General features: G+C 39.4%; 3 protein-coding genes, 1 non-coding gene and 1 pseudogene across 7 annotated transcripts; 3 read left to right on the top strand and 2 right to left on the bottom strand.

Annotated features, from left to right (window-relative positions):
- Positions 1-46620: 46620 nt before the first annotated feature.
- On the bottom strand, positions 46621-122128 carry POFUT3 (protein O-fucosyltransferase 3). 3 transcript variants are annotated; one of them, XM_019743190.2, is made up of 5 exons: positions 121785-122128; positions 108717-109068; positions 104199-104493; positions 55647-56482; positions 46621-47163 (listed from the first exon to the last, which is right to left on the bottom strand). In XM_019743190.2, the coding sequence occupies exons 2-5, from the start codon at positions 108792-108794 to the stop codon at positions 46939-46941; spliced, it is 1434 nt and encodes a 477-aa protein (XP_019598749.2). In that variant the 5' UTR covers positions 108795-109068; positions 121785-122128; the 3' UTR covers positions 46621-46938. The 3 variants fall into 3 exon arrangements, with proteins under 3 accessions (XP_019598749.2, XP_019598748.2, XP_074185777.1); XM_019743189.2 differs by lacking the exon at positions 121785-122128 and adding an exon at positions 116065-116177; XM_074329676.1 differs by lacking the exons at positions 108717-109068; positions 121785-122128 and adding an exon at positions 116065-116180 and having other exon boundaries at positions 46806-47163.
- Positions 101103-101741, top strand: LOC109453460 (dynactin subunit 6; annotated as a pseudogene).
- Positions 122129-122157: 29 nt separating the features above from the next.
- MAK16 (MAK16 homolog) lies at positions 122158-133604 on the top strand. Its single transcript, XM_019743180.2, has 10 exons — positions 122158-122260; positions 124537-124586; positions 124679-124788; positions 124893-124957; positions 125149-125300; positions 126118-126172; positions 129128-129202; positions 130032-130148; positions 130822-130887; positions 131085-133604. Exons 1-10 carry the CDS (start codon positions 122246-122248, stop codon positions 131277-131279), a joined length of 900 nt encoding a protein of 299 aa, XP_019598739.2. The 5' UTR covers positions 122158-122245; the 3' UTR covers positions 131280-133604.
- Positions 131720-140094, bottom strand: TTI2 (TELO2 interacting protein 2). Of its 2 annotated transcripts, none has more exons than XM_074329675.1 (7): positions 139022-140094; positions 137375-137561; positions 136608-136700; positions 135109-135296; positions 134888-135049; positions 132793-132955; positions 131720-131878 (listed from the first exon to the last, which is right to left on the bottom strand). In XM_074329675.1, exons 1-7 carry the CDS (start codon positions 139666-139668, stop codon positions 131774-131776), a joined length of 1545 nt encoding a protein of 514 aa, XP_074185776.1. In that variant the 5' UTR covers positions 139669-140094; the 3' UTR covers positions 131720-131773. The 2 variants fall into 2 exon arrangements, with proteins under 2 accessions (XP_074185776.1, XP_019598738.2); XM_019743179.2 differs by having other exon boundaries at positions 134888-135031.
- A 331-nt stretch (positions 140095-140425) lies between these two features.
- On the top strand, positions 140426-140529 carry LOC141571440 (small nucleolar RNA U13). Its single transcript, XR_012496182.1, has one exon. It is a non-coding gene; the product is annotated as a small nucleolar RNA U13 (small nucleolar RNA).
- The last annotated feature ends 3650 nt before the right edge of the window (positions 140530-144179 follow it).

Here is a 144179-nt window from a genome sequence, read left to right as displayed (position 1 = left end):
GGAAAGAAGTGGGGGGTGGGAGAGAGAGAGAGAGAGAGAGAGAGAGAGAGAGAGAGAGAGAATAATAGCCAAGACATCAATCTGTTCCTAGAAGAAGAACCTGTACATCCTCTCCAGCAAAGAACTGGGGAGATGGCAGATCACAGAAAGATAGAGAATGGTTACACGGGGGTAGGCTTAGGGGTAATGGGTCAAACAGACTCACAAAGGCACCTGGATAACCAGAATATCCCAGAAGCAGCAAAAGAGCTGCCAGAGCTGAAGGGCCATGGGGACAAAGGATGTCTCAGCAGCCACCTGCCCAGACCACTGGTTAAGGACCTGACGTGCTCCTGGCGCACCCGTCTCAGCACTACATGAGGTGGCCTGGGCCTTGACAAAACCCTGAAGCAATGGGAAATCCTCCAAATTCACTGAGGGTCCATGTCTACCATCCCGTCCTTCTGCACTGAGCTGAGATGGAGTAACAGGAACCAAACTTACCCTCCTACCTGAAACAGCCAAATGATAGGAAACAATCATGTTTAAAACATGGGGCACGTACACCTGAAGCTGAGTAATAATGAATGTCAACTATAATTTAATAGAGAGAGAGAGAGAGAGAGAGAGAGAGAGAGAGAGAGTCACAAGCAGTGCAGTACAGCATAAGGAATAGAGACGGGAACTGTAACAGCTGTGTGCAATGTCAGAGGGGTAATAGATTGGGGAGGGGGTTACCACTTTGTGAGGGGTGTAAATGTCTAACTATTACATTGCTTTGTACACCTGATACTAATAATAATAAATAAAAATAAAAACATCTTCAGATAATGAAGAACAGTGATGCCTGAAAAATGGGAAACAAGAGTTGTACCCAGCTTACTGCCTTGAGAGGGAGAGAAGAAAGGGGAGGGGGAGACAATTGAGGATGATGAGTTTCCAAGCTGCAGCTCTGGGCGAGGGACCCAGGAGGAGCCCAGCAGACTCCCTGAACTGAAGAGACAAACCTGAGAGGCTGGAGAGATCGACATAGCCAGAGCTTGTCAACCTAGAATTTACAAATGTATCCTTCAAAAGTGAAGATCAAATGACTTTTTCAGACCTATAAAAGTATCACCAAAGGGAAAAATGTATCAGCAAAGGAAAATCATACTAGATGGAAATATGGATTTGCACAAAGGAACGAAAAGCACAGGAAATGGTAAGTACATGGGTAAACATGTAAGTCTTTTCTCTTACTAATTAGTTTCTTTAAAATACACTTCACTTTCTATACAAAAATAATAGCAATGTGTTTGGGGGCTTATAGCATATGTGTAAGTAAAATGTATATAACAATAGCATACAAGCTAGGGAGAGAGAAAAGGAAAGTTCTTATACTGTATGTGAAGTGATAGTATAATATCATTTCAACATAGACTGTGATAAGATACAAGTATATACTACAAACCTTAAAGAAATGACTAAGTAACAAAGAGTTATGGCCAATAAGCCAACAATGGAGATCTGTGGAATCATTGAGAATTACTCAGTCTGAAAGCAGGTGGGAAAGCGAGCACTGGGCCCTCCCCAGAGAACTTGGCTCCAGTCCCAGGTCTGTCTCTGTCCCTTCAGCCTCTCTCTCTGGTTCCCAGTTTCCCTGTCTATAAAATGGGGTGTTGGACTAGAGTCTAGTCTAGTCACTAGATGATCTATAAGGCTCCCTAACATTCTGAACCCTAACATTCTGGAGCATCTGATCTCTTACCAGAACGTCATCTTAGAGATGAGGGCTTGTTGCAGAGGTCAGAGGCTGAGAGAAGCCCCCATTGGAACTTCCCTTTTGAAGTAAGATTGGACTGGGAGTCAAGAGACCTGAACTCAATTCTTCTCTTCTACTGACCAGCCCAGTAATTGCAGGCCTCTAAATTTCAGGATTCTCATCTGTGAAGTGAGGTCATTGATGAATCCTCAGGTCCTTGTCACTTCCAACATTTCAGTTTCTGATTCTAAGCATCACCCTCAGTTGTTCCCAGGCCCTTCGTCAGTACTCAGCAGAAGTAAATTAAAATATGTCTCATGAACTCTGATCACAGTTTTGAAATGACATTAGTCTTTCAGTGATTGTGGATAAAAACATTTCCCCCAAGTCTCCCTTGTAAATGAGGCTACATGGCTACATGGCAGGGGAAAATTGAAGGCAATGCTTCCTTCTTTATTTCACCAGGGTCACTCACAATCAATTCTGACTATTGAGGGAAGTCTTCAAGACCCAATTTTCCTGCTTAATTACCAACCCCCACTCTACATGATTTATGCTTTATTGCTAATGCCTTCTTTATGCCTGAATGGATTAGAAATAGGAAGGGATGGAAGAGGTTTTATCCTAAAACTATAATTCAGTGACCACTTGAGAAATATTACTCTCATGTGGATCTATTGACCAGTTCCAGGCTTGATCTAAGTTCTACCTCTGGCAAATAGAATCATAGAATTCTTTAGTTTGATGGTCCCTAAGAGATCCCTGGTATGTTGCTGACAGGTAGAGAAGAAATCAGAATATTCAGCAGTATTTGGATCCCCATAGAAAACTGGTCATATGACCAATCATAAGATACTTGGTATGGGTTGACTGGTGTCCCCCCAAAAGACGTTGATATCCTAACCCCTCATAACTGTGGATGTCACCTTATTTGGAAATAAGGTTATTGCGAATAACCAAATTAAGGTGAAGTCATTAGGGTGGGCCCTAATCCAATATAATTGATATCCTTATAAAAAGGGGTAATTTGGACACAGACATGCACACAGCGAGAACATCATGTGAAGATTAAGGCAGAGATTGGGGTGATGTATCTACAAGCCAAACAACACCAGCAAAGCTCACAGAAGCTAGGAGAGAGACATGGAACAGATTCTCCCTTTTCCATGAAGGAACCAACCCTTCCAACACCTTGATTTTGAACTTCTGGCCTCCAGAACTGTGCAATAATAAATTTCTGGTGTTTAAGCCATCCTGTTTGTGGTACTTTGTTACGGCAGTCCTAGCAAGCTAATGCAATACCCAAATGTTTTGAGAAATTATTTTGGTAATAAGAGACATAGGGTAAAATCTGGAAGAACAACAAAAATATCTGAAACAAGAAACAAGAAGCAAGAAAACACGAGATAGAAAACAAAGAATAAAGATTTGAAGGAGAATAAATAAATTAATTAATGTTAAAAAGCAGGCCCACCTGTTATGTATTTCTTTGTTACACTAATCCCTCTCCAACAACAGATTCTCCTAATGGAAAATTGTAGTGTGTGGGAATTGAATTGTGTCCCCCCCAAAAGATGTTGATATCCTTCTGTGTACCTTTTGGCAATAGCAAAAATGTCAATTCCTGTTGAAGTCTGTTACTTAAAATGTATGTCACTCTTGTTAGGGATAAATAGAAAAATGGGGAATGAAGAGATGTGAATGAAAAGAGGGTAGGGAAAGAAGATGGCAGAGGAGTGAAAACATTTACCATTAAAACTTGACAAAATAAAGAAAACAAGAGAAAGCGTATGCCAGTTCTGGAAGCACATACTGGTGATAACTCTCAGGAGAACGGATCTGAGATCATTTTAAAAGGGCACAGATGGAGGGTGGTAAATGAGGCAGGAGCTTTACTTATTCTCAAGATATAAATTCCTAAAGGATTTGAATATTTGTTTATACGGGTATATAGTCACACTCATGTAAATGCAGACTTAGCCCTTGCAATACATATTTGCAATCTAAGTAAACTGCTATAAAAGAAGATCCTGAAAAGCACCCAGAGAACAAGGGATGATAAATGCAAATTAGTAGGAAAATTCTTATATTAAATAATTTAAAGTGTGTGGAACATAATTATTTTTCCTATTTAAATTCTTGGTTAATATAATGCAAATGCCAGCATTTTTCTAAGCTCCAAAGGTGAATACTCTTTAACATATTTTGGGGGAGGTGGGTTTATTTCATTTCTTCTTCTAAGTCAGTTCTAGCCTCCAGCGACTTCTCCACAACACATGCATGGCTCCATCATGGGTCTCCATGACTGAATGGCCATTTAGTTGTATTGAGCATCAGCCTCTGATTATCAGTGTGAATTCCTGGACTTCTAGCCTTCCTCATGTGGTGTGTCCTCATGCGTCCCAGCCAGTGATAACTGTGACCAGGCCATAGTTTTGCAGCCCCTTCTTTTTGCTCCCTAGGATTCCATCACATGGCTCAAGGCTGTTGAGATTTTACTAAGTTGAAGGTAACTGAAAAGGATTACTATGGAAGTAGGGAACTGCTCTTAAACTGTGTGCTTTATAGAAAAAAAAAAAGAAAAAAAAAGTTAAGCATTTGACAAGCAGTCCCCTTAAAGACACAACTCAGTTCCTACCCGTGCTTCCCTATCCACAGATGTGCTCTCCTCTCACCCAATGTCCCCTTTGTCAAAATACAACAGATAGAGCTCCTGCAACAACCCCTAGTAAAGAATATGAAGTAGAATGGTGCCACTCCCCTTTATTCTCCCGTGAATTTCAGACTGTGCAGAACTTCAGAAAGGCAAAGAAAAAATGTGTCTGCTAGATGCTTAGCAACCCAGAAATCCCAACTCAGTCCAAACCCCCAATTCACTGTTTATTTTCACAATGTATTTTCTCATAAATCAGAATGTCCTAATATAAGGCATGGTTAGTTCAGTTACTCAGCAATGCCGTCGGAGACCCAGGCTCTTTCCCTCTGACTGCTCCGTTGAACAAAACATTAGCTTTACTTAGGGCTGGTTCCCTCAGAGTCAGCAATAGCAACTGTAACATACCCTTGCTTATATCCAATGCACAGGAACCCTGGCTTTTCTCTGCAGACATTGCAAACAAGTCTATTCTCGGCCTTTGCTATTATATCCTCAGCACCTTCAGAGTAGCTGTGAAGACCTTCTGTATGTCAGTTGAAACTTATCTGCATAGTCCCATTTTATGGACTAACTTCCATTTTTCACTATGTTTTTCTAGACATCTTTATTTTTAATCATTGATAAGCCTTAAAAATCAATAGCAATCTTATGCATACAGCATTTTTAACCACACTTTAGAGGTATCTGGCCAGTACTAGAAACTCAGTACAAATTTGTTGAATAAATAAAGAATAAATAAACCATACTGACCCAAACTGGCTTGAGCCGGAACCAATCACTGGCAAGGGAGAGGGAACACCATCATTCATTCCTCATCCAAAGGGAAGCAACAATAATATTAACTGTAATTCCATTACAGTGAAATCTGCCTTTTGAGAGCCTTACCTTAACTACTTAAAGATCCAAGCAAACACTTTGAAATGACATTGTTCTTTTTGTCACTTATGTTTATTTTCCTTACAGGTCAGAGTTTGGGAAAGTGTACTCTCCTGCAATTTCTGAACATGGAAGGGAGTGTATTCCTGCTACATACACAATCCCCAAAAGGTGGGAGGCGTCTTTGGGGTGGGAGTTAAGGTGGGAGACAAGCTTTGATTTCCCAGGAAAAATGTATTCATTCAGGCCTCAGATGCCCAATCTTGTGTTTTTGATACATTTTTCTACTGAGTAAAATTATGCCCCCCCACAAAAAAAAAGTGACATGTTTATATCCTAACTCCAAGAACCTCTGAATATGAACTTATTTCGAAATATAGTCTTTGTACATATAATCAAGTCAAGATGAGGTCATACTGGATTAGGGTGGGCCCTGATCCAATGACAGGTGTTCTTCTAAGAAGTGAGAAATCTGGACATGGAGACAGAAGACACCTGGGAGAACGCCAGATGACAAGAGAGACAGAGACCGGAGTGATGTGGTTACAAGCGGAGGAATGCCAAGGATTGACAGCAACCACCGGAAGCTAGGAAGAAGCAGCAGAGGATTCTCCCCCAGAGCCTTCAGAGACAGCACGGGCTTCATGTCTTCCGCACCATCTGCCTGTCTCTGTCTTAGCCTTCAGCTGCGATGGGTTAGTTCTCCTCACAGCTACGTGGGTTTTTCTATTCCAAATAAAAGTTTTCAAAATCTCTCCTGGTGCCAAAGACCGCCCAAACTAAGAGAACTCATAATCTTATGGAGCAGTCCTTTCCCATTCAGATTGTTAGCTACTCCATAACTGAAAACCTTTAAGTTTCATTTTAGAGTTCATGTTGTCCAGTTTGTGGCAATAGCTCAGAGCCAGGCCTTATATCAAATTCTCAGAAAGCTATTTCCATCCGTTCCCTCCATCTCCTCAAAGTTTCATAGAATTCCTAGTGTGGAAATGCTCAGTTAAGCCAACCTCCCCCTGACCAAAACACACAGTTTCCCACGATCACAGTCATCTGTGTCTCTAGACAGAGACGTGTATGTCACCCGGTGTCCTCAGTACCTCACTGCTTCTGCTGCTGCTGCTACCTCATTGATCCATTGATTCATCTATTCAGTTAATACCTACTGGGCACCGACTCTGTGCCACATCCAATTCTAGACACTGGAAATATACATAGCAGGAGGAAAATGCACAATGCATACCATTGTGAGTGTAATTTCTAACAGATGAAGATAAAAAGTAAGTAAGTGAATAAAGCATGTCAAATAAGTAAATGAATAAAGACTATAGAGGAAACTTCAGTAGGGAGATGGGATCAAGAAGAGGGTCAGGTAAGAGTGCAGTTTTAAAAGGGTAGTTAGGAAAAAACAATCCTGGTTATTATAGCAAAATGCAATGCCAAGCATAGTAGGTTGAACAAACTATTTGTTGTTCTGAAAGGCAGTAGGCTTTTCCTTTTGATTTTCTAGGAAGTATCATTCCCCAGTGCCTAAGATCCACGCCTTTCGTCTCCTCTCTTCTCCTTGGAATAGCTTCTTTTGCAACCTTAGCTCCTCCTCAGTCATAAATCTTTCTTTTCTTTGGGGCTAATGGTTGCAAGCACGAGGCAGCCCTGCTTCAGCCATATTCTTTCTGAATATAGTGCCCAGAAGAGATGCCCTATTCCAGGTGGGCTCTGACCAACACAGGATAAAAAGAGACCATCATCTCTGACATTCTTCATTCTGCATACTTTATATCTGATGGTGCAAACACAATTGTGCCCACTTTTCTTTGTAACCGTATTACACTGTTGACTCATACAGAACGTAGAGTCAGTAAGATTGTTAATAAATTTCTGTCTCCCATTTCTTCAGCCCCAGGCTTTTTCCACTCTGTGTAGTGTCCTCTTGATTCCATTGTCTTTGGGGGAAATTAAAGCATTTAGGACAGTAGCTGTGACAGTCAGGACACATAGCATGTAATGACCTCTAGGTATCCTCTTTTGCTCCCTCTAACTCTGCCTACTTTATCCTAGAGATTTGATTAACACCATCCCAATCTGCAAAGCTTTAAAGTGCTGAGTTATCATCTGCCTATTTTTTTTCCCCATCTAATGTTTAAAAGGAAATCAATTGATGGCAGCTTATGTTTCTGTCCTTTGCTTCCCTTGCCAGAGGTGAATCCTGCTGATTCTGAGAGAGAGCAGGCTGTGTACATGCGCTGCTGCCTTTCCAGCTGAGGGTGGGATCCCAAAGAAAATGTATATTCTCTTCTCACTGCCCTGCTCCCGCCCTGTGAAAAGGACATCATGTGGTTTGGAGGTTACACCTCTCCTACACCCAATCCCAAGGTGTTCTCTTTTATTCTTTACCTTCCAAAATCAACAGGGACAAATCATCAAAAGAAGCACTAAGATACAGTTTATTATCGCTGTCGTAAGGGTTTAAATCCACCAGTTACTGGATGTGGAATCTTGGATAAGTTACTCAACTACTCAGTGACTCCCTTCTCCCTCCATAAAAGGGAGTTAATAATAGCAGCTATGTGTGAGGCACATTGTAATTACTGAATGATGTCCATGTGGGAAGCACTTGGGACAGTAACTGGCACACGGTGAATACCGTGTGTTAGCTTTCATTTGGGGTTGAAATTAAATACATAAATTCATAGTTCACTCACAACTATTTGGAGGCAGATTATCTGCCCTGAGTTTTCCCCCAAGAGAAACAGTGTGATATAACAGACAGACAAGGAATAGTATCTGAGATCCATGGCGTGACCACGGCAATTCTATTCATCCTATGTAAGCCTCAACTTTCTAATATGCCAAACAGAGATAATAGCACCTTCTTCACAGAGTTGTTATGGGAGTCGGGTGAGGTAAGTGGTCATACTGCTCCATAAAATGTCTACTGAATTTATGGCTTTGGGTGCACAAAATGCAATGTGCATCCTTGGCTGGGAAGATTGTTTTTTGAAGAAGAGAATTTCATCATTCTAGTGCCATGGAGAGATCTTGGCTCCTGACTTGCCTTTTCTAACAAGGGGCCTTTTCTCTTGTCCTGGCCATCCAGGTGTCACCGTAACCCAGGCACAGGTTATCTTTTCCTTCCAGCCCCATGGGTTTCCCGGGGCTTCCTACGATAACATCCTCACCCAGGTTGACTCCTTTGCCACCAGTTCATCTATTATCCAGAACCCTCTTCCAAATCTGCATCCATGAAGTAAAACTTTCCCAATGATTATGGGCTCGTGGGTTACCCTTTCTGATTTGTTAATAGTAAAGGCTCTCTGTATACAAGACCTTCTGAAGAGCATCAAGAGGGTGGGCACATCAGGCACTCAGACAGGATTAGCAAGATTGGGAAGGATGGCATTTCACAGGTAACTCACTCAGTGATAAAAATAAGTTGCCAAGTAGCCCCTGTAACTATGTGTGTGGAAATATTTGACTGTCTTAGGAAAAATAGCATATCACAAGTACGTCGTATTTCTGACTGCATCAAATTTTCTCTTGATGCCTTGATGATAATAGTCCAGCTACGCTTATAAAATGGCACTGCTAGAAGTACCTTCGGCGTCACTCCTTCCATGTGGCTCATTTTATACAAGAATAAACTTAGAAGTGAAGTGACTTACCCATATAACAAAGATAAGGAATGACAAAGTCCGGTCTAGAGCCCTGGTCATAATTTTTGGTTTATTATACTTTCCACTGCATCATGCAACCTCATATTCCTGCTGAACTTTAAAATTTAATATCTGCACAGCAGAGATGCAGATATTTTTCTCATTTCATAATTTCAGCCCTTTATGGTATACTTAAAGAATTGTTTTAAGTGTGTAAAACCAAGGCAAATTGCTTCTAGTAGCTAACCCAGGAACTAGTCTTACCCAAGAAATGCTTTTACCGTACTGTCATCTTTGAATCACTCAGAATGAATATGTGCCCTTGTTCATCTAATTTTCCAAGTAAATACCATCAGTCACCTTGAAGCCGGTTATTTCCTGCTGACAAGCAGCCCTTGACAAAGCTGTAAGCAGTCCGTTTTTACCACCTGGTCATTAATCCCTAGAAATACCCTCTATCCAAATTCTTAATTGCTGAAACAAATGGTTTCCATGGGTGATTAAACATCAGAGCAAATCTGCAGCATTTGCTAATAATAAACGTTGTTCTTTGTGCCACGACTCCCACACTTCTCCCCTCAACCCCAGGGAAGGCTAACTGAGAAGTCAAGAGAACAGTAATGGCCACAAAGAAGAGGTCTGCAGGTGAGGGGGATGGGGTTCTCATTCCCTCAGATGTCACTCGAGAGAGCAGGTGAAACTGTGAGGTATGGGCATGTTAAGAGAGAAAGGTCTGGTGGGGAAACACGTCAGTGTTGTCAGCTAGGATTTAGGAGGAGTCTCAGTCATGATTAAGCAAGGGTTTCTATTGGGGAGCGTTAATAGAGGGATAAACAGGATTGGGGTTGCAGTTTTGGGGGAAATGGTCTCTTAGCAGTCATGTGATACCCACATCACCACTTAAGTCTGCCTTTCTCTACGGGCTACATTGTTTGCCTGCACAGCTCTTTGGTTTTTCTGGAGGCTATCACCCCCATTCCCACACTCACACTCCCACATTCATATAGTTCCCTCAGGAAGAGCCAGGTGATGCTGTGTGACTCAGTCCACGGTGACTGGTCCAGCCTGGGTCTCTGATCTGAGGTAAGCTACTTAGAGTACCTTCCTACCTTCCTAAGGGAAGGATCCAGAGCTTAAAGCCAGGATCCTTCCCTCTGCCTTAAAACAGGTTTTAAAGCCCTGGGCACTCCATGACTATGTTTCCTTGACTTCAGGAAAGATGGAGGAAGCCAATGTGAAGAAAGAAAGAAAATGAGAGAGAGAAACTGAGAGGAACAAATGAAAAATGAAGACAGAGATGGCTGTGATGAGCTTTATTGCTGGTTTCCATTGTTCCTGGAACCCCTCTGTAATCCTGATCTTGGATTCCATGAGACCCCCTGACATCTGAAGAATAAATTTCCTTTTTTCATTAAGCTAATTAGGAACCTGTCACTGCAAGTAAAAAAATCTTAGCAAATATGTTTCTATCTTCCCTTTAATACTGGCTTTATGGTGGTTCATTTAAGTCCAGGGCCATCTCTCGTAAAATAATATATGTGTTATAGTTAGACAGAAAAGAGTCCTAGTTTTCATGCAGTCTTGGCTTTTCCTGATAGCGTCTACTTGTGTGGAGGTGGATGATCTTTGCTGCCAAATGCCAAGAACACCTGGCTCTAACTGGAAGCATAGCCAGTGCTACTGGGGGAGTGCAGGCTCCTTCATCCTCTATCTCCTGTCACCAACCTACTATTTATTGTGTGATGTGTGTCGTTATGGGAATCAGAGAGGCTCTGTATGAATGGATAACCCTTTGACCTGGGCTTGAAAAGTTGCTTTGCCTACTCCTATGAAGCTGTGGCAATCATGAGATCAGGAGAGTTTCCTAAGATTCTCTATGCATGTCTAGTTTCTTTCTTCTCTCCTTTGTCTTGGGAAGCACAGAGAGGGGAAGCATCTCCTCCCCGAGGTGACAGCTATAGTCAGTAAGTGAAAATAATATAGAAAAGTCTAGGGGGTCTTGAAAAGTGTTTCATTAAAGCAAGAATTAAACATAATTGTGAATATGAGAGAAGGTGACACAGATTAAAGTATAGTAATGAATCCCTGTTCTCTCCCTATATGTTCCACCATTCCCTCCCGCCGCCCTATGATCCTACCTTATGGGATTCACTATAATTATTCTGTCTGATTCTCCAGTTGAAGGCCTTTGGGAAAATGTGTGTATAAGTCCTCCACGTCTTCTTCCACCTTCCACAATGCTGCGCTCAGCACCTAGAGTCCCAGGCTTGAGTTCCTAGCCAGAGTCTTCATTTCCCCCAAGAGCGCCCCAGATGTTTCCAGCCGTACCTCTCCATTCTTGATTCCCACCTCCATTGCCCCCATGTACTCATGATCTTGTCCTCTGTTAATTTTCCAGTGGTTACATTACTCATTTTGTGTAATACATTTGCGAACAAATCTCTTATAAATAAAATGCGGATCCCAAAGAAACGCCTTTAATGGTGGAATTCCAGGCAAAGTACAAGATGAGTTGAGGCGATGGATCGTTTGATGCTGTAGGCGTAAATAACCTGTTAGCTATGCGCTGGAGCAGCTCCTATGACTGAGCTTCTACATAAGAATTCTTTAGTGCAGTGAAGTGTTTATTTTATTTCACGTTGTTTTGTATTTATAGAGGATCTTTCCTTCTAAAGTTTTAACTACTACACAATATCCTATTTCTGTCAACCTTTTAAAAGGGGGAGATTGAGTAATTCAAAATCTTGGGCACTCTTAAGAGCTCAGGCTAGGAACAGAAATTTATACAAACCCTACAATGTCTAACAAATTCCCTTGCACAAAATGGAAGGAGAGCAAGAGGGAGGTAAGATTTTACACATATATGCATTCCATACACAAACATATACTAGGTCTGACAATTAAGTTCATGAACTTGTTGCAACGGTGTTGCTAACCCTTTTTTGATATCAGAAGGATTATTCATTATGAATTTGTACCAACTGGACAAACAGTTAACCAATCTTACTATTTGGCAGTGCTGAAAAGGCTTCATGAAAACGTCCAACGACTTGAACTTTTCACCAACAATTCATGGCTCTTGCATCATGACAATGCACCAGCTCACACGACACTGTCTGTGAGGGAGTTTTTAGCCAGTAAACAAATAACTGCATTGGAACACCCTCTGTACTCTCCTGATCTGACCCCCAGTGACTTCTCTCTTTACCTGAAGATAAAGGAAATAGTGAAAGGAAGTCATTTTGATGCCATTCAGGACTTCAAGTGTATTACGACGACAGCTCTTAAGGCCATTCCAGAAAAAGAGTTCCAAAATTACTTTGAAGGGTGGACTAGGGTTGGTGTCAGTGCATAGCTTCCCAAGGGGAGTACTTTGAGGGTGACTGTAGTGATATTCAGCAATGAGATATGTAGCACTTTTTCTAGGATGAGTTCATGAACTTAATTCTCTGCCTTGTATGTATATATACATACATATATATCAAATATTCTCAATTCTGGCCTCCCTGTTTTAGCACTGATTGAATTTCAGATTTACAGGCAGGCCCCTGAGGTATATATCATATTTTAAGAGCTGCAGAAGATATAGCTGCACCAGAACCTGAGTTGGTAACCAGCACTTGGTACTGAATTCCCACATGATTGACTCAGTAGAGTAACTGAGGAGCTACCATGTGCCAGACACTGTGATGGACTGTACAGTTTCCTCCTGCTCAGAGCTTTGTGTTTCCCCAGACACTGCCTAGAAAGACTGCATTAGGAAATGCTTGGGGTACCTAAGAACAGGGACGAGGCGATATATTTGTCCTATATAGGGGATCTTGAACCTTTCATTTATTGCTAGATTGACTGATACTTCGGTTGCTAACACAAATGGAAAAGAGGCATCTGATGAACACTTTTGTATCTAGAGGTAGAATTATATGCCTCATTCCACCCTAGATTTGACATCTTTACTTCTCCAAATGACTTAAGGGGAGAGTACAACTGTGGGGATAGAGCCCCAGAGAGCAGTTTCCAGGCTCTTGGCCTCACATGGAAAGGTGCTGGCTCAGGTGGTAAATGGCCATCAACTGTGATTGGATGGCCATCAGCTGTGGCTAGTTGGCCGTCAGCTGTAACCAACGAGCCATTGGCCACTAATATAACTGCAGTGGCTATGCTAGCAGAAAAATGGGGGCTAGCAAGAAGATCGTGGCTGAGCTAGCAAGAGCGGATGGCAGTTGGCACGGTGGATTGCAGCTAGCAAGTGAGGTTGGTTGGTAGAGAGAAATGGTTGTAGATAGTGTGGCTCCTGCTTCCTGTGTCTCCAACCCAGCTGCCAGCGAGAATATAGTGGTATGACTCCCCTATCTATGGCTCCGTGGGTGTTCCTTTTTGGCCTCACCATGTCCTGCGTTCTTATGTGGGGAGCAGGAGCTGAGACCCTGCAGGCTTCCCCGCACGACAATAACCCAAAGTGAAATAGATCAAAATAAGATCATGATCAATGAAAATAAGATAATTTGCGAATAATTTTGTACTAACCTAAAGTTGCCTTTCAGTACTTGACACACTATGTTTAAATTTTTCAAATGTTTTTTGGGTAGACCCAGTCTATATTTTTCTGGCACATTAGGTTTTATAATGAATTTTTCCAAATTAAACACTAGTTACAATGATTTCTCTTCCAATTATCTATTGCTACACAGTAAACCACCCCAAAACTTAACAGTTTAAAACAACAGCAATTAATTTTTACCTTTAACAGTTCTACGGTTAATTGGGCCAAGCTAGGCGATTCTCATTTGGGATCTCTTAGAGCAGACTGGTGAGTGGCCATCTGGACCTTGACTAGGCTGGAAACCAGGTGCTCACTCATGTGACTGGCTATGGGCTGAGAACTCACCTGGAACTTTAAACCAGTGGCCACAGTACTTGGGCTTCCTATCGCATGGCAGCTGGATTTCAAGGGAGAGAGAGACACAGACAAGTAAGCATTCCAAGAAGCCCAGACAGAAGCTGCAAGGCTTCTAAGCTCAGAAATTATACAGTATGACTTCTGTTACATTTTATTGGCCAAGAGTGAGTCACAGAACCACCCTAGAATTGAGGGGAGGGGCTCTATAAGGACAGGAACAAGATGTTCTTGTATGTTTGTCATCAGCTGCAACAGCTGGGGCTGGTGGATCACTTCCAAGATGGCTTCTTCACTCACACATCGGGGGCCATGGTGCTACTCCAGAGTCTCTGTCTCTCTCTTTCTCTCAATGACATGTCTTCACATGACTGACTTCTCACAGCAGGGTGGTCTCAGGATAGCTGTACTTCTATCTTGGTCACTAGGTTTCCCCAAAGATGTTCTTGAAAGTCCCAGAACATCATTTCTGTCATATTATATTATCAAGCCAAGTTACAATGCACAGACATTGGAAATCACTAAGACCAGCCCATATTCAAGAAGAAGGAAATAGACTCTACTTCTCACTGGGAGAATGGCGTGCCTATGGACAAGGAAAGGAATTGGTAGTGGCCAACTGGGGGACCAGCTACAAGTATCCCTCATTACCTACCGAAAACATAGAGCTCTCCCAGAGCTTTTATACCACTTGGCACACCTCAGCCTAAATGCCACTTCCTCAAAGCAGCTTTCCTTGATTCCCCTATGTGACATTGTTATTTATAAAGAAGTGTATATTTGTTTTTTTCCCCATTCCTGGCACAGAGCTCCTAAAACCCTTGGGATTTCCCAATGAGAGAGAGAAAAACAAAGTTGTCTATTGCTATGTTAATGAGGTGACTTTTGGAACACACCTAAGGCTGGCGACTGGTTTCCACAACAGCTAACCAGGTGGTTAGGGTGTTGGAACTTTCAATCCTACCCTCCTGACCTCCAGAGAGGGGAGTGGCGCTGGAGGTTGAATCAATACTAATGGCCAATGATTTCATCAATCATGCCTATGTGATAAAGGCTCCATAAAAACCCAAAAGGATGGGGTTCAGAGAGCTTCCAGGTTGGTGAATACATGGAGATATAGGGAGAGAGAGCATGCAAGCTCTACGCCCTTCCCCCATACCTGGCCCTATGCATCTCTTTCACCCGACTGTTCCTGAATTATATCCTTTTATAATAAACTGGTAATATAGTAAATATAGTAAGTAAAATGTTTCCCTGAGTTCCATTAGCCACTCTGGCAAATTCATTGAACCCAAGGAAGGGAGTGTTGGAACCCCCAATCTATAGAGCCTATCAGTCAGAGAAGCACAGGTGACAACCTGAACTTGAAATTGGCATATGAAGAGAGGCGAGGCAGTCTTGTGAGACTGAGCCCATAACCTTTGGGATCTAAGGCTATTTTTGAGTAGATGGTGTCAAATTGAGGTGAATTGTAGGACACCCAGCTGGTGTCCAAGAATTGCTTGTGGTGTGTGTGAAAGCCCCATGTGCACGGACATTGGAATTCAGTCCAGAACCCTCTTTAACCTAGGTAGGGGCCCCTTCTGAATGCTCACATAAGTGCAGGTATTACAGCAATTGCCCAGCCCTTTCCATAGATTATTTGTTTAATTCTGTGTTCCCCTCACTAGCTACAGCTGAGAGAGCCTGTCTTGCTCACAACTGCATCCCCAATACCCAGCACAGCACCTCTCACACAGTGAGCCCCCAATAAATATGTAGCCAGCCGTGGAGGCTGACTGTGTCTACAGTAAACCCTGCTGGAGCTCATCTTTGGCTTCAAGAGTCAATACTGCATCCTTGGTCTTTGTTTCCCTCCTTTATTTTCTTCCTTTAACTTTTCCCTCAAACATACAAAAGTATATTTTCAAGTTAATACCACCGTCAAGACTTGTCCTGAGTCTGTTTTTTTTTTTTTTCAGCTGCAGCTCCTATGGGCTGGAGTAATGATTACTATGCACAAGACATAGACGGGGTGGGAGCGTAAGCTGCTCCTGGAAATGAATCTACCATGATGCACCAGCCAGGAGCTTAATAGGGAGCGTGATCTTCAATTTGCTGAGTGTAGCTATACAAGGAGCCCTGAGCTGGGCCTGTGACATGTCATATCTCAGAGGATTTCTGCTGCTGCTGCTGCTGCTGCTGCTGCTGCTGCTGCTGCTGCCACCACAAGGAAGGATTGATGAGTCTAATAAGAGATTTGAGCACAGTCGTCTAAAAAACCAGAAGGGCTGGTGTCATTAGGCTAATCAGGATTGTAGGCATGTGTGTGTACATGCCACACATAATAATGCATGTACATGTATGTTATGTATGTAATATAGAAGGATAGAATATTTGAGAATAAAGCAAAAGCCAAAAGGACAAAGGCAACAGGCAATCTAATCCACTTAATGGGTCAAGGAGCTCGGAGCTGAGCCGCAAATGCATCATTTGATAACGGTAATGAAAAAGACAGCAATCTATATCTACAAATAGCATTAAGGCAGATTTGGTTTAGAGACCAAACTAAGTTGATGTGAAATTGATGAGACCGGCTGTCTCTCAGACATACTTGATGACGGGGGTACATTCAATTCCTTCTTTTCTCCTTTGGACCTCATTGTGAATTAGGTCTTATTTCCAAGGTGGGTTTTCCAGATATGTGGGCTTTGTTTTGTGTAAATGACAATTAAACACTTGGCCACCCAAGCTTTTCTTAATGCTTAGGATGCCAAGTTTACAAGTGGCTGAGGCCTATATAGTGACCCCGTGAGGCATTTCATTTCCCTATCCAAACCCTGGGGGTCTCCTCCTCATGGGGGCGGGCATGTGCACACACATATACACACACAGAGGTAAAACTTGCAGGTGGCTTGAGCTGGAATTTGCAGAAAGACATATGTCTGAATCATGACTTAGCAGCTGGTCCTAGAAAATGTCTGAAATGTCCTGATGCTTTGGACAGTGTTCCTTGTGTCTGCAAATCCCATGACAGTATTCCTGTGCAAAATGCTATTGGAAAGGCACTTCATTTTCAGCAAAGTTCTCATACATCCTCCACCATAATCACAGTACATTGCATTGCAAAAATGAAGGATGCAGTAAGCTTTTTTTTCTCCTTGTGATGCTTCAGTCAATATCAGGTAGCACTCACAAAGGGTAATGAAGTCTGCTTTCAACACAGCAACGTTCCCACAATTATGTGATGATTGACCTTCACTTTGTGCTGTGCCTGCAAAGAAAGGGGACCCTGATATATTGTACACAGCAGAGCATGTGCAAGTCAGATGCCTTGAAATAAGCAATGAGCTTGTCCCTGCAGCATGTGATAGGAGTTTCGCTCTAGACTTGCTCCTAATTCAAGAGTTGCAGGAGACCAAGTCAGAAGTTTAAGGAGGGATTTTGAGAAAACAGTTTTTTTAAAAAGTCCCCCCAGGATTTAGATCTTCACCTGTTCTATAAGACATTTTATAATAAGTAAAGTCACTTTATTGACTTATTCCACAAATCTAACCTAAGCATAAGTTCCCTTGTGAAGGAAATATGCTTTCTACATAAGATGCAATTGCATAGCTAAGTTCTCATCCCTCTTTCATGCTTCTTACTATCTTTTGCAGGTCTATCTGCTTCATTTATGTAGATAACTGCTGTAACAAGTAGACTCAGGAAAATAGAATGACTCGAGTACAATAGGCATGTGTTTCTTGCTCTCCTACTAGCCAGGGCAATTTCAAGTCATCAGGGTCAGTGGTGATGAGAGGAATGCTCTGTCCTATGATTACTCAGAGACCCAGGCAGATGGAGGCTTTGTCACCAGCATGTGACAGTCTTCCTGCAGGTCTCCATCCCAGTCAGCTGGAAGGGACAGGAGCGTGGAAAAACACATGTGAAAAGTTGTATGGACTATGGCCATATCACTTCTGCTCACAGAAGTGTGGCTAGAAATCAGCCACACATGCTGCCAAGGAGGCTGGGCAATGTCACCTAAGTAGGTGCCCAGGAAGAAGAGAACATGGATTATGGTGAGCAACCAGCCATCTCTGCCACACTCCTCTTTGCCCTGTTCTTTTAGTACTGGAGTTCTCAACCTCCCAGCGTCTGTCTCAGGGCTATAAGACACAGAATGCAAGGATTACTGTCTACGGGATGCTCTCAAGTACGTAAAACTCATCTCCTAAATTCAAGGTTGAGATTTCCAAAACTTTATTGTACATCTATCTGATCATCAACTAAGTACGCCAGATTTGACTCACATGAAGCCAAATTTGCTATCTAAGCTCTTCTGTAAAATGGAGACACAAATAGTATCTATTCATAAGGTTGTGGCAAGGATTAAATGACTTAATATGTGTAAACCACTTAGAAAATTACTGATATATAGTAGATGCTTAATAAATGTTGGTTATTATCATTATTTTCTCTTCCTCTTTCTTCTCCCACAGAATCTGTTTCCCTTCCCATGTTTCATAGCATGATCACCTACTTAGTAGATCATGCTGGAAGTCACGTTTGATTCCTACTTACTCAGCTCTTACCATCATCCAGACAATGCTCGGAGCTGTGCCTAACCTGCACTCTCATTGTCATGTCCTGTCTCAGACGGTCATTACTTCTCAACTCAACTATTGTAAAATCCTGCTAAGTCTCACTGTTTCTCTGGTCTCTTCTTCCTCTAACTCTCCCTCCATAATACTGCCAGAGTAATATCTTCAAAATTCTTTAAAATATGTTCTCAAATACTTCAATGGCTTTTTGTAGTCAAAAAGGATACAGTCCAAGTCCTTAAAGCTGAAAAGATGGGTCGAGCCAAATTGGGAAGGTCCTGAATTCTATCCTAGTTCCCACACTCCCCTCTTCCCTGTCTTTGTTCCAACCACAGCCAACTACTCACACTCTTCCCTCTCTGTGTCTTGTTGATTCTGGTCCTTGCATCTAGAAAGGCCACCCTTTTTTCCTTCTTTCATATTTCTTATCTCTAACTCAAATATCAACTCATCAAAATAGCAGTACACTCCAATCAGAATTGATCTGGCCTGCCTCCGTTTTCCCCTAGCATTTAATTCATACCTCCATCCCTTATCAATTATGATTTGTTCTAAAATAAATGGAGCCTGTCTCCTCTATTCAACTCTGAGTACTTGAATGTTCCCAAGCAGAGATAGTCCCACCACCATGATACTTTAACTTAACTTTAAAGTTTCTCAGCTACTGGGACGTAAATATGGAACTTTTTATTTTTACTCCAGTAACTACCTTCAATTGGGTGACACTGATTCCCTCTTTCCCACTGAGCAGGAGCTCCCTCACCAGCATGGAGCAGATTTGATAAATATCCTGTACCCATTCGATAGCTGAAAGTCTCCCGGGATGTGGTTCTAAGTCAGCAGCTCCTTCTTCTATTTCTAGCCTTACGTTCCTTGAGTGTTGAGAAGAGGAGGGAGGGACAGATCTCCTTGCATGGTAAGGGTCTCTCTCCGGACTCATTCAGGTTTAGTCTAGTTCCATCCAGTGCTGGTTGCTTCTACGTAAGTGGAGTGGATGGTATTCTCAAAAAGTGATTGGCTTTAACCCAGCACCCTCTGTCACCGAGGACCTCTCCCAGAAGGGTGCCACCATCTCTACACACCCCAGCTGTATCTCCAGGTACAACAATATTGTTTGGTCCAGTGGCTCATGAGGTAAGCCCATGGCTGCTGCTTCTCAGTTAAATCTGGGACTCTTCACCGGGACTGCTGGAGTCTTCTCCTACGCCTTCTAAGGCCTGTGAAGAACTGGGACATGTTGCAATTTGTTCCATCTTTCCCCCCAGACACTTTATACTACAATCCATGCAAACTTGTTAGTGCGGCTTATTTCAGTGGGCCTTTCATCTTCAGGAATCTCTGGTCCTGAACTCTCTTGGTTCAAGTATATCCCTGAACCTTGAGGCACATGTGAGATTCTGGAACTGAAAAGGAAATTGTAGGCTCTGCCCTAGGATTTCAGCATTCTCCTCCAATAACTCTTAAGACATTCGCTGTGTGCAGAAGCATCAGAATGCTTCTGGGAGGTTGACAGGTCAACACACACCCAATCGTGGAATGAGACGCCAATCTCCACATCTTGAAGTTACTACTACCAGTCTTACAAGAAATTCTCTTAGGCAAGCCCTCACTTGGCAATAGTCTCTCACCGGGAACACTGCACTGCTCCCTCAGCCAAGACTCCCCTACCTTCCCATCCCCCTCTTAGGACAGGGGGCAGGTGGAGGGAGAGCCAGCATGGCTCTGACCCCTCCCAATTAGCCCTAGAGAGGAAGTGTTGGCCTATTTGCTCAAGAGCTTCTTAGGAATGTGGTGTGTGTAGGGTCTTTCTCCAGCTTTGGGCCTTGGCTATAATTCTGGGGCAGAAAAAACCCATTTTGACACACTGTTAAGCACCTAATGTATAGATACACTTCTGTTGGCCTTATCACTCTTTCTATATGTTTCTAAATGTACCCCTCCCTGCAGACACTGGAAACTCTTTAAAAGACCATCTTCTTCATTTTGTTTCACTATTTCTCAGCACAGCACTGAGCACTTCGTGGGTAAGCAATAAATGTCTGATACATTATTTCCTAATCCTCCGAAAAGCTAAAGTCCTAGGACCATGAGATGCCAACCTCATTTCTCAGAAGACAAAGGCCCAGAAACTGAGGCCCAGAAAGCTGAGGTCACTTATCCAAGGGCGCACAGCGAGTTGAGATTCCACTTCACATACAAATTCGTACTCTTAATGGTGCAGCAGAAGCAGAAGTAAGCCAAGTGTATGTGATGATTGGCCTTTGGAGAAAAGAAAAGTGGGTAATGGAAAACACTGCACAAATTCCAAAAGTTAATTTTTGCAGATGAAGCACATTTTTCTTTCCCTGGTCTGGTAGGGTTTGCCAGTGTGTGCCGTGACTAATTCCTGTTGGCCCAGCCGAGACTTCCTGTTTTCAGGGCAGCATGACAGATTTGTTGGTATAATTTGGCTTTAATTCATTTCAGGCTGATCCTGGAAACCAGAGGCTCTGTCATGTCTTCATTGCAACATTAACTACATTTTTCTTTCTTCACTCCTTCTATTAATAAGCAGAGGCCACTCAATAGGGCAATCTTAACTGCCCGCTCAAGGTGACAGCCAGCAGTATAAATAACTCTTCTCATTTAGCCTTTTATTCTTTTCCGGGGAAAGTAGTGGTTTTGTTCTCTTATCTCTCAAGTGGATCCAAAGCTGATAAATTCATTCAAGAGAGCTTAAATGTTTCTTCATGACAGAATTTCCAGGACAGGCTGCTGGAGAAGGGGCAACACCCCCAGTGCCATCTGCTGAACTCATTGATTCAGAGTTGATACAAGATTTCCTCTGCACCCCAGTTGTGCCCACATTTAACTCATCTATGAAAGCATGGAGTGGTTGGAACCTGAGGTATTATCCAGGGAGGTTTTTATTCTGCTTTGGCTGCAAGCACAAGAAAAGCAGTTCACTTATTCAGAAATCTCAGAGTAGGGGTGGAAAGGAAGAGAAATGGAAAGCAGACGCCTGCAGCTGTGGCCAGAGTCTTCCACATGTGGGTGGCTCCATAGGGGAACTCTGGACAATTTGTGATGGAGAGTGATCTCTGGGCACAGATTTTTTAGGTGGCATTTCATGAGTCAACAGCCTCTGTCTTGTTCAACTTCATGCATTGTGTAAGACCTAATCTGAAAATCTACCTCCAGTTCAAAGCCTTCCTTGGCAGAGAAACAGAAGACACAAACTCTTGTCACTAGTGAGTTCTTTGCCTAACCATGAACCAATTACCATGGCCAGACCAGTTGGCCTCTCCGTATTGTGTGTCCATACCCAAATCTGTGAAGAGAAGCCAGTCAATTGCAGAGGGGAACCCACAGACACAGGACATGGGAGCCAAAGAGACGGTGTTCTCCTGAGGAAGAGATGCTGGGCAGGCAGCTATACATCAGTAGAGACGCCCTACACACTTTTTTATTTGTAGTCTTAAACTCACTCATTAACATATTACCTAAGATAATTATGATATTTTACCTAATATTTAGATACTTTATGTAATATTTTAAAAATCTATTGTATATAATATTAAATATATTACTTTTTTCCAAAGACTATTAGGTTGTGTTTACAACACCCAAGAATTGTATACACTGGCTACTGTCTGCGCTGTTCCAACAATGTATCACATGTTAAATTTCTGCATCAAGTGTCTTGTCTTTCCTAAGCAATTCCTTTCTGTTCCCATCTCTAGGAGTCACACGGAAAATTTTTTGAAATAAATAAATATTTCAGAGTGAAAAAGATGGGGGAAGATGTATTACTATCATTTGGTCATAATTACCTATGGGAAAATTTGAAATACAGGATATTTAGAGGGTCTAAGAGTAAATTATTATATTCAAGTGTGTTTTCAGAAAGCAAAGCAACAGCAGGATTTTCTTAGACAAAAGCTAATCCTCATAAGGTCTATTAAAAGAGAGGCTGTTATGTTTATGTAGGAACTGGAAGGTTGGGGATTTCCTTTTCCTTAATACTTCTTATTCTCAGTCTGCTACTGGACCAATAACCATTCCTTCTATGACATGAATTCTTGATACTGCAAAGAGAACACTAGGCTGATTACCCCATCGCTCACACGATGTGACTTGGAGTCCCCAGTGCTACAAGCAATGGCACAGAGAAGCAAAAGCTGGACCCCTCATTTTCATTTCATTCGTAAGTAAATGTGGACAGCCAAGAATTATGAGTGTTCATAATGAGGTGTTCTTGTAAGATTTAATATGTTTCTAGTCTGACATCAATAGAACACCAGCCTCCTGGTATTTCTTGTATATGGGTTTTTCCTCTTTAAAGGACATTTTAGTTGCTTCCTGTCCAAAGATTCACTTAAGCAAAAGCATGACCTAAGGGAGAATAAAAGAATAACAATCCTTTTTACCTTCTAAATCGCCTCACCAGCAAATACTTAACACTAAAGGGAAGAGATGAGAAGATGCTAGGGTTTAGTGATTAGAAGGAGCTTTAATCCTTAGCTAGAAGGGCATTGCGTCAAGGAAGGCAAGGATAGCAAAAGGGGAAAGGAACTACAATTCCTTAAATGGTTGCTTCATTCCAAGCACTCTCCTAGATATGGGATTGACAAAAATAAATATAAAAAATTTCCATCCTTTAAAGACATCACAAACTAGTATGAAAGACAGACATGCTCATTAATTAGAAGAGTGTCTCATGCATAGAACGTGTCTATCACATGCTTGTTGGCCTGTTGATTTACCTATAATAAAATTCAAACTCTCATATCACACCATACCTGGGCCAAATTCTAGCTCTACTGCTAGCAAGCTGTGTGTATTTGCACAGGTTACTTAACATCTCTGTGTCACTGTGAACTACTTTGCTCATAGTATTTGCTCAGTACCTGGAAAATAAATGTAGTAGTAGTTAATATTAATATTATTGCTGCTGTTGCCTGCCTCTCCCTTCATCTCCCACCACGCTCCTTCTTTCTCCCTTCCTTTCAACTTACACTGCAGCCAGACCAAACCAGGGACGGCTTCCCAGACACATGACACTTCAAGTCTCTAGGTCTGTGATTTTAATTCTATCTTGTCCATCTAGAGTGGACTTCTCACATAGGGTGTGAACCCTTTGGGGAAGGCACTGTGGTTTTTCACATCTATGATTCCAGCACCTAGCACGTTGTCTGGAACAGGGTAGACACTTAACAGATATTTATTCAATTGTGAACTATGTGTTAAACTAAATAGTGTGAATAAAACTACACACATTAAAGGAGGGAAAGAGTGAGGAATTCTTCATAGGGAATGCATCATAGAAGGATTCCCATAGGAGTAGACAGTTGAACTTTCAAGCTTTGAAGGATAAATTCCTCAGAGGATTGAGGTTTGGCATCTTTAAGCGTGGTAGTCGGCCTAAGAAAATACAAGACATTACATAGCATGGGTGCTCTATAAGCAGAGAGCTGAATGAAGGAGAGAATGGAGACACACATTTGTTCTCTCAGCAACAACAGTTTTCATGCTAAGAGAAAGCACACCTTGGGTTGTTTGGCTTCGTGTTGGTTCTCGCCTGCATCAATAGTATTATTTTTGTAAATTTGTGAGTAATGAAGAAGGAATGGGCCTTAGCCATTTCTCAGACTTCAATAGATAGGCCAAAGATAACAAACAACTCTTAATACCAATAAATTCCTCCATTTTCCACGTCTCCTCGGCCCCAGCTCATTATTTCCCGTAGACAACAGGACCTCTTCTCCATTTTCTCCTACTTCATCTTCAGGTTTGAGCATGTGGAGAAGTAAACCTTAGCAACCCGATGTTCAGGAAGAAGGGACTTTTTTATAAAATGTATCCAGGAAGGTCAGCTACTTTCTATTTATCAGTAGGCAACAGAGTTATCCACTGAAAGGGAGACAATACAAGACCTAAACCAAGACAAATCGTGCAACCTCCCATTAGGTCTGCCTCTAGAAGTACGACTCGTGTTGGGTCCTGAAAAAAGTGAGGAAAGGGCACAGGCCGAAAGATCAACTAGTACAAAGACCTGTGGCAAGAGGAACTTGGTATATTTGGGGAACAGCAAAGAGAACAAGGGAAGAGCAGGAGGCAAGAGTAGCAAAGAGATGACAAAAGCATAGCGATCATAGGACGTGGGGGTGGGGGCAGACAACCTAGGGTGCTGAAGGCCATGCTGGTCTTTGGATGAACAAGTCAGACACACTCCCTTCCTTTATGAAGAAACAGACTGCCAGGGAAAAGAGACATCTGAAAATAATTGATCACAAACACAATAAGCGCTATGAATGAAAATGCATGTATTAGAGAATCATATAATGAAGGACTTTAGAGCATCTAAGGAGTTTAGCAAAGACCTCTCAAGTTCTTAAAAGAAAGTATCTGTCTGGCGCTAGAGGAGTTGGAGCAGGGAATAGAACATTCCAGGGAGAGGAAGCAGAACAGGCCAAGGCCCAGAAATCAAGAGAGAGCGAAAAGCATTTGAAACAAAAAGCCCAGTGGAGCTGAGCACGAGTCTCAGGAGGAGAGAGGAGCTGAGGAGGGAGACCACAGAGTGAGACAGGGAGCTTAGGAGCCCTTGTAAAACATGGTAAAGATTTTGGTCCATGTCCTAAGAGGAATAGGAAAACACTTCAAGCAGTGGAGTGATATAATCAGATTAGAGTTTTAAGAAGGTCACATTGGCTAGTGATTTAGGATGGCTGAAATACAGGGGGTGGAAGGCGGCGGCAAGGGATAACAGTGGAGAAGTTAGTGGAGGGCCAAGTTATGTGGGACAAGATCTACAAAGCTTCTTCTTTCCAGGACCAAAGAAAAAGGATAGCAATCTAACATGAGGAAACTATCAGATATCTCTCTCAAGAAGTGTCCCTCTCTTTCCCACTAACATCATTCTTTTGACCAATGAGGCTGAAAGTTATGTTTCCATCTTGTTCTTAGCTTCACAGTAACCACCAACATACGGGGCGTTCACTTACACTAGTACTTCTCACTCCCTTGAATGTGCATAAGGAGCGCCTGGTGACCTGATCAAAATGCAAATTCTTTCTCAGTAGGTCTGGGGCAGGGCCTGAGGTCCTACATTTCTAACACGCTCCCAGGTAATGCTTATGATTCTGGTCCATGAACCACACTTTGAATAGCAAATCCATATATAGTTCTAGAGTGAAACGGACAGTGTTTCAGGTTTTCTAAACATGTACATAATAGGAGAGTTAAAAATACAAAGCAAGTGAGCAAACAGAACCAGCAGATTCTGCCTCTGTTATTGTGCTGCTGTTTTCAGAGACCTTAGATGTGACATGTCTTTCCATAAAGACACTTACAGAGATGTTCAGTGTGTAACTTAATTGGAAGCAATTCAACTCCAGCAATACTCCTCTAAGAAACTCCAATCTGGGGCCTTCAGACTGTCACCCTACACCACAGTGACACCTGCTGGTAAATTGATGGATTAGATTTTAAGCATATTTCTCCAAAGAGGCTCAGAAAAATTGAGTCAAGTGGACCCACTTTTTCACACTTGTAACTTTGCCTTAAGTGCATCTTCTGATTGGGAGGGAAACTTTTAAAATCAGGGGTCTGAAATACCTTGATAAGCATCAGGGTCTGAGCAGGGGGATGCTCATAAATGTTTAACAACCAGCTGGCTGAAAAAATACACGAGTAAATACATGCGTATATATTACAAACTTTACTGATATAAAGGGTGTGCAGCACATTCTTTATAAATAATAATAAAGTGCACAATATTTTTTGTAAATTCTATACAGAATTTGATTTGCACAGAATCCTTTTGCTTATGTTTGCCAAATTCTTGCATCAGTTGCTAACCTATATAATGGCACTTCAACCATATTTTGACAAAACCAGCCTATGAAGAAAACTGCTTGGTTTGTATGCAGTTTAGCAAAAAGCCCTTCATGCCATTGGTGGCATTAAGGTAGCGCTGACATCACTGTTGGCTGATATATTTGCTACGTTAACGCACAAGACAACAGTGGAACAACAAAAATATGTTAGGACTTCACTCAGTCCTCAGGAATATGAGAGGACTGACTTCTTTGTGGAGTTGGATAACAGTTTTAAACCCTGAAAGCCTATGTCTTCAATTTTGGGGCTCTGCATCATGTACCAGCTACACACATCACATGGTTTTAAGTTTAATCTGCATCAATAATATTTTTGCCATCATTTTATGAACTCCAGACAGTCAACAAAACAATAAATCCAGCCCTGCTTTGTGGCATTTTCCAGCTTCCATGGCACCATGACCAGGTTTGAGCTACCAATGTGGCATCACTGACTGAGCTGGGAAGATGCACAGCCGCACCCATTCTGTGTTTCTACCATACAGATACAGGAGGTGGAAGGCACCTCAAGAGGATAGGTAGTAGAAAGCTGCAGTAAAATAATTAGAAAGTAATACATTTTGAATGTTTTAACCTTTGTAAATAATTTATTTAATTGTAAATATATATTATTTAATTTTTAATATTTACCGTTTTTAACAACTAGCTCACAAAATTCCTAAAAACGTTAACATTTGGCTCACATGAGCTAGTAAGAGCCAGCTCCAGCATACCACTGGGTCTGTGGGATGGGGAGGTTTGAGAATAGCATAGAAAGGGATTCAGGGAGCAGAGGGAGTTAGACCTCAGCAAGGTCTCTGCCGGCTCTTGACCAGGTCAACAAATGGCTGATGAAGTCATAGAATCACAGCGGAATACAGAAGAACTGTTCCTGATGTGAGAAAAGAACTAAAACAAGTTGTCCTATCCAATAGCGGGCCTTAGCAGGGACATTGAAGGGACAGGCAGAGGGCTGAGGCAATGACAAGATTGTGAGAAGGGAAAGGAGAGTGGGAAGGGAACACTCCTCGTGCAGGCACTTTCTCCAGAACCCCTGATGCCAGTAGTTAGGCCCCTGTTTGACAATATGGTAACCTGAGTGTTAGAAAAGGTTAGAAAAAAATATTCAGTCCACAGCGGATGTTCATCAGCAGTGAGAAAGAGGAAGAAAAAGGGAGAAATTAGCCATTAAACTCCACCCCTAACCATCGTAAGCTTTGGAGAAACCTAAGGTTTCCCCTATAGGCAGAGTAGGTTTGATGTCTGCCTTTGGTTTGATGTGAGCAATGAGTCTTAATCTATTTACTCCCCACCTAAAATGAAGAGTGGCTATCTTTTCTCAATTAAGATTTCATCATTTTAAAATCAGAAAATCTATTCAAAGATCAATGGACCAGGGAGGACTTTTAGAGATAATCTAGTCTAGTCCCACATTTCACAAGTAACTATAACAATTAAAAAGGCTTTGTGTCCAGAAAGATGGAGTAGAAGTACTTTTCCATATTCCTTCTGCAAAGTACAACTAAAACTCCTTCACACTATATACAAAACAAACACAAAAAGACTCTGAAAGATAAAGAGAAAGTAGACTTGCTAAGGAACTTGGCACCCAAGGAATGACACAATGGAGAGTTCCATGGGGTTTCTTTTTTCCTTTCTTTTTTTATAATACACACCAGATTTGGAGCTGAAGAAGCAGGCAACTAGAAAATACCAAAGTACCAGGAAATGGACAGCCTAGCAAGACAGAAAACTGTTAGACAATAACCCTTCTACTCCAGTTGAACACCACAGAAACTAAAATCAGAAATCAAAGAGGAGACAGTATTACTGATTTTATAGAAATAAAAAGGAGTATAAGAGAGTACTATGAAAAATTGTATATCAACATATCAAATACCTAGATGAAATAAATGAAGTCCCAGAAATATACAACCTGCCAACACTGAATCATGAAGAAACAGAACATCTGAATAGACTTACGTATTACTTTGCTAGGGTTGCCATAACAAAAATCATAGACTGGGTGGGTTAAACAACAGAAATTTATTTTCTCAAAGTCCAAGATCAAGGTGTTGGCAGGTTTGTTTGTTTGTTTGTTTGTTTGTTTGTTTGTTTGTTTTTGGAGGTCTCTCTCCTTGGCTTGCAGATGGCCACTTTTTTGCTGTGTCCTCACATGGTCTTTTCCTTGTACACACACATATGTGGTGTCTTTGTGTGTACCCTGATCTCTTCTTATAAATACTACAGTCATGTTGGACTAGAGCCCACCCTAACAACCCCTTTTTAACTTAATAACTATTTTTAACTTAATTACTACCCTGTCTCCAAATACAATAACATTCTCAGGTATTTGGGGTTAGCGTTTCAACATATGATTTTTGCAGGGACAATTTATCCCATAACTGCCTATAACTAATAAAAAGACTGAATCAGTAATCAAAACCTCCCAAGAAGAAAAGACCTAGACCAGAAGTCTTCATTGGTGAATTCTATCAAATATTTAAGAAAAGTTAACACCCATATTTCTTAAACTCTTGCAAAAATTGAAGAGGAGGAAAGACTTCCAAATTGATTCTGTAAAGCTAATGTTAACTTGATAGCAAGCCAGACAAAAAATACAAGAAAATAAAACTAAAGACCAAAATCCCTAACGAATATTGATGAAAAAAATCTCCAACAAAACACTAGCGAACAGAATTCAACAGCACATGAAAGAATTATACATCATGACCAACAGGGATTTATTTCTGGAATGTAAGGATGGTTTAACATATGATATCAATCAAAGTAACAGTACATTAACAGAATTATGGGTGAGAGAAAAAATCTGAATTTATGCAGAAAAAGCATTTGACAAAATTCAAGACCCTCCCATGATAAAAAATAACACTCAACAAACTGGGAATAGAAGGAAATCACCTCAACACATTAAAACCCATACATAAAAAATCCATAGCTAAAGTCACATGCAATAGTGAGAGACTGAAAGCTTTTCCTTTAAGAATAGGAACAAGACAAAGATTCCCACTTTTGCCACTTCTATTCAACATAATATCGGAAATTCTAGTCTTTTTTTAGAACATGTATGCAAGAAAAAGAAATAAAAGTCACGCAAGTTAAAAAGGAAGAAGTAAAATTTATCTCTGTTCGAAGATGATATGATCGTCTATATAGAAAACCCTAAATATTTCCCAAATGGAAAAACTGTTAGAATTCAGTAATAAATACATTCAGTAAAGTAACAAGACACAAAACCAACATGCAAAACTAGCTGCACTTATATATGCTAGCAATGAACAATCTAAAAAGGAAATGAAAAAAACAATTCCATTTATAGTATCAAAAATAATAAGAATGAAGTTGTACACTTGCACTATATCTAAAAATTAATTCAAAATGGATTAAAGGCAAAATATAAGACCTAAAACTATATAACTCCTGGAATAAAACAAGGGGAAGGTTCAGAACATTGGATTTGGCAATGACTTCTTGGATATGATCCCAAAAGCACAGGCAACTAACGGAAAATTAGATAAGTTGAACTTCATCAAAATTAAAAACTTTTGTACATCAAAGGACACTATTAACAAAATGAAAAGGTGACCCACAAAATGAGAGAAAATAATTGCAAATCATACATCTGATAAGGGATTAATATCCAGAATATATAAAGAAATCCAATAACTCAACAACAAATAGCAAGCAACACACTTTTAAAATGGGCAGAGGGGTTGAGTAGACTATTCGCCAAAGAAAATATACTGATGACTGATAAACCCATGGAAAGATGTTCAACATTATTAGACATTAAGGAAATGCAAATTATAACCACCATGAGATATCGCTACACACCTATCAAGGTGATTAAAATTAAAAGTAATGAGAACACTAAATGCTGGGGAAGATGCAAAAAAACTGGATCACTCATACATATTTGTATGTTCTAGACACTCCCAAAAAGAGTTTGCCAATTTCTTTAAAAACTTAATATGCAACTACCATATAACCCAGCCATTGCACTTCTTGGTATGTATTGCAGAGAAATGAAAACTTATTTCCATACAAAAACCTATATCAAATTTAATTTTTAAATATTTAATTGACTTCTCGAGGGTTACACAGAAGTATAGAAGTAGATGCAAAATCAGATCTCTGTCCAGTCCTCTGTCTTGACACTGCACCACTGTCCATATTATATCTGAAATGGCATTTAAGTTTTGTCTTCATCTCATGGATAGCAACTGCTTAAAATTCTAAAATTCTGTGTTCAGAAGGAATTGAAGGCCTTGGAATTCCAAGGTCAACAGGAAGTTTTCACAATTAGCAGTGTCTGCCATGAAAAAAAAACAGAAAGAATGGCACTATACGAACTTAATATTTTCGAATCCTACACTGACATATGCTGCCTCACCAACCATAAAATAGTAGGATCAAATGAGATTTTAGCAATTGCCAAGTATACAACCCTTTTATTTTAATGACGAGGAAACCAAAGAAATAAAATAAGAGCCAGATCCCAAGTTTATTATCTGACCTCTCCATTTTAACTAAGTTCATTCTTGCTCTCAGAAATAATTGACTAAAAAGAACCTGGTTACCATGTGTTAAATGGAAACATTAAATGCCAGATAATCTCTGCAGATCCTTAAAACTGATCCTGTGTTTAATTCTAGCAAAAAATTAACCACTATATTGTGATTGTGAATTGTCTTTAAATATATCAGATTGTAGCTACAAATAGCATGACGGCTATTTGAAAATCTTGATGTCTGCTAATTTATTCAGTTAAGATAATGATTAGGTGGTAAAGGACTCCTTCAATAAATATTACAAAATGTAAAAAAGAAGGAGAAGGAGGAGGAGGAGGAGGAGTTGACTAGATATTTCAAGTCCTTGAATTTTCTCTTTGTGTGGAAGGTATTTTACTTGTGCAATTATTTCTCACAAACTGCTCCTTGATGCTGGAGTTGTCCTAGGCAAAATGGGAGATCATTCTAGAAAAGAAAATATCCAACTCCAAAATTTGGTGCAAAATGCTTTTCATATTCATCATCTCGATAGTCAGGCTAAAGTTTTCAGAGAATATCTGGCCTTATTTTAAGAAGTATATGTGCTCTTCAGTCATATTGTGGGAAGAGAAAGAGCAGAGAGACATCAAAAAATGGGGTGTTAGGACCTCCAAGCTGTTTTGCCTGTGCAAATCATCACCTATTGTGCTGGTGAATTTACAGGAGTCTTTTCAGGCTTCCAGAAATAACAAGTTCCATTTTCCCTGTTAGTTATTTTGTCCTGTTACTATCAAAGAGATCACTAAAAATGAATAAATGGAGTCAAATTAAAATTTCCAGGTTTTGATACTCTTAGGTTTTAAAAAGAGAGAAAGAAGGTAGCTGCTTAAACCCTTTGCCCCCGAGAAGCTGTATGTATTAGATCTGAACTCATTGCTGGCTGCTTTGGTTCCATGTGCCTTGAGACCTCACAGAACCTCTGTCTGAAGCCTCGCTGTAACCTCCTTGAGTAACCACATATCGATGGTTAACGAATGTATAAGGATCTGAGGACCAGGCTGGGGTGAGCAGGCCTGACACTCGATCCTTTGAGTGAAACTCATAATACTAACAGTTCACAGTCTACCTTCTGAAAGCTTCCCATGGCCCCGACTGCTGCCAGCATCCCACCTTATCAGCAGGCACCAAAAGTTTCAAATTACAGCAGCTAATTGGATGAAAACGGAAATGCATCCTTCTAATGGAGGGAGAGATTAATGCCCTGATCTTTTTCCTTCCCTTGCTGAGGCAAAACAAAAACACAGATGAACGTTGTGATGCAGAAAAGCAAATTAGCTCTGCTTCAGGGCCACAGGAGTGAGTGTTCCAGGGAAAATACAAGGTGTTTAAGAGACTACAGACATACATCAAAAAGACAGAAAACAACCCAAGATAGCAGTTACCAAATTATCCCAGAGACAATCTGCGAATCCTCTGCTCAGTAAAAGTTAGCAGTACAATTTACCTTCGTACATGGATAAGTTACTTTGAACCCAAAACTAATTTTACTTAGGGCCCGATTTTCTGACATTTTTATAACTGTGACATCCTATATGACTCCCAGGAATAAATAGAGCTGAATAATTAGAGATATCAAAATTAAGATTTAATGTGAAATTGTCTAACACAGTTGGGACTCATGATTTAGCCAGCGGGGCATAACTTTCATGAGCATTCTGTTGGTCCAGTAGATTTCTTATGGATTAATATATTTACATTAAAAACACATTTGCAGTTCATTCAGGAAAGAAGACTTTTCTGACATCAACCTATTTTATCTAAAGAGATTCGATGAAAAATGACCATCATGTAATTTCATCTTCTTATTAAATTACGCTAAAGAAAAGAGCACCCTCAGTTACCAAAGGGTGACTGAGACACTAGAATTCAAAGAAGCTTAAGAATGAGATAAATTGGATTTACACTTAAAAGATAGGTCTGAGATCAAGATTCTGGGTGATTTTCTTCTGACAGTTAATTGCAACGTGTGGTATATTTTAATATGTGTTTATACTCCACTTTCGAGGGATGACATTTGTGAGTGCCTGAAGGAGGTTGTCATCATGAAGGCAGGGGGGACAGTGGGGAGTGCAAAGAGGAAAGATGATAGTAATGAGGAATTACAGAACTTAGTATTTATTACATTTTTAAATAATAGCCTACCACTCAGTGCAGAGGAAAGAAAAAAAGAAGAAAGCTATGTGCGAGACATTCAAATTTCCTAATCGTGAGCTAAATTTCCTTCCTGGAATACTTACCTTACTCTTTTGAATAACTAGATCAATGGATGCCCTTCATTTTCTGTCATCTGAGGGTTTGGATCACACTGTCAGCCAGCAAACCCGTCTCTATTAAGCACCAATTAAAAGCAGAAGCTTGGATTACACACTCTGTGAATGACCAACATGGAATAAACATAATATTCAGATGACATGAAAAATACACCAATTCCATAATAACAACAAAAAAATAACTGCTGCTCTCCATTTATTTTTCTCAGCTAAGGGAATACTAAGTATAGTCTTTGGAATAATTGTGTTTCTTTAAAAAGTACATTGCAGAACAAAATATCATGCACTTTGATCTAAATCTGGACTCAGCCACTAATCAGGATTCTGCCACTAATATATAGATTTGGGTAAGTTCCTTGACACTCTGTATTTACTTTCCTATCTGCAGAAATGAGAATGATAATATTTTCACTTTACAAAGTTGGTCTGAGACTCAAGCACATCATGTGTAATCATGGTTGGAACATGGTAGATATACACTGAGTTATAGAGAATGCAAAGACACGAATCCCAGGACAAAATAATCTAGTAGGTGAGACACAACTTTAGAATATCTTAAGGCGTCACATAGACATACATTATAGAAATGTAGAGAACATAGACATGAATGTCATAGTTACTCAAAGCCAGCAAAGGGTCATTGTGACGTAGGTGAGTCAGAGAAAATGTCTAAGAGATTTTAGCCCCTGACTAAGGAGTATGATCGCGCCATAAAATCTGAAATGATAGTACATTGTTGGCATTGCTAAGGCATACATAGCTTTAAAGGACTTCTTGACACTTTACCCAACTTTATGACACTCAGCAATACATCTGTTCTTCAACAAACATTGATCTAAAGCCTCCTGATTTCCAGGTGTTCCTTCTCCTGGACCTGTCACCATCTGCCCAGGAACAAGAGAACCAACCCTTCCAGACTCTTCCACCCCTGAGCAAAACAAGCATCCCCACCTTGATCTCCGCAATCAGCACTCTGAACTGACACTAAACTTCCTCTTTTGAACATGCTAAAGAAAAAAGTCTACATTACTTGCTTGCATTTTCTCTGATTATTTCTTCTCTTTTCTTTTAATGTATCCTAGGTTCTCCAAATATTGTTTGTCCCTATATATTATATCTACGTGTGTATCACCAACAATAAGACTTGACAAATCAATTATATAAATTAATTTTCCAGGCTTGGCTTTAATTTCTATTTATCAGCACATGAAAATATTGCCTATGCTTGTAGCTAATTTTAAATGGAAAATGTTTTAAATTTAAAGATATTTACAGATATTCAACACATTTTCAGTTACTCATGAGCAGGTTTTAATTAAGGCAGAACGTGCTACTTAACATAAATTATTAACTTTGGCAATGGAAGTATAGGCAGGATTCAAATTCATAAATGAGACTCACTCATTGATTGATTCTGTCAAGCATTGTGCTGGACACTAGGAATTATAATATAGAGGAAAAAACACCATCTGACCCTTAAGAAACTCAGTGTGCAGTAGACAAACATGTAAACAGGTGATAAAAATTACAACATAATAAGTCCTTTTATAGACATTGCAGGATAGGTTTTTCCCGTCTCTCATTTCTCCTCCTGGAGTCAGGAGCAGACTCGGATAAAAGAAGGTAACAGGAAGCAGATGATATTTTAGCAAGATAACCTACAGAACATGCTTATGGGATTTCAGATGCTACACAGTCTAGAAAACTGGGGAGGCCTCTTTCCGTCCACCTGGGGTGGCATCCCTTACAGGACCTAATGGAGCTCAAGGACATGCCCTGCAAAGAAGCAGAACCCTCAAGGCTGAGCAAAAGACCATGAACATACTAAGTCCCAGATCAGTGACAGAAACTGGAGAACCTAATGAAATGTGGCAGAAGAGTCACTCCCAAGGCTCCAACTGCTCGTTAAAACTCATAAATGAGCTAGAATATAGAACTTGACCAACAAGTCAAAAACTGTGAAACATGTTCTTCCTCATGCCCTGTACGTGTGGACACGCACACATCTGAGTATGTACACATGAGCTTAACCTATCAATGGTTAAGAACATTTGGGGGTGTGAGTTGTTTGTACTGCTCCCTCCCTTTCCACATTAGAGTATAATCTTGGTGATTACAAAGAAGAAACACAAATGTGTAATGAAAGAACAGAAGAGAGAGCAATAGCCTTTGAGAGTATTAAGGAAGGCTTCACTGAGGAAATAATTTGAGATTAGTCTTGAAGAATAAATAGGGATTCGTCAAACTGATATTCCAGACAGAGGAAATAAAACAGTATATACAAAGATGTAGACTGTTTGAAGAAAACATGGAGCGTTCAGGCGGCATATAGTGAGTTTGACAGAGCAGAGCGTATGTGCATACTAATGGGGGAGAAAGAAGAGGAGAGCTTGGAAAGCTGGGAAAGGGTTCTACCAGAAAGAGTCTTTATCCCGAAGGGGATGAGTGGCTATTAAATGATACTAAACTAGGAAGTGTTTTATTTACAAGACAAAGATTTTATTGAAAGGCCCTGAAGGGAGCAGAATATAAACAGAGAGTTTACACCATATAAACCCTTTGGGGAAAGACTACGCAAAGGTCATCTTAGTGGGGAGGTGGAAGGATGTGGGGTAGGACTTTGGAAGCGCTCAGGGAGCTCCTGAGCTTGATGAGACTAGATGGTGTTTGGTGTGGTACTAAAGTAAAACAGTGGCAGAAGAAAGGGACCGATGTGAAAAAATTAAGGGAATAGATTATTAAGTGGGATGGATTAATATGGAAAGAGAAGGCAAGGAAGGAATATAGATGAATCTCAGAGGTGCAATTTTGGTGATTAGACAGATTTATGAGGAAAGATCTTGATTTCCATTTTGTTGAAGGTCAAAGGGCCGGTGATGCATCTATGTCAAGTTTGCCAGTGGTGAACCAGTGGATAATTTATCATGATCAGAAGGATGGCTTCGAGGGGAAAAAAATGTTTAGTGTCAAAAAGCAGATTACTGATTGTCTAGGGCCAGGAATGGGGAGTATTGGATGCAAAGGGGGTACCAGGGGACTTATTGGGGTAATATAAATGTTCTATATCTTGGTTATGATGGTGGATGCATAGCTGCATACATTTAAAAGAACTCACTGAGCTTGAAATGGGTGCACTTTAAGTAATTACAACGCAATAAAGTTCATTTTAAAAGTGTTTTGAGTCATAAGTATGTATATTAACTATAGTTGAAAATGTGAAGTGCACAAGATGAGAAAGGTTATAGAGTGAGCTAAGAAGACAGAGGCTAGAAATGTATATAAGGGGTACATGAGGAAAGTAGCAAAATCATTAGCCAGTGTTTAGTGCTTAGCCATGAAACAGAATAGTATCATCTTAAAGCTGATGGGAAGCTTATATATCATCTAGCTCTACTTCATTTTACACATAAAAAAACTGGGGTTCATATCAAGGTAAAACCTTTGCTCAAGGTCACAAAAATAGTTAACAACAAGGGCAAAACCAGATACAAGCCACGACTTTTGGGTTCTGTCTTGAACTCTTCCATCGGTAGGACGCAAATGAAAAAGGACATCCTATACCACAGAAAGAAGTCGCAGCAGAGTAGAGTCATTTCTTTCTGTGTGCAGTGATTATCAAAGAGACACAGGGCCCTACGGGTTTGTAAAAAGACTTCAAAGACAAAACCACTTTATGAAGAACAAGAGAGGTACTCGCAGGTGCCCTTACCTGAGATTTTAGAAGTAGACAGGAGTAAGGTTAGATCTAGATGTGCACCACGATGACAGAAAACAGAGGAGGCATTTTTCATCACACAAATATATACCCGTAAAGCAGGGTTTTTTGTTTTGCTTTGTTTTCCTGAGATGAGACATCTCTGCACATTGCACAGGTACTTTCTGCCAAATCAAATCAATGAATATGTCACATGCCAGTGAAAAATTAAGAAAAAGTGTAGAGAAGAGATTTAAAAATTTATCAAGCCAAGCACCGCTTTTCAATTTTTATGTTATTTTATTATTTTTAATAAATGAACTCACAGTAGTGTACTTCCACTTATAATGAAAAAAAGAGACAAAAAGTTGACTTCATTTGTGAATATCAAACAGATGGGACCAGAAGAAGCAACACAAATATGGTTGTCATGGTTTCTTTGAGATGAAGTAAACAAAGGGACCCAAATGGACAATGAAATCCCCCACTGGGAAAAACCACATGTCGCTTCTTTCTTTCTTAGTTAGATAATTGCCAAGCTCCGTTTGAATGTCTGGAGTCAGTGGGAGGTGAGAGAACAGTGATGCTGTCACTCACCCCTGGCTATTCTCAAATTATATTTACCCTGGGACCATCCTATCCTCCTATACAACAGACATCAAACAATTAATGACTACCTCAGATTAATCAATTATCCCAGTGGGCAGTGCCCTGAAGAAGTATGTGACACATGTAAACATAAGAGAAGCTGTGCACAGCCTGAGACCAAGTTCTCTGTTTAATTGGGACGCAGCAAGCACATATGAGAACAACATTTTAAAAGATTTGTACATCCTGGTGGATACATTCGGGTTCCCAGTCTCTAGAGTCACTTTCTAGTCATCTCCAAATTAATCTAAATCCAACTCCACTGTATTATAGGTAATAGGTGAGTTGTATGAGAGCTTGATATGTCTGCATTGTCCAATATTTCACCATAATTTGTTTGTGGGGCTATTGGAAGAGGAAGGAATGGGGTGGGGAGGGACCCCTTCACAACAGCTTTTTTGAGTGAAATTGAAGCCCAGCACAATGAAGCCTGTCCCTAGATGATGTTAAACAGGCAAATGTTGGACACATTCAAATGTTTGGCTAAGCTCACATGTATTATCTGGAGGTTCTGATCAAGTTGACACAAGTCCTTTTCCAAGGTCATCCCAGAGGCTGCCAGCGCTGAGATCAGACTGTTGAAACCCTGAATTCTACAGCAGTCCCCCTTCTATCCTGGACAAAACAGATCCTTTGTATTCCACACAAGATTAGAGGTTTTCTCCTTGTTTTCATGCCCTTCGTGAATGACCCCTCAGTTTACTAAAGAATTGTGCAGCTTGAGCGGAGGTCATGTGTAGAGGAGAGGAATGTGGCTGTGTTTCCGAAACACTGGTTCTGGGTGATGGGCACTTGAGGCAGCTGCAGATGGAGGGAGGGTGGTCTCCCCTTGGCTATGCTACTCGTTCTCAGAAGCCACAAAGTCAGTCATTTTTAGATCTTTGAAATGTATCTCTCGAGTCTGTCCCAAAGCCCAAAGCTTGGAACATCTTATTTCCTGGTTAGGGATTTTTCTGAAACTGAAAGTGAGATGTTGGTCTCTGCAAAGAACCCCAGAGAAAGGCTTCTTCTCTGGAACTATGGCTGTGTCTATCAGCTTCACCGTACAATTGGGCCTCACCGACTTCAGGCTGTTTTTATATCGCCTCAGAAAGTGCATTTTTCATTCTTTTTCTTCAATGTCCTTTCACCGTCATCCCCCCTTTTTGAAAATGTGAAAGCCTCTTATTATAAAGTTTATTTGGGGGGTGTTGCTTTTTCAAAAGATGGGGCAGAATATGAATTTTAGGGAGTCACATTTACCTATATAATTGTAAAAATGGAGGAAAGTTTCGATGTTCATCAAATTAGAAGGAATCACAGGCTTGATGAATGGTATCTGTGTTACTTAGAGCCGGAACTTGTGTGTGGGGTGGGGATGGGCATGATAAGTGTGGCATAGGAAATGATACCAGATGCTGTTTTCTTTGAACTTGAAAGCTGGTTTTCCATAATTGTGATACGGTGTCACTTCCAAGATCCCAACATTATTTTTTCTGAGCTTTTGTTGTTTGCACAAATATATCATCATTACTTCATGGTCTTTGCTGTGTCAGCTCTCAGAATGGGGAAGTGAAGTCCTTGTGTATTAGAATTACATGAGCACCCTGCCAACAAATCAGGTGAGTCACCACCAAATCTAGGCCTTCCCAAAGATGAGAGTATATTTTAAGGCTAACATGTAGGCTTTCCCAAGTGTTTAATACATTCAAACCAAATTACTCATAATTTCAATATCACAAGAAAGTTTCTGAAAAAGAAATAGATAGACTTATAAGCACAGACACAGGCTCCCTTCCACTAATAAAGAATTTCACATTTATTGTAAAAGCTGTAAGGGTGGAACTGGGTTTTTCCATATCAGTGGGGGAAAGACATATTTTATTCTTTCAGGAGTGCTGCAAAGCATTGCAACAACCTCTATCTTTTCACGTGGGAAAAAGAACGTGAACAAATAAAACAATTTGGGTTTGAAATTTGGATTTGTCATTTATTAGTTATACAGCATTGGATATGTCCTGCTTCACTATCTTAGGTAATAAAACAAAATCACATTTTTTAAAATAGTCATTTCTACCTTTCCTATCTCAAAAAGGATTTTATCTTTCTTTCTAATTATCCTAATAAATCTAAGAACTTTGGGGGCCTACTGGTCCAAGGAGTTGTTCCTAGTTATAACTGCTGCAGAAAGGAAACTGGAAAAGATAATTTGTACACCAGAAGGTCCCATTCTCTACCACCATTATTGCTCTTGCACCATATATATTTCTCTTTATTATACCTCTTTCGTTTTCTTTTTCTTCCCCTTCCTCTGCTTCCTCCTCCTCCTCATTCTCTCAATCTCAAACATTCATCACACACACACACACACACACACACACACACACACACACAACCTTCACTACCTAAAATTAACCATCCTCTGGATCTGGTGTCAAGCCTGAGTCACCACCCCAGACTCCCTTTTCTAGAACAGTGAGTCCCTTTCTCAGGGGCGCTGGTGTCGTCAGACAGATGCCTCAGTTGGGGTTTCTGCAGTTCACCAGAAATGTTCCAATAAGGTTAAACCTCAAAAGAGGTCCATGAATCTAATATAAGAAGCAATCAGATAAATCCAAATTATGGAATATTCTACAAGACAAATAGTCTTGACTCTTCAAACATGTCAGTGTCACAGAAGACCCAAACAAAGCAAAACAAAGCAAGGTAAAACAAAAGAACCCTTCCAAATTGAAAGAGATTAAAGATATATATAAAATAAACGCAATGTGTGATCCTCAATTGAATCTTGGATTGGAAAGAAAAAAGAAACAGCTACAACAACTCAACTGGTGCAATTGGGAAACCATGAACATGGGCTATGTATTTAACAATATTATTGTATCGTTTGATTTCATGGTGTGATCATGGTATTGAAGAATGCCCTACATAGAAGAAAGAGGAGTGAAGTGTCTCAATGTCTGCAACTTATTTCCAAATGGCAAAAAAAAATGAAAAGAAAAAAACATAAAGCAAATGTGATAAAATATCATCCATTGATGAACCTAACTGGAGAATAATTAAGTGTCGCTTATATTACTTTTACAACTTTTTTGCAGTTCTAAAACTTTTTCAAAATAAGATGTGTGGGTAAACACGTCCTATATGATGAGAAGGAAAGGTCTCTAAGTCTCCGTAATCTTGTTCTCAAGAGTCTCAAGGCACCTATTCTACTCAAATTTCTACTTCCCATGATAGGTTTTTTATTTTTCCATAAATAAGGTGTATGGTGAAGGCAAAAAAATTCCTCCCTTGCACCAGAACAAAAAGAACCCAATAGCCTTACATTGATTGCCATATGGAAAGGGATTGCTTGAGAGTTTCTGGCGAAAACAGATCTCCACCCAGGAGACTTGGAGACTGGAAGAAGTTACTAGCAAATCTTCTCTCAATTTAACAAAAAACTGTAAAATTTCACCCCACCATGGTTAAATTGAGGGTTTTTATTATTATTATTATCATTGCCATTATTATTACAAAAGCGGGGGGTGGGGGGAACTATCTACCTCAAATGGTTATTTAGACAACTAAGTGCCATTACATATAACGGACTCTAGCACAGCCCACCCTTAATAAATGTTAGTAACCTTTTCCTTATGGGAGAACACCAGGCTCAGACTATTTTGGAGCACAGTGCTACGGAAACACCCTGTTATCCCCTCTGTCTCCTAACGCTAGGGTAACCACACCACAGTTTATGTCTATTGTCCTGGTTTAATAATAGCGCCCCCTTTCACTTTGCACAAGAAATTTTATTGTCACAGTGTTTCCAGAAAACATATCCTGCTAAAAATCACAGACAGCGGCATCATCTTTCTGAATAAAGATTACCAAAATGTGTTTTCAAGGGCATCCCTAGGGCTGCTGCAAAAATAAACAAACAAACAAACAAACAAACACAGAGGGGGCATCAAGTTTCATTTTCATTGTTTCTGCTTCATCACCTCCAGGCTAACTGAGTTGGGATTTTAGATCATGAAAACAGGAAGCAGAGGACATCAGTGATTTACTTTGCTACTTAAAGATGCTCATCCAAGCGACCTGCGTTCTCTCAGACAAGCAGATAATATTATTTCAGTGGTGAAATGAGTCTTCTTATTAATGGTGTGTAAACTATATATATGATGGCTGAATGCAGCTTGTAAGATAAAACGTTTTCAAGCACTGTGACTTAGTAAATATTGACTCGTCCCAGCCCCTGCACTTAAGGTGAACAGATATCGTTTAGCCAAAGAAGAATGGCTTGCCGGGGGCTCACCATCATTATTGCCATTCCCCAAGTTAGACTTCTGATTCTTGCCTGAAATTACCTAATGTTGAAAGAAGAAATGTCTCTCCTTCTGGGGACATGAATAAAACAATGGAGTAAAGAACGAAAAGAACAGAGAGGATTTGCCAACTTACTTTAAATTTGAATGCTTAGTAGTTTTAAAACAACTTGTCAATATAGCATATTTAATACACTATCAATATAACACATTTATATTGCATTTCATGTTTCTAATAGAGTGGTAGGGATTCCGGAGGTAAATTCCATATCATGGGGCCCGTACAAAATAGAGAAACAAAAGCTTCCTGGAAGTGGTTTATATTTTGCTAAAGCATTTCCATCTTCATTCCCCTACTAGAATTACAATGTAAGCTCTATGGTGGCAGGGGTTTTGTCAGTTCCACTCACTGCTGTATCCCCATGGACCAGAATAATTCCTGGGACATAGTAAGTGCTCAATAAAATTTGTTTAATATATTAATAAATCCCAGGCAGCTTGATATTCTAAGTGACCCAAATAACGATAATTTCCTTGATATATTTTTAAAATGTTTCTTGTTCCTTAATACTTTGTTTCCTAATTTAAAAACCAAAAGCCTTTCCTTCATCAAAAGCTGATTACCTTTTATCTTATCCCAATTTTCAAATAATCAATAATTTTTAAAATCTCCCATTGGAAGTTCTTTTTTATTTATGCAATATATTTTTAAAAATTGCTCGCTCTCTCTAGTATGTAACTCGATCTTTCTTCTACTTAGCATTATAAAAACAAACTAAAAACACCCTTATATGTCATCATCTCTGTTTTCACTCAATGTCAAAAGTAACATTTGTTAATTATCACCACCAATATAATCAGGAAAGTCTCTAAATATCAGGAAGTTGTCAAGCTCAAAGTGATGGAAATTCATTTTCCGAAATTTTGATTTTCACTTGAAAGCTGAAATTTTATCATTGGCAACAAATTCTATCAGTTCTCTTAAAGTGTCAGGTTCTCTTTGTTTACACGAAGATATAATAATTGACCAAAAAAATATTTTATTTGCTACATGATCACAGGTCAAAGTTGCCTCCACGTTCAGGTGAAGAAGTGAAGACTATTGACTAGCGTTAGCAATTTTTTCTTCAACATTTCTGCAAAGCTTTCTGTCCACCCTTTCAAATCACCTTGAAAATCAGTCTTAAAGAACAACCCAAGTAAAACATACTGAAGTGCTACACAGAATGTTGCATTACATAAGTGCTTCACAGCCATGAATCATTCTTCACAACAGCCCTGTAAGGTAGGATGCTTTCTTAATCATATTGCAAAAATGGACACAGTGAGGTAAAGAGAAAAGTGTGCTATGATGGGATCAACACAGATAAAATGTACTGCGGGGCCTTATACGGAACTCAAAAAGCATAGCTCCCATTTTGCAGGTAAGAATCTTGCTTCAGTGGGGACACAGCTCTCACTCCATGACAGCAATTGTCAGAGTCAAGATGGCATTATCTTATTAACAAAACATCTCTAGTGCAGAAGATACATATGCTAAGTAAAAAAAGAGTCTCAAATTTGTGGGTACTCAGATCCCAGAGAACATTCAATGTATTTTCTTTGAAAGAAACCTCATTTTCAATCCCGTGGAACTCCCACTCCACCATCCTCTTCCTCTACAAAATTTTAAAACACATTAAGCGATAGTTATTTTATTTCGCTAAATTTCTTCAGGACTACATATGTTAAAAGTGTTTACAAGACAGCTGGAACCATGAAAGGATGCTCAACATCACTAACCATCAGAGAAATGCAAATAAAAACCACAATGAGATATCACCTCACCCCAGTCAGAATGGCTATCATCAACAAGACAAATAGTAACAAGTGTTGGAGAGGCTGTGGAGAAAAAGGAACCCTCATACACTGTTGGTGGGAATGCAGACTGGTGCAGCCGTTATGGAAGGCGGTGTGGAGGTTCCTCAAAAAATTAAGAATAGAATTGCCATATGACCCAGCAATCCCTCTCCTGGGTATCTACCAAAAAAATCTGAAAACAATTATCCATAAAGACATATGTGCTCCAATGTTCATTGCAGTTTTATTTACGGCGGCCAAGACATGGAAACAACCAAAGTGTCCTTTGATAGATGAATGGATAAAGAAGTTGTGGTATATATACACAATGGAATACTATTCTTCCATAAGAAAAGATGAAATAGTACTATTTGCGACAACATGGATGGATCTTGAGATTATTATGCTAAGTGAAATAAGTCAGAGAGAAAAAGTAGAGAAACATATTTCACTGACATTTGGTATATAAAACTGAAAGCAACAAAGGAACAAGACAAACAAATAAAGAAACAAAAATTCATAGACACAGACAATAGTTTAGTGGTTACCAGAGGGGAGGGGAGGACGGGGGTGGTAGAAGATGGTAAAGGGGATCAAATATATGGTGATGGAAGGAGAACTGACTCTACGTGGTGAACACACAATGTGATCTGTAGATGACGCATTACTGAATTGTACACCTGAAATCTATGTAACTTGACTAACAACTGTCACCCCAATAAACTTCTTTTTTTAAGTGTTTACAGAGAATTTTATCTATGGACTCTTGGTGAAGAACCAAAGTAGAACAAAACCACATGAAATTTTTTCATGGAGAAGTTTAAGACATACTCCTACATGGCAGCATATAAGCACTGGGTATTTGCTCAAGACAATTATGTAGAAGAACTGGAGCTACCTGATAATATCTCACCAGAGCCATAAATCATATCTTGAGCTTTCTTTTAAGAGTACAAAAACAACTAAAAAAAAAAAGAAACCCTCATTTAATATATATTTAATATACAATTTAAAATTTGGTCTTTAATGAACAATTCCCCTTGCAATCCTTTCTCTTTTAATATTATCAGATAAAATGGCAGAACGATAAATTCCTTTCCATCTCCAATAATACCCAATAAATATACTTCTTCCTCCAAAGAAGAGTGTGCTTCCCTTGAAAAACATACAGTGGCTCTGGAATCGTTTGTTACTGTCTTAATAAAAACACCTACAAAATTAAACTTTGTAAATTATGATAAACAATTAAAGAATGTTACACAGAGAAGAACTCTTTAAAGACCAGCCTCATCACTTCTTGTTAGGTACAAAAACTAAGGTCAGGGAGGTTAAGATTTGTACAAAATCATAGTTAATGGCGGAACTCGGATTGAGACAGAACTCAGTCATAGAGCAAAAATAATATGGCCCTTCTTGCTTCTAAATGAATGTACTGGTTGCGGTCCTCATTTCTCTGGCCCAGCCACACAGAGCTTCTTCAGAAAGAGATTGTCCCTGACAGGCACAGAGAGCACGGGATACATGGGAGCTGGTGCTGCAGGAGCTCACGTAAGTTTCCTCCTTATGCCACATCAGGGACATGAAGATCAGGGCCCCTTCCTGTCCTCTGCAGCTTACACCTCTCCTTGGTAAAGAATGCCAACGCCATGACCTATCCAGTGGCACCAGGCTTTAGTATCATCCAGAAGCCTCTCTACCCTCAAATGGAAAGAAAATGTGAGCCAGTGTTTTCTCCTTGTCTCTTGTGGAGCTCCAGCAGATGCCCCAGACAAAACAGCTAAACCTTGTCTGTGACAGGATCAGAAATGACAGGAAATGCTCACAACCTTTGGGGCTACCCACCACTACAGGATGTACATCATCCTAAGAAAAGACAAATCAGCTTCAACGCAAGCGGAGTTCCTTGGGGCATTCACTGCCATTCTCACGTTGATCACAATGTACCGCTGTCCAGACCCAATCATATGATTATTATTCTGCTCAGCAATACAAGGGACAATGGGAATAGCTCACTGATCAAAACACACAAGGAGGAGGCACGTCTTCACAAGACATTCCACTCTGGGGGTGGGAGGGAGACTGAGGGAGGATACACAGCAAAATAAAAATAAGAAAGGTTAGAGAGGTGGCGAGAGAGTGGAGAAGGTAGAGTCAGGCCTGTGTGCTTCTGACTTAAAGAGTAGACAGCAGGTAAACTTCACACAGCTTTTATTACTAATTTACATCCCTGGAAACCAACAACAGATGAACTCTCTCATTGCTCAGTTCTAATACATTTCATGTTCATGCTCAGCATCAGGACACTGGGTTTGCCAAATACCAATAAACTGCACATAGTGAGGTGAGTATCAAGAATCCACAGCTACACCGTGTGCCTCCCTTGCAGCCAGGAAAGAACTCTACGTTAGGTGAGCTTCCACAAGAGGCAGCAAGCGCATGGCAGACATGCAAACTGAAGGTGACCAGTGTCCATGAGAAATGCAGTATTCCCCCATTATCCACGGAGGATACGTTCCAAGACCTCCAGTGAATACCTGAAACCACGGAGAGTACCAAACCCTATATATGCTATGCTTTTTCCTATACATACAGACTTATGATAAAGTTTAATTTATAAAGTAGGCACAGTAAGAGATTAACAACAATAACTGATAACAAAACACGACACTTATAACAATATACTGCAATACAAGGTATGTGAATGTGGTCTCTCTCTCAAAATATCTTATTGTATTCTACTCACCCTTCTTGTGACGTGAGATGATAAAATGTTGAGAGCTTTCACCTTTTCACTTAAAGGAAGCACTTCACGGCTTCTCTTGAGCATGTCCGAATTGGCGGCATCACTACTCTTGCACTTTGGAGTCATTAGTAAGTAAAATAACAGTGACTTGAACACAAACACAACGATGCAAGGACAGCCGATCGGATAACCCGGGCGGCTACAGCGTGACTAACAAGCGGGGAGTGTCCACAGCGTGGAGACGCTGGGTAAAGGGATGAGTCACGTCCTGGATGGGACGGAGCAGCACTCGCGAGATTTCATCACACTACTCGCGAGATTTCATCACACTACTCAGAATGGCGCGCAATTTAAAACTTATGAATTGTTTATTTCTGGATTTCCCATTTAATATTTTCACACTGCTGTTGACTGTAACTTCAACCATGGAAAGCAAAACCGCGTATCAGGGGAAACTACTGTATTTACTTTTTTTGTGTAAAAAATATAGAGGTGACCCCTCAGGGTGATTCATATCTATTTTTTCGTAAGGCTCATTATAAGTACTGCAGCAATTCTTACCCTAAAGGATAGTCCACAGAGTAGCTATTCTATTCAAATATTAAGGCAACCTAGAAAATAAACCTCCAGAAGTCTCTCGTCTATATCATTCTGATACTTTTTGAAATTAGTGCTTAAATACTAGGGCCCAAAACTCTTGAGCTGAAAAGTTTTGATTCCTATCAACCAGCCACCTTAGTGCCTGGGCTTCTTTCTTGGACTGTTCGAAGCTGGGTATCCACATCTCTCGCAGAGACCTCCAACGTGGAGGCAGAGATGAGAAAGCAAACACTGTAGGCTCCGGGCAACTCAGGTGAGTAACTTCTGCCTTCCATCTTTTGGGTGGTAAGCCCTGAATTGAAAGAAGGAGAAAAAATAATTAAAAATATGTCATATATAAGGAAGCACAAGTCCCATGTTCCTCGCAATAACAGAACCCAGCACATACTTTCCCTAAAGCAAATATCTTCACTCCGTAATCCCAATAGTTATATTGTTGAATATTTGAAGGAGATAGAAAATATCTAACATTTATTGAGAATATTCTGTGTACTACACATTTTGCTAGGCAATTACCACAGATTGTCTTATTTAATTCTAATGGCAAACATATTACATAGATACTACCAACCCATTTCACAGAGGTGAGAACTAAGGCTCCAAAAAGTTACACAAATTGTTCCAAACAGTACACCTAAAATTGAACCTCGTTCTCTCCAGATTCTAAAGCTTGCCCCCTTCCCCTTATTATTTGTTTGGTGATTTATTTATTTCCTTTTCCTTTATATCTCACTGCCACTATCCTCCTCCCTAAACGTGTTAGTGAATTTAATACAGTTCTTTGTATGTCTTTTTAGAAAATGTGTTTTCATTTTCTGGGCATTTATTTTTAATTTACTTATGTGTTATTACATTATATATCTCATTCTGTTTGTTACTTTCTCACCAAACATTGTTTTACATGTATTCAGCTAATCTAATCCCTTGTTTTTAATGTATTTCTACTGCACTCAGTTGTCCCCTAACCAAGATGTCTGCACAAAACAGTAACACCTGACATTTGCATGAGACCTTCCAGCTTTCAAAATCCTTGTACATGGACTTGTACTATAATGACCTTGGTCCAAGCCCTATATTGGTTTATTTCCATGGTTTCCTAACTAGTCTTCCTGATTTCACCCTTGATCTACTGCTGGCTAAACTCTGCAACTATCTGCAATGCAAAATAAAGTCAAAAGTCCTTACAATGGCCTATAAGACCCTTTCAGGATCTGGCCCTCTGATAATTTTCTAAGAGAGGGAGGAAGGGAGAGAGAAAGGAAAGAAACACGAAAGAGAGAGGAAACAAGAAAGGAAGACAGACAAACTCCAGAATAGCAGATAGAACACACCACCTAATTTCATTCCCTCCTGAAACACCATTAAAATGAGAGTAAAAGAATTATTCTAAAAAGATACTAACCTATAAAAACTAAAAGAATGGAAGAAGGTGGAAGAGTAATAAAATGTTTGAGGCTGGAAGGCAGATGGAAAAGTAGTAAATCACTTAACAGATTAAAAAAAAAAAAAAATGCATCATTGGCAGCAGTAGGATGAGCTGGAAGCAGTCTATTTTACATTGTAGAGCCCTAAAAGCTCAGAAGGCACCAGATATTCCTGGAAGTAGGAAAAAGGGCAATAAATTAAGAAGAGCTCATAGAAAGTTTGCTTATGAAGCAGTCAGATACTGAGTCCTTCCTCTTCTCCTCATGACCAGGTGTCTTCTTTCCCTTACACAACAAAAGACTAGAGGTTTATTCCCTGGAGAAATAAATCACAAGATCTTTGACCTGGAGAACAAAGTTGAGGGCAGCGGTGTGGTACTATAAACAGAAGGATTCAGTGAGCATATAAATATCAGATACTACGACCCTTTTGCTTTTTCCTATAATCCATTCCCACAGTGCTGGTAGCCAGGCCTCACAATCCAGGCAGGAAAATGAACTGTCCTTTTGGGGGGAATGTGATACGTTCAGGAGGACATAACTCAGATATTCTCCAAGGAAATCACCTAGCCAGATCACCCTACAATGACGCTCACAGCCAGTATGACCCACTTATACTTAAAACTCCCAATCAAACCGCCTAATATGAACAGGATACCAAGATTACAAATCATCTGAGAAAACTTACTAACATAAGAAACAGAAATAAGGCAAGAAGAAAATTTTAGAAAAATTAAAAGAGAGAGAAAGAGACAGAGGAGATGAGATCAATGAGTAAAAGAATCAAATACTAGAAAAGAAAACATTAAGGAATAAAAAGAAATGAAATCTTAGAAATTAGATATATAAGAGCATATATAAAACAATTAATAGAAGGGTTAAAGACAAAGTTGAGATACACTCCATGAATTAAAAGATAAAGAAGTGGGGAAAGCATTTGAATATTGAAACACTTGGAGTGGTTCTTTAACATTAGGAACAATATACAAGTATTAGAAGTTCCAGAAGAGAGGGAAGGAAAGAAATACAGATGGTGCCAAAAAAAGGTATACACATTTTAAGAAAGGAAAAAAACTGTATTAAAATTACGCTGATGGTAACCACTTTGAGCACCTCTTGTAATTGCAGAAGTCAAACATGACTTGTATTCATCTTTTGTTATCAGTATATATTGAGTATTACAATTTTAATACAGTGTTTTCCTTTCTTAAAATGTATACACATTTTTTGGCACCCTCCATATATAAGGAAATAATTTTATAAAGTTATGAATTTTCCCCAAATTGAAGGATCTCAGCTCCAGATAAATAGGGTCCACTGAGAGCTCAGCATGATGCAAACAGTCTCTTGACAAAGTACATTTTCATGAAATTTCAGAACACAGGGAAGAAGAAAGAGATTCTACAACCTCCCTAAGAGGAAAAGTCCAATTCTGAGGATCAGAAGTTAGGATGGTTTTGTATTTCTTGACAGTAACATTGGAAGTTAAAAAGCAATGGTGAGATTCACTGATAAAGGTTAACATTAGTGAGTAAAATTTAAGGAGAAAAAGAATATTTGCATTGCCTCAAAATGTCCCCCTCCCCAAATATTTGTTAATTATTGTGGTGGTTTTTAACATATGTTCATAAATTTTTTGGTATTCCTCCCTTAATGAGGTGAAGCTTAATTCCTTTCCCTTTGAGGGTGAGCTGGACTTAGCGACTCAGTTAGTGGAAATGGAAAATTAGTAACCTCACAGTGGAAAAACCTAGCAGATACCAGGAAGTGATCAAAGTTAACAGCACCAGTAACATGTCATGTTGATACCATGCAACCCTTGGTATGATGGGAAGAGAAGGGTCCTTTCACCTCTTAACATGAGAAAACAGCAGACAAACCTTATGGAGAGACATTGTACAAAATACTAACTAGCACTCTTCACAAGTGTCAAAGTTATTAAAAATAAGGAAAGAATGAACAATTGTCACAGACTGGAGACTACGGAGACATGACGACTAACTACAATCCAGTATCTATCCTGGATTTGATTCTGGAAGAGACAAAAGATATTAGTGGAAAAGCTGGTGAAATATGACTAAAGTCTGTAGTTCAGTTAAAAGTAGTGTACCCATATTAATTTCTTAGTGTTGACAAATGTACCATAGTTAAGAAAATGTTAATATTAGGGGAAGCCAGGTGCATATTAAGAAAATGTTAATATTAGGGGAAGCCAGGCACTCTATACTATATGTGTAACTCTTCTTTCTAAAATCATTTCAAAATTAAAAGTTTTTTTAAAAGGCAATGGCAAAATGCTTTCAAAATTCTGAGAAAACCTGATTCCATTTTAATAGTTTATACTCAGCTAAACTATTGCTTAAATGTTAGAGGAGAATGAAGACATTTCAGATATCCCCCGTACACCCTTCTCAGAAAGCTATGAGGGTATGATAAACCAAAACCAAAGAGCAAACTAAGAAAAAGGGAGAAAAGCATACAGGAAACAGAGATGTCAAACAAGAGACAAAGACAAAAAAGGAAATTCCCAAAATGCTGGGGGAGATGCTCTACACTCGATGTAGAGGCAGCCAGTACACACTAGAGTAGGTCAGAACACTCTGTGAGAGATTTCTTCGACAAGATGAAATTAATTGGATGCCTGGTATATTTGAACATCTTCAAAGGAGCTTTAAACAATCAACAAGGATTGAATTAGTGATAAGTACATAGAGAAATAATCAAACAAGACAATTATTAACCAGAGGGAAACAAAAAGCTGTACAAGCAAGGGAAACAAATGATAATATACTACAAGGTTCATCTCTGAATAAGAGTTACATAGTCATTATCACATAAACACTGGATATTTTAAAAAATTAGTATATAAGCATGTTATTTAGAAACACTGAGGAAATACCAAAATAATTAGCTAATTATGGTAAATGGTTACTTCTGTGAAGGGGGAAAAGTGAAAAGTAAAAGACTACTTGTTTTTTATGCTTTATGTTTTTATAATTTAAGTATAGTTGGTATACAATATTAGATTAGTATCAAGTGTACAATGTAATGATTAGAGATTTATATACTTTACAATGTGATAACATTAAATCTGGTAATCATCTTGTCTTTTGAAAAAGGACAAAGTTGCAAGATTGACACTACCTCATTTCAAGAATTATTATAGAGCTACAGTACTCATATACAGATATATTGATCAGTCCATACATATTAGCCAATTGATATTTGAAAAAGAAGCCAAGGTAATTCAATCAGGAAAGAATAATCTTTCCAACAAATGGTACAGATGTAATTGGATATCAAAGTAAACAAACCTCGATTTTTACATCATACTACATTCCAAAAATTAACTCTAAGTGGATTATAGGCCTAAATGTGAAAGTTAAAACTACAAAATTTCTAGAAGAAAACAGAAGCAAATCGTAGGGACCTTGGGTTACACAAAGATTTTTAAACAGAACACGAAAAGCATGAACTATAAAAGAAAATATTGACGAACTGGACTCCATCAAAATTAAAAACTTTACACTTCAAGACACTGTTAAGAAAATGAAAAGAAAACCCACAGACTGGAAGAATACTTTCATTAACACAATTGACAAATGACTCATATTAAAAATACATAAAGAATTCTTACAACTCAAGATTAACAAGACAACCCGATTTTCAAAAAAGGAGCAAAGGATTTAAAGAGACACTTCACCAAATAAGATATTGATGGCAAATAAGCCATTAATAGATGCCCAACATCATTAGTTACTAGAGAAATGTAAACTAAACCACTATGAGATACCACTGCACAGCCTAACTGTTAATGAATGGAACTCTCATAGAATGCTGGTGGGAATATAAGATAGAAAAACTTCAGAAAACAGTGGTAGTTTCTCAAAACATTAAACATACATCTACTATATGACTAAGCCATTCAACTCCCACAAATTTACAGACAAGAAATGAAAGCATATGTCCATACAGAGACTTGTACATAAATGCACATAGCAGCCTTATTTGTAACAGCCAGGAAATGGAAACAACTAAAATATCCATCAACAGGTGGTTGGATAAGCAAATTTTGGTATGTCCAAACTTCAGCAATAAAAAGAAATGGACTACTGATATATGTATCAACATCATGGATGAATGTCAATATTATCATGCAGAGTGAAAGAAGCCAGACACAAAGGAATACACACTACCTGATTCCATTTATATAAAATTCTAGAAAACTGCCTAAGCTTCTTTGTCAAAAGTGACAAAAAGCAGATGGATGCATGAGGAAAGTGGTGGAGAGAAGATGGATTACAAAGTGACATGAAGAAACCTTGGAGGGATGATAGAAATGTTTGTCATCTTGACTGTGGTGATAATTTCACAGATGCATGCATGTGTCAACATTAATCAAATTGTATACTTTAAATATATGCAGTTTATTGTATGTCAATTATACCTCAATAAAGCTATTATTTTTAGAAGTTTACCCCAATTCCATGAAGTTATATTTCTGATGATTATATGTTGTCTCCCCTATTTAGCCTCTGAGGACAGGGGCATTTATCAACAAATATTCTTTAACTGGTTAAAATTAACTCATTAATACTGAAAGACCTTCAATACTGAAAGACCTTCACCTACATAAATAAAGCAAACAACACTGAGAATAAGCCTACATAGATTCACTAGGTGTGGAGGACAGACTCAAAATGGCCCCCATGATTCTGCCTCCTGGTGTTCATGCCCTGTGTGATCTTCTCCCCTTGAGTATAGGTGTCACTTGTCACTTGCTTCTAACCAACAGAATATGGCAAAGATGGGAGGATGTATGTGATTATGTGCATGTGATTACATATTTAACATTGTAGCACTGGTCTTGCTGGAATCTCTCAGTCCCTGACTGGCTTTAAGAAAGTAAGCAGCCTTGTTGGGGAAGCCCACATGACAAGAAACTGGGGGTGGCCTCTAGAAGCTGAGGGCAGCTTCCAGCCTACAACTAGCCAAAAAATTGAAGCCCCCAGTCCTACAACCTCAAAAAACTGAATCTGCCAGCAAGTGTGTAAGCTCAGAAGCAGACCTGTCCCCATTAGAGCCTCCGGATGAGAATCCAGCCCTGACTGACTGATTGCAGACTTCCAGGGCACCCAACTAAGCCATGACCAGAATCCTGACCTGCAGAAACTACGATATAACAAATACATGTTGTTTTAAGCCACTACATTTGTTGTAATATTGTTTACACAGCAACAGATAACTAACACACTAGGTTTGAATGTTTATGAGAAGGAGAAGAGGGGAGAAACAGAATAGAGAAAGGGGAAATGAGTTTGATATTCAATTAGTATTTTCTACATCTAAGTACAATGATTTAAACTTATTATCAATTGCAAGATAAAAACTAATCAGAGAGGAAATCGAATTATTCAGCTTTTCTTTGGCTGAAAGACACAAAGTGAAGAAACTTGTATTTAGGTAGCTTACTTTAAGGCATGCCATATAAAAGCTGTAACTCATGTTGTAAAATAAATGCAAATGAAAACAACTGGTCTAATAGCCTTTAACCTATCAACTTTAACCTATCAAGGTATGTTTTGTTCTGCTTTTCAATAATGAGCACAGTAGCATTAGAGAATGGTAGTGAGTTCACTGAAATGCAAGCAAAGTCTTGTTATCATCTTCACTGACCACCTCTCTGGGAAGGATGAGAGCACAGTGGAGGAGAGCCTCATCTATGTTTCCTCAAAGACTCCAGAGAGAAGAACATTCAATTATACCACTTTCAGGCACTCGGAAATACAATCAATTAGCTGTTTCCATTGGAAACATGGGAATGTATGTATTCTATAGCTTTTTAAAAGCTATTTACCAATGTTGTTATACCCTCTTTTCCAGTCCCCAGTAATCATTCCAACAAGGCTTCTGGGAAGTGCAGGAGTAGTTAAGGTTTGTGTGGTTCTTTCAGTTTTCTGTGAATATAATTTCCAAGCCTGGAAAGGACTGAAATGCAGAGCAGGCAAATCATCACCCTCAGAAGATCTGTTTTCTTCCTTGACATATTTTGAAAATAAATAATTGGTATAGTGTGTGGACAATTGATATGGTCTCTACTTTCTCATGTGTTTTTGCAGTTGTATGTGTATTTTGTTTTTTGCTGTAATGTGGCCCTATAAATTAGGTCACAAAGAAAGTCATTGGAAATCAGGCTGCATTCTCTAAGAAAAATGATGTAATACTTATTATTCCTGTTGCTGACCAAGACACTCAGCTTAAAATAACTGATTTTATGAGTAAACATTTTTTATATAAAACCAGATAAAAGAAGTTACAGTTTCATAATAATTAAAATTAGTAAAATAATGTTTCAATATTTTAAATTTAAACATATACATACTTAGTACATGAAAGCCTCATATAGTATACATACAATACATAAAAATAACTCCACACACTGTTTACACTTATGCTTGACCTGAAATTAATATGCTAGCTAAAATAAACATTGAAATATTTAACAAAAATTATTCGCCTTTGGAGAATTTAGATAAAACATGACGTCTATGTGGAAGTCAGGAAAGGGTAATGAGTGATAGCCAAGTGGTATATGTGAGCCATCTCATTTTTGTAAATTTTCAAAGGTATTTGAAACTAATCTTTCCTTTTCTCTCAATAAATTACCTTTTAAAAAATTCAGTTATATATAAAGTGGGACCTTTCCTGATATAAAAGAATAAAGTACGCCAATAAACAAATGTTAAAAGCATCTAGAAATTTGAAGATATTGCTAAGAAGTTCATTTATGATAATTTAAGAAAAGAAGTCTCTCAGGGATTCTCCCCATCATTTTTTAATATTCTCTATACATTAATCATCATGTGTTCATGCCTGGAAGAGAAAGAACAAGAACCAAAGAAAGAGAGAGGTTCATTGATAACGCATGTGAAATGCAAATAAGTTTTAAAGCAGCAGCCTGTGAAAGGGAGAACCCACAGCATGGATGGAAAGGTTAAAGCATTGAGTCAGAACCATGTGGATGAGTCAGAACTTGGACATTTTTTTATTTTGTTGGCCTTCTGCCTCCTTCTGCAGCCTCCGTACGTCACTGCCCAGCACCTGCAGCATGGCGTCCTCCAGAAGAAAGAATAAAGGAGAATTTAAGGCCTTCGGGGAAAAGGACATGACAGTAAACTTCATGGTGATCCTCAAAGGATAGTAATGAAACAGTCAGCCTTCCTGCAGAGCCTGGCCTCTCTGACAGGAATGAGGAGCAGGAATGAGTCAGCTGCAACAGAAGGCTGTGGAACAGCAGAGACCATCAAGATGGCTGTCCTAGCACCTCTCTGCCAAACCTAGATTCCCTTACCTTTTCCTGAAGCCTAATGTTATCCCACACCTTGTTGCACACCATGCACTCAAATGCATCGATGTAGTTGTCTTGGTTAATGTCCTGCACTCCCCACTTCCGCTCCCTGAGAGCTGTGAGGAGTCGCTGGTTAGAGATCTCACCCTTCAGCTTCCATTCTATGTAGGCCTCGTACAGTCTGTCATCATAATCCAGCTGTCTGATGTAACTGGCCAGTTCTCTAGGGTGAGAAAATTCTGATACGAGAATGGCACTTCTGTTACTGGGAAGCCAGTCTGTGATGCTGGGGGATCCATAGTACACAGGGATCACCCCCAGTTTCAGAGGTCTCCAGAATTTCTCAGTGATGTAGTCATCACAGACCGCATTCTCAAAAGCAAGGATAAACTTATACTGTGCAATGATCCTATAGAAGCCATCGGCATCCATGGAGTCTGGATTTTTCAGCTGCTGAGGGAGATCTTTGTTCTGTAAACACTCGCCGTAGGAATCGACCTCAATGTAAGTCATCAGCTCTTGAACATAGCTGTCCCTATCTGATGGTGGGTCACAGTCTGACTGCACATACACCAGTGGAGCAAGTCTTTTTCGAAGGCTGTTTTTGGACTGCAAGGGGACCAGGTATTGGTGTGACTTCAGGACTTCTATGCTCTCCAAGTACTGAGTGGTTAGTGGCAGGTGGGAATGCCGGCTGAATGTAGCAGTGTAGTTGAACAAGGTGATGACTGGCTTGTGAAAGAGCTTATAATTGTTTTTTGGAGATTCTTCGTGAAAAAGGGCCCAGTCGTGATGGGCTTTCCGAGGCAGAGGTAAGCTATCTATGTTGAAGTCAGTACCTAGGGGAAGAAAAGAAAATATTAGTCTGTCCAAACAATTTTGGTGTTTAAGTTTGAGTCCACATAGTAAGCTTAGAATACAGAGGAGTTTGAAGTTATAAATAAAAAGCACGTTACACTGTTTGCAAAAAGTGCCTGGCAGTCAGTCATGAAGCTTTCACCCCAGAAACCGCTCCAGGGGACAATCACCAAGGAGAGGGAGCCTCTTTCTCATATAATGAAAGGGAAATGGGAGTAGTGTCTAGTCAGGTTCTACAGGGAGAATTTATTCCACTGCCTCCTGCAATTGGCTTTTCTTCCGGGAGGTGTTGCCTAAGAGAGGACACAAGAAATAAAGAGATAGACAGTTCTTAAAAAAGAAAAGAGCAAGAGGAAAGAAGCCCAAAAGGGAAAAGCAATCAGCTTGGCAGATTGATTAACTGAAAAAAGGTGAAATCATGCAAAAGTAGCCAGAACAAATATACAGGATAGATTTTTTTTAATCCAAATGATCGATTTCAACAAAGTGCAGTTAATCAATCTTAGTCAAAATGGTAGACAAGAGGCTTTTAAAAACGAAAGAGCTGATAATAGCACTATGTTACAGACCACTGCAGGACGGACATGAATTAACAAGCACATCGAGAAATAAAGAAGGCATAACAGGATTATAATTATAAGTGATTCTAGCTTCCACAGGATTAATTGGGAAGCCTTTGAAATATGATAATGTGCAGACAGAAGTGATGGATGTGGTAAGCGATTGTTTCCTGACTGCATGGGTGGAGACCCATTCAGGAAGAATTTATTTCTAGAACTGAAAAAGAAGAATTAAGAGAATATCACAATATATAATACACAATTTCTAAAGTGTTCCTGACACTGATGATTTTGTGGCCCCTGATTTGTATTTTTTAAATGTAAGAAAATAGAAAACAAAATCCATCTTCCAGCACCCACTGGGGAAAAAAAACACCAAAAAAAAAAATTGCTTCTAGCAGAATAAAACATATTCTCCAGTAGAATTCATAAAAATTAATAATTAATGACAGTGCACACTCTCTCAAATAAACATATACTCTTTGAAGTCAACAGTACATCAATGAGAAATCAATTAATCAAGAAAGGCTTTTAAAAAATTAAAGATCAAATAAGATTATGTTGGGGACATATACTAAGCACAGAGAAATTGCTGAAGAAAGTATTACTGTTTTGATAACAAGCTTATTCTCAATGATCAGGAATGAAAGACTAACATCTAAAAATGGTTATATGTTTGTTTCTTTGGCATTTGCTACTTTTGACTTTTAGCATCAAAAGGAATATTCATCCATACACCTGAAATGTAATGGCATATAGAATTGGTCAGCAAAAGTTAAGAGAGAAACATGAGGACATAAAAGAGAAGAGAATCTTAGAAGAAAGGCGGCTTATTACATTGAAGTGGTTGCTGCTCAAAAAGGTTCTAGGCCGGTCAAGTGGCCAATGATGGGAATTGGAACCCAGAAACTTCAGTTAGAACATAAAGTTTCCACCAAAGGCACAACAGAGAATCAAGGCCATCTATCTAGGAGAGGAAGAACTATAGTCCAATCCATGGGAATCAGAGGCAAGGACCACACTGTAAGACTAGAGACTAGAGGAGATATGATTAAAACAAAAGTGTATCTAGAATTAACTCAGGGATCAGATCCGCTCATTGTTATGTGGCACATTTGTGATTCACAATGTGGCTCATCCTGGGTGCCACAGCAATGATCCAAAATGCAGGACAGAGAAGCAGAAAGACACAAGGCCTGCCTCCAGTGCTTCAGTGAATGGAGAGGGCCTGGGTTTCATCTCTGCTTGTCTACATCAGTAAAGTACAGAAAAACTAAAAATGGTTGTGTCTAGACCTTTTCGAGGCCACTATCTAGTTCTGTCCAGTTTGTGCTGATAATAGAAATGGGACTTGAAACAGGTACTAGTTATAATGAGCCTTTTATTCATTACATAATAACTAGGAGATAAGGGCTAACAAGCTCATTATACCTTGAGCCAAGGTGCTATTGGAACCCTGATGGTGGAAGGACAGGGAGAAGGATATTGGGTCCCTCCTTCTGCAATCTGCAGTAGCAAAAGAGCCTGCAGAATCTAAGCAAGAAACATTTATTTATATGCCTGTGCTAAAAAGTAACCCAGTTTTTTTTTTAATGAGAGTATGAGTTTCTCATACATCATCTGAATTTCGTTTAATTTATAGGAGTGAGGCTCTATATCTTTAATAGTGAGGGAATGCTTCTTTAATAGGGCAGAAAATTAAAGGGACCTAACTTTCCAGAAACATTTCCCATTATTTGCTGTCTTAAAATGTACTTCCTAGTAAGTTCCCTAAGATACACACGCACAATACACAGATACACACACATATACACATTAAAATAGGTTTTCTATATTCTTACAAGTTAAAATCCTCTGGGGAAGATCTTTTTAATAATAAAAAGTCATTTTTTCCAGTGAGTTCCTCCCCTAAGCCTAGAGCTTCAGATGGTAAACACTCAAGAATATTGAAATTAGAACCATAACAAACATAGAATACTTCACTGAGGATATCATGGCCTACAATAAAAGTATTAAAAATTCTAAAAAGTATTAGATGTGGTTCAGGAAACGACTGAGTAATTTAGCTCTCTCCAATCCCAGGGCAATGCCTACTATAACAAGAATTGTAACTGGAGTCTTTAAAGAAATAAAAATCAATTAACCTATGGTAAAGCAAAAAGCAAAAAAAAAGTTACTAACTTGCTTGTGATTGGTTCACTAGTCATCTTCACTGGCTCTTCCATTTAACAACTTCAGATTCAAACTTTCTTTCTCTAGGTTATTTTGTGTTTACTGAATACTGACAAATTTATTCATTCCTTTAAATGACAGCTGACAAATAGATCTTAAGCACTAAAGTGCATTGTAAAGGAAATTGCAAGTTGGAATACAAGTGGAATAAAATTAATGCTGGCAAATGATGCCAGACTGCTGACCATGGAGATTAAACCTGAAACAGCAGATAAGCAGAAGAGCCACAATGTTTTATGATTCTCCTTTTCTTTTCTTTTCTGTGCTCCTTTTCTTCTCCAGGGGCACATATCTTCTTCTGTAGTTCCCACACAAACTGGTGAAAACAAACAGAAGAAGGCAATATGTGTTACGAATCCCACTCTACTAACAAACCTTGAGTCATGTGTCTGGAGCGACAAACCCCTGGTGAGGACGAGAATTTTCAGACCGGCTAATGGTAAAGAACAAGAAAGATCACAGGCCCTGCTACAATGTTGATTCTGTTGAACAACTCACTCTTGGCGCCCCTAAGTGCACCCACAAAAATGTTACCCAGCTTAAACCCAGTCCACTCGGGAAAATGTCATGCCTGAATTAGAAACAAAAAAAATGTTCCCATAAAATGTCCTCCAAATACAATTTCTGTTTTTAAAAAGAACCACTACCATAAAACTGTGTCCCATAAAATGTGGTCCCACAGAAAAATACCCCAATAGAGGGAACTAAAACTTTTGAGGAAAAACAGTTTATGTGAAGGGGCTATCTTATATATTACCATCTAACATTTGATAGTTCATTGCCACTTTTAAAGTCATTTTACACTAATTTTCTTGACTTACCCATACAACCCGATAAAGTCATTTATTTTCTCTAAGGTTCTGAGGGTTAACTAAAAATGTGGAAGAATGGTGTCAGTAGCTGCGTAGGCTCCTATTACCTCAGGCTAAATTCTAACCAATTTCATGCCACATATGTGCCCCTGAGGATAGCCTGGCCCTAGCCAATTCAGAGAGACTTTGGCAGGCCTCTTAAAATGCTCTCATACTAACTTCTAGACCATCATCTCTCTTCATGAGTCCTTTCACCTGTCCCTTAATCAATTCTATGTCACAGAGCCCCCTCAATTATACAAGTTATAGCCCTCTCTCCATTCTACATGTTCAATTAGGCATCTGTCCATTCAATCCCACAGCCTGGAAATGTCTTGAATCTTCTTACTGAGCCTTGTGTTACCGGCCAGTCAATAACTTTGCAGCCCTTTCCTAACAGTGCAGGGCCTGAGGCAAGAGTACAAATAGAGTCCCGTGCACCATATGCCTAAACATTTAAAGGCTATAAATCAATTTAACAAGCTGTTAAATGTTTTATCCTTCTACCTTAACATATATACATTCATGATTTTGTTTAAATGTGCAAAGCCACAGTTCACGCCAAATAGGGATAAAGTATTCAAAATTAACATTGTTTTCTGCCACAATTCATAATTCTCTCTGGGGGCTTGGCATGGGGTGAAAAGAGGAGAAGGGAGAGGATTCGCCCTCGCTGGCTGACTCACCCTCACCTAATCCCTCAGACCTCCCCTTGCGTTTATGTAGGACGACCACAGGTGAAACACCCATTTTCGGTGGAAGTTCACTCATGGCCTGGTCTGGGTCTTGCCCCTCCCGCTCCCATGCTCCAGGGGCCTCATGAGGCACCTGAGTGTGTTGTCTCTAAGGTTTCTTTTCAGCTGAAAGAGTCACCACCAGTCAATCTCTGCCCCCATCCCTGCCAGCATCAGCTCAAGTCCCTCAGAGGAACCTGTGGCTAGAGCGCCAGGTTCAAATTCTGAACTTTCAGATTCCTCAGTGCTCCATGCTAGAATGTAGTGGTGCCTGGCCCCCTTTTCCTTCTACCCCTGGCTCTGTCCCACACTGTGAGGGATGCTGTGTTTATGACATGGACACCTCAATCTTCAAGGTGAAGGTGCATCCTGACAGACTCCATCTCTGACCAAACTTCAGCCAGGCTCCTCTGAGCCGTCTTCTCATTATGCTTCAACTTTGGCCTGGCTGGCACCCTGCCCTTGGCCTGCAGAGGCCAGTTTCAGCAAAGAAAGTTGCTATGTTGGTTTAGCGACAATCCCCCCACCCTTGGTATCTGATCAAGTTCCTCATCCCCCACACTTGATGTCTAAGTCCTTGGCCTGCCTTTAGCAAGAATCCTCCTACCTTGATATCCTCTTAGTAATTTTCTATCCATTCTGCTTGTTGGCTATAAATCCCCAGCTGTCTTTGCTGTATTCAGCTGAGCTCAGGTCTATACTGAAGTTTCTGTCCTTTATTACAGTAGCTCAAATAAAATCTGTTTTGCCATTTTTAAGAAGTTTCCAGTGCAACATTTTTCTTTTATAGTTCATACCTTTGCAGTCACCCCTGGCCAACCTTCAAGCCCAGTTTGCCCTTCGGAGAATAAAACAAGGAAGTAACCAGTGCAGGCTCTGAACGTAGGCTCCACTTTGGCCTTGGTTGCAAGGAATTCTGGGGTCCTGGTACTTGGCGATTATGTTGTGTGGGGGCAGAGCGGGGGGAACATGTGACTGTGGCCCATGGACTCATAGCAGCTGGAGGAAGGCCAGAATAAACTCCCCTTGGCCAAATCTAAATGTTCCATTTTTCAAATTTAAGTTGCCACTCATCCTCCCCAAGCAATGGTTACTTGGCGACTAGAATTCTTGCTCTACGCGAAACAGGGATCTGGTTTAGGTACCTTTTGTGGTTTCTTCAACCAAGGGTACAAATTCAGAGATTTTGTATGTTACACTCTGTATGGTACAAGGCTGAGACCCTGTAAACATCATTTCTTAGGATCCCAGGCCACCTGGCTTGCAGTTAGGTCCTGCCAAGGGGAGCAGTGTAAGAAGTTAGAAGTCAGCGGGAGAGAAAGAATATCTTCCTAAAGCTTCTCACGTAGCAGAGAGAGCAGCAGCGCAGGGGACTGTGATCACACCAGCTGGAGTGGAGACAGGGGTCCTGTGGACAGTGGTGACAGCCACAGTGGCAGTGGCAGTGGCCTGGGAGTGCAGGCTCATGGCTTCCTGCTCACCTCCAACAGTGGAGCCTTGGAGACCAGCCATCCTGCACTTTGGGTAGTGATTTCCCCTGTGCTTCTCTGACCAGGGAGTGGTAGCGCTTTCCTGTTATTCATTTTACATAACCTTCCCCCTCCCCCTTTTCCTCCACTAGCCCTTCAACCCCTTTGTAATCAATTCCCATAATAAATTCCCACTGTTTGAAAAACCTGGAATAATTTGTTTTCCTATCAGACGATGATTAATACAGAAGCCCATTTCAAAAGCTTGGGATTGCAACTTATTCCAAGTTGTGTTGCAAGTTTTCTCTTGCTCTCTTGCTCCTTGATTCTTCTAAAAATATGATTTTTCTTCACAATTCTTCTGCCTTATTACCGCCGTCCCAGATTCCTATTTTTCCCCTCAGAGAATCACCTTTCTGTTTATTTCTTTCAGTCCATCTGGTGAAAACGTGGAAGCAGAAAAAAAAAAATTCAAGTCTCCTATTTAAGAAGGAAAAATATAAACTCACAAAATGAGATTCCCTTTAAGAAAGGAACCATCAAATTACTTGAAACCAATAGCATATTCTTCATTCAGGTACTGTGTTACAAATTCCTTCTTTGAGCTGCTAATTAAAATATACAGAATACTGATGACCCAGGTAGGAACAAAGAATGTAGTGGAGGTGAAGGTCTTCAATAAAACTGTATTTGAGTACATTCTAAGTTTTATCACAAATTACAAATCCTCTCCACTGTGTGTCTTGACATTTAATGTAAAAAGAGATAAAGACTTTCTTGTTGCTAAAAGATTTTACCACAGGGCCTTTTACCCATCGGAAATGAAAACCTCTGTGGCCCAAAGATGTTAAAGCTTATAAAACAATGGGCAAAACAATTGTAGGAGACAGCAATAGTTCATAAATCACACCTATTGTTAATCACCTCAGCTGTAGCTAAACTCACAGTGACCTCTCTGAGTTTGTTCTCATTTCCTGCCTCGGATTAAATCATTTGTTTCATAAAGCTCAAACTCCCAGTGTTCAAGATAACTATTATAATTGCAACCTCCCTGCTACATCTGTCTGAATAAGCGTAACAGTATTTTAAAGTGCTTCTGACAGTGTCTAAATCTAAACACAAAAGGAAATTCAGTAAAAATTAGAAAAAGAGAGAATTAGATGCTGTGAAGACCAACAAGAAACCAGAGCAGGTGTAACAGCCTAAGGCACTGCCCTTCCCCCATGGTGACAGGAGCTAACTTCACCAAGGACTTGTTGGCAAAGCCGCTGCAGAGAGAGCTAAACTGTTCTGATCACATCCAACATAAAACTTTCGTGGCAAGGCTCCACAACCCTGGATTAGGGTTTGTGGTATCTCTCAAGGATTGTGAAGAATTTATTTTTCATTATTAAAAGACACTGTATCTCTACTGCAGCCAACATAACTGGAAACAAGAGACCCAACCACTAACTCCGAGAAGCACAGCCACTGAGAAAAAGCAAGGTTTTCCTGAGACCTACTACTTGGAAAGCATTAAGATAGGAACTCTGGGGCTTTAAAGATGAACAAAATAAACCCCAAGAATCTTATGATTATGAATGTAAATGTTAAACCATTAGCTGAAATTCAAAGTGGAATAACACTGATGCAAACAGCCCTGGCAGGACAAAGAAAGGAATCATTATTTCTGACGGGTCAAAGAGTTTGGGGCTGAATTTCTTATAATGCATATATTTTAAAAAAAAAAAAAAAAAAAAAAAAAAAACAAACAAGGAATTGAAGAAAATAAATACGACCCAATTATTAACTCAGGGCAAACAAGCAAAGTAATCAGTGTACTATCTGGTTCATCTACGAATATCACTCACATAGACATAATAATGGAGAGTGAATATTGATCTACAAATATGATAATAGAAGTAGAAGGCAGGGATACAAGAAGGGTTAGTGTGTGTGTTGAACAGGATAGGGTAAAAGAGTAAATCCTCATCTTTCAAGATTGAGTCAATAAATAATGCCTAAATACTGAAAAATCATGAAATAGTAATATCACCATGTTTCTTAGAGATCTGGTGATAACAACCAAGAGTCAGACAAAAGTCCTGCAACTCAGGAGATAACTATTTGCTATTTAAGCTTGGAGTGTGTATATCTTTGATACAAATAAAAATAAAGTGAACAAAACACTATATAAGAAAAGTCTGTCTCTCCTCCATACACCAGAAACCCAGGTCCCTCTCCTCTGTTAACAATTTCTTGCACATTCTGCATTTTTTTAAAAAGTGAATGGAAGGACCAAAAGAACAAAGGAAGGAAGAATGGAAAGGAGGGAAGGAGGGAGGGAGAGAAGGAAGGAGGGAGGGAGGGAAAGAAGGGTAGAAGGAAGGAAGGGAGGGAGAAAATCACATTTAACTGAACCTAGGAAAAATAAATTATAAGATGTACCATTATTTTTTTGTGTCACCACAAAAGAGTATTTCCAATTAAACTATTATATAATGCTTCTTAAACTTAGACTGTTGATTTATACTTATTGAAATCTTTTAGATTTGCGTATAGATTTTTATCATTTATCTCTTGTGAATACTTATAAAAAATATAAGTTAAATTGGTTAAAGTATCTAAAATGTCTTCACATTTAGAGTCCAACTCTTCTGCATCAGTTTTGAATCTTTGGTGTCTGTGTTTTTGAACACAGTATTTTGCTCTGTGCCACTGAGACTGTTAGCCATCATCAGCTGACCACGTGGAGAAGTGACAGAGTAGAAGGATGTCTTCAGTGACCCACTGAACTGCTGAACAAAACAGGTCTACCTCCCTCAGTCTTCTGGCTGATTTAATAAATAAATGCCCAGATTACTAAGCCACTTTTGGTAAGGATTTTAATACTGGCAGCCTAATGCATTTGAATGGTAATAGCATTAGTTTGTGGCCTAAAGTTTAGGAAGTCTCTATGTTGCTGTATTGGACAGCAGTGTTTTAGATGAGATCTTTCCTGCTCATTTTCTAAAACAGGCTAAATTGCTACTGCCAATGGACCTCTAGGAAGTGACTGCTTCAGCAGGAAGAGCTTTCCAAATTGCCCAACTCCTTATATTGGTTGTTCCCTATTTGTTATCTTGAGGCTTTCTGTATGGATTAGAACTATGGTGTTTTTCGTACTCAACTGCAATTACATGTGCACCTGTCTGTTACCACAGACAGAAAAAATAGGGCGGGGGGAAAGAGGAGTGAGGAAAGGAAGGAGAAGGTGAGGGGAGATAAAGGAAGGAAGAGACGAGGTCATTCTTAAGAAGAGGTGCAGCTACCAGACCAGCCAGAACTAGATTTCCGTGGTTGAGAGCAGACCCAGGAGACATCTTGTCACTCAAGGTAAACTTTAGCTAATAGTGATGGATTATAATATTATTAGCATTATGGCCAGGGAAAATCTTCACCCCCTGTGCCGCCATGACAGTTCCAACAGAAGCCAAAAATGACAAAATCCCTCCTCCCTATGGGAAGGGGTGGTCAACAAGGACCCGCCTGGGAACGCCTATACCACCACCCCTGCATATGGAATACTGTGTGCCCTCGTTGGAATAAATTCCTAAGGCCCTTTGTTCTTCGGAGTGGTTGCTCTTCTGGCCTGCCAGCTCCCACAATCTTGGTAGTGTAGTATCCTATTTCTTTTAATAAATTCACTGCTTGCTTGGCTTATTCAGTGCATTCTTGAATTCTTTCCTGTGGCTTAAACCAAGAACCAGTTATTCAACAACACGTCTAATGTCCCCACCATACAGGAAGCCCTCTGAGGACTCACATCTTGTGAATCTTTGCTTGCAGAACCTAACATAGTGCCTGGTATACAGTAGATACTCAAAGATATTTGGAGAATAAACAAATGCATTTTTGGATGTTATTTTGCAGAAGTCAGGCCTTAGTTTATTTTGGCGATAAGAAGTAAAGAGAGAGGAAGAAGTAAACGTCGGAATTGGGTGCTAACACCGAGTGCTGTCAAGCAGATAAAGCTCAAATGTGGAAACACTAGAAATTCTAAAAAAGTCTTAAAATTAAGTCAAAACATTGAAAGCCCTTTGTACAAGTGTCATCTGCATATTATATCAGTCCCAACAAAAGCACACAGGAATTTCAGTTCACATTCCTAGCAGTTTGATTTCATGACTTGTATCTCCACCCAATGAGGTCAATAGGTTTCTGTAAACATAACAGAATACATTAAGTAAGAGAGAAATGGTGAAAGGAATTGATGAGAAAATAACTACCTCATCTTAGGCACTTTCTCCTGCCTCTTTTACTCTGGCAAGAATAGCAGTTTTATTTTCATTACTTATGATAATACTTCATGCTAGACTAGTAAGCAATACTACCACCTCATGAAAATGAAAAAATAATGAAGTCTTAGCAATAGTGTGGCATTTATTAATCCAGCTATCAATTCTTTGCAAAAATAATTTTTGACAGAGTCAATGATTTAGAAAGAATTAGTGAATTATAAAAATAGACAATGGGATATTTAGGAAATGCTAAAGAATTGGACTCTTACCCTGAACTTTGGATATGGAAGATTTTTAGGTGGAGGTAATTTCTTTATTATTCCTTACTGACCACATTTTCATTAGTTTATTATATGGAAACATCTTAGCAGTCAGTTATGGAAAAACATGAAAATTCATTCTAATTCTGAGCTCATGTGAAGTCCATGAAATTATAACTAGTAAATACATCAATAAGCCAAGTGTCTTAAATTTTTCTGAGAAGTTTTATACAAATCAAATGTACAAGTAAGCAATAAAAAAGATTTATTAAAAGCAGAGCAAATTCCTAATTTGCTGTTTGAGCTTGCAAAATTTAATTATCAGTTTTTATTCTGTTTCAAATATTTCACATGTTAAAAGAATTCAAACTGAGGGGAAGTTGGTACAGCCTTTTCAAGGCCAATTTGGCCATATGGACCAAATTTTTAATTTAATTTATCTATTGACACAGCAACACCATAATCAGATGTCTAGAGAAACAATACCATATATGAACAGAGACATACAAGTTATGTTCATGGTAACATAAAAGAAATATATATATATATGCATACATATATATATACATATACACATACATATACATATATACATATATATATACATATACATATACATATACATATACATACATATATATATATATATATATATATATATATATATATATATATATAACCTAAATAATCATTGACAGGAATTGTTAAATAAATTATAGGTACTTCCATAGTATGAATCAATGTAGATTTTAAAATAATGAAGTAAATTTATATAGTCTAACCTGAAAAACATCTTTAGAACATATGTTTAAATGGAAAAACCAATTTGTATCTATGGTATGATTCAGTTTAAGAAAAAAACGGACAAAACTACAGGCTGAATTCAATTATACATAAAAATTCTGAGGCGGCCAGATGGCTCAGTTGGTTAGAGCCTGAGCTCAGAACAACAGGGTTGTTGGTTCAATTCCCACATGGGCCAGAGAGCTGCGCCCTCCAGAACTAGACTGAAGACAACGAGCTGCCGCTGAGCTTCTGGAGGGGCAGCCGGATACTCAGTTGGTTAGAGCGTGAGCTCTCAACGAGGGTTGCGGGTTCAATTCCTGCATGGGATGGTGGGCGGTGCTTGTTGCAACTAAAGACTGAAAATGGCGACTATACTTGGAGCTGAGCTGGGCCCTCCATAACTAGATTGAAGGACAATGACTTGGAGCTGATGGCCCCTAGAGAAACACACTGTTCCCCAATATTCCCCAATTAAAAAAAAAAAATCTGGAAGGAGAACTATGCTTCTGACGGGGGCAGAGATTGAGAAAGTAAAGATGAAATTTCATTTTTTTGCTTGCTAGACTTTTTTATTGTTTAATTTTGCCTTAGTGATACATTTGTGCATTACTTATATACTTTTTAAAAATCAAAAAATTAAAGGAAAATAAGAAATACTTTTCTAAAGAGAAGCATAAAAAAAACTCACAAACTTTGTATAATATATAAAGGCTCACAGCTTCCATATTATGCCCAGTGCTACTAAGGAAATATTACCCTTGGAAACTTGTGTGTTTATAAGAATATCGTATTTCAGAATTTATGTGGAAAATTACTGCCAGGGATTTCATATGCCCCAAAAGGAACCTGGCGGATTATAGATTACTTGGCCATCAACAGGTGAATGGGTTCTGTTAACATCCACCTTATGAATTATTTCAGATGTAAATGAGATTAGCCTGCATCCTCAGAGAAGCCATTTAGAACAATGCCTTGTAATGTAGTTTAAAAAGTTGGTTGGATTCTTAAAATTCAACACATTAAAATAATCAAGCTGGAGCCCATCAAACCAAACACCTTGAAATAATAATAATTATTAAGGTAATTTATTAATCTTAGTACTTTCAAGTATGTATTTTCACAATCTTGATTACATTTAAAAGTATTAAGGTTGGCAATGTCACCACTCTTAAAACAGAATTCTGGAAAGTAGAAAAGTAATAAAACATAATGTTCTTAATAAAATAGGAACCCAAACTATAAAAAATGTCTTTAAAAAACCTCAGTTGAAAACAGGTAAGTGATGCTGGCGAGTCCGGCTGGAATGGAGGTGGCTTCCAGAAGGATTCTCCCTTGTAGCTGACAGGCTTAAGGTAAAGAAACGTAAGTGTTCATTTTTCTTGCCCTTCCCCTATTGTTTAAAAGCTCCTACCACTAGTGCCCTAATGTCCTTTATGGGCCTACTAGAGGGGGCTGGGGTGACCACCTCATCCCAATTTGCCCGGGACTTGTCCAGTTTTATCACTGAAAATCCTGTATCCGAGGAACTCCGTGAGTCCTGGCCAACTCAGAACAGTCAGTCCCTGCTCAGCCCACATCAAAGAAACAAAAAGTGCCCAGTCCCTCCATAGCTGCAGCCCGGACAGAAGAAGCATGAATGATGCTCAGCCAAGTCTTATTCCTGGACATGTTTACAATGTTGGCTAAAAATCAGTTTTGCCTCTTCTTGATCAGAAAATAGAGGAATCTCAAAAACATGCTGTGCAACAGAAGCCAGACAAAAAAAAGAATAGTGTGCAATTCAATTTATACGGAATCTCTAACCCGCAAAACTAACCTTAGTGAGAGAAATCAGATCAGTGATTTCCTGGGAGGTAGGGGGTGGGGAGCAGAGAGTGGAAAGTAAAAGGAGACTGACTTACAGAGGAGCACAAGGAACGTTCTGGAGTGGGTAAATGCAATAGTGATTGATAATTTGTCACCAACTGCTGACTTAAAATGTATGCATTCGTTATATGTAAACTTCACCTTTCTAAAGTTTGTTTTAAAGAGACAAGTGAGGGCTGCCAACACCCTAACGATTCAGGAGAGACAGGAACAATATCTTTTAGGGATGTTGTTGGAGGGATTCAGGACATCAAAGAGCTACGGTCACTTTCACCTCTGCACTTACAGGACTCTAAGGCAGCAGCACGTTACCCCACTCCCTCTGTAAAATAAATTCAAGATTCACTCAGAATTTGTGCAGTCCATCACAGGAAATTGTACAGATTCCTGCTCTGGAAATATCGAAAGAAAAGCATAGCCAAGGTGCTCCCATTTTACGTTGTTTTGTTGTTGTTATAACTATGAATTCATCAAAATACTAGAAGACCAGAAGCACAGTAGAAAGGGAGGTGGTATAGATTTCAGTACCTCTAAATAATGCAACAGAGCAGCCCAACAGAAACAGCTCCTAGTACAGAGATAATCCCCGCTGTGCGAACCTAATCTAATCAAAACGTGTGAAGCGGCTTTGATTCAGGAGGTGGTCTCCGTTCTGACCTTGATGCCTTATTTACTTACTTGAGGGTCAGTAACGTCTGAGAGTTGGCTAGATACTAGGGAATGGAGACATAGACTTCCAGGCTGGAAGTATCTGGGAGGGGACCAAAGGACACAAACAGATGTCCTTCTAGACATCATTAAGGAAAGTTTTCCTAAGGAAAACTGGATATTTGATTTTTAGAATGTTATTTTGCCCTGATCCATGGAAACCATCCTCTTCTGTGATTCTAACACTGCCCAGAGGGTTGGTATGCACTGCAAATAGCTGGCCTCTGAGCTTGGAACTGATGAAATCTGCTTTGTGGCTAAGCAGCGCAGAGATAGGAGTGTGGCACCCACAGGAGGGGAGGTGCTGCCTACTGGTGGTGATTGTGGGCAAAGAAAGCAGTCCCACCTTTAAAAGGCCTGGAGGGAAGCATCCATGAACTTGCACTGGAAATTTCTCAAGTGAAAAGCCAGAGTCTCCCACCGGATACGTATATGGCAAGGGATAGGACTCATGAGCCTCTGGATGTGTGCATGCATGTACATTTCGAAGTGCCAAATGTCTGCTGGTTCCTGTTATCCAGTCAAGTGGCTCTTTGCACTGCACCAGTGGAGCCAAACATCTTCCCAGAATTACTTCCCTCTGGGGAAATGGAAAGTTATTGGGTCGACTCTCCCATCTGATGGTATGTAATGAAGTCCAGTACGTAGCTGAAATCCTGGCCCAGTGAAACATCGGAGCCAGTTCCATGGTCTGTAACCCGAGAGCTGAGCTGGCATGTGGGGGCCTAAGGCAGCACCGTCTGCCCAAGCCAGATCCTTCAGGCAGGCCGCCTGTGACGGATGGCCACCTAACAGCCACCGCACTCAGGTTTCCTACCAGATCGTCAAGTCCCCTCTGTCTAATAACGAGCAGTGGATAGCTGCTGGGTGTTATGGTCCAGGCCATTCAGATGCCAAGCCTTGAAAACAAATCCTCCCCCTGTAACCTGGAGCTAGTGCTCAGGAAAAATAATGGCACCACAGAGATCTCTGAGTTCGCATGAAAGGAATTAGAGGATTGGAATTGGTGAATGACGTTATGAGAAAAATAGCACATTCACTGATCCAAGGGACATAAGAAAATTAAGACAGAGCACAGAATCGGGATGGAGAAGCAAGATGTGGAAATGCTGAAGTCGCTTTAGTCTACAGCACAGCTGGATGTAGGCCAGAATGAACCATAGAGGAGTATTTTTATTTTCTATGAATCTGTTTTCTTTTCTATGAAGCTGATATGCTGAAGAGTATGTGCTGATTTCGACTTTACTGAATGGTTCCATCTCAAAATGAAAATTTGCATAGTACCATTAGTTAATAAGAAAAAAATATATAAAAAGAAAAATCTTCATTTCGGATTTAAAACAACAAGAGGCCAAACTGAGAGGGAGCAATCTGGAACACCATTGTAAAACCAGCTCTAAGGAGAGGACACGGGGATTTCCCTGGGCAGCACCAAAGAGCTTTGATACTCAGAAACTCGCCATTGTACTTGTCAAGGCATTCGCCATTCGCGGCTCAGAACAGGCACTTCACCATCCCAGTTCTCATTCACTGCTTGGACAGCAACAGTCACGTCTCCTGGTGCCCATCATATGGGCAACACAAACCATTTTGACAGTTAACATTTGAGCACTGATCAAACAACAGTGCACTGTGTTTAAAATCTATCCTTACTCAATATACATTTTCATCATCTGTAGTCTAAAAAGCTGTGACGGAAAAGTCCTCAATAGTAGGGAAACTCACAACCTTTGAAATCAACCTTACCGAATTACTTTGAATAAGGCCTCAAAGTGTCTTCAAGGACATTCAACACAGGGCCGAGGGAAAAAAAAGCGAAGCCCTGGTAATAGATAGTAAGCCAGTGTGAAGTCTCGGAAAGGCCTGAAAAAGCGCCACGCGGCAATGCCTATACCCCTGGAACTGCAGCTGGATCCAGTCAAGGCACTCTTCAGCTACAAGGGAGGCAAGACTGAAAACCCTGGGCCGGCCTGTCATTCACAGGCATCAGCCTGGCTGCAGGGGCAAAGCACGGGGAGCTGCTGAGGCCTGGCCATTGTTTTCGCTCCAGTCAGCTGACCCACTGGCCTGAAGCTCCTCACCTACCCACTAGGAGGTACCCTGTATTCAAGTGAAAAACATCTCTCAGATCACTCACCGCATCTCTTAGGAGACCCTGGGCACCGAGGCCCTGGAGTAAGGGGCCCGTGCACAAGGGAATGGTCCAAGCACAAAACAGAAAACATCTCACTTCCTAGGTACATAAGACCATGACAGTTTTGTGTATTTTATTTATTCGTTTGTTTACTCACTTATAGTTAATTTTGAAAATATAAAGTGTTGGAACTCATATCGTGGAAAACGATCAAATGTCTCTCTTTGCTGCCATCTCGGTCCTTCTCCAGTCACTCTGACAAAAGTGCTAACTGCATGAAACAAGACGGGAGAATTTAAGTGCACAGGGTCACGCGATGCGGGAGACAGGCAATAGCGAACTCTGCCAGAATAGCCCAGCAAAGTAAAGCGGGTTCGAATGTGATAACCAACAATAGAATAGCTCAACAGAATAACTTGACATATTTAGTAAGTATCTTCCCTTCAAAGGGCATAAGTTCTGTAGTTATTAACTAAAATCTAACAAACAAATCTTCCTTAATTTAGCTACATTCTCCCTTCTTTTATTCCCAAACAATACATTACTTTATTTCCTTCTCTAGTTATTTTCTATTTTAATCTCAAAAGTTGACTTTGACGCTGACACATATTCTCTCCTTGACCAAACTCTAAGCAGGCTCCTCTGAGCTCTTTTTAAACTAGGCCCTGACGTGTAAGGTTCTGTGTTTGTCTCTGCATTGCCCAGTTTTAGCAAGAATCCCAAGTCAGTTTAGCCAGAAACCTCTATCCTCCATATCTGGGCTCCTCATGCTCCACTCCACCCCCCAGGAGATGCCTGACCACCTTGGCCTTCAGTAAGAATCCTGCTGGGTCGGCTTAGCCAGAACCCCCCTCGCCCCTGAAGTTTCCTCTTCGCAATTTTCCATCCACTGACTGCCACTCTGCTTCTCAGCTACAAACTCCCACTTGCCCATGATGTCTCTCCGATCTCTCTCCCTCACTGCAAGACCCCATTGCCATGGTCCCTGTACCTATCTCAATAGTCCTCCCTTGAGTAAAGCCTTCCTTGTGTCATGTGTTAGGTGTTCCTTTAGCAAAACCTAACCTCACAGACAGGGGAAGTGAAGCTCGGAGCTCAGTGCCTAGGCCCTTATGTTAAGTACTCTTGGACCTCCTAGTTAAACACAAGCTCATCTCTTCCCCATCTTCAATCCCAACTAAAATGATCATAAGGAAAAAATAAATAAACAAATAAAATCTGTAAGGATAAAGAACTGGAGAAAAGCCTGAGTCACATGAGGGATTTACACGCACTTTTGAAAGATGTAGAGCTGGCGGATTCAATAGAGGAAGGTGCTGTGGAGGAGCGGGGAGCCCACCCAGCCCGGGATTCTTGAAATGCAGGACTAGGAAGTGACAGGGGCTGTGGAGGCAGGGCTGAGGGATGGAAGGATTGGGATGAATGAAAACTTTAATTACGGAGCAGTGAAATCCCATGTCCCTTCCTCTTACATGCAGCCTGTGACAGATACAAAGTGAGCCAAGAGGACGGACGTTTATTCTCTCAATGTTTTTAAAGTGAGCATCCACATTTGGTTGCAGTGAGTACGATAGAGGGCAGGATGGTATTCAGGGCTGTAAAGAGGAGGATTAGAGAAAAAACATAGAGTAAAGCCCTAGGACCTAACCCCACCAGCTCCCAGAATGTTGACAGTCAGGTTTATGCTCTTCAGACACTTCCCTTCAGAATCTGAGCAGCTCCAGAGAAATGACCCACTTTCACTGGACTAACATTTAGTGGTCCCTCACAGGGAAAAAGCAGGTTCACTCAGCCTCCTGCAAAACCCTCATGTCTTATAAACATCTTCCCCTCAGAGTTTCCGATCAGCTTTTTCATGTTTCACTCTAAAATAAAAACATTCAAAGACCATCAGACAAAGTGTGATAAACCTCTAACACAAATTAGAGAGAATTAAATAAACAAAAATGAAACTTAAAATAAATGGGAAATATAGGAAATAATTTAAAGCATGATTTTAATTTAATCAAAGAGATGTTACATTATTCCATCCACAAAACAAAAACAGTAAAAGAAAACAAAATTAAAAGCAATACAACAAAAATTTTAATAGTAAGAGAAGAATTGGAAAATAAAACACAAATTTCATAAAAGCAGAATGAAATGATAGTGAAAGAGAAAAAATTTAACACATATGAAATTAATCTACAAGCTCCAATATCCACTTAACAATAATTTCAAAAACAGAGATCAGAAAAGATGACATGATGAATAGTATGAGATACGTTTTCAGAGCTGAATGACACAGACTCCAAACTGAAAGGTTACTAAGTGTTCATCCCAATGAAAGACAAAGACCCACATCAAGCCACATCACCATGAATGAATAGATGTAGACATGAACGACTGACTCCATCTTTGTGCCCCTGGTTACATATTGTTTAAGTTTTTCACTCTGTGAACTCTGACTAACCTAACTATTCTCAGCCAGCATACCTAAGTTTACACAATGTAACCATAACGATTCTTGTCAGTAACAACCAGAATAGCAGGACAACTGAGATAAACATCAACCTGGGATTAGCATCAATTCTAAGCAACCATCCCTCCTAAGACCATCAGGATGTATGGTTCCTGGCAAGTACTGCATGCTTTGCCCCTTTGTCTTGTCAGTTATTAGTGCCTTAGCTATGTTATAAAACATTTATTGGAACAACTGTCTGGTAGTGGAGATTATCTCCATAGCCTAGACTTCTGGATCACCTTCTGCTCCGATCCTATCCCTGTAGTGACTTACCCTATAATAAATTCTGTTCTAGTCTATGCAGTTCCCTGCCTCATTTTTCGGTCTCAAGATACTTCCTCATTTTGGTGGCCACTATACCTTCGCTCCATCATCAGACAATGAAATTTTAGAAAACTGATTATTTTTAAAGGAATGGAAAGCAAAATGCTACCAGATACGAAGAGTAATCACCTGATATAAAGATGAACCTATTTCCAGATACCAGTATTCTTTAGTTAGCACGTATGGTACATTTCCTACAAAGACATAAAGCTGTAGAGTCACTAACCAAAATCAGTGATCTAATGTCCCTTAACTAAGCTGGCTTAGTTAAGAGGCAGGATGGTACTCAGGGCTGTAAAGAGGAGGATTCGAGAAAAAACGTAGAGTAAAGCTGGCTTAGTTAAGTTGGCTAAGACTGACTGGTCACAAAGTTCACTTAGAAAAGAAGACAATGGAGCAAAACCCAAACGCTTCACAATTCTGAGGGAAGATGATATCCAGCCTCGAATTCCCTTATACTCTTCTTAGGAAACAATTAGAAAATGGGTTGTAGCCACTGAAGGGAGTAAAACAAGAAAGTGGAAAACAGACCTAGGAAATAGGGAATCCATCATAAAACCGCAAAAAGAATTCCTCAGGATATCTGAAATTCCAGGATGAGAGTATTCAGCAGGATTAGAGAGCAACAAGCGCAGTTTAAAGCAGGACGGGCGGGGGTGGGGTGACTGTAGAACAAATGTTCCCTGGGAAGAAATGAAATTGATAGATTATCTGATATGTCAGACCACTTGTCTAAATTTTATTTATGTACCTAAAAGTTTTTTAAACATATAAAAATTATACATACATAGGTACTTGATATATCTGATGGAATATTATTAAAATAAAATTAATGATAATTAAAACTAAGCAAGTCTTAAAAGTCAATTATTAGCTTTCTACAAATAAAATATCAAAAAAGGAAATGTAACTGCTGGCTCTACGTTGAGCAATATTTCATCGTCATGAAGTTGTTTAAAATAATTAGGAGGGGAAGGAAGAATGTGGGGATGATGAAACACAAATAAGAGAAGATTGATCGTTTGTTGAAGCTGGGTGAAAAGTACCATAATGAAAACTTAAAATTATAACAATTATACAGCAAACAGTGATTTCTGATGTAATAAAATTTGACTATGTTAGATAGGTTTTGGGGGAAACGTAAATACAAGTGTCTGAGGAAAATTCATTAAAAATGACCACTTGTTTCAAAAAATATAAGTATGCACATATAATTTAAAAATATAAAAATAAATTTCAGATGAAGCTACAGGGAAGAGAGGTTTAAAGCAGAGGGGAAGAGAACTGCTTTTTTTAAATCAAAAAACCTTTTAATACTATAATGATTTTTTAAAATTAAGTTTATTACTTTGCTAAAAAGTAAATTAACAAAGTTCTCCATCTTTTTAAGGTATGTTTGTTATGGTGGCATATACTGTAATGAAATGAAACAAATTAAGGGGTGATATTTGAACATGAATAAAAAGCATAATAACGAAATGGTAAGAATTCAGTAACCTGTTCCATTATGAGGTTTGACTGTACATACTGCCCTCTGGTGTCACTTCATGGTAAAGCATCTTAAATTGTATAAACTAGAAATTTACTTAAATCTTCAAATGTCACATTCTCAGTCTTGGGACTTTTATCCTCCCCATGTAGTCAGCCTGCTATTTATAGGACCCAGAATTCAGGATTGCTCTATTACTTTTATAGCATGGCCTCATTATGGATTCAAGAGATTTCGACGGGAGGGTCTAAGAATCTGGTTATTAATGGAGAAATGTGTTCTGAGTTCCAAACAACTGTTCATTCATTTGGGGCAAAGAACCCATTGGTTTGCCATTGCCTCGATTCCTTGAGGACACATGCCTCAGCATCAAGTATAGTGCTAAATAGAAGTTTGACAGGTAAATGCTCAAAGCACATTAAGTGAGTCTGACAAGTGACTGATTTCAGAACTCATTTTGCTATTTGTGGGCAATCTGAAGTATTCTTTTAAGTGATGAAGTGCCATGCAGGAAAATGATCATTGTTGTCATTGATAACTGCTTAAACCAAATATTTAACAAATATGGACAAGCCCACACAGGTGATATAATTTAAATCATTCTTGGAGGAGAAAGTGGAGAGATTAAATGATTAAAGGTCCACCCTGATGCTCTCTCCCCTTCTGAAAGGCAAAAACAAAAGCACCCACTTTTTGCCACACTCCTTTCTTTGCAGGGAGAAGAACGAATTTTCTTCCTAAGCATTATTTACTATTCAATAAAGTCTCACATTTCTCCCTGCCAAAACTTTCACACATGTTCAGCTCCAAGATTTCTTCCTCTGCTGTTTATTAGATCACAGGGAGCGAGCCCTGTGCTTCCCCGGGCTTCACTGCTGTCCGTTTCTCCTTCACCCGGAGGCCCGAGGCCTCCCATCCCACAGTGGTTTCGCTAATCACAAGCAGAGGGCTTGGACCGGGGTGTCGAAGTCAAGCTTGTGTGGACAACTACAAGTACAACAGCGAGCACCGTGTTCTACCGAGGATTGTTCTTGTCAAGGGTTTCACAAGAATTTTCCTTCTCCAGTAGTCACAGTCAAGGTCAAAAAGTGTTGAACTAACTTTAAGGTCATTCTAATTGTGGCTCATGATCTGTGAGCAGAGATCACTTCCTACCTTGGTATTCACTTGATTAACAATTTGACTAAGAAAACCTCATGATTAGTTTGCATCCTTACATCGAAAATCAGGATGACAATTCTTGCAATTTTTGACCCTCATAAATCTGCCATATAGAACTTGGACATTTCAAATTCTGAGTCTTTGTTGGCAATCAGAAATAATAAACTGTCAGTTAAATTGCAATATTTTATATGTATGGTATACTCAATTTCCCAAGAGCCAACAGATCCATAAACAAGCACAAGAGTTGCTAGAGTAAATTTTGTATCTACCAATATGGCACATACTTGAAATGGCTATATTTCTCTTTAGGCACAGCAAGTGAAAAATAGCCATTACCAAAATCTCTTAGAAGTCTCCAGCGTATCTGAGAAAGAACATGGGTTTTTGAGCCATGGGAATTAAGGCTAAAACTCAGCCTATCCACACGAATGTGACAGGGAGCATTTTATTGTAACTGAGCCACAGCATCCTCATCTTTTGAATGAGGAAAATACTGACCTTATAGGACTAAGGAACACAGAGGGTGCTTAGGAAATGTTAGTTTCCTCCTCTTCTTTCTTCCCAGGGTCCCACGTCCCACCTGCCAGTCCCAACTAGAACTACCACCACCTGACCGTGCCAGAAGCTTCCAAAACAAAGCTGTGGCCAGCAGGAAGAAACTGGCTTCTCATCTCTTTTACCACCCCATCTGCATCGTTTTGGCTTTCCGGGATATTGTGCAGGATTCTTTCCAACCCGAGAGAGGCCTGATGAGAAAGCAATACGCCAGGCTACACCCCAGTTATAGCGGACCCTTTCCAGCCTCCTCTACCCAACTCCAGTTATTCACTCTGGCTCCATTTTCCTCTGGATTACCTGTTCTTTCACTTCTCCGTTTCCACTTTGACATTTCTCCGTCCCTTTCCCTACTTCTGACTAAACATCCTGACAAATTGGATGTTCTAACCTAAGAGACAAGCCAGAGGCCACTCTTCTGGCAGCTCTCTGCTGCCCTCTTTTGTTGTAAAATGGAACAGGTCACCTGCTCTAGCCACAAACATCTCATTTCAGGTTTCAGGAGAGCTCAGCGTTTATTGAGGGCCTACTGTGTGCCAGGCACAGGGCTAGGGATTGAAAATACAATATCAGAAAATGTCCCTGCTCTCATGGAGCTTCCAGTACAGTGGGAAATGCAGGCATTAATCAACAAATCATATAAGTAAAATGTCAGAGCTCAAATGTGTTATGAAATGCAATGACAGCCTGTTAATAGATCGGGATTTGACCTTGTCAGAGAGGTTGAGAAAGGTGTCTTAGAGGTAGTGGCACATGCTGAGATTGAAGGATGACTGGAATAAACAGAATGAAAATAGAGGAAGAATATTCTAGAGAGGAGGCAGCATGTCTGTGGCAGCAAAGTCCATGATAAGAGGGAGCGTGGTAACTACAAAGGACCACAGGAAAATCATTATGGCAGGAGGGAGAGAGTAAACAAACGGCCCAGAAGAGGCTGAGTGGGTGCAGCTGGGCGAGCTCACAGCCCCTGCTGTGGTCCCCGTAAAAGGTTATGGTAGTTGAAAGATGTTAAGGTAAAGCCTGGGAGAATGAAGAGATTCAAAAAAACATTTAGAAAATACTTTCAGTATTTAGGAAATGTAATCAAAAGAACTTTATGATGGATTAGATATCCACAGAGAATAAGGGACAGGAGGGCTCCAAGATAACATCTAGTTTCCTGGACACGGCAGCCATTATCTGAGCTTGGAGGTGACTTTGTGATCCATAAATTGGATACGAAGCAGACAACAGGTTATTCAGATATGGGGCTCAGAAGAGAGGCCTGGAATGAAGATACAAGTGTGTGTGTTATCTGCATATGGGCTGCAAGCCCCCTCACAGAGGAGACTGCCTAGGGCAGTAGTTCTCAAACACCGAGCAGGACCCCCAGGGGGATTTTTGACATTTTACAGAGGAAGAGAAATGGGGGTCAGGTATCTTACAGTTACTGGGGATTGCTATTGCCTTTCAGTGGGAGGGGGACCCATAAGGCCCAGAGATGAGATGTCCCGTGTTTCACATGTCATGAAAGTTAATAAGCTGTTTTAAATTATCTGAGTCTGGAATCTAACTTCATCTTCCACAGAAACACCCAGGCTTGTGTTGTTAATTTATATTGAATTTTCCAGGAATGCAAATGAAAGGAAAAGTGGGCCGTTTTTCAGCATTTACCCAGAGCTACTCACCACTCAGAAAATCACATCACTGCCCACGGTAACTGAGTGCCAGTACAACATTCCTCTATCAGTCGGCAGTGTTGACTCCACATAAAAAAATTCCTACATTCACAATCAATGATTCCACTTACAGGCACAGCATGTGGCTACTTCATTCTGCCTTCTACATGGCCAAGCACACACATATGAAAATACTGCTAAATATAAATTATTTTCCTTTATATTATAGCTAGGACATTATATGCTTTTTAATTACATATTGTTATAAGAAGGGGGCATTTAGGCTGATGCAACGGTGAACCACCAGTCCAAGGAGAGAGTCTAGAGTGAGAAACAGAGAAGACCGTGGATGGAGTCTTGATGGATTCCAACATCTAATGGCCAGCTAGAGAATGGCCTTGCAAGGGCAGACAAAGGAAGAGAAAACCCAGAAATGCTGAGTTGGAGAAGCAAAGAAAAGAGAACATGTAGGGAAGAAATACACAGTTAACCAAGTCAAATGTTACTGAGAAGTCAAATAGGATGAGGGCTAAAAATGCCTTTATATTACACAGCAATCTGGAGGATGTGACAGCAGGCATGTCACTGATAATTTAGCAGGAGCTGTGCTAGTGGAGTGATGGGGCCAGAGCAGAGAACTAAGGAGTAAGGGGTGGGGTGAGAAGATGGAGATGACTATGATACGCTTGTTAGAGAAATTAGATTATAAATGGAGAATGATAGAGGTGATGAGAAGATGATTTTTTTTTTTTTGTCTAAGGAAAAACTTGTATACACGGTCTGACAATTATTGCAACAATGTTACAATTGTTGCAAATCGATGTTACAACATATTGCAACGATTTTACTAACCTTTTTTGATATCAGAGAGATTATTCATTATGAATGTGTACCAACTGGACAAACAGTTAACCTAGTTTACTATTTGGAAGTGCTGCAAATGCTGCATGAGAAAGTTAGATGACCTGAACTTTTCATCACCAATTCACGGCTCTTGTGTCACGACAATGTACCAGCTCACACGGCACTGTCTGTGAGGGAGTTTTTAGCCAGTAAAGAAATAACTGTGTTGGAACACCCTCCCTACTCACCTGATCTGGCCCCCAATGACTTCTTTCTTTACCTGAAGATAAAGGAAATATTGAAAGGAAGACATTTTGATGACATTCAGGACATCAAGGGTAATACAACAACAGCTCTGATGGCCATTCCAGAAAGAGTTCCAAAATTGCTTTGAAGGGTGGACTAGGTGCTGGCGTTGGGGCATAGCTTCCCATGGGGAGCACTTCAAAGGTCACCATAGTGATATTCAGCAATGAGGTATGCAGCACTTTTTCTAGGATGAGTTCGCGAACTTGTCAGACCGTGTGTGTGTGTGTGTGTGTGTGTGTGTGTGTGTGTGTGTGTGTGTGTGTTTGCTAATATGACCTTTGTCTCTCCAATGGAAACTAATAACGTGGGTTCTCTCCAGTCAGGTGAGCTTAGGATGGTTGAAGTTGGCAAGAGAGAAAGGGGAAGAAGGTGGGCTCATGGGCTACCCTTGAGTTCAAGCTGAGTTCAAGACTGGTCTCCCTCTTTCTGTATGCAACATTATGGAGAGCCCATAAAATTTACCTTATTGGATTTGATGAAATTAAGTTCAACTCTGTGAGTTCTCTGAGACTGCTCACAGTCTAGCTTCCTGTAAGCAGGTGAACAGAGAGTAGGAGAGATTTCCCTAACTCACCGTGTTGTCCCAGACAGAAAGGAGGTCATTAAAATACACTACACAGAAATTTACTAATTCATAAAACTAATCAATAATCTTAAGCCTATGACTTTATTCATTCTCTCTAGGTAAAAATGTCTTTCAGATTTCTCAGATTCTATCTCCCTCTCTCCCTCTTCTCCATGACCATGTCCGCCTGTGGGAAAGATGGACCTGTGTGGTGTCCTCTGCTGTCTCTGACCTAGAGTGGACGTCCCGCTGCCTTTTCAGCTGAAATCGGTACTGGCTGTACCTTGTAATCTGGTCACGAGGCGCCCTGCCAGGGCCTGGGGATGCTCCACAGATGACTCAGTGCCCTCACTGCTCACTGGGAATACACCTCTCTGAAAATGAGCACATCACTTACGGTATAATTGGGACACTTTTAATAGTGACACAGGGTATTAACGGGACAGGCTGCTGGCACTGAGGGTACAGTCATCCTACACCTAAGCCATGGCCACATACTCTGCCGGACCTTGGCCAGGTGGTCACATCCAGCCTTTCCTGGTGGACACCTTGCACCTTCACGTTAAGCAGACACATCCAACATGAGAAGGTAAAAGCTTGGGGATCAGACCAGAAGCCCCCTGCCTGGCCACACCAGTCTGACCAATTAACTCTGCTGGACCCCGCACTTCAGCTCAGGGCCTGCTTGTCTTTGGGGTTGCCCCCAGTGATCAAGATATTTCTCATGTCTCCTCTTCAAAATTTGACCCCCAGGCAGGATTTGCGGTTGGCAAGGGAAAATACAAAACATTGGTCTTTACCTGCCTCCTATTCTCTCTCTTGGTTCTTTTCCCACCAACACCTAGGACAAAAGAGTATGAGGCTTTGTCCCATTCCTTCAACCAGGCATCAGCAAGACTTGTGATCAAGGTGTCACAGCTGGAAGGAGTATCTTCTCAACAGGAGAAATGTGAGCTGAGTAGTCATCTTAATACCTATTATGTTAAAGCAAAAGCTGAAGAAATTTAGAAAATCCCCTCAAGAGAACAGTCTAACTTGTGAAGGCTGTTATTATCTCACAGGAAATAGCCCATTATAAACGTCAAAGTTGAATATGAATGTCAAACTTTTCTTCTGTAACAGTACTATTCTCCCCTAAAAGAGATGATGGCCTGTACCAGCAAGGGCGACAATAACCTACTCAAAAGGAAAGAAATCCTTTTTATCTCTATTAGTTTAGTTTTTAAATCTATAATAATCCTATTACCGTTGTTCTTTAATTTCATATTAGCTCATCTGAATATAACATGACAACAATCCTAACATGCATAAAACTATCACAAGACTGTCAAACTACATGAGGCAAAAAAAAAAAAAAATGATAGACTGCAAGGAGAAACAGATGAATCCACAATTATAGTTGGAGACTTCAACAGCCCTCTATCGAAAGTGGAGAGATCCATCAAGCAGAAAATCAGTAAAGACACAGTTGAACTCAACACCATCAATCAACTGGATATAACTGACATTTATACACTACTTGATCCAACAACAATAAAATAGACATCCTTCTCAAGCTCACATGAAACATTCATCAAGATAGACCACATTCTGGCCATGAAACACATCTTAACATATTTAAAAGAATACAAATCATACAAAGTTTGCTCTTAGATCACAATGGAATTGAACTTGAAAATCAAGTTCTGCAATGGAATTGAACTAGATAATCAACAGAAAGGTAACTGAAAAGTCCCAAAATATGTGAAGATTAAACGTCACACTTTTAAATAACACAAGTCAAAGAGGAAAGCTCAAAAGCAATTTAAAAATATTGTGAACTAAATGAAATTGAAACATAACATATTGAAATATGTGGAATACAGAGAAAACCATGCTTAGAGGTATAACATTTATAACTTTGAATGTATATATTAGAAAAGAAGAAAGATCTAAAATCAATAACCCAAGTCTCCACCTTAGGAAATTAGCAAAAGCAAATTAAATCCAAACTAAGGAGAAGAAATAAAATAATAAAGATCAGAACAGAAATCAGTTAAATTGAAAACAGGAAATCAATGATAAAAATCAATGAAACCAAAAGCTGGATCTGAGAAAAGGTCAATAAAATCTATAAGCCTCTAGCCAGGCTAAGAAAAAAAGAACAGGACACAAATTACTAATACAAATGAAAGAAGGGACATCACTATAGATCTCATGGACATCAAAACGATAATAAAGCAGAGACAGTTTTGGAAACATGGAGGAAAAACAGGGGGTTGCTAGAGGGGCGGGGGGGTGGGGATAAGGGGAAGGTGAGAGGTTTTGGGAACGTACGGGGGGATGGTGGATGGGGGGAAGGGGGTTCACACAGTGTGAGGGATGTAAATGATAAATGTCTAAGTTTTGCTCTGTCTTGTGCACCTGAAACTAACTTAAAAAAAAATTAAAAAAAACAAAACAATAATAAAGGAATACTATCAACATAAAAATATTATGTTGTCATTATTTATTGACCATCTACCATGCTCCAGGCAATATGTTGTATATTTTACATGAATTCTCTTTAAACATCACAAAAACTTTAAATAAAATGCAATTATTATCCCCACATTACAAATGATAAAAGAAGCTTAAAGAGACTCAGTAATGGATGTCACAGATCCAACAAGTAGTGGAGACAAATTCGACTCTGCTTTTACTGACTCTCAGATACCATAGACTTTCTCAAGTATTTGGGGTATATAGTTTTGTTGTGGCAAGGTTCAACTGACCCTCTCTCTGCTAAAACATGCCACCACTATCTCTGTAAAGTATACATAGAAATGTATAAAATTAGACCTGCCTTTGTTCATCAAAAGAAAAGTTCTGTCAGTCGGAGTATTAAACAATAATTTGGCTAATATAAAACAACTTTCAGCTTCTTTCTTCCAAGGATTAATGTGATATAAAACAAAGCATGATGGGATGTTACAAAGTAGGTATATTCTTTGTATAATTCGTGACAGAAAATGCATGAAGCAACTGAGGAGGAGGAGGAGGAGGAAACAATGACAAAAATGCTGACCAGTAAATAAGGCAGAGGAGGTATGGATATAGGCAATAAGAAGAAGAAACACTTGATCTTAATTAAAAAGAAAAGAAATAATCCAGTTCATATTTAAGCCTAGCAAATCTTTCCCATGTGCCAGAACTCACCACCCCCTACACCACCAATACTGTTACCAACCACCGTTTCATATACTGACTGCAACTGAGAAAATCAACCACTTGCATGAGCATATTGGTGTCCTGGTACCAAATGTCAATATTACCCTTGAAGACAGAGCATTGGTTAAGGGGATCAAAGTTATAGGATGAACAAAAGCAGAAGTCACTGGTTGCCAAGAAAAACAAATATGCTCATTTCATCGTTATGCCTTCGATTCCTCTCTATATATTGGTGACCCCGTGTTTGGAAAACTGAATTTAGAGCCTAAAGTAGGCAACTTAGGAAATTAGAGTGTGAGCATTGGCCTTCCCTTAAATCTGTGGGACAACTTAACTAGGAAGCTTGCAAATTGCTTAATGTAATGTATGAAAACAAAAAGTAGAATTTAGTTGCCTTGAGAATAAAGAGAACATGGGCCACTCTAGCCAATGAGTCTCTGAAACCAGGGATTTTATAGTCATTGATCATTGGGGAATGTAAAGGGATTGTTTTAAAGGAAGCTAGGAACAGGTGCAGTGCAGCAGACAGCTAAGGCAAATGACCCTGAAGCCCTCTCCAGGCTCAATACGTTTACACTTTTATGGCAACCTGTGCAATTCCCCCCGTCCCCTGGGTCTGTGCACTGCTCGGTGCAGACAGTAGAGAAGGATTTCTATCTCTACCCTCCTGCATGCACACTTTTGCTTAGCATCAGCTCAGCAATAAGAATCTTATTCTGTGTGAAGGCCCCTGGCTCTGACTTTCAGCCATCGCCGGATGTTGTATTAGTCCAATAACCACGTGCTCCTGAAAGACTAATTTGGACCCATGTGGTTAAAAGAACACTAATTGCATAATTCCTTTGAACGAATCATCAAAATTACAAACAGTTTTCCAGTTTTAATATAAAACATTCCTCGAAACTTTGCCACAAGGCAGATGTCTTAAAGAGGATTTTATTTTCCCCAAGGCATAATGCGATAACTGGGGATTCTGTTATCAAAGACTAAGCATCCGATAACTCACAGGCATACATGTGCAACAACAGGACCTAAAACCAAAGACACACCTACAGATTCCCATGATGGAACTAGGAGAGTTTATATTAAGTCATAAAACATTAACGGTGGAAGCCGCCTAAGGGATCATCTGGAAGCTGCCCCACTACTCGCCACCACAGGCGTTCACATCGTTATTTCCTGGGAAGCTTCATAAACAGCGCAGATTCCTAGACCTCATTTCCAGAGCTATTCGTTAGGTGTGGGGTGAGAAACAAAATGCTGTATTTTTGTTTTAATTTTTCCAGATGATTCAGATGCACGTTTGGAATGGAGAAGTGCTATGCTAGACTCGTTACATGAATTGCTCGAGGTTCCCTAACTCCTGTCAGAGTTGGACCTCAAACCTGGATCTTTCTTTTTTTTTTTTTTTTTTTTTTTTTAAGATTTTATTGGGGAAGGGGAACAGGACTTTTTATTGGGGAACAGTGTGTACTTCCAGGCCCCCCCCTCCAAGTCAAGTTGTTGTCCCTTCAATCTCAGCCGTGGAGGGTGCCGTTCAGCTTCAAGTTGTTGTTCTTTCAGTCCTAGTTGTGGAGGGCGCAGCTCAGCTCCAGGTCCAGTTGCCATTTCTAGTTGCAGGGGGCACAGCCCTCCATCCCTTGGGGGAGTCAAACCGGCAACCTTGTGGTTGAGAGGATGCGCTCCAACCAACTGAGCCATCTGGGAGGCAGCTCAGCTCAAGGTACCGTGTTCAACCTTAGTTGCAGGGGGCAGAGCCCACCATCCCTTGCAGGACTCGAGGAGTTGAACTGGCAACCTTGTGGTTGAGAGCCCACTGGCCCATGTGGGAATCGAACCGGCAGCCTTCGGAGTCAGGAGCATAGAGCTCCAACCGCCTGAGACACCGGACCGGCCCCCAAACCTGTATCTTTTGATTTCCAGATCAGTGTTCTTCCCACCTCACATGGCCTGCGACACAGAAACGTTACATATGCTGCTTATACAAGAGCCTCCATATCCTAAAAACGATAGCACTGGGATACGTGAAAAAGTGCAACCTGTTATAAAGTTGCTCAAATAACAGTATTTAGCCATCATAAACATAAACTTGAATATTTAATTAATTCCAGTTGTACTTTTTTAAAGTAGAAAAGGATTTTTAGGACCCTCAGTAAAATAACCAAGGTCTCTGAATTAACCCTGCAGAGGAAATTTGCACCACTACTTAAATTCTGATAAATTTCTTTGCTTGGCATCAGGTCCACAGGTTCACTTTTAGGAGCTTCTTGAATCTGATCCTGTCATTCATTTCCTTTTCTTTGCTCTTCCTTTTATTTCTTTTCTCTCCGTCCCTAATCAAGTCACTCCTGCCACCATCACCATCCCAAAACTATCGAGCATAGCTCTGAAGGGGAAAGGAAGCCGTGGAGGGCAGCGTGTGCATGAGTGATGACAGAAAGGCCAGCTAAGAAGACCACTCTGAGTCTCCTGGGTGATCCTACTAATTATGGCCTAGTGTTTAGTTCAGCAACATAGGTCTTTACAAAACAAAACAAAATAAATAAACAGAAAAGCTGTTTTTCTACCTCTTCTTGCCTTCCCAGCGTCACTTGTGCCTACCTGTAGAAGCTGTGGGGAGCCCTTGAGAAGTACCCCAGGTCTCCTTGGGGCACGTCTGCATAATCCCTTCCCCATGGTTTTGTGATCAGCATTAACCGGTATCTCCAGAAGATCACCTGGTATCAGCACATTCTCACAGGAGGTAGGAGGTTCTGAGCATCCTTAGAGCGAGGCTCACTCATCTCCATGTCCACCTTCCATAGAGCACTCCTCCTGCTAGGCCACCAGGGCACACCTGGCCCTGGCTCCCCGTGGGGCTCGTGCATAACTGGACAGGGTCTTGCCTCCTCCCTGGGGCTCCTCTGTCACTGCTCAAATGCCAGATGCCAAGAGGCTGGCTGGCTCAGCATACTCACTAAAGCACTAGTCTACTGCCTAGTGCTCCAGATGCTGTCACTGGATCTAGTTTCCCAACAGCTGCCTAAGGGACCAAATAACATGACCCACAGTTTGCCAGGAGTAAACTCTGACCAATGAAAGGCAGGAAGGCAACAGGCAGGAACTGGTAAATAAATTCTTCCTCCTTCCTCCTAATTCTGAGACAGAGGTTTCCATATGGCCTCTCCAGAGATTTCTCACAGCTAAGTACCATCTTGAATTTCCTTTCTTCCTTCCTGGCATCACTTCCCTTTTCCCCTCACTCTTGCTTCCCAGGGATTGTGTACCTAATAACACTCTAGCGCTAGGAAACCCCAGCTGAGACAAAAAGTGAATTGAATTATCAGTGACTATTACACCACAAAGTAAAGAGATTCAATTAAAAAACAAACAAACAAACAAACAAACAAACAAACAAACACACAGGACTGCCTGCTTTCAAAAGACTCTTGAGGGAGATGGAATGACCCATATAAATGACACTGGATGTTTTTCTCCTAAATTTCCTGATTAAGTGCCAATGGCTTCATCAGTAAAGAAATGAGGCTGAGGAATTTATATTTACATTTTTAGCTGTTAATATTTTTGGCAGTGAATTAGTAGATGACTATCAGTTGCACACTTAGATTTTAATCACTCCTCCTCACGTGTAATTGAAATATAGTTACCAATGAGATATCAAATTGAGATCTCTGAATCAGGAAAGTAAAATATGCAAATGTCAATAACCTGGAGAATTAAATATTTATATGCTGGTGGAAGCAACATCTTTAGGGATCAATAATTTACTGACATATTTTCTTCACCAGTCAGGAAGGAAATGAATAGCTGCATTCACGTTTTTTATGCACTGCAGTTGTGGTAAGCTGGTAACATGAGGCTGAACAAAGTGTTTGAAAGGCCAAGGAGTTAAATGAATATATAGTTAATTTTCCTCTTTGGCACCTGCATCTATGAAAAGAGATACCACTAAAACATCAAGATATCAATGCTATCTTCAAATCACACTTTGAATCTACCCATTTCTTCCTTTCTTCATTGCCTCCCACCCTAACACAGTACATCATTTCCACTTATTTTACAAAAACTGTGTCTTGCTTCCACTTTCATACTCCAATTCATTCTCCATGGAAAAGCCAGAGGGATTGTTTTAAAACATAAATCAGATGATAGCACACCTGCTTAAACTTTCTGATGTTTTCCCATTGCACTTAGAATGTATACAAACCTCTTACCCAGTATTATGGAGCCCTTTATCAGCTGGCCCCTGATACTATCTCATCTCATATTATCTTTCTTTACACCCAAGGTGTTCCCGCCACCAGTGACCTTCTTTCTGACCCTTCAATACATCAAACTCCTTCCCACTCTTATTTGCATCAGCTGTTCCCTATACCTGAAATTAATTCTCTCTGTCTTCACAGGACTGTCTCCTCCCATCTTTCAAGTCTCAACCTCAACTTTTATGTCCTCAGAGAGGCCTCTGGTCACTCTGTCTAAAACTGAAATGCTTATTGCTATCTGGTAGCATCCTACTGACATATTTCAGAAGTTCCATCAGGGCAGAACCCATGGTGTTTACCACTATAGCCCCAGCACCTAGCACATAGCTACACATATAATAAATGTTTCTTAGATGCCAGTTGTATAAATGAATGAAGAACAGACCCTGACATCAGTAAGGGACACATCCTAAGACATTCTAAGAGTCTCCTAAATCATAAATATTGTAGCATATAATTTTCTAAAAAAAAAAAAAAAATGGAGCTATGTGGACTATTTCACACAGATCCAAACCATAAGTTAGTCCAATATTCTACTATTTAATCTATTTAAATAGCTATCTTCTGCCTAATAACCATTGTTTTCTTTTAAAAAAAACTTCACTTTGTCTTCACTTCCATTATCAGCACTAGTAGTTTACTTCCTTCAGAGAGAATGTTTTTTCCCTAATAAACAAAATTTTTAATATTTCGAGAGATTTCCAGTATATGCAACAACTCTGTAACACAAAGCCAGTTGACAGAGGGACGCTGGCTGTTTTTTTCCAGCAGGCACGGGACTCTCCCTTGAAACCCCATCTGTCAAAGGCCAGGAGACTCCAATCTGGGCCCCAAAGCTATCTAGATAGGGTGAATATAAAAGCTATGAAAACAAAGGATCTACTGTACTTACTTTTCATATTAAGTTGTTTTTTATTTATTTATTTTTAATTTTTAAGAGTAAAGAGAAATGCATCAATTAAATCTGCATGGTTTTATTTTGTGTGTCTTTGAGAGATGCAGTTGTCTGTTCTAAAGAATAGAGCTGCCAGCTTGTCTCAGAGAATTTCTGGGTGTCAGAGAATCTGCCTAAAACTGGATCGGTGCCAGCATATCCACTGGCCCAAATTGCTGAAACCATAGTAATGAAATCTGTCCACTGTCTACTGATGCCAGTAAGAAGAAAAGTGCCTGACTTTCGGTACTAGTCACTCTGTGCTTCCTTTCAGAGTTTTAAGGTTAACCCAAGAAATGCTTTCAGATTTTCAGCCTCATTTGCTCTGTCTTTAATCTTTATATTATCACATGCTATTGAAGAACAAAGAGGGTTAAAAAGAATGGGGCAGGCTGAGTCAGAAATAAGGCTCAGAGAATTCCTAGCCCTGTCTGAATTACCCTTAAAACTAAACATTATGTAGAAAACAAAGAAAGAAAAAGAAAAAGAATGATATAAAAAAATGAAAAAAGAAAAGAAAAAAGACACACACACACACACACACACACACACACACAAAACAGTAAAAAGAAAAGAAATAGTAAAGATCAGAGTGGAAATAAATGAAATAGAGTCTAAAAACACAGTACAAAAGATCAATAAAACTGAGAACTGGTTCTTTGAAAAGATAAACAAAATTGATAAGTCTTTAATCAGATTTATCAAGAAAAAAAGAGAGGATCCAAATAAATAAAATCAGAAATGAAAGAGGAAAAGTGAAAATGGACACCACAGAAATACAAAAAATTATAAGAAAATACTATGAGCAATTATATGCCAACAAATTGGACAATCTGGAAGAAATGGAAAAATCCCTAGAAAAATACAAACTTCCAAGGCTGAATCAAGAAGAAACAGAAAATCTGAACAGACCAATTACTACTAATAAAATCGAATCAGGAATCAATAAGCTCTCAACAACAACAACAAAAAGTCCTGGACCAGATTGGCTTCACAGGTGAATTTTACCAAACATTCAAAGAAGAATTAATACCTATTCTTTTCAAAGTATTCCAAAAAATTCAAGAGGAGGGAAGGCTCCCAAGCTCATTTTACAAGGCCACCATTACCCTGATTCCAAAACTAGACAACGACATTACAAAAAAAGAAAATTATACGCCAATACTCCTGATGAACATAGATGCAAAAATCCTCAACAAAACATCAGCAAACTGAATTCAGCAATACATTAAAAAGATCATACACCATAATCAAGTGGGCTTTATTCCTGGGATGCAAAGTTGGTTCAATATTCACAAGTCAATTAACATGATACACAACATAAACAAAATGAAAGATAAAAATAATATGGTCATATCAATAGAGGCAGACAAAAGTGTTTGACAAAATCCAGCATCAATTTATGATAAAAACTCTCAGCAAAATGGAAATAGAAGGAACATACCTCAACATAATAAAGGCCGTATATGACAAACCCATAGCTAACATACTCAATGGTGAAAAACTAAAAGCATTCCCCTTAAGACCAAGAACAAGACAAGGATGTCCACTTTCACCACTTTTATTCAAGATAGTATTGGAAGTCCTAGCCACAGCATTACACAAGAAAAAGAAATAAAAGGCATCCAAATGGGAAAGGAAGAAGTAAAACTGTCATTATGTGCAGATGACATGATACTATATATAGAAAACCCCAAAGAGTCCACGAAAAAACTATTAGAACTGACAAATGAATTTAGTCAAGTAACAGGATACAAAATTAATATTCAGGAATTGGTTGCATTTTTATATACCAATAATGAACCATCACAAAGCAAACTTTAAAAAACCATCCTACTTATAATTGCATCAAAAAAAAAAAAAATACCTAGGAATAAATTTAACCAGGAGGTAAAAGACCTGTACTCAAAATATTGTAAGACATTGAAGAGAGAAACGGAAGAAGAGATAAACAAATGGAAGCATATACCGTGCTCATAGATAGGAAGAATATGTATAGTTAAAATGTCCATACTACTGAAAGCAATCTATAGATTCAGTGTAATCCTTATCAAAATACCAATGACATTTTTCACAGAACTGGAACAAATAATCCTAAAATTTAAATGTATCCATAAAATACTCCAAATAGCCGTGGCAGTCTCAAGAACAAAGTTAGAGGTATCATGCTACCTGATATCAAATTGTGCTACAAGGCTATAGTAATCAAAACAGCATGGTATTGGCATAAAAACAAACACAGAGATCACTGGCACAGAATAGAGAGCTCAGAAATAAAACGACATCTATGTGGTCATTTAAACTATGAAAAAAGAAGCAAGAATATACAATGGGATAAAAATAGTCTATTCAATAAATGGTGTTGGGAAAACTGGACAGATACATGCAAAAAAAATGAAACTGGACCACCTTCTTACTTCATATACAAGAATAAACTCAAAATGGATTAAAGACTTAAATTTAAGACCCGAAACCATAAAACTCCTAGGAAAAAACATAGGCAGTAAACTCTCCGACATCACCTTTAGTAATATATATGAGGTCAGACAATTAAGTTCGCGAACTCATCCTAGAAAAAGTGCTACATACCTCATTGCTGAATATCACTATGGTCACCTTCAAAGTACTACCCTTGAGAAGCTATGCACCGACACCAGTGCCCAGTCCACTCTTCAAAGTAATTTTGGAACTCTTTCTCTGGAATGGCCATCAGAGCTGTCATTATAGTACCCTTGATGTCCTGAATGTCATCAAAATGTCTTCCTTTCAATATTTCCTTTATCTTCAGGTAAAGAAAGAAGTCATTGGGGGCCAGATCAGGTGAGTAGGGAAGATGTTCCAGTACAATTATTTGTTTACTGGCTAAAAACTCCCTCACCATCAGTGCTGTGTGAGCTGGTGCGTTGTCATGATGCAAGAGTTATGAATTGGCGAAAAGCTCAGGTTGTGTTCATCTAACTTTTTCACACAGCCCTTTCAGCACTTCCAAATAGTAAACTTGGTTAACTATTTCTCCAGTTGGTACAAATTCATAATGAATAATCCCTCTGATATCAAAAAAAGGTTAGCAACATTGTTGCAACAAGTTCACAAACTTAATTGTCAGACCTCATATATATTATTTGATACACCTCCTTGGGCAAAGGAAACAAAAGAAAAAATAAACAAATAGGATTACTTCAAACTAAAAAGGTTTGTTTGTTTGTTTGTTTTTAACTTTTATTTATTTTAAGTGTGTTTTTCCAGGACCCATCAGCTCCAAGTCAAGTAGTTGTTTCAATCTAGTTGGGGAAGGCGCAGCTCACAGCGGCCCATGTGGGGATCGAACCGGCAACTTTGTTGTTAAGAGCACCGTGCTCTAACCAACTGAGCTAACAGTCCACCCCCTAAAAAGATTTTGCACAGCCAAGAAAACCATCAAGAAAATGAAAAGACAAGTTACTGAATGGGAGGAGATATTCACCAATGATACAATGATAGGGGTTAATATCTGAAATTTATTTTAAAAAACTCATACAACTCAACACCAAAAAAACAAATAATCCAATTTTTTAAAAAAGTGCGGAGGACCTGAACAGACATTTCTCCAAAGAGGACATACAAATGGCCAATAGACACACGAAAAGATGCTCGACATCACTAATCATCAGAGAAATGCAAATTAAAATCACAATGAGATATCACCTCACACCTGTCAGAATGATTATCATCAATAAATAAATTTTTAAAAAAGTGTTGGTGAGGATGTGGAGAAAAGGAAACCCTCATGCACTACTAGTGGCACTGCAAATTGGAGCAGCCACTATGGAAAACAGTTTGGAGGTTCCTTAAAAAATTAAAAATAGACCTTATGACCCAGCAATTCCACTTCTGGGTATTTATCCAAATAAATCCAAAACACTACTTTGAAAAGATATATGCACCTCTATGTTCACTGCAGTGCTATTTACAATAGCTAAGATATGGGAGCAACCTAAGTGTCCATCAATAGACGATTAGATAAAGAAGTTGTACATATACAATGGAATATTAGTCTGCCATAAAAAAGAATGTATATCTTACCATTTGCAACAACATGGATTGACCTAGAGGGTATGAAGCTAAGTGAAATAAGTCAGACTGAGAACGACAAATACCATATGATCTTACTTACAGGTGGAATCTAAAAAACAAAATGAATGAACAAACCAAACAGAAACAGACTCATAGATATAGAGAACAAACTGATGGTTACTAGATGGGAGGGGTCTTGGGGGGCTGGGTGAAAAAAAGTGAAGGGATTAAGAAGTACAAATTGGTAGTTACAAAATAGTCACGGGGTTTAAAGTACAGTATGGGGAATATAGTCAATAAGTCAATATAGTCAACATTGTAAAAACTATGTATAGTGCCAGATGGGTGCTGGACTTATCAGGGAGATCACTTCATAAATTATATAAATGTCTAACCACTATGCTGTATACCTGAAACTAATGTAAAATAATACTGAATATCAACCATAATTTTAAAAAAGTAGTCACAGGATATAAACTACAACATAGGGAATATAGTCAATAATATTGTAATAACTATGTACAGTATCAGATGGGTAATAGACTTATTGGGGTGATCACTTTCTGAGGTATATAAATGTCTAATCACTATGCTGTTTTGTACAGCAGAAACTAATATTATATGTCAGCAGTAATTGAAAAATAATTTTTTTAAAATTAAAAAAAAAGAAAGGGAGAAAACAAAAAGAATAAAACTAAACATTATGAGGCTTACTAAAGCCTTAGTCTTTTTACCAAACTAAATCTACCAAACTTCAGTTGATTTATTTTTTTAGCAGTAAAGATTTAAAATCAAGTAATAATAATATGAAATGTTCTCATGGAAGGAAAAGAGTACCTTAGCTAAAAGAAATATTAACGTGTCTTTCCATAATTAACACTTTTCCCAAAAGGGATTTTGATAAAGCAAAAAAGTCTAGAAATTGGATAACTTATTCATAACTGTTCTTACTGTCTTTGTAATAAACTATTTCCTACAACAAAATGTCTTTCTTAATTAAATTTTTATTTATATCAAATACTGCGTATAGCTTGAAAAGTGAAATAGTTTTATCAGACTAATAACAGAAGATAGCAGTGTCGTGCTCTACCCCCACTCTCTATTTCCACATGCCAGAAGTTATTACTCCAATTATTTCAAGTGTTTCTTCTGTATGTACAGTTCAAATATAGCTAAATAACACGCTTAACTTGCTATTTCTTGGTTTTTCAGTTTTAGATAATACCTATTGTCTTGCTGCTATGGAAGATGGATTTAACTCTCCTCTATCACCCTTTCCCACACACATTTGTCTTCCCTCCTCATCCATATTTGATTAAGTGTATACTCAGTACTTTCATTATTACAAGTATAAATATTATTTAGTGCTATACCAAACCAGTGGGTCACGGTTATATTTTCTTTCTTAAAATTTAGTTTGTTTTGTTTTGTTTTCAAATCTCTGTGTGTTTATCTCATTCCACACATGTTTGCTCATCATATAGTCCATGAATGAATGAATGATGGATGGAAGGGTTGAATAAATGAACAAATGAAATGTCTAAAAGGGAATGAGTAAACAAAAGAGTAAATGCTTGGATGAAACATGGAAGATGGAGAGATGAATGGTAACAGGATTCACTGTTTACCTAGACTTTCCAAAGAAGGAAGATGCTGGATCTAGCATGCATGCCTATAGCCTCTGGTGTAGACAGTATGGTAGAATATTAACAAACAGACCACGAGCTGTAGAATCAGATATTCAGGTTTGGGTACATGCTCAGGCATTTACCACTTATGTGAGTTGGGGCAAAATAATTTATATTCTCTCGGCCTGTTTCCTTACCTCTAAAATGATAATAATGCCTATGGGTAAATGATAATAATACCTAGAGGTAATACACAGCGTTATGATGAATTTAAATAAGAGAATACATGGAGAGTGTCTCTTTAGTGCCTGGCACAGAGTAGGTACCGATATGACAACGCTTATAACTACACTCTGTGAGGGTCAGAGGAAACTGATCAGGCTCTTTGCTCTATCACTCAAGACAAACAAAATGTTTACTTTAGTTCTAAGCTCACTAAGCAACTTTATGTTTCTCATTCCATTTTTCTGGCTAACTTGGTCTTTGGGAGGAGGTACCCTGAATAATGAACAGCAGCACTCTTGTTACTGTGAAGATACACTGATATATCGGCTTTTTGGTATTAAGCATGGATCTCCTATTTTTTAGATCAGCACCACTCATTTACTAATCTAACTAATAATGCCCAGTGGACTGAAAAATGTGAGTGGACATTGAGAGATGAGGATTCCACCAGAGGACTGACCCTTGAGAGGCCTTGTCTGAACAGCTGGGCTCCCACTCCTATGTGATTACACTAAGACACTGAGAAGTCCTAACGTGTCCTCTGAAATGAAGGAAGTATCTACTGTTTGCTAGCATTTGCTCTAAACGTATTTTATGACAAGTCTCTGAGAACTGGTAATCCACAGACGGTGTGTATCTTTATTACTCAGGAGATCTTTCTAAAACCAGAACTCCTTGCTCATTAACATGTCAGGCCACAGAGTAACGCTGATTTCTGTTGCTTTGTTCAATACTTCTGTGCACGCATCTCTCCACACTCTCCTCTTGCATCCACACTTCTTTTCTCAAAACCTTCCTTGTTAACTTATGTCCTTCAAGAAGTCTTCTAGAATGATACTACCCATTTCTGATTATTCCTTTAAGTCTTCTCTAAGGTTGGAAATGTAATTTGGACTATATTATCTCACACTCTGCCATTACGAGAAAGTTCTGGTTCCCACCACCCGCATAAGTGGGTGCCTGTAACTCTGTGCCTTAGTTTCCTCTTCATCAAAATAGATAAAATTCCTACCTATGAAGTTGTTTTGAAAAAGCAAATGAGATCATCACATTCAAGAAAATGCTTGGGTAGGGGGAGCAAGGAGCCTGCTCCAAGGGTGGAGGTACCAGGACTCCCACCAATCACGTGGGACCCAGTCGTTAACAATCCTCATAGCCGGACTGCAGTTAGTCCTCTCTTGAGGAAGACCAGCCCGACGTTCTTTCTCTTTGTAACCTCCAGACTTCATCAAGCTGTGCTAACATTCATATTCCTGAGGAAGTACAATATTTCAGTAGCTTACTTTGTTCTTTTTCTCCTTGAGCCTATATTTACTAAAACTTTTGCTTAGAAGCTCACCTAACACAGCAGTTCCTACCCTCACTACAATTCTCATCAAGGTCTCCTTCATGAAAGACCATTTCAAGAGGACTGTTTACAAACAGAGTTGTGTTTTGAAATCATTACAGCGATAGTTTCTAAGACTAACTTCTGTAACTCTATGGACTTTTGGTTTAAAAGATAATTTATTCACTTGTGACGGTTTAATTTTTCAGAGAACTGTTTATGTAGCTAAAGCCTTACATTTCACAATTGGCTAAAACCAGCACAGCATTTGTTGTATTTCACTAGTGAAAGTCTTTAACTATTAACTCCAGATGTGTTTATATTAAGTAAATGAATCATCTCTAGGAAGAAGAAAAAGAAAGGTCACAAAGGAAACAAACTGTAAAATATTCTGGTTTATAAAAGCTTTGAGGTCACATACTCCTTCGAGTTTTCATTTCCCTTAATTAGGTCAGCTTTTGACGCCTGAAACATTTTCCCTGCCTTTTCTTTTTTCAATCCTGCTGCACCAGAGTCCCATTTGCAGTTTCAAGTGACCTACTTAATTAGAATTTGGAACCCTCAGAAAGAAGTGTGTTGTCTTCACTCTATTTTGCTCAACAGACCTTATTAATGAACTGAATTTCTAATTCAATCAGCTAAAAACCATGCACCTTAAGCATTTCCAAAATCCAAATATCCAGGTATAATTATACTCATAAGTGTACATTCAAATAGGGTATAAGCGAGAGAGTGCTGGATCAGGTATCAGGCCACCCTGGTTCTCAGTCCAACTATGCTGCGAGCTCCTATGCAATCTTGGCACATCCCTAACCTTCCTGAGCTTCAATCTTCTCACCTTTACAAAGAGGAGTTTAGACTCTCTCTAGGGTCCTTTATGTCTCTAAGTGTCAATGAATATTTCCTGAGTAGCTACACATACTCATTTTTCCTAATTTTCTTTTGAATAAAAATTAATTGTAGGGCTGGCCCGGTAGCTCAGGCAGTTAGAGCTCCATCCTCCTGACTCCGAAGGCTGCCGGTTCAATTCCCACATGGGCCAGTGGGCTCTCAACCACAAGGTTGTCGGTTCAATTCCTCAAGTCCCGCAAGGGATGGTGGGCTCCACCCCCTGCAACTAGGGTTGAACACGGCACCTTGAGCTGAGCTGCTGCTGAGCTCCCAGATGGCTCAGTTGGTTGGAGCGTGTCCTCTCAACCACTAGGTTGCCAGTTCGACTCCCGCAAGGGATGGTGGGCTGTGCCCCCTGCATAGCAACTGGAACTGGACCTGGAGCTGAGCTGCACCCTCCACAACTAAGACTGAAAGGACAATAACTTGAAACTGAATGGCACCCTCCACAACTAAGATTGAAAGGACAACAACTTGACTTGGAAAAAAGTCCTGGAAGTACACACTGTTCCCCAATTAAAAAAAAAAAAAAGTCCTGCTCCCCTTCCCCAATAAAACCTTTAAAAAAAATTTAATTGTAGACTTAATTAGTATTTTTTTTCTAAGCAAATTCAATGTATTTTTCAGGTTATCATATCCGGGAAAAGTCTAAGCAAGTCATAACATTGCCGATGGATGAACAATTGCTGCATAAAAGGAGGGAAGTAGTGTGTCAGACTAGACGGTGTACCTCCTACTCTGTGACATTTCCTGAAAGGTTACATGGTACAGGTAATTCACCAACAGCCTGTGCTTCTGCCCCCACACCAGAAGTTCCTGCTTCGGAGAACAAGCATAAGCTTCTTAAGGTTGCAAGGCTATGTAAAAAAAAGTGCATATAATGAACATTGGCCTAAAATGCGATATTTAAGAACAACTAAAAAATATAAAACACAGCTTTTAGTATTAATGTGTTAATATTATATTAGTTCTACTATTACTGTGTACAAGGCACTATGCAGATATAGGGAGTGGGGAGGTACTAAGATGATGGATGTTGCCCTATCTTCAAGAACTTTATACTCTACTAGGGGAGAGAAGATCAAATAGGACAACACCAAATGCCATAGTTACCTTATTTACCTGTAACTGGCATTGTGCCTGGCATATAGTAGATATTCAATTAAATGACATAAAAGAGATATAAAATGCCCTGTGAACATTTACAGGAGAGAGGCTGCATCTAATGGGGGGAATCAGGATGGATCACACGTGTTATATTTAAGTTGTTTTTTAAAAGATCTTTCCACTTTTAGCGGCTCCTTGATAACCATCGCCTAATTTGATGCAAAATCTTAAGCCAACAGTCAAGGTTCTTGAATGATATCTCTCTCTTACACAAAACTGTGTCATGGCCTTGCTGTAGCTCAGATATTACCCATAATTTTCTACCTTCATGCCCCCATTCATGCCGTTCTTCATACTGAACTGTTCTTCAATCCCAACATAATCCAATTCCATTATCCCTCAAGACCCACTTCAAATTTCTCCTCTTTTACGAAGGAATGTCTTATGAAGCCTTTCCTGATCCCTCCATTCATATGTGCTCTCTCCTTTCCTTGAAATCCTACAAGATTTATTGACATTTCTCTTATAGTATATATACCATGTAGCCCTGCATTATAGCTGGGTAATATCTTTGCGTCCAGATCACAATCTGACATAAGACACTATCCACATTGCCAAACAAATGGTAGGTATTCAGTAGATCATTTTGACAGGATCAATATGAAAAGAACACTCTAGGACATAAAAACAAAATAAACCATGGTGCTAAGTTAGGAACATTTGTGGCTCATGCCTAAAATGGTCACTATTCTAGTTTGATTTTTAAACATAGGATTTAGTTGACAGGATCACAGGAGTTAAATTTAGGAGGTAGGTTGAGTCAGATTACACAGAGCCTTGACTGCCAGGATAATAAAAATGGCGTATGTTCAGTTCTCAGTAAGAGTCACTGGTGATTAAGGAGCTGGAGAGTAACAAAATCTGAAGTAGGAAAATCAAACCAGAAACATTCTAGTTGACGCATCAGTCCTCTGGGAATTTGGTTGGAGGCAAGTCCACCACTGAGAGAAAAACTGAGTCTTACTGTACTAATAAAATTAAGTGTGTGAACCTGTAGAACTGTGAGTCCTGGAAAAGTCACTAAACTAAATACTGCTTTATAGACTTCCTGACAACCAAATTTTAAGTGCCCACCTTAATAAAAGGAAAAAGACCCACACCAAAGTAATCATTACTGAATTTGCAAACTGGTGAAAAAGAGAAGTTTCTGTATTTTTCCAGAGAAGGAGAGAAGAACATAAAATGCACACCACACAAAGGATGGGGAATCAAAATAGCTTTGGATTCCCCATAAGTAATACTGGAAGCTGAAAGACAGTGGGAAAATATCTTTAAAATTCAGTAAGAAAAGAATTTCCAACCTGGAATCCTATGCTGAGCTAAACAATCAATGAAGGTAAAGGTAAAATGAATACATTTTTACAAATACAAAGTCTCTAAAAACTTACCTTCCCTGAACCTTTCTCAGAACATTAGAAATAAAGACATAAACCAAGAAAGAGGAAGACAAGGCATTGAAGAAACAGAAAATGCAACACAAGAGTGAGGCACAGGGAAACCCCAGAATGATGGAGAGCCAGGACAGCAGCTGTGCACCAGACAAAAAGGATGACTGCTCTCAACTGGAGCAAGTCAGGAATCTCTGGGAGACATTTCTTTAAGAATATCTGATTCTTGGTATCGATCTCAGCTCCCATTGGAGACCTGGGACAAACCATGGCAGAGAAGAGTCAAAAGAGTACGAAGATTGCTCCTGGAGCAGTTGTATGTATAGAAAGTGAAATCAGAGGTGATGTAACCATAGGACCAAGGACAGTGATCCACCCTAAAGCACGAATTATTGTGGAAGCCGGGCCAATAGTGATCGGTGAAGGTGACCTAATAGAAGAACAGGCGCTTATCATAAATGCCCACCCTAATAATATCACCCCTGATGCTGAAGATCCAGAACCCAAACCTATGATCATTGGCACAAATAATGTGCTTGAAGTTGGGTGTTATTCCCAAGCCATGAAAATAGGCTTGGGATTGAATCAAAAGCATACATAGGCAGAAATGTAATATGGACCAGTGGTTGTATCACTGGGCTTTCACAACCTAAATACGTTTGAAGTCATTCCTGAGAATACAGTGATCTATGGTGTAGATTGTCTTCGTCGGGTTCAGACTGAGCGACCACAGCCCCAGACACTGCAACTGGATTTCCTGATGGAAATCTTGCCAAACTACCACCACCTAAAGAAGACTATGAAAGGAAGCTCAACTCCAGTTAAGAACTAAGAACAATGTATGACATCAAGATAACATTTGGTCTTTGACCACTGTCTTTTGAAAGGGCCACAGTGTTTATGCCTTCTTAGCATGTTAACTTTATTTTGTAAAATTGAGATAGAGAGGAAAATAATGGATTTGCATTGTAACTATCCTATACAATTTATATAAAAATGTATTATTTTCCTATATTCTTGTTGTTTTTCTGATAATTTACAGATGTAGTTTTCTTTTGTTCTGTGAAATATTGGCTACAGATTTTAGTTATACAAAAGATTACCCATGATAAGAAAGGGCATATTGTTATGTATTTATATTCTAGCACATACAAATTAAATAAAAATGTTGATGACAAGGAAAAATAATACCTGATTCTACTTCAGGGAAAACAACAAACTGTGTGGGAAAAGTATTCTTAGTATACTACAAGTAATCTTGGTTCATGGTGACTACGTACTGAAGTAAACACTGAACATTAATCCATCTTAAATAATATGACTTTCTGGAAAGATATGGGATGAGAAATCGAGCATGTCGGGGGTGCAGAGGTGAGGAAGGACAGTTAAATACTCATTTTCCATAGTAAGATGAGTACTATATATATATATATATATATATATATATATATATATATACACACACACACATATATACACACATATATTCATATATATGTATATATATATACACACCTTACATATATAATGTCTAAAACTGACAAATCAAGAAGTAACAATCTAAGTACACTATTTGGAAATACAGGAGCTATATGTGCATGTATAACATGTTAAAAAGTTTTAAATGTTTAAAAGACAGTGACAATGATATAACCACTTTGGATATTGGTTTGGTAATAGCTAGTAAACATAAATACATACTGAGTAATTCCCCTGTCGGATATGAAACCTCACAAAATCTCACACATGTACGTGCATTGTTTGTTGTAGCACTGTTTGTCATAAGTAAGGTGCTTTAAATAGCCTAAGTGTCCAAAGAGAGGAAAACGGTTAAATGAAGTGTGATATATAAATATCATGGAATACTATACAACAATGAAAATGGATGAACTGGAGCTACAAGTAACCAACATTGATAAACCTCAAAAACCATGTAGGAGAAAAAACAAGTGACAGAAAGTTAACATATTATACTAATTACATAATTTTTAGAACATACAAAATAATATTATATATTATTTATGTTATTGTGTAGTATGTATACACACACACACACACACACACACACACACATACACACACCAACTTCAGAATCCTGATTCCCTCTGGAGCAGGAGGAAAGGTAATGGAATGGGTCAGGAAAGGGCTCATAGAGGTTTTAAATTATACTTATAGTATTTTATTTCTTAAGCTATGGCATAGTGTACATTAAGTACCCATAATATTATCTGTACTTTCTGTGTAAAACTGAAATACACAGTTTCTAGGAGGTTCTGTTAAAGTTTGGGAAACTAAACTCATACATTTAATTTTGTTCATCTCAAAACACAACTAGAGAATCATAATCCCTTATGAAAACTCTCAGAGCTTTATGTTCCAGAATTCAGAATTCTTTGGATTTTAGAAAGGTATCATGATACAATTCCATACATTACATTACACCTTCAGTGGGACTTGTAATCCAATGATGTTCAAAATAAGCATCTGACACTACTCTCTCCCCTCAGGACCAATCAGCCACCAGCCTGGCCCTATGTAAACAGCCTAAGCTTATTCCCTTTTGTAAGTGTAGGTGGAAAACAAGTGGCTGGGGACATTAGCAGATCTTCAGGGAGGACGTGGAGTCCACTCTATCTGGATTTTTAAGGACCTGGAATTTCCCTGGCTCTTTACTTAACCCAGGACACTGGTGCCCATTGCTCTGTACCCCTGTGCAACTGCACAGCATACAACATGATTCCTGGTTCCTGCTGAACCCATTTTCTGCTGTATTTAAGTTGCTAAGTAGAATACCAAGAATGACTCAACTCTACACCCTAGTCTCAGTCCTGCCTCTCCAAAGCCAATACTATACTGACACACACACACACACACACACACACGAACACCAATTTGCTGTTAAAAGCTGATGCTGAACAATCTTTTTGTTTTTAACTAATGAAAAAAAGATCATTGTGCTTAGCTTATGCCCAATTAAACACCTGTTATAGTAATTAAAATCCCCTGGCAATCATCACGTGACATTCTGAATTGGTATCAGCAATATAATCAATACCCAATTCCCCGAATACCAAATTCAGTGAGCACAGGACCCAGTTGTGAAAAGGTGATTTGAAATGTCTTCTCCTCCATTAACACCACGTGGCCCAGCCAACCACCTCTACGTTGGACAAGGCTTATTTACATGTATTTATCATATTTTCCAAATGCTCGGGGCTTTCAGAGAGCAAATACAAAGGAAATCAGACACACCAAAGTGTTTTCAAGAGGAGCTCTACCATCTCTTCCTCGGGCGGGAAGCAGTACCTCAGCTTTAGAGAAGGATGTCAGCAAGCAAAGGGAGCAAAGCAAAAGCCCTACTCACCATAGAAGAGGAAGGCTTTTGTCATGTGATGACGTAGGTAGGTCCGGTTGATGGTGAAGAAACAGGCATCTGCTCCACACTGGCCCAGCTTTCCACTTTCCCCAGGCAGTGGGGACCACCAGAGCATAATGGGGTACTTATCAGTGTCCAATTTTGTTTTCCTATTCAGGGTCAGTGCTTCTTTCTTAGGGAATGGATAGAGATGTGTAGGCTCTTCCAATATTTTTGCACGTCCATCTTGTAAATTGGAATTTTTAAACTTCTTCCTTTCCAATTTTCCCAGCTCCACCACTACCTAAGAGAAGACAATTACTAGAGTCAGACTGTTTAATTTCCTCTTGCACACCTCCCATTCATCTTGATGATTTAGTCTCTTATTAGGTTTCTACGCTGCTGCAACAAATTACCACATGCTTAGCAATTTAAAACAATACATGTTTATTATCATAGAGTTCTGGAGGTCAGAAGCCTGAAACCAGTCTCACTGGGCTAAAATCAAGGTATCAGCAAGACTATGTTCCTTTCTGGGGATTCTGGGGGCAGTGAAGGGGATCGTTTCCTTGCTTTTCTATCTTCTAGAGCCAACCACAAGTTTTGACTTGTGGCCCCCTTCCTCCATCTTCAAAGCCAGCAATGTTGCATCTCTCTGACCTTCCTTCTGTCGTCTCACCTCCAACTATAGGCAGGCAGGGTTCTCATTGGGACCACAGGGGTAATTTAGGATAATCTCCTCATCCCAAAGTGTGTCACCTTACCCCATCTATAAAGTCCCTTTAGCCATGTAAGGTAATACAGGTTCCAGGGATTAAGCATGGACAAAGCCTCCAAAATACCTACCAACAAGGGTGCCTAACTCTGCTACACACGTAAGAGATACATTTCTCCTCCGTTTCATATGCATGTATATTATCCAGAAATAGTTTTGTCTCTTAATGAAACCTGTGAGTCAGGGATATTACCTGGCTATTCCTAGAGATTACATTGTAGTGAAAATGGGTTATGAATTACCAAACGGTTTCTTTTTATTATAATTAAAGGAGTTGTAACATGGGTCTTCTATTTTTAACAATGTCCACTATGAAATCAAGATGGTGAAGCAGACTATGAGTACTGGGCTCCCTCCTACATAAAAACAAGTTTTTATTTATTTCAGGATAGTCTGGATCACTGGACAACTAAGCCATCAGTAACAGTAACCTGACAGGCAGGGTGGGCAGAGTGGAATGAAAGGGGCAGTTGTTCTCCAAAAGTGCTGCCTTTTCATCAAACTTTAAGGTTTGATATTGAATTGGCATTATAAAAATATGTTAGAGAAAGCAGTATAAAAGGGGCTGGTCTGTTTCATACATAACTAAAACATCAGTAGTCAGACTATACAACAATTAAAGTAGGTATAGGAAGACACATATTTATGTATTAACTCCTCCACCAGTCAACAGAGGACGTGACCTGTGATGCCCTCTCTTAGCAGTCACGGGTGGTGCCTTCTTTACATGCTTGTTACCCCTGGTGTCAGAATAGGGCCACTGGTCACTATTGCAATATAAAGACTGTAGCTCCCTGGGGAGGGTCGATGACTTGCACTGGATTCTCTGAGGGATCCAATGGCCAAAAAAATATTAACCACTGAGTGAAAACCAAGTAGTATTCCAAAAGGAATAAAGAATGATATTAGCTTTAAAAAATCATGAATTACCTGTGACACCAAAGTCAGCATTAGAACAGTAAAACAATCACTGAAAACTCAAGTTTAACGAACCCATGCCAATAGCTTTCTCAACATTTTTATGATACCATAATAATGTGGCTTTTCCCCAGAAGCTTGATGGAATGGAGTTGACGTGTAGCCAAACACCATCCTTTCACCCAACCTTCTCTGCAAATGTACATCCAACAACTTTAAAGACAGGCTTTTAAAAAACCATGGGATATAACTTCAAAGAGAGATTTTGCTCCACATTTCTAATCAATGTCTGTTATGTGAGATATAAGCTCATTTCCAAATAATAAGGACTGCTTTAGGACAGAGTTTTCTGCCAAACAGCTTTTAAAAAAAAAATAGTTAGCCTTAGATATCACTGTCAGGTGGTAGGAAATATGGGGGGATAAAGGAACATATTATAGAAATCTATGAGGATAAAATCAACCAAATCCAAAATCTGAGAAATTCAAAAGCACAAATGACCTAGTTTCTTCAACAAATCCATGACATGGAATAAAAGGTAAGGCAAAAGCAACTTTTATAGAAAAGAAAAAAAAAAACTTGCAACACACCAACTAAATGCAATGTGTGGGATTTGTTTATTCCAGATTTAAACTAACCCATTATAAAAGACTTTTTTGAGATAATCAAGGAAAATTTAACATGGCCTAGGCTATAGATGATGCTGAGTAATTATTAATTTTGTTAAGTGTGACAATAATAATATGGTTATACTAAATTTTTAAAAGTTCCTATCATCAGAGAATCATACTAAAGTAAATCCAAGTGAAATAATATCCAAGCAAAACTGGATTTGCTTCAAAATACTCCAAATGTATCAATGAACTATTTGTGCAATTAAAAATTAAATATATACACACACACATATATCTCCAAAGAATTTACAGGTAGTATATACAAAATATAGTTAAATGTGAGTAGAAAACAGTATCTCAGATGAATGATTTCCTCCAGAGAACTACAATGTTGTAGCTTAACTGCATGTCAACATAACATTTTCGTGTTTAGATTATTTATTAATTATGTTAGAAGATCTTTTATAGGCTGAGCTGTGTTCCCCCCAAAATCCATCTGTTGAAGCCCTAACCCCCCATGCCTCAGAATATGACTGAGTTAGGAGATCGGTTCTTCAAAGAGGTAATTAAGTTAAAATAAGGTCATAAGTTAAGATAAGGTCATTCAATATGACTGGTGTCCTTATTAAAAAGAGGAGATTAGGACACAGACAAGTACAGAAGGAAGACCATATGCAGACAGAGGGCAGAGACGGCCATCCACAAGCCAAGGAGAGAGGCCTCAGAAGAAACAACCCTGCTTGCTCAAGGCCCTTGATCTTGGACTTCTAGCCTCCACAACAAAAAGAAAATAAATTTGTGTTGTTTAAGCCACAGAGTGGTACTTTACTATGGCAGCCCTAGCAAACTAATACAGGATACAAGACATGATTTTTTTTTTAAATGTACCCTTCCTTTATGCTGCTTATGTGGCAAATTATTTCATCTGCCTTGCCTACAAACCAGTAAAATCAGAAATGGTCCTAAATACATAGGCATTATATATTTTCATCTAGAGTGTTTTAAATGCCACAACTCTGAACATTGAAGCATTCAATGTATCAGTGAGAACTGGGAAATACCCCAAACCATATTATTAGTGGCAAACTGAAACTAAGACTCAGACAAATGTTTAACTCCAGTAATTATACCTCCTCTCACACTCTGGAAGCTTAGAAATGATATGATATGCATACCAAAAACATGGCAACTTAGTCTGACATCAAAAGTAAGACTCTTAGCTTAGACACGGGCATTCCTCATCACTGGAGAAAGTGCTAAAGTAAATATCTAATAAGATCAAAGTTTTCTCATAACTTCCCATAGAAAGAAGCAGAAAACTCCAGCCTCTTCTGCTCAGGCAGGTCCTAGTAGCTCCAAGACAGACAAAAAAAGGAGGCAAGTGTTTCCTCTGAGTGGAATCCTTATTTGGCAGCGGGTGGCAGAATACTGCGCCCAGCTATTGGCCAAAGTGCTCTTATAAGCATTATCTCATTCAATCCTAATCAAGAAGGGAGCTCCCCTAAAGTGAAACAGCCCAGAAAACACCTCCGTTTCCATCAGCCCCACACCTGAACTACTAACATCCACAAATAATCTTTAAGTCCTTTGGAGTTTGAAATGGACAGCTGGTCCTTGAATGGTTGCTAAACATATATGAATTCATATTTGTACTTTTACTCTCCATGTGTAATTTTTACTTTAAATTGAAATCAGCAAATGAAGTTCAGAATAACCAACTAAGTGAAGTAAGTGGGAGGACTAAAGAAATCTTTCAGTTCATTCACCATGACACAATCCTTGGTCAAGCAGCATACTTGTATGTCAAGAATGACAAATTTATAAATGCTGATGTTGTGTTATGCAGAACAGACTGTCTTGTTCTCAGAATAGGCTTTCTTAAGAATGCCACTTTTCAAAAGTGATTACAATAGGGGACTTTGAGGAAGCCATCAAATTTTGACCCCATAAGACAAACTGAGCTGTTCTTTCCTCTAAAACCAGGACCCTACAAGAGTCACAAACTGAACCCCCAGCTCACTGATTTTGTTTGTACCTGACACACCCACTCACTAAAACTAGTTTCATCTGTTAAAACACAAAGTATTTCTAGTACCTTAGACAGAAAACCCTGATCCTGAAAGATAAAGCAAAACATAAAGCACTTGGAGAGAAGAGGGTGGGGCAGGAGTGGTGGCAAAGGCCCAGGAATCAACACTACACAACCCAAATTCTTGGTACCTGGAGTGTGACAAGCAGAAAGATGGTAGCTGTGATGCACAGGCAAGATGCCCAAAGCTTCCTCCTCTGAGCCCGCATCGTGCTGCTCTGCCCTGGGTGACTGACAGAGGGCTAGCCTGGCTACCAGGTGTTCTCCAGTCAGCCCATAGCCTGAGACAATCTCACGTGGAGGGACCATCTGGGTGCCAATTTCCTCCACTGCCATTCCTGCTGGGCCCTGGTCTCCATGAAGGACTGAGATCCGAGGTTTCGAGTGGGCCTGGCTTGGCATTGAGTGGGAACAGCATGCAGCCTTCTTAAGCTATCATCAGAGCTGCTGGCGATTCTTCAGACCAGAAGACATCAAAAAACTCTGTAACAAACGAATAATCTTTTAGCCATAGTGCAGATTAAATAAATGTAGTCTTTCAGGGTTATCCTGTAGAAACCCAAAATTTGACAACTAAAAGGAACCTTAGAAATCATGGAGTCCAAATACCTCACTCATAGATAAGAAAACCAAACCCAGAGAATTGGAGTGACTTGCTCAAGATCATACAGCCCATTGAAGGAGAGTGACAGGCCTACAATCGGGTCTCGAGTCTGAAATTCTGTTTCCACTTAATTTTCTCTGCCACTAAAAGGCTGCATTCCAGAAGTCATTTACACTTCCTTCAATCTAGGTTTCAACGGAGTAGAGAAATGGAATAGAAATTACCAGGACTATCCACCCACTCCTGTAAAAATCAGGAAAATAAAAATTTCAGGTTTTGATAAAAAATAGGTAACGATTAACTGGCCCCAACTCCACCCAAGAAAAACAACTTCAGCCACAACATAAGGAATTCTGATTATTGATTTATTTCCTTAGTCTTGTATGACGAACGTAATAAAGCAGTGGGTTGTGCGGGCAATATGACACTGGAAGTTTTGAAATAAGATTTTCATCTATCTGAAATGCAGAATCTTTTCAAAACGTTTTTTAAATGAACTAAGTCCCATAAAATGCCTTTTGTTCCCAGGGTTCTATGAAGTCAAGTGTCTTGGGTAAAGGACACTGTGGAATCCAGCACAGATCAAAGGTCAAACTTCCTCCAGCCTGTACAGCACTGCTTTCAAGGATTCCAGAGATGTGATTCTAAGGTCTGATTGTTTCTCTCTCAGATACAGAATTAAATATATAGCTAGAAATATAAAAATGATGTAGAATTCTGGTTAAAAACTTTGGTTTTAAAAGTGTGCTCCCTTTAAGGTACAGATGTACCTTAATTTACTTTTAAGTCCAGAATACTTTTTCCCCCTCACCTATGAAATGAGTCTTGGTCTCAGAAATCGCCAAAAGTGCATTTTTCTTTCATCCATGGAATTACCACAATCCACAGTGACTAAGGGAATGAGCTATAGACTCAGTCTGCAGGGATTCGTATCTCAGCTCCCCAGCTGTTTTAACCTATCCCATAACTAAATTTCCAAAACGTAGATAATAATGGTACCTAATTAGAGTACTTATGAGAATTGTATAAGATTGACAAAACGTTTATTTCAGAGTCTGGCACATAAATATCCAATAACTATTTACTATGTTATTTTTAAATATTATTATAATTTTTATTATACCTTTAAGTGGAAAAATAAAGTTGAATTCATATAAAGTATGTTGCTGCCCAATCAATTGGAACGTGAAAAGGAGAAATACTTTGCCAAAGAAAAGGAGATCACTAATATTTGTTGAGTGACCTGTTATGAGCAAGACTTTTCCTAAATACTCAGCATGCATGAGCTTTCAGTCCTCACAACTACTCCATGAAGTAGCTATTCTACACATTTTGTTTTGTTTTGTTTTCCCCTTTCTTTGATTCAGGCAGATAACCTGAGTGTTAGCATTATCTGATGGGAATTTTATAGTCTTACTGTAAAATATAAAAAAAAATGAATAAACTTCAGAGTAATTACTATCCTCACTTTTAAGGGTGACAAAACTGAATTTGAAGGAAGTAATTTGCCCAAGACCATAATTTTGATAGATATTAAAATGAGAAACTAGTCAGACTCTGAAGTTTATATTTAACAAGTTTACATTCTTTTATATTTAACAATAAGACTATAAAATTCCCACCAGATAATGCTAACACTCAGGTTATCTGTCTGAATCAAAGAAAGCAAAAGAAAAAAAAGTGTGTAGAATAGTTCTGTCGGCTGGTATACCAGAGAAAAAAGTCACAGAAATCTGTAAGAACCTGAAAAGCATCTTTCCTTCTACTCAGTAGACCCTAGTAGCTATTAGCTACACAAAACATGGGGCTAGCACTTAGGGTTCCTGGCTCTGTCATTTACATATAACATACATTTGGACAAGCTACTAAATCTCTCTTAGCCTCAGTTTCTTCATAGTAAACACTAAATGTTAACTACCATTATTTCCCTTTCACAATAGAAAGATTATCAAATTGTCACTTTATATGCAAAAGCAATTTATTATAGCTACTCACATAATTAATGTAAGCCAGATTAGGTAATGAAATAATATTACCACCTTAAATGAGTATAAAATTATATCTTTTTTTGTTTGTTTAACGAGATCATTTTTTAAAAGATTTTTAGATATATCACTCCCCTCAATTTATTGATAGTCATTTTGTAAAGTGGGTAAGTTATAATTATCAGTTCCCACAAATAAGGAAATCGAGTCCCTGTGAGTTTAAGTGATCTGTCCAAGACCATAGTTTTTAAAGGTTGAACTGGGTCTAGGAATCATGTCACCTGCAAGGGTTTCCAGGCAGGAATTCCCTCCCGTACTCAGGAATTTTTTTCACTTTCCCATTCCCGAATTCTGCGAAAAGTTGGCCGGGAAATCAGGGAAATTGGCTCCTTGAATCCAGTAATCCCCACAATGGGAAATAAATGTACTACTCACAAAATCTCTTAGACATTTTTCCTATTTATCACTAGGGTTTCCAGGTGGGAATTCCCGCCTGTTCTCGGGGATTTTTTTTGCTTTTCCATTCCTGAATCCCAAGAAAAATTGGTCAGGAAATCAGGAAAATCAGCTCCTTGAACCCAGGTGACTAGTAGTATCGGCCATCACTTTGTGGAAACAATTCATCATGGAGAACAGAAAACAGTTTATATCTCAGGATTCAGGAACAGGAAAGCGGAAAAAAAATTCCTGAGAATGGGCGGGAATTCCCGCCTGGAAACCCTACCTGACTCCAAGCTCAGCAGAAAGGAAAGAGATGGGGAAAACTGTGACAGCTTGTTACGTGTACAAAAGAGTCAGGTATACAGGGAAACAAAAGATGGAGAATGTGTGTGAGGACATTCTTTGGAATATTTTTACAGCTACCACATAGCTTAGGCCTTTCCTAGGAACTATTAAAGTCTTTACATGGCTGTACATACTATGATAGAATTTAAGGTTACAAATTCCCTTCCATCCAAAGAATATCAACTGAGGTTATATTCCCAAAGCCAGAAGTACAGTGGGGTCTCAGGGACCAACTGTGGTTAAATACTCACCACTAAATAACAGAACCAGCTAGGGTAGATGGTATTATGATTGATAGCATGCATCCATCAACCAGACCTCAGGGCACATCAACCTATACAATCTAATATATGGTAATAATTCACCCAAGAGCTTGTCATTAAGTCAGCAGTACCCCGACTGGTGGGACAGATGGGCTTGCAGAGAGCTCCGTGAAGGCCACCAAGCACCAATGCAACTCCCTTCTGTTTCATCACTGCCTGAAGGGTGAATCTCAGAGTCCTCCAACAGGGGAGGTTGCCCCAAAACACTCCTTTCCAGGACGGCAATGTGTGTTTGTTCAGATAAGCATGGCAGATAACATGTGAAATGGATTCTCACTAACCAACCCTTTTGACCTTGGAGCTGAGCTCCTAAAACGCATTGTGCAGCTGGTAAGCACTGCCTGGGGCTGGCCATCTGCTGCCCGGAGAGGGGTATGGCACTGAGCATGACTATCTCATACTCCTGCAAGTGCTAGTCCGTCAAAACCAGGAACACTTTCACCCCAAAATAATTTCAGATTTCTCCACTTTATTTTCAATTAAAATGGACAGAAGAGAGACTGAATATTTTAAAGTGAATTAGCAGCCTGAGGATGCCAGCCTCAAATTGCAGCCATGCACGGCCAGTCCAAAGTATAGGTTAAGGGTCTCAGAAATGGGACTAAGGTGATTTCTGCCCTGCACCTCTCAGTGAGAAAATGAGAAACCAACCCTAGGTGATGCATGGGGTTTTCCAACGCTGACAGTTTGTGTGTCTCTACGTTTCTCTCCCTCTCCCCACTGGCAGGGGAAAGAGAGGTCAGGGAAGACTCCTTCCATGTCTCTTCCCCAGTAACTGGTGAGTTAACTGAGCTTAAGGTTCTACCCTGGAGTCTTTAGAAGAAATGTATCTAATTACCAAATTATTCATACTAAAGTATGATTTCTCAAATAGGTTTGACTCTCCCAACATATGTTTTCAGTTTATAATGTATAAATCCTCAAAACTCCCCTCAAATAGTGGCTGTCCTGGGAAAGACAGGTGATGAGATAGGCTTGATGCAAAGGTTTCAGGGAGTTTGGACAACTCTGCAGGCACTTTTTACCTACTGCCTTTCAATTCCACTTGTCCTCATCAACACTCCTCATTTATTCCTACTTGGTTTCTCCAAAAGCCTGGTAACTGGTGTTTCTACCAGTCTGACCCCTTGCACTCTCCACTTAGCTGTAGAGTTGTTTCTGGAATGCAGGTTGGAAATCCCTACTCTGATTAAAATCTTTTGTTTCCCAAAGATTTCAAGATACAGATAAAACTCTTTAGGTGAGAAAACACTACCTGGACCCCCACCTTGTTTCGCTAGCTTTCCTTCCCCCTCTCTCCACCACATATACCCTTTGTTCCTGCTATTCTTGGAGTGTAGCTTCCTGTTCTGTGCTCTGGTCCCTACCTACACCATCCATACCTCTTGCACTATCCTAGCCATTCTCCAAGGCTTTCAAGACCATCTGCTTTGGGGAAGACTTACTACTCCCCAATGCCAAGTCCGAACATCTAGAGCCACATATATCACTGTGTATTTGTTTTCATTACAACAAAGGATAGAAAGCAGGAAACTGGGGGATTTTAGTAAACTTTCAAAAATGCTTTATTGGGTTAACACAAAATAATTGTTGAACATCAAAAAGTTGACCTATTTTATTAATTTGCAGAAGACTTTCTTGGTGTTGTGACTGTCCCTTGGGCATCTGACAAACGTGTGATGGTTCTGCAGTTTCTACTTTAACCTAATTTTCTTTAACATGTATTTGTGTTAACATGTTCCTCACTCTTTTTTAATGGACTTCATATTTTGCTGAGCATTTATTTTTATGTAAAGAGTGCTTTGGGTTGCAGATTTCTATCGGGCAAGGTCATCCTCTTCAGCCAAGCACACATTTCAGGTGAGACAAATAGAGAATAATGAGAGAGAAAGGAGTACTGGAATCCATGTGAAGCAACACAGGTGATTAATGGGGAAGCAGAAGTTGTAGCCCAAACACCTTCACATTTGTATTGCAGAACTGAAGGTGATGCCATTCTTAAATTCTGGACACACAGGGAAGCACTCAAAGTATGCAGTATTAATACACTCTCACTTAGTGGATCTATTTAACCTAGAAACTAAATAAAACTATATACCCAGGTCAGAAAAATATATACCCTCCCCAAAAAAAGACTGCCACATAAAAGTATTTTTAAAAAGCCCCAAATACAAGTGTTCACAAGGAATTGGGTTTTTAAATGAGGTAAGGGAACAAAACTGAAGATTACATATCACATTAAGAACTGAGCCAGCATTTAAATATGGGTTAGAAATGTCTGCATACTGAATAATACTTATACATAAATGAATATCATTATTGTTTGTCCAAACTATGTTTTTTATTTCCTAAAGTTAACTCTAGTTTGAGTGTTTTTTTCAAAAATGTTCTGTGTGTAAGATAACACTTGAACTTACACTTTTTTTAAATTGAATAAAAGATGAGCCATGAAAACAGTAACAGTTGAGATTGTGTGTTTAATTCACTGTTACACACTGCCATCTAGCAGGAAGCCAGCAAGCAGATGAAGAGTTACTACAACAATTTCAAAAATGGACCGGACCCTACAGATCCTCTGATGCTCCATGGCCTCTGGCTTGCAGGCGGGAAGAGACAGTTCTAAAACTGAGGCTAGGGTGCTGTCTAGATTGGTGGCTCTGCTGCTTTAGTGTACAAATACCTGGGCTGCTTATTCAATGCAGATGGCCAGGCCTCACCTGAAAGCCCTCCATTTGGAAACTAACCACCATGGAAACAATGCCCTAGTTGTACTGTGACATCACTAGCAAGTCCAAGATGGGTCATGAGCTTCAAGGGTGTCTCATCTTAAGAGAGGAGAATGAGGTCCTAAAGACCAACTTGCCACATTCAAAACTGTGGCAAGCCAGTGTATTTAATGCATTCCACAATGAAATTAACAATCCAAGTCACCACTTGCGTAACACTACCCTGCTATTTCAAGGATCTGTGGCAATGTGTAGAGAGAGCAGCCTGTTGGAGCTGTGGTGTTAAACAAACATCATTTTGCGTGGCATTTGCTATATATTAAAGAATAATTTAAAGATTCCCAGAAAAAGTCTTAAAATTACACCAATGTTATTTCTGTATCTTACACAAAATGAGTTCTATTATGAGGGCGCTAATCGCATACAAAAATACCTAGGAAATGGCTTTGCATATAGATAACCAAAGCCTGCTGTTCTGGGGTTCTCCCTGGTCATTTTCTCCATTATAGGTGCCATGCTCTCTACAGCTGGACAGTCAGAATCACGACTTCAACACACAATTCTAGCAACAAGTGATTCTCAATGAAGACGTGGGGAAGAAGGAAACAATTCACAGTCCGCAATGGCCGAGTTAGGTTCTCTAACTGGTGGGGCTGGGAAGATCGTGGCGGACAGGGAGGTACGAGAAAATCTTCATTTCATCTTCATTTCGAGGCGCCAGGAACTGCGTGCCTCCCTGGTCTCCTGCAAGGGCGCCTGCCTGCCTCCCACCGGGGCTTTTCCAGCAGCCAGATAGGTTGAAATCTCAGGCAGTAGCTCTGGAAAACACTGCCCAAGGTTTCCCAAAGCAGACTTGATTTCTTTTTCAGCACACAACTCCGTCTTTCCCTTCACACACTCGCTCTGGACACAAAGACGATGTTTCCTTCTGCTGTGAGTCCCGGGGGCTGCGTCCCAGTTTCCATGGGCACAGAAAAGTTTTTTTGTTTGTTTCTCGGCACCAAGACCCTACCCCCAAGCTATCAATCAAGTAAGACCCAGTGATGCACACTCACCTCTTCACGGGGAGGGAGACTCGCTCTGCCCATTGCAGCCCTGGTTTTTCACTTTCAGTTTGCGCCCCCGGAGCTCAGGCGAAGACTCGGAAAGGAGGTTTGGGAAAGGCGGGGTAATTCTCAGTGTGTCCAGGCCCAGCGATCCTGGATCCAGGTTTTCACTGATACTCCCATTTAAAAGCAAGTGGGATCTCGGTTCCAGGGAACCTCAGCCTGCAGCTCAGTACAACCCTTTTTGAAAGTTCTTGGAAGGCTCCTGAGGCCCTCTTCTGAGGCAAGTCACAGGAGACTTTCTGCTTTTCAAACTCACCTGGAGCACATTCAAAGGTATCTATCCAGGAAAACTGAGAACCTTCTAAGGAAAGCAGAGTTTTGGGTCTCTTTAGTCATGTCCCAGTGTTTGGCAGACTGAGGATGATCATTTAGGGTTTTTTTTTGTTTTGTTTTGCTTTCTTTTTACTGGCAAAGTTAAACTGACTTCTAGCTACTAAGTTCCAAATTCAGTAACCCAATTAAAATTATTTTTCCGTAGTGTAGAAGGAGGTCAAATAATTCAAGACCTTAGGAGGGCTGGGACTAGAGTCAGGGCAAATGAGGCATCTAGGGCTCAGAATTTGAGAGGCACTGACTCTAAGAGTCATGCCAGTACCAGGCACACTTGCAGGAACATGAGCTTGGTAGCTGCCCCAGGCCTGCCTCATTACCGTCCTAGTCCTACAGCGCTCCAATGCCAAGTACCTCAGTTAACCTCCCTGTAAAAGTGAGTTGATAATAATGGTATCGAATTTTAGAAAATCCCAAACACAAAGGAAAACACCGATAAATTGGATAGCATTAAAAGTAAGAAATGCTGTTCATCAAAAGCACTATTAAGAGAATGAAAAACAATCCACTGAGTAGGAGAAGATATTTGCAATAGGTTTATCTAACAAGATAAGTAAGAAATGCTGTTCATCAAAAGCACTATTAAGAGAATGAAAAAAATCCACTGAGTAGGAGAAGATATTTGCAATAGGTTTATCTAACAAAGAATTCATATCCAGAATATATCAAAAAGTCCTACAATGCAATAAAGAAAGAATCCAATAAAAAGCGGGCCAAAGAGTTATACAGCACTTTTGCAGTAAATGAAAATTAACAAGACAATGATATACTGCTATGCACCCACCAAAATGGCTACAGATTTTAAAACTTTCAATGCAAAGCCAAAACAAAGCTGTGGGTACATGGAACTCTTATGCACTGTTGGTCGAGGTGTAATTGTTACAGCCACTTTGGAAAACTGTCTATCAGTATGACCCACAAATTCTGCTCCTAAGTATATGCCTAATATACATACATACATATGTACATCAAAAGACAGGTAAAATGAGCCATAACACACACCTTAACAAATTTCAAAGAATAGACATCATACAAAATATGCTCTCGGGCTGGCCTGGTGGCTCAGGTGTTTGGAGCGCCCTGTTCCTAACACAGAAGTTGCTGGTTCGATTCCCACATGGGCCAGTGAGCTGCGCCCTCTACAGCTACGATTGTGAACAACTGCTCTCCCTGGAGCTGGGCTACCATTAGCAGCCCAAGGTTGGCGTGGACTATTGAATGCTGCCGAGGGCTGCTGTGTGCTGCCATGAGAGGCCGGCAGCCATCATGAGCAGCCGGCTACGCATGGGCCAGGGAGCTGTGTCCTATACAACTAGACTGAGAAACAGCAGCTTGAACCAAATTGGGGGGGAGGGGGAAGAAAGGGGGAAAAATATGCTCTCAGACCATAATGGAATTAAACCAATTAAATCAATAACAGAAATATCCCAAAACATTTGAGACTCTTTTAAAATATTCCAAAATATTTGGAGATTAAATAACAAATCTGTAAGTAACACATGAGTCAAAGAATAATTCACAAGAGAAATCAAAAAATATTTTGAACTAAATGAAAACACAACCTATCAGAATTTGTGGGATGCAGTAAAAGCAGTGCTTAAAGGGAAAATTATAGCATTGAATGTAGGAAGCCAGCCTAAAATCAATAATCTAAGCTTCCACTGTGGGAAACAAGAGACAGGGAAGCAACTAAATCCAAAGTAAGCAGAAGAGAAAAAAATAATAAAAATGAGAGCAGAAATCAATAAAATTGAAAGCAGGAAATTAACAGAGAAAATCAACGAAACCAAAAGCTGGTTCTTTGGGAAAAAAATCAACAAAAATGATAAAACTTAGCTAGGCTAACCAATAAAAAAGTGAGAAGACACAAATTATATCATATTTCTGATATGAGGGACCATCACTACTGATCCCATGGACATTAAAAGGATAATAAAGGTCAAATGAATGAAACTACAAGCCACAGACGGGGATAAAATATTTACAAAATACATACCTAATAAAAGCTTATTATCCAAAGTATACAAAGAACTCTTAAAACTCAACAATAAGAAAGCAAAGAACCCAATTTAAAAAATGAGGTAAAGACCTGAACAGCCACTTCACCAAAGAAGATACACAGATGGCAAATAAGCAAATGAAAAGATGTAAATTAAAACAAACCCAAGATACCACTACACACCTATTAGGATGGTTAAAACACATAGCACATTCATTGCTGGTGAAAATGCAAAATGTATAACACTTTGGAAGACATTTTAATAGTTTCTGGATTTCCCTCAGAGGGAACTGCTTCATGTATAGCTATATATACCCAGCTGAATTACATGTGTGAAGACGGAGGAGTAATAGTTTCTCTGACACTAGAATTTTCATATCAGAAGCTGGATGGCTACTTATTGTGGATGTTGTAAAATTCATTAATGCACAACATCAGATAGGACCTGATAATTCCTAGATGTTCCCTAATTAATAATCTATGATTCAACAAAACGGACTTTGTTAAAAAACAAAGACCCAAACTGTGTAATCAATGGTTACTCTAATTATAAACATTCATTACAGAAATGGTCCTAATTTTCTATCCCTCTCTGTATCCACTCTTTTTACATTGTGACTTTGAAGCTCCCATCAAAAAGTGGGTGGTTTTTTTTCCTTAGTCCTGAATACAGGCTGGCTTGGTGACTTGCTTTGGCCATAGAATGTGACCGAAGTGACAGGGTGCCAGTCCTGAGCCCAGGCCTCAAGAGGCCTTGCATGCTTCCATTCCTTTTATTGGAATCCTGCCCAGCTACCAACAGAACAATTTTATGATGGCCTTCCGGACAATGAGGGAAAATGACTCAGTCACCCCTATTGCCCCAGCCAATAGCCAGTCGACTACAAGATATGTGAGTGAGGTCATCCTAGACAAGTCAGCCAAAACCAATCCATCAGCTGAGTGCAGACACCTGAGCAGGTCAGATCACCCAAGTCTAGTCTGGGACAGCAGAACTACCCATCTGCCTTACAGGAACATGAACAATAATACTTACCCTTTTAAACCACTGAGTCTGAGAGAGGGGTGTTACATAGCAGTAGCTCACTGATACAGAAATTAATATCTAGAAGTGGGCTGCTGCTAAAAAAAAAAAAAAATCTAAACTATGTGGCATTGGCCTTGGGACCAGGTGGTGGGCAAAAACTGAAAAAGCAGTAAGAAAGCTACTATAGCAAACTGGAAAAATAATAACACATTTTATGTAGTAGAAAAAAAATGTTTGGTGAAAGTATCACCTATAGTAACTTGGAAGATATAAAACATAACTAATGAACTTGTATATCTGGATAAAACGATTTCTAGGCAGAATGCTAAAAATGTCAGTTTGCATCTTTTAGCTGCAAATTGTAAGGTACTGCCAGAAAAAAATAAGCTAAAGAGAAAAAAAGGCAACTTTATAGGCAGAAACTAGGGAGAATATAGAGGAATCAAAACTTAGCATGTTGGAAAATAAAACTGGTTTGGTTCTCTTCTCCTCAACGAGTAAAAGATCCTCAAGATAAGGTTGGCAGATCTTTAGTTAAGACTTCTAAAAGAGTTAAGATGGTGTCTAGCAAATCTTTTCAGCCAAATAAAATAGCCAGTAAGAATCATAAAGAGGTATTTCCATAGCAGCATGACACACCCAAAGTAGCCACGATTAAAATTGAAGACAGAAGTTTGTCTGAAAAAAATTATGTGTATGGCTTTTGCCCAATGGAGTGAACTTAAATCAGACTGCACATAGAAAGCACACAAAGGTTTTAAAATTGTACATCGTGAAATTGCTCCCAACTTGGACTAGGAAGGACAGAAATTGTTCTGATTTTTAAAAATGCTTCTGGGCCTCCAAGCTTCTCTGGATGAATGGATAAACAAAATGTAATATATTATATTATATTATACTATATTATATTATGTTATATTTTAATATCACATTTATATGTAATATAAATGTAATACACACACAATGGACTATTACTCAGCCAAGAAAAAGAATGGTATCTTGCCATTTGCAACAACATGGATGGCCCTTGAGGGCATTATGCTATGTGAAGTCAGGCAGAGAAAGACAAATAACGTATGATCTCACTTATACGTGGAATTTAAAAAACAAACAACAACAACCCAATAAGCTCAAGAAATAAAGAACAGATTAATGGTGGGGGGGGGCATGCACGAAATGGGTGAAGGGGGTCAAAAGGTACAAATTTCCAGTTATAGAATAAATCAATCATGGAAATGGAATGTACAGCATGGTGACTACAGTTAATACTGTGTTGCATATTTGAACATTGCTAAGAGTAAATCTTCAAAATTCTCAGCACAAGAAAAAATGTTATAAATAACTACATGGTGATGCATGTTAATTAGACTTACTGTGGTGAACCTTTTGCAACATATACAAATCTTGAATCATGTTGTATACTTGAAGCTAATATAAAATTGTATGTCACTTATACCTCAATTAAAAAGTTGGTGAGCAGGGAAGGAATATTATGCCCCCCAAAAAATTATATATATATATATATATATACACACACACATAATCACTTCCCCTCCTAAAAACAATTCAGGGAGTGTGGGGTGGTGCAGGTGGTGAGTCTTGTTCAGCTTTTGATTTCTTCTACATTGTTTTAAACTTTGTTTTACTAACATAGAAGGGCTTGTGTATATATGACTTTCCTCTAGGTCTCTAAACCAGACTTGTCTAGGGCAGTAGGCTAGTGAGAACAATCACGATGTTTTATAAATCAATGTAAACTATGTATTTACATACCTCTAGTCCTCACATAACCCCATTATTCAAATGGAAATGTTTGTTAAAGGTAAGTGACTTGCCCAAAGATATTTAGAAAATGGCAGTTGGTTTTTAGTATGTTAAGTTTGACTCCAAAAACTGGTGCTAAATTAATGCTTTCCAATAGGGTGTTGTAATTCGTAGTTCTCACCTGCATGCAAAATTACAATATTTACGATACATTGAATTATTTTATAATGTAACATGCAAGTTAAGGGTCCATTATTATTCTGAGATTGTGCCTTTCTTACTTTTGGTATTAAAATGGACTTTCTTAAAAAAAACACAACAAAAAAAAAGATGAGCTAGTAATCGGTTGGGGTTTTTTTCCCGTCAAAATAAAAAGCGGAAAGAAGTTTAGTCCTTCAAAAGTTTTTTGAAATATTATCCGATCCATGAATTTCAAAAGTCAAGACCCAATGCCACACCAAACAAGTGTGTGCGCGGTAAGTGAGGGAGGGGTAAGTGCGGGAGCCAGAGTCTCAGGTTTAAAAAGGCCGAGTTTGAGATCCCCACCTTAGGTGAAGGAATAATCACAATGCAGCCCTGACCGTTAGCACTAAGGCCCGGCAGGCGGCGGTCCGCGCCTCTCCGGAGCGAAACGCCGGGTAGACAGGAGGCCTGGCGGGCTGGGCGGTCACAAATGGCGCGTTGGGTAAGGGTGCGTCGGGCGCTCTCGACCTCCGCGTTCTGGGATTCGGACGACTCCAGCGCGGGATTACACCGGGCTATTAACCGCGTTTGCGGTCCCATGATGCGCCCGGGACAAAACCAATGCTGCGTCAGCGCGCAGTGACAGTCCGGACATATCTGCGGACACTTGGGCGCACGCGAAAGTCACACCGCCAAGGGGCGCTCTGCGCAAGTCCGAGTAATCAGAAGTCTCGCGATAGGTGAGACTAGAGGTCCCGGAGGTGACTCGCCGGAAGCAGCATGGCTGTTTTCCGGGTCTGGTCGCATGCTGAATCGCCGGCACCATGCAGTCAGATGATGTGAGTCTCCTGTTGCTTCTCTACCTGGGGTTTACGCAGGTGTCTCGCCCGCTTTAGGGGACTCAGAAGCCACATACTCATTTGGCCCAAATACCTCGTGTGGCTCCGGAAGCGAGGCTTCCAGAACCGCTATTTCGGGGCGTGGGGCTCTCACGTGTGTACCTTGGGGGTTAAGCAGCCAGACCACCGCCACTTCAATCCACAGAATGGGAGTATACAATCCTTGGTACCTAGAATGACAGACTGCGTTTGATCCATGGGGACGTGGGAGGCGGGCTGGCGGGCGGGGGCGAAGTTTAGGCATCAAATTTAAGGATCCTTTCCATCCAGGTGCACGTTGCTTTTCAATCTGCTTTTCCTGTGTTTAGGTTTTTCTTTACATTTGTTCCACGTCTGCCCAAGTCATAAGTTTGGAAGCATCCGATTAATTCATTTAGTTATTTGTAGGAGAAATACTTAAGTGCTTACAGTATGCCAGGCATGGTGATAATTACTGGAGATTTGGTTGTTAATAAGTCAGACAAAAGACCTCTGCTTTCCTGGTGAGACAGTGAACAAATAAAAACAATTGCAGTGTGTAACAATACTAAGAAAGAGACCAGAGGTGATGAGTGGAGAGTAATTAAGGAGAGACCACTTCAGATAGGGCTGATCTGGGAAGGTTTCTCTGAGTAGACATTTGAGCTGAGATCTAAAGAGTGAGAGTGAACAGCCCCTGAGGGGCTGAGGGGAAAGCAATCCATCTGCTCAGTAGGAACGTTCAAGTACAAAGATCTGGAGATAAGATTGAAGAAATATATCACATCAGTGTGATTGTTACAGGAATCAAGAGAAGGGAGAGATGAAATGAAGTTGGATGTGCTTGCCAGGGCAAGATCACGTAGAGTCTTATAGGATGTGTTTTTAGGGCTTTTAATGGAAATGCCATCTGATTTACATTTGTGAAAAGTTCTCTAGTTGTGAGAGGGTTTTGAAGGAAATAAGGAAAGCAAGGGAACTAGAGTATTGTGAAAGTAGCTTCAACTAAGGTAGTCATGTTGAATATGAAAAGAATGCATGGATTTCAGATCTGTTTTATGAGTATAATCGACAAGACTTGGTGATGGGTTAAATGAAAAAGAAAAGAGAAATTCAAGGACTTTTTGATTTGAACAAATAGTTCAATGGCGGTTTTATTTTTATCGATGGGGAAGACTAGAGAAGGAACACGATACTCGTTAGAGAGGTGTGGAATTGAGAACTTCATTTGGACATGTTAATGTGTGTAATGCCTTTTAGACATCCAAGTTGAGATATCAGGTTAGGCAGCTGGATATATATACAAGACTGTTACTCAGGGGAGAAATCTGACCGGGAAATGACAATTTGGGAGTCAACAAGTTAGAGATGATATTTAAAGCCACCAGCCAAACTGAGCTCTGACTTTCCCAGTTTTATTTCCTCTGACGTGTTTCCTACCATGCCCCGCCAAACACATCCTATAAAATCCCAAAACCATTGTTCCATTCTTTTACATTTCTTTGTTTTTCCCTTTAACTACTTTAAAGCCTTTTCCAGTTCCTCAAGGTAGTACACTCAAAGGTTCTCATAGTCTTACACACCTCTATTGTGGTACTTAGACTGCTGCTTTGTGATGATCTCTGTATATATCTTTCTCTCTAACTAGATAACACTCTTTAAGGACTATACCTTTCTTCACTCAACAAATATTTGAGTGCCTCCTTTGTGTCAGGACTTAGGGATGTCAGTGGCCTTACATAAATTAAGTATACAATAAATGCTGAATGAATAAAGAGCACATTAGTTAGTGGAGGATAACAATAGATGATTTTCCTTGTCCTCAGTCAGATAAAATTATGGTATGTATATCCAAAAATCTAGTACTGGGCAGCCTTTTACAATGGATAATAAACAATTTAAGTAGAAAGGAGGAAAATTTACAAAATATAGTATCTCATTTTGTTGAAAACACACATACACATAAAATGTATACATGTATAGAAAAACTTGAAAATACTTACAGAATACTAGTGAAATTTCATCTCTGGGTTATGAAGTTATAGTTATTGCCAATTTGCATTTACTTTTTCTATAAGAATTTGTTGCATTTGTTAAGAAAAGTCAGACTACTTTACAAAGTATTTTTTCCTCCTCTCATTCCTCAAAGACTCCTTTCCTCAGTAAAGCAGGGCACTGCCCTAGGACATTGTTTTTTCGGTTAATATGCCATCTATTGGGTCAGAGCAATTGAATTGGGTTTATATTTTGTCTTGCAGGTTATCTGGGATACACTAGGAAATAAGCAATTTTGTTCCTTCAAAATAAGGTAAGTCTAGATTTGCAACTTGGACCAAGATTCCTTTAGTTGCTGTCTTGGTAACCCATCTTATAATTCTTGCTCTTTTCCTCCCGTTCTAGAACCAAGACACAGAGCTTTTGCAGAAATGAATATAGTCTGACTGGACTGTGTAATCGGTCGTCCTGTCCCCTGGCAAACAGTCAGTATGCCACTATCAAAGAAGAGAAAGGTAACTCTGCAGTTTCAGCTTCCATGATAACTACTCAACAGCTTTAAAAAGGATGTTCTTTATTCTTCCTAAATAATCTTAAAGATACTTACTTTATCCTACAGGACAGTGCTACTTGTATATGAAGGTTATTGAGCGGGCAGCTTTTCCTAGACGTCTCTGGGAACGGGTAAGGCTTAGGACATAAAATTACACTAACCATTGATCAAGAGCACAAATACCACATGCTTTTTTCTCTTTCTTGACCATATCTAGATTAAACTTCTGAAGCCATCCTCATTAGGTCCCATAGGTGGTGTTAACCGTGAAGACCTAATCATTTACTTCTGCCCTTCAAGCTTACTTTTTTCTGTTTGATAGGTCCGGCTTCATAAAAACTATGAGAAAGCACTGGAGCAAATAGATGAAAATCTAATTTACTGGCCCCGTTTCATTCGACACAAATGTAAGCAGAGATTCACCAAGATCACCCAGTACCTAATTCGAATCCGAAAACTTACACTAAAGCGACAGTAAGTATTTAGACCATTTGTCTTGTTTTGTTTTGTTTTTTTATTTAAGGAGGGTGCACCTCACAGTAGCCCATGTGGGGATCAAACTGGTAACCTTGGTGTTATCAGCACCACGCTCTAACCAACTGAGCTAAGCGGCCACCCTAGACCATTTGTTTCTAAATCTGTTTTTTCCCTGAATCATGTTATGAAACCTCTAGTAATGCTTTCTGTTAAATTCGACTTTGGATAGTGTTTTGTGATAAGTAACAAGAAACTTTTCCTCAGATTAGTCATGCCCTTTGATTTTCCAGGATTTTAAAAACAGTATAGTGCAACTTGATTATCCCCTCCCTGTCTGAAAATCAGCTTCAGAAAATTTTATTTCTAACTCCCTGAGGGAATCTTAAAATTAGGGATTTGAAAATGACCTAAAAATGTGAATAAACAGGAACGTAAGACCTTTACTCTGAGTTCAATGAGAACGAATTTTAAAAAGTGATATGAGATCCACAAGGAGTGATAGGCCCTAATACTTCATTGTGACCAGCAGACAGTGCTAAAGATGTCAGTCTTCTACAGAAAATTCCTTTCGTAGTTCATTGAAGCCCTCAAGAAGTCTCAGAATGCTTAAAAAAAAAAAAAGCCATATTAAACTATATGGAAAAATGTCTGACTTTTTATAGCATTAAATATCGAGAATTTTAAGTATATAATCTTGCTGTATTCAGCTGAACCCTACAAAGTCAATTCTAATACTTTTTTTCTTCTCATTTCTTTAATGGAACACATAGCACATGTACTTGGGTTTTCTGGTAATGTGTTTTATTTCCCATAGGAGGAAACTTGTTCCTTTGAGTAAGAAGGTGGAGCGGAGGGAAAAAAGAAGAGAGGTAACTTATTCTGATATTCACAGCGTCTATTTTTTTATTGAAGGTAGAGCTGTTACGTAGGGCCCATGAGAAAGATTGTCACCACTGTCTGTTCGTGCCCTGGATAATGGTTCACTAGTGAATAACAGTATTGGTTGCATAAGATAGTTGATATTCCATTCCAGATCTTAAGATTATGACTTCCAGGGCAGGTTAAAATATGGTTGCTTTCGGATATGTAATGGAGAACAGAAAGAACACCTAAAATTAAGATCTACAACTCCTTGTCTATAATTCTTGAGGTCAAATGTTTCAGAATTCAGAATGTTGGTGTGTTGCTGATCTTATATATTACATATTACCTTCTGCAGGGTTTGAGCATTCTAATCAAACACACTAGTAATTGTGCAGTGAAATATAAGCCTGTTCACACTAGATGGAATTTTTAAAAAGTCTTTAGGTAGCCTTAAGTCAGTTCAGGTGATATTAGACCACTAAATTGAGTTTTTTGATTTTGAAATTGCTGGTATTTATTCCTTTGAAGTAAGCTAGGCAGCTTTGTTACCAAGCTAATGACTAGCATTGGTAATGCTGTGCTATCCATGGAAAATCTCGTCAGGAAACTCCAGCCTGTGTGACAGAGAACAGACTGCCTCTCCACCTCATTGGTACCTCACTCAAGCTGAATTTTCTTATGCTTTTCAAGATCCAGGAATCAGCTTTTCCTGACAAGTTCAAATTTGCAGTCATTCTAGGTTATTTGCTTTGCTTACCTCCCCTTTCAGTAGCAGACATTTATCTGATCATTTGTCACATCCTGTCAAGAAATAGCTTTAATAGTCTTGTAAGACTATCGTTCCCATTAGTCACGTAGCGTTCTTATCTCATCTATTTTATCATTGGTTTCCAAACATTTTTGATCACCCCATCAATAAAATTTTTGAACATATGCTCCCCAGTTTATTATTTATAACTATTATTACACACGTGACTTGCACTTCTAGGTATATTATAAATAATAGTTGTAATGGTCTGGTTCTTAGCTGAGTATACTTTCGTCTTTTATCACTCTCATAACTATTTCAGGCATGCTTAGTTAGAGAAGTGCGTTGTTGATTGTTTGCATTAAATACTTGCTCTTTATTTTTCATTCTCCACCAATTATGAAGAGGCTTTATTCAGATCCAGCTAGTGAGTTTTCTTCTTCCCTAATTGTTAAACAGATGTTCTTACAAACCTTTCAGAAGAAATTAAATTTTTCTATTTTTACCAAGTAATTTTGAAGCCCCCTGAAAAATGTAGATTTGTAAGATTTTTAAATGGGTTGGAAAATTGTGTTTCCAAATTTTTTAAGTGTGATGGCAGTTTTTATAGGAGACATGTTTTCAGCAGTGTCACATACAGATGTGATCACTTATTCTTAAGATATCCAGCCACAAAACAAGTTTCTTTTTCTTATAAACGCTTTTAAAAGTATTACAGTTGGTAAAATAATTGCATTTGTGTATTTATTTATTTATTTAAAGATTTTATTGGGGAAGGGAAACAAGACTATTGGGGAAAAGTGTTTACTTCCAGGATTTTTCCAAGTCAAGTTGTCCTTTCAATCTTAGTTGTGGAGGGCACAGCTCAGCTCCAGGTCCAGTTGCCATTGTTAGTTGCAGGGGGCGCAGCCCAGAATACCTTGCGGGAGTCGAACCGTCAACCTTGTGGTTGAGAGCCTGCGCTCCAACCAGCTGAGCCATCTGGCCACCTGGGAGCTCAGCGGCAGCTCATTGACTTCATTCTAGTTGCAGAGGTCGTAGCTAGCTGGCCTATGTGGGAATCGAACCAGCAGCCCCATTGCCCAGAGCTCGTGCTCTAACCAACTGAGCCACCCGTCTGCCCCGTGTATTTATTTTTTAAAACTCCTTCTATGTTACATACTATTGACAGTCTTTTGTCAGTTTAGAAAAGGTTGGCAAATTTGCAACTATTGTATGTGTATTTTAAGTTCTACAACTCTTTTAACGTACTAAACCATTAAATAATCAGCATACCTTTATAACTACTCCCTATCTTATTAAAAACTATTCAGTATCATCTATAAATCCATTTAACCAAGCAAACGTAAACAGCTATATGTTGTAATAATCTGAATAAAGGAGTGAAATCACTACTTTTCAAACTTTCAAATTCCCCTTGGGATATCTTGTTCACTGTATTTGACAAAACTATTTGCTTTATGGACAGAATCAAGGCACTAATGTTAGTATGCATACAAAATATTTGTAACACTTAAGTTTTGAATATTTTTTCCTACATCTCAGTGGATCACCCTTGAGGTGTAAGCACCCACTTTAGAGAATAATGTAGAACATCACAGTAGCCTTTTAACTGATCCATGTGCCCCAGTCTTTCTGCGTTGATTTATCCCACACACTGTTCATCATTCTAACATAGCTTCAGTATGTAACACTTTAAAATCCTCAGATTTTCGCTATCAAATTAATGCAGTCTTAGGCTAGAAAGGTAGACTGAGGTTAGAGTTTTATATTTTGGTTGTGCGTGGTACAAGTTGATGGCACATATTTCCTATGAAAGATCATTGAAGGAAGAGATTTTATCTCTAGCACATGGAATCTAACATCGTTTTAGAAAACATAAAGGAGTGAGTCTCTGTTCCCTTTAAAACTGCGTGAGGATTGCTAATTTTCTGAGACACTGAAAATGTATGTAGACCTCTTTTCCATATTAAAGGTTTTGTTAGAATTTGATTTAGAATGGTATTTATGAAAACCGCCGTTTTTAAATTGAAAGGTTCCCTAGAAGTTTGAAAGGTAAAGAAGAACTCTATCTGGTTGGAGAGGCAGAAGCCCCAGTAATAGAAGGGAGACGTGATTATATCTTCTTTCTTATAAAAACTTGATAGTTTCATCTACAGGCTGAAAAATGAGTACTAATGAAGTAAATGGGTTTGCTCTTTTTCTTTTACAGGAAAAGGCATTAATAGCTGCTCAGCTGGACAATGCCATTGAAAAGGAATTGCTGGAGAGACTTAAACAAGATACGGTGAGAAAGCTAGAAGCTTTGGGGTACAAATTTTATTTTTTTGCTGGTAAGACCATGCTAGGAAATGTGACAATAGTGGGAAAAGGTTATTTTTAAAGATGTGAGAAAGATGCTCCCCTTGATTTTATTCCTGGAATAAATATCACGTAATGTCCTGGGTTCCTCATTTAGTTTATTGATGCAAGCACATAAAATGCTTCAGTTACTTTGTACTTAATACAAGTGGTACCTCAGTTTTCTAATGTTTCAGAACTTGAACAGTCTTCCAGAACGGATTACATTCGAAAACCGAGGTACCACTGTACTTGATCTTTGATAATTTATTCAGTATACGAGACCTTTCTCTTTTGCCATATTCCCAACTCCTGTTCCCAACACAATTCCAGACTGTATGTATAAAAGCCATACATTTTTGATCCTCCTGCCTATTTACTTTTAAGGTCTTTAAAATGAACATGTATTCTCTTTTTTTTAGTGTCATTTACAGAGACAACATGAATAACAATTTTTTCTTTGTTGTTTCCCACTTGTCAGGAAATTACATTTGTTCTAATGCACAGATAGGTTTTATAGACTACTAAGTTTTAAGTAATCTGCTTCCATTCTTCATAGAAGTTACCAGTTTGGTCATTAATCACTGATTATTTAAATGTCAAAAATAGGCTTTTTAAAGACACTGCCGCCTCTAGGCTTGAAAACAGTATAGAAATATTACTTATCAAATTAAGTATTCTCGTTTCACTAAGGGAAAAATAATATGCTTGTCGGACAGTGGCTTTAAATTGTAAGATCCAAGTGTAGTAAAAACAAATCTGTATATGTTCTTCAGTATGGCGACATCTACAACTTCCCCATCCATGCCTTCGACAATGCCCTGGAACAGCAGGAAGCAGAGAGTGACTCTTCAGATGCTGAAGAAAAAGATGATGATGATGATGATGATGAAGTAAGCCTTGTGTTTTTTGCTTTTTCAAGCAGCAATCAATAGGACTAGATCTATTTTAATGTAATTGAGAGACAGAACATAGTCCCCTAGCCAAAAATAATGTAATTGTATTTTTCTATCATGAGATTTATTCTGGTTCAGCAGTGGCTGCTTTATTCTCCATGTTCAGTCAACAAACTGCATTGACAATTTTAATCTGATTGGCATTCTGAAATTTTTCCTGCAAGGTGACAAATAAAGAGCCCTCGTCAGCTGATAGAACATACCATTAAGGAACCTACTGAAATTTATAAAGGGTTAAATTTTATTATTAACATAGGAGAGGTACTTGAGTTGCTAGTATTTTTAGGAAAAGGGCAGATTTAACAAGTAAATGATTACTCACATGGTATACTCACATAGGTACATAGGCATACTTTTCCTATTAGTAAACTATTTTTGATATTTGAAATTAATATTTTTAGTTCAATGTACAAAGAATTGTTTGTAGATCCTATATACTGGTTTCAGAAGTATTAAACTTGGATGTAAGTACATTTTGGTTGTCGAGTAAGTAGATTCTGATTCTGTGTATATCTGTACTTATTTATCAAAGAATAAAACTAGATGTCTATGCTAAATTTTCATTATGTATTTTGAAACTTTTGAACCTAATAGTTGTGTTTTATTTTAGGATGTGGGAAAAAGAGAGTTTGTGGAAGATGATGAGGTGGACGAGAGTGACATAAGTGATTTTGAGGTGAGACTTACGGGTAAAAAAAATTGTCTGCTGGCCTTCAGCAAAAAAAAGAAAAAAGGGAAGAAAGAAATAAGGATTTCCAAACACAGAGAGGCAGATAAATTATCTGGTTTATTCTAAATTGAGAAGACAGTGGAGTTTGGGAAATGAATCTAATATCTTCTTCCCTCTTTTGTTTTTTTCCCTCCCCATATTAGGATATGGATAAACTGGATGCCAGCAGTGATGAAGACCAGGATAATAAATCCTCCAGTGAGGAAGAAGAAAAGGCCCTTCATGCCAAACACAAAGGCAAAACACCCTTGAAAGGACCCTTGCAAAGAAAACGAGCATATGTGGAAATAGAATATGAGCAGGAGACAGAGCCTGTGGCTAAGGCCAAAACCACGTGATTTCCCTTGAGATCTTTCTAAACAGGACTTAACATTTTCAACTTCTTCCTTTCTTATATCCTCAACACATACATACCTCTAGTTTTCGCTCTTTGTGTTGTATATAACAGAATATTTGTGTTTTTGATATTTATGCCACTTCTGTGGGACAAGAATTCTAGGATGGAGTGGAGTATTTTTATAGCCTTGGCATATGTGCTGAAGTGACAGCTTGAGCCCAAGAAGCTTAACAGATGAGTCTGGTTGTAAATATTTCTAATTTTAAATGCTACCCATCCGTTCATTTCCTTGGTGTCTCCCCCCAACTTTATTTAGAAATGTCCAGACTTCAATATTTTTCTGTTCTCCTTTCCCTACTTCTATGAGAACAAAAGGAAAGAAGAAAAAAGGAAAACGATTTAAATTAAAATGTTCGGGATAAAAATACCTTTTTTCTTAAATAATTCCATTTATACTCAAAAAATCCTTTTCTCTTCAGGAAAGTAACACAAATCTTAAGTTCCATCACAGGGAGTGCCTTCAGAAACCTGTTGCACTTTCCTGATACAGTTCGCCACCTTGCTATCTTCACAGCTTTGGAGAATTTTGGCCAGAAGACTCTGAAACATGAAACCAAACAGGCTTTGATTATTTTTCCCCCTTTTACTTTGGTTATTCTTTCTTGGCACCATGCTCAAAGGAGGAAAGAATGAATTACTCTAGGGGACAGTTCACAGAACCAAGTACAACTGTAAAACCTGTTGACATGCTTGGACTTGTCCTGCTGGCTCATGAAGAAGCAGCTTTATACCAGCCAGGTATAAATGTCAACAATGTCAGGGCTCGAAAACTTACTGACGTTAAAGAGCCAAGATGAAGTAATTTGAAAAAACTAATAAAACAACAAATTAAGCTATCTCTAAATATTTTTAGGCTATGAGTTTCGTTTCATGCTACCTTATATCTTTCAAGATTTCTAAGTGGGATAAAGAAATGAAGCAGTCATTTACTAAATGTATATAAATATACATAGCTGTGATATGCTATGGCTTTGATAAGTTAGTTAACTTTTGTGGAGTATGAGGCCAAAGAATTCCCATGTGGACAAATAAGAATATGGAGAAACACAGTTGCTCCCCAAAACTGGAAACACATCTAGTATATGAATTACTCTACCTATATTATTACTCCATGGTGGCTTACAGCCTGTTATTTCACCTTTTTTTCTGTTTTCCTTCAATGACTAGAATAGAACTTAAATTTTACAAACTCCTGATCCTTTTGCCTATTCTCTGTCCTAGCCCCAGGGACGTTTGCTGATCCTCTTTCCTTTTGGTCTGAATGATTCCAAATGCCTTAAATAAGGTATTATTCAAACTGTTGAAGGCTGGAGGGCTCCAGAGGTGGAGAACTGAACCCTCCATGATAATTTATAGACTTAGTCAGGCATGTGAACAGTAAAGTAGAATCAGTTGTGGGAATTAAATAAGGATAATGAGGCCTAACTGAAACCAAGTTGCAGACTGTTCCTTACCTTCACCTGTCCTTGAGAACAGTGGTCCAGGAGAATCAGGCAGTCTGTGGCCTCCTCTAACAAGGCGCTCTTAACAGGCTCAGGTGTAAGGTTTGGATCCCTTGCTACATCACATATCAGTTTCAAAAGAGCCTTCAATAAGACCACAAGTCTACAGGAAACTCTGGAATGAAGAAGAAAAACTGTTCAATTCACACAGCAAACCAGGATATTAAACTGAGAGACTTCAAAGGTCATCTAGTATAAAGCTGTCATTTCATAAATGAAGGAACTTAAGTCAACTGACTTAAGACCACAGAACTAGAGACCAGACTCCAGATTTCTTAACTCAAGCCCCCTATTTTTTCTACAGCATACCACCCTCATACGTGTATACACACTGGCCAAAGAATATCTTGCTCCTCTCCAGAAACTTGGTTCTTCTATAAGGAAATAGCCCTTCTTGAAAAGGGAGAACTGGGATCTCACCTTACCAGGGGCCTACACTTTTGGCCAGAAAAACGAGAGAGCCCATAGTCCTTTAATTTTTATGCAGTCTTAGGCCTGAAAGTTTAAAATAAGGGAAACAAACTTGGCAGGTGTCAATTTGAATTTTCTGTCAATTCCAGATCCTAGTTACTGTCAGTTAAACTGAGCTTATTTACTTCTACTTAATAACCTTTCTAAAAGATTTTATCTTGATAAAATTCTGGAAGTGGGTAGTGGTGATGCTTGCACAAAATTGTGGATGTACTTAATGTCACGTAATGAACTGTACACTTTAAAACAGTTAATGTTTTTTTACCACAATAAAAACAACTAAAAAGCCTTAATGGAAGCAGAAAAGTAATTTAACTTGAAGTGTGAAAATATACATAATACACCACATTTCTGGACAGAAATATGACTGGGAGAAGAAGAGTTTGCATCTCTTACCTTGATCTTAAAAACATTAGTTTCCCATAATCTATACTGCTCAGACCTCCACCTGTCATCATTCAATATATAATCTTTCATAGGCCCCACTCCTCCACACATACTTTACATTCATTTTCTAACCCTTGTGTTTGCTTGCCAATCTCTTTTACTTGGAATCTTGGTCTCTGGTCTTTAAAGGCCTGACAGTATTAATGTGATTCAGTTCCATTCATCCATCTATTAAAGTTCACTTTCTTCAAATATTTGTGTACTTAATACCAGGTACTGAGTAAATTGGTATGCTCAGTGTATCAAAGTGACCTTTAATCTTCCTGGAGTTTATACTTCAGTAGAGGAGAAATTAGTAAACAAATGCAACCTGGTTACAAATGTGACAGGGAAAGACTGTTGGGCACATTATAAGGAAATGAGGGAATATGGCTCAGAATAGATATGCATGTTGGTAAGGGACTGGCCTCTACCTGAATTAACTGTCATTTCATGCAAGAAAGCCTTTTGTTGACTTAACATGTTTGGGTACCAGTTTACTGTTCCTGACACCTACTTTAAGCCAGAGTTGGAATGCTTTCTAAGCAACCATATCCTAAATCAGTATTCTGATCACTGGCCTACAGATGTTCAATAATGTGCTATGAAGTGCTCCGGTCTTAATTAGATTTAAGAAACATTAGGATGAACAAAGTTGGACATGTCTTTATTTGTAACACAGGGGTGTCCAAACTTTTTTCAACGTTTTTCACCAAGGGCCATATGCGGTAAAATACACAAACAGCCAGGCCACTCACTCGAGGTGAAGTACGTATTGCCTCACGTGGTTTATTTAAGTAAACTATATTTTTGGAATTTGCTGCAGGCCAATTAAAAATGGATTGCGGGCCGCATTTGGCCCGCGGGCCACAGTTTGGACACCCCTGTTGTAACGCTTCTAAATGGCCTTTTAAAATTTAATGTACATTATAAATCTAGAGAGATGTACACCGAAACAACACTGGGTGTACTGTATCTTTTAAATGCCATTTTCTCAGTTCAAAATCCAATAGGTATGTAAAACGGAATGTATTGAAATATATGCCATGCACTTAATACTTTGTACTGCATGTACACCTGGGCAAGTTCTAAAGAGAAAATCGGCTGAGTTTTGCCCCTCGTAGCACACCTGTCTGCTTGGCTATTATACCTGGGCCAAGTATACTGCATGAGAAGTTTTAGGGTTTCTAATATCTTCAATCTGGCTTCCTCTTCTGGTCCATCATAAACCTCCAGATAACCAAGGATGACTCGCTCCAGCCTCTTCATGTGGCGGACAGTTAGGATCCCCAACCTACAAACGAAAGAGAAGCTGTGACACCAAAGAGATGAAGTCAAGGAACATGGCCAGACCAGCGGCCTGGCACTCACCTCTTCACAAAAGCTGGTAGGTTTCTTGCATAGGTCCTGCGTAAGAGAAGGCGGTGCTCTGGCTCCATGTGGGTCAGGACCAGCTGCAGAACCTCATCACAGTGCGTGGTGGGTCGCGCTGCATCTCCCTTCCAGTGCAGGGCTTTCTCCAAGACGGGGAATAAATCCAGCAGACACAGGAGCACAGCCTAGGAGAAATAATGGAAAGGAACTAGAGTTCATCCATTTGTATTCACAACACTCACTGATGTTTCTAGCAATTTGATTAATCTTGGGGTCCATGTCATAGAATTCTAAAACATACTGGTAAGAATACATTAAGTACATATTACTTTACATTTTCAAAGTTTTTTACATTATCTCCATCTGACAGTCTCAAGTTAATACCTTCTCAGGATTGTGCTTTGCTAAGCTATAAAATGGGAAGAAAGGCAGAGCTCACACTTTAACCCAAGTTTTAGGAGTCTAAGTCTATTGTCACTACATTACTAAGTTTAAACAATATTTACATGTACTTAAAATAAAACTCCTGAAGAGAATCTAAAGTAGTACTCATTTGTATCCAATTGATCACCTTATCTGAAGTTTCAGTGTCTAGGCAATCCCTTCTAGCTTTCCTGGGATCTTTGGGTTTTGAGTGTATTTTGGGGTGGTTTTTTTCTTTTTTTGGCTTTTTTTTTTTTAACACTATCTGAAGAGCCTCAATCTTTTTGCCTCTGTTAGTATCTGTCAATATCTAAAAATAATATTTTAAAAAGAGGTGGCAGAGTGGGGGAAAGGTAAGTAGACATAAAATAAGAAACAAGGCTATCTATACCTCTAATTTTATATAACTTGTGTCTTCTGTCTTGAAAATGTTCTTCCCTCTCCTAAGACACTCATTCATCCTTCAGAAGCAAATATGACCTCCTCCTGGAATCCTAAAACCACCCAACACCAATAGTTGCCTGTTGCTGGACACCCACTGCACTCTGCAAACCTCTTTTAATAGTTCATATATTTACATAAATATCTCCTAAAGGGTTTCTTAAAGCCAGAAACCCTGCCTGTTTCAATCACTCTTGGAACCTACAGTGGTTATTGGCACACAGTAGGTACTCAATGTCTATTTAGTGTAAGAAAAATTGACACTAAAATATCCAACATTCCAGGAGTTTCAAGTGTGTGTTTATGTAAAGCAGAACAGGAGACAGTTAAATGAATAAAAAATAGCACTTCTTCAGACATAAAGGTGTCCCCCCGTCCAAGTTATAGATAACAGACAGATGAAGACAAAACTTTTCTGTGGAGCATCAGGAATGCAGATGCCTGCTTGGTATTAAGATATTTTTACTAGTCACTGCTACCTGCATATTTTCAACTGAGCCATGGCTTTCAGTATCAGCCTCACTTTCCAAGAGAAGAAAATGTCCCTCAACTATTCTTATTCACATAATGTCACCTGCTGCTGAAATTTGAGAACTCAAGACTCAACAGTTAGGAACAACTCTTCCAATTACCTGAATAAGGTGGTGCTCTGGCGTGTACAGGTGGTTGAAAAGGGCATGATATAGGACCTCAGCCCTGTTATACTGGAGCAAATCAGCAGCTGGCTGCAATCAGATAAATTACCCAATTAAAAGAGAAGTTTCCCAAGGCTGGCAAAATGCTGGTAATTTTTGAAATTGGATTATGGGAGCATAGGATTCATGATACCACTCTCTATTTCTGTGTATATTTTAAAGCTCCATAATACACAGGTATTAAAAAAAAAGTCTCTGAGTAATAACTTCCACATATGGGCATAATCCCTTTCAGTTTGACTTTTTTGCTCCTTGGAAGTCAACTGTTAACAACTCAAGGTCCAGTTATTCATTTTGACAATGGCTATGCCTTATGTCCATGATAAAGATCCATGTTTCTTATATATTATATATATGAAATACAACCTCTACTAGGTTGACAAAGGAAAAACATAAAGAGAAAAAATATAAATGAGTGAATTAGTCACATTACAGCATTAATTGGAAAGTTAATAAAAGATGAAAACATAGGCAACAATAAAATACCGTGTTTCCCCGAAAATAAGACTGGGTCTAATATTAATTTTTGCTCCAACGGACGCATCAGGGCTTATGTTCGGGGATGTCATCCCGGAAAACCATGCTAGGGCTTATTTTCCGGTTAGGTGTTATTTTCGGGGAAATGCACTAGTAGTATCACGAATGAGGAAGAGCCATGATGACTCTGTCTGATCAAAACAAATCATGGAGCACAGGGTGCTTACCACATTAAGCACAATGTGATGGAGGCAGTCTACACCCAGAATTTTGTTCTCAGTTTGATAGTCGTCTGAAATGAGCAATGATGGAGGAAGTATCCTTTCTAGATGTTGGTTCAGCCAGGGTCGAGTGACCTGCTGCAGAGTCCATGAGAAAACATGTTTGGTGGCAGGGTTATTCTTCCAGGACTCCCTAAATGGAAATACGAAACCACATTAAGTAAAGTGCCAAGGTATTAACTAGCAAATTCAAGCAAAACAAAGTATTTTCTTGTCCTTGAGAAAATTACATCCCACATAACTCTTGATGTTATTACATTTTAAAATTTAGACCAAAATAACTCAGAGAACTTACACTAAATTCATTTAACAATCACCCGGGGCTCTGGGTCTAAACCTTATCCAATGAGAAGCAGCCATTTATAACTATAGCTATGTAAAGAATCTGTGTGATGGTGGTTACAATGAAGATGTGTTGAGAAGGGAGAGAGGAGTAAAGGAAATGTCTTTTACTATTATTATGATTATGATTATGATTATTATTAAGGGGACAAATGAATCAATATTTGAACAGCAGTTTATAATTTATAAAATGAATTTACACACATTTCTCAACAAATCTTCAAAATAACTGTGTAACAGGTAGTATTATCTTTGTATTACAAATAATGAAATTGAGGTTCAGAGAGGTTATCTGACGTGGTCCTACTCAGGAACAATAAAAAGTACCATCTGCCTTACAGTTAACTCCAAGTTTCTGGTAAAATGTCAATTATGTACACATTTTTTTCTCATCACTAGTGTTACAGATGCTTTTGCAGGACATTTGGTCGTATCCAAAACATTGATGGAGGCACTGGTTTACGCAAAAAGGTCCTTGAAATTTGGTCCTGTCTGAAATGTCCACACTTAGGAAAACGTCCTTGGGTTCAAACAGCCCATGATATTTATTTATACTTTTGGTTCACAGGATTAATATATAAAATACTATCATGATTTATTGGTTGAATAATTGTGTTGTGGCTGTATTGCCAATAAGTCTTTCCACTTGGTAGTCTAGCTAGTTACGGCACATGGAGCTAGGCAGATGTGGTAGCATGAATCAAATGCCTGTGAATGTTTTGGACAGGACCAAATTTCCAGAATGTGGATGAAATGTCTCTGTGGTCATTTTGGACAGGACAAAGTGTCCACGAATCACAAATTCTAATATACAAAATAGCAAGAGAAAACTCACAAAAAATACTTTAGCTAATGGCAATCTAAAGCTTTTATTTTTTTCATTCCAAACATTGCTTCCATATCTAATAACTATCCCTATCTACTAGCGATGAGTTTCAAGATCTCTAAATTTAAATTCAAACCATAAGTTTAAAATCCCCATCCCCACCTAAGAAAGTTAAGTCTAAGCAAATGGGACAGAACTTCCAATTTCCAGGGCAGATATCAGGGGGACTGAAAAGAGCACTAGAAAATGGAATCGGAAAACTTGGGTGCTAATGTCGAATTTGCCACTATCTAGTTATGTCATTTACAGCTAATCATAATCTTTCTGGACCTTCAGAGACCTGTTATTACAACACTAAGGTTCCCTTGAGCGCTAACATTCTAAAACAGGCTGAAGCCCAAGTCGGCCCTTTTCGCAGTACTCACTTATTCAAATCAGGCTTGAGAAGCCCCATTATCACAGTAAATTTCCCTTTCTCATCTTCATTTTCTCCATGGAGGAATCCTGCGACAGAACCACACTCAGTAACTTGAAGCAGTAAGGTGAGTACCTCTCCAGCAACAGTCTGAGATCTTGGGCTGGTCCATGGTTGCTCCAAGCTGTGTGTGACGGCAAAAATATAGATGGGTCCCGCCAAATGACGTAGGCCTGTCTTCCAGGCAGGGTAAACCAAGGAATTCTTAGCAGCTTCAACTTTCCTCAATAGCTTAAGAAATAGTACCCCAACTGCTGCCGCTTTCTCGGCCACTGCAGAGTGACGATCACTTCTACCTTCCTGCTCCTTGGGTGGGGCCGCGTATTTCTCCACGGCTTTCGCCACATGCCCTAGCATCTCAGGCATTCCGCGGAGCGATGTGCCACGGCCCTCAAACAATTGATCACACTCTGTGGCATCTATGAGAGCACTGAGGTCCTGAAGAGCTGCATTTCTGGCCTTGCCCCGTGTGCACTCCTGGCCGGTAAGATGGTGCAAAATCTGGGAGAAGGCCTGCCCGAGGTCGGAAGAATGCCCCTCTCCAGGCAAGGAAGAATCCTCCCGCGATGGGGATTCCCTCGAGCTGTCATGCTCCATTGCTCAGACTGCGGCTGCGATGGCTGGTCCACCCCCGAGCACGAAGATGAGCGCGGGAGGGGATCCGCTAAAGAGGGAAGGAAAGATCACCGGGAGGCTGGGATCCTCCCAAAGAACAGAACTAAAACCAAATAAAAACGCGAGACATCTTGGAGGAGGGAGGGCGAGTCTAACCGGCATAAGAGTCAAGTGTGCGTAAAGGGAAACATGAGCGAAAGGGACCTCTCTGGGAGTAACAGAATCTCAGACTCCCGGAAGTGAAGTGGAGAAATTACTCGTGTGCTTCTGAAGACTAAAAAAAAGAAAAGATGAAAAGAAAAGCCTAAAGAGTTTAAGGAATAAACTCCTTCAGCATGATCCGAACACGGTTACCGGTAGGGCAGCCTTTCCCGCACATCCTGGGCCTATCAGGATCCGGCCCGAGCTAACGTAGCCGCCGCAAAGCACAAGCCTAGCTTCCGCTTATACGGCATCAACTCCGTCATTTCACGATCTGTCGTAAAGCAATAAAGACCCAGGCTTTTTTAAAAGGTGGAGCTGCTGCGGAAAATTTGCATAGAGAGTGATGAGCTAGCTAATTTTGTTTCTGTTTTCACTTACTAAGCAGAAACAAGAGAAATGTCACGGAATATCGGTGATATTTTTAAAACATACAGGATCTTTATGTCAAGACTGACTATATAGCGACTATATCTGTCACCCTTTCTTCAAAGTGAGTAGGCCACACTCGAGTACCCTTAACCGATTCTTTAACCCGATCCTTTTGTAGTTCATAAGTGTGATGATTGGGTGTTCACGCTTTTGCGTGAGATGTGCCTCCCACAAACCTTGTTACGACATCGGCACATTACCCGTCTGACGTGAACTGGAGGGATCCTCTATACTTTTCGAAAAACTTTTACTTTGTTTCACTGCTAGTTGGTTTGTATGTGTGTTACCTTCCATAATATTTTTCTACGTGCACGAGCTGTAGCTTTCTGCGTTTTTGACGTCTAGTTTTGTGGAAGGTTCACGTTTTACTGTGCAGTTAGCTTCTTAAAGTGGGAAGCCACGAACTTTAAACAACTAGCGCCAGTGTCAAATCGCGAGTTGGAAATGCGTCTGACGCCGGGTAGCAGCTCGCGATTGGAACGGGTGGTCTGGGCGGGGGAATCCTGCTCCGGGCCGTCCCGCGTGTGTGGTCTCCAGGTGTTCCTGGCCGCCGTGGGCGGTACTGGGTCTGGGCCGTGGGCGGTACTGGGTCTGGGCCGTGGGCGGCACTGGGTCTGGGCCGCAGGCGGCGGCGTTAGCCAGCCCGAGAGCGAGCGAACGGAAAGCTGAGCCCTGCAGGTCTTTAGTTAGGTTTTGATTGGGTTGGGGAGCCACGGGCCCAGTGCGACCCCTTTGTCCTAGCCCGTGTCAGATTGCGTCGGCATTACTTGTCCCCCACGCTGCGGGTTCCTTGAGGGTGGAGCTGTGTGCCCCGGGGGCGGGTCACATACCTGGCCATCCTTGGGAGTTCGTCGGTGACTTCATATAGCGTCCACCATGTCTTGGGAGCCCGGGGAAGCAAACTTAATTTGTGCCAAGGCCTGGGCCGTAGCACAGAGAGGTGGGCGTCGTACACTCGGAGGGTCGTAGAGCGGGCTGGGCAGGTTCTCGGAGAGGGACCTGCGGGGCCCTGAGGAAGCCCCATTCCTGGCAGCCACCGCTCGGACCTGGGCGGCTGGGCGGGTCGGTTTAGCCTCCGCCAGGCACCCAGCAGGTCGCATCCTGGGTGTGTGCGTGTGTGTGTGTGTGTGGGGGGGGGTGTCAAGGTTCTTGTGTGTGTGTGTGTGTGTGTGTGTGTGTGGAAGAGGGAGATGTCAAGGTTCTCCTACCCAGGGAGTCGTTATGGTGCAGGGAGACTTATGGTACGGTAGTCTTGCCTTGGAGAGGGCACTGCTTGCAAGCATCCTATATGCGATTCCTTCCTCGCTCCCTGCCTCCCTCCCTCTCTGTGACCTTGGGCAAAAGTTCGGTAACCTTTCTGCGCCTTGATAGTCTTTAACTGTAAAATATGGGTAATCATACGTAGTCCCTACTTCTTATGCTTGTTTTGAGAAATCAAGGAGTTAAATATATATGTAAAATGCTTAGAGAAATCTCTGGTCAGTGGTAAGTTCGATATAGGTGTTAGCTCTTATTATTAAACCACAGCTTCTGTATTAACTTACATTTCCTCTTTTCAGGGGAATTTTGTGGTTAGTAACCTTCCTTTTTGCCTCTTTCATTTGGCCTAGACTTCTCTGATCAGTTGGCACTCATAATGTTCTAAATAATTTCAAACATTGATAAAAATCATGTCCTCCCAAGGGGATTCTCCCACACTAAAGTCCAGGTGGGAGCAAGATGCCAATAGACAGATAGTTATTGTATCCCTCCTGTGTGGGAGTCTGTTTTCCCTGTTTCACGGGCCCCTTATGCTAAGTGGATACAAGATCTCACTCCCTTATGAGGAAAGTACTTGTATTGCAGAGGTCTCCTCCTCTGCACTCTTTAGTTTCTTGAGGCCAGAGACCAGGTCTTTATCCTCAGTGCCTGGCACAATTTAGTCATTCCATAAATGTTTATTGAACCCACATGTCTATCCACAGAGGACTGGCTGAATAAACCACGGTACATCCATACAATAGCGTTCTGTGCAGCTGTACAAAGGAATGAAGATCATCTCTGTGGAAAGCCATGGAGCTCTAGTACATACCCGGGGTGCCAAAAAATGTATACAAGTGGATGCTTTGGTCAACGTTGCTCAAACAGTAGTTCCTTGTAATCAGAAGTGTCTGGATACTGATGGTAACCACTTTGAGCACCTCTGGTAATTGCAGAAGTCAAATATGACTGGTATTCATCTTTTGTTATCGGGATATATTACGATTTTAATAGTTTTTCCCTTTCTTAAAATGTGTATACATTTTTGGCACTCTCTGTATTAAGTGAAAAAAGCAAGGCTGAGACCATGTATATGTTTCCTTTCTTCTAAGAAAGATGTGTGTGCACTTGCTTACATTTTAGCCCTTTTACTGTGACAGTCGGATATATCCAAATGAATATTTCCAACTGCTGAGTGAAGATGGAAACTTCCAGAAAGGAAGTTTAGGAAAGCAGATGTACATTTTTCTATATTTTTGTGTTTTTCAAGAATGAATAACAATACGAAATTTTTATACATAAAAGTGTCATTTATTTACAAAGCAGCTCAAATTGTTATTATTAAGTGCATAAAATAGTCAAAATATCAACATTTTTGTGGATTTCTGACACATTTGGGGGGAAAAAACTTGAAATCAATTAACACAGTGAAAGAGCTTAAAGAAGAAGCAATGGAAGTATAAATTACAAACTAATAAAAATGGCTACACATAAGAAAAGAACAGGGTGAAAAATGAGGATGGAAGCTAGACTTCTTTTTATATACTGTATTTTATAGTTTGATTTTGCAATCATGTAAATGTTTTACATAATTTTTAAAGAGAATAACAAAGCATTTCCTAAAAGAAGCCATTAATCAGAGTATATATGGAGTTACTAGCATAACCATGTGGAACAGTAAGAAGCTGAATTTAAAATTCATTATTTTGACTATATTCTTAGTGTGACATATCCTAAGGACAAAAAAGAATGGTGAAGAAATCAAACTTCACTTAGTAATAATATTTGTTAGTAATAATACTAGTATTGTTATTTAGATGCTATTGCATGTATTATGTATATTTTATATATATGTATATAAAATAGCAAATAAGTAATTCTCTTAATATGTTTAGAAACCAAGGTCTTCAGTGAAAGATAAAAGAGGTACAGGTATCAAATCAGTAAGTTAGGTATAAATTCTGTAATTGAAAATTTGAATTGGCAATGGTAGCATAAATTCATGATGAACTTTGAATCTTTCCACCAAATACCTATATCCTAGCTGTGTTCACTGAAAAGGCCAAGAAGCAGTGACAATCCAACGACTATGAGCAGCCCTGGTGTTCAGATTCATAACCTAAATGCCATTGCCCACTACAAGGAACCCGGACTCCTTTAGGAAATGACTGGTTTCAGAACTGGGGCAGGGATTGTGTGAGATGAGCCAGTGGCATTTTATTATGCCAGAGAGCAAGGTAGCTATCAAATACTACTAAGGTTAGGTCAAAAGAACACAAAAGCCAAGATGAAGGGGCACCTTTTGGCCAAAGAACAATTTGGGCTTAAAAAAGAATGATTAATGGATTGAAACACATTAAATATATACAAATTCATGAAAGTACAGTACTACTGAAAAAAAACTCTGATCATTCACCCTTGGGTCATCTAAGGAATGAACTGTTGTCGTGTTTTTAATTGGTAAATATGAGAAAATAGTCAAGCATTTATTCTGTAATATATTTCAAGGTACCCAGATAGTTCGTAAGGGTAACAAATACAGCAGACCTGAAAGAATCAGCAAGTCGGTATTCACAACTCCTAAAGAAGCACTGATAGTAGGTAATAATCATCCATGGCTA

Source organism: Rhinolophus sinicus, linkage group LG04, assembly GCF_036562045.2.
Source record: "Rhinolophus sinicus isolate RSC01 linkage group LG04, ASM3656204v1, whole genome shotgun sequence".
NCBI classification, from domain to species: Eukaryota; Metazoa; Chordata; class Mammalia; order Chiroptera; family Rhinolophidae; genus Rhinolophus; species Rhinolophus sinicus.
This window is presented reverse-complemented; position numbering and strand designations above follow the sequence as displayed.

Coding starts and splice junctions, on each gene's coding strand:
- POFUT3 (XM_019743190.2), bottom strand. CDS start 108,794: ATGCGGGCTCAGAGGAGGAAGCTTTGGGCATCTTGCCTGTGCATCACA. Junction 56,483..104,198: donor AAAAGCCTTCCTCTTCTATG/GTGAGTAGGGCT, acceptor TTCTTCCCCTAG/GTACTGACTTCAACATAGAT. Junction 47,164..55,646: donor ACATTAGGCTTCAGGAAAAG/GTAAGGGAATCT, acceptor CTTTCAATTCAG/GGCTTACCACCCAAAAGATG.
- MAK16 (XM_019743180.2), top strand. Junction 124,958..125,148: donor CTAGACGTCTCTGGGAACGG/GTAAGGCTTAGG, acceptor TCTGTTTGATAG/GTCCGGCTTCATAAAAACTA. Junction 125,301..126,117: donor AAACTTACACTAAAGCGACA/GTAAGTATTTAG, acceptor TATTTCCCATAG/GAGGAAACTTGTTCCTTTGA.
- TTI2 (XM_074329675.1), bottom strand. CDS start 139,668: ATGGAGCATGACAGCTCGAGGGAATCCCCATCGCGGGAGGATTCTTCC. Junction 135,297..136,607: donor CAGAGCACCACCTTATTCAG/GTAATTGGAAGA, acceptor TATTTCTCCTAG/GCTGTGCTCCTGTGTCTGCT. Junction 135,050..135,108: donor CTACCAGCTTTTGTGAAGAG/GTGAGTGCCAGG, acceptor TTGGTGTCACAG/CTTCTCTTTCGTTTGTAGGT.